The sequence below is a fragment of the Pinus tabuliformis genome, chromosome 3_2, assembly GCF_031772625.1.
Source record: "Pinus tabuliformis cultivar Carrire ecotype Pingquan chromosome 3_2, CPIR1, whole genome shotgun sequence".
NCBI lineage: Eukaryota > Viridiplantae > Streptophyta > Pinopsida > Pinales > Pinaceae > Pinus > Pinus tabuliformis.
This window is the reverse complement of record NC_142302.1, coordinates 619,399,558-619,543,736: the sequence shown is the minus strand read 5'-3', so window position 1 is coordinate 619,543,736 and position 144,179 is coordinate 619,399,558. Positions and strand designations below refer to the sequence as shown.

Sequence of the window (144,179 nt, the reverse complement as noted above, 5' to 3'; positions counted from 1 at the left end):
ACTAATTTGATCCCCCCTCCCAACTTTGCATGCCACCCAACAGTGATGTCTTAGAAACACTAACCAATCCCTTAAACATGTTTGATGCCTCTTGCCCCATAAACCTTAATTAAACAACATTTTCCAAGGACATTCAACCACCAATGTCTAACCAAATAAATAAATGTTATTTAGACCCCATCCTCCATTTTTTGGTTTAGCTATGGTATTCCTTTTTACCAATGGTATACTATCCTAATTCTTTTTCGATACCATAAAAAACTAAAACATATCCTCCTAACTTTGTCTAAGAAACTCTTTGGCACATGTTGCCTAGAAAGCCATAAACAAGAATATTATCAAGAAATTATTTAAGTAAAACTAGTCTACCCCCAATAGATAACCATCTGACACCAACAACTAATGTTGGCTTCTACTTTCTGGCATAGCCACAACCAATCAAATGACTATTAGGTTTCATAAAGTAACCTAGACATTTTATGTCATTGTCCACAAACTCAACTCTAAAGGAGATCGAAAGACGGATTTGTGCTTCCACTTCCATCAATAATGCATTGCAAAAAATGAGAGATTTATTAATACTAATATCCATCCCTATGATAAACCAAAAAACAAAGAATTCAATTCATGCTTAAATAATTGACCAAAAAGCAACAAATATTAGAATCCAACAAATGTTTGGATCAATCACAAAGGCTAACCTTAGTGAATTAATATCCCAATAAATAGTTGTTGAAGCCTCCTTCTGGAGGTAACCCAATGCTCCTTAGGATGTTGGTATGAAAATTGAATTGACCCTACATGGCATCTTGAAAATTGAGGAGATGATGCTTGACACATCTATAGAAGCATTTTGCTTTGAAAACCACCCATGCATAGCAAAGCATTAAGGATGAGTTAGCTAAAGAGTTTTAGGCGATAGAGAGAACTATTCATGGCCTTTGATATCCATTATAGTCCCATTATTGGGTTACTGTGTTCTGCAATTTTCCCACCATGTAAGTCAATTCAAAATTGGGTTAAGTAGTTATTATAATTTATAGCACTTTGATTCAATAGTTTTGAACTAGGGTTATGGCCTTTCTCTTTTATGTTTGTATTATAATGTCAATCAAGTAGGTTGTGGCTTTTTCTAATGCAAATTTCTTTTTCGTTGACATTATAATAAAAAAATACATGAGAACTTTTAATGATATACACACACATACATAATGTTTTTCTAATGCAAAGTTACTATTAATAAAAACATAGAGAATTGTTTCTAATTATATATAGATTGAATGAAAACCTCCTTAGGAAACCCAAGAAATGTATCCCTACTTTTATGAATGGAATCTCTAGTGAACCCATGGATGTAGACTAGTGTTTCACCAATATGGATTTCAATTGAGAAACAACGAGCACAAAACTAATAAACTACCCAACAACATGGGGGCAACCAATTGAACTAACCCCTTGGACTATAAATAAAACTTTCAAAATGATATTTAATTTTAAAAAGTACATGCACAAAATGTGTGTGGGTGGATGGATGGGGTCTGTGTCCATGTGAGAGAGATAGAGATGTCAAGTCATTGTTAATTAACCTTCAAAATTCATTAAAAGATAATGATTTTATTTTGTAAACTCTATATATCAATGTAATCATGTCATTATATATACTTATTATTGTACATAAAATATTATTAAATAAGATAGGGATTTTATTTAACACACTTTGTTTTGTTTTCGTTAAAAATGTATATATTTGTAGAAGGTTACATTATTAAAAAGTATCATAAGCAAATATTATAATTTTGATTTTATTTTTAAATCATCTTTGAAACATTTCCAATTTTAAAAAAATTAATTCATTAGAAATTTACATTATTTTGATGTTATTTTTTTGTTGTTATTGAAATACTTTCAATATAAATATATTTAATTCTAGCAATATACAGAGCACTCCATATGGGTCATTTACTTGGATTGGTCCATTCAGTTCTACAAATGGATCAAATAGATTTGACCAAATTGCTGCTCTTAGTGTTGAAAATAGCAACAAGAAATGTTAAAAATAGAATCCAGAATATTCCCATTTTTTCTTCCTTGAATTAAAATTGTGAATTAAATTCGAATTTAGTCTCACCAACTGCTTGAAAAATAATTAATTAATTCATCTTGAGTTAATTAGTTGGAGAAATTCAAGTTAGAAGTCTTTCTGAAGTCATGCAACAGTTATCCCTTAAATTAAGGAGATTATCCCTTAATTAAGGAGATAAGATTGAGTTGTATTTGAGTTGTAATTAGTTAGCTCAATTTACTGAGTTAAGTCCAGTTAAATTAGTTCCAAACTGTTTGAGGAACTAATTGTGAGTTTAGTCAGTTAATGCATGCATGCATCCAACTAGTGTACTCCAGATAACTGAAGATTCTCTCATCAGAAACTCATGCATGTCTATTCAAAGAAAGACCCAGTTGAGCTAAATGTCAAGGACAGGTTACTATCAGTTGCATGAGTTTTCCTATAAAGGAAACTCATCCATGCAGAAGGAAGAAGGTTCCTTGAGGATTGCGCAGTTTTACAGGGTGTGATATCAGTGTGAGTGATCAGTGTTACACTTGGTAACAGGAGGATCGCCCAGGAGAAACTGCACAAGGAAATAGGAGGTTTGGAGGGCAGAGGAGAAGGTTTGTGAGAAGCCTTGTTTGCCTGTGAGCATCCAGGAGGATTGTACTGAGAGTTGGCTAGCTCTGGGAGCTAAGGCTTTGTGTAATTCTGAGATATTTCCACCTTGTATAATAATAAAGTTAGTGGGGTTTTTAGTTGAGGCTTTCCCCTGAGTATTTTCTTTGTTTCATGTGCATTGATTCTTCTTCTTCTGGTTATATGTGTTCAGCTTGATCTTGCTCAATCTTTAAGATTCCGCAAATAAAATTGATAGTAGAAGTAGATTATAGTATTTTGCTTTGGTATATTGCATTATCAGGTTAGTCTACAGTCAGATTTTCTATATGGTCTCAGAGTGAGTTTTGTAGAGAATTTGCAGAATTTCTACATGGTATTAGAGCTAGTTGACCTATAGAGAAATTTCTACATGGTATCAGAGTTGAGTTTATCGGATCTGTGAATAGTATATGAAGAAGAGAATTCGAAGTTTGAAGTTCGGGGTTGCAGGTGCAAATCGAATTCTTATCATACTTCAAGGTTGGCCAATGGCGTTCTATGGCTTGAGACTCGAGTATGCCTTGGAAGGCAGCTCGAATTACATAGCATGGAAAGATCATATGGAGGTTGTATTAGAAGACAACAGCTTGAAGGATTTCATTGATCAAGAAATCCCAAAGCCATGTTCAACTAATGCACAAGAGTTCGATAAATGGAAGAAGTGTGTGCTGAGGGCGAGACGGATCATCCTTGAGGGAGTTCGAGACCATATTGTCTCGAGTCTCCATGGGAAGGATACTCCATATTCAATGTGGAAGACATTGAAGGACCTCTACCAGAACAGTAGCGACCAGAGGAAATTGGCGCTCAAGGACAAACTTCGAAGAATCAAGATGGAGAATGGCGATACTATTTCCACATATCTGAACAAGCTCACCACTTTCACGGATGAGCTTAGCAGTGTGGCCTTCCAAAGAGCTGGAATAGCTACCAGGACTCTATGAATGGAAGGGAGAAACTGTCGGATTGGGAACGACTGTGGTCGGATCTCATGCAGGAGGAGATCAGGAGGAGCACACGAGATGGTTCTTCATCCAAGGATAATGAAGAAAATTTGTCCTTATCAAGTAAGGCAAGGAAAGGGAAGGGGAAGGCGTCCCATTCCGAATCGAATTCCTCTCATGGAGGGAAGAAGGTTGACAAGTCTAAAGTGAGATGCTTTAATTGTCATGAGATGGGTCATTATGCGACTAATTGCCCATCGAAGAAGTCCAAGAAGGGATCCTCGGAAGGATTGGAAGGTGAGGCATTAGCCTCTCAGTTCGAAGTCGACTTCACCCTCATCGCATGCATGGTGTCATCGATGATGAATTGTGGCTGGTTTCTTGACAGTGGAGCCTCATTCCACATGACCGGCGAAAAAAGTTTATTCAGTACCTTGGAGGATAAATACCTCGAGATGTGCATAGAGATGGGTAACGATGAAAGGTATAGTGTTTTAGGAGTGGGCACGGTTGCTTTTTAGCGGAAGTATGTACCTGGACTGAAGAAGAACTTGGTATCGGTCGCGATGTTGGAGGACAGAGGCTACAATGTTGTCTTTAGTAAGAGAAAGGTTTTCCTTAGACACATCACCATGAGACAAGTGAAACAGATCGGTTCACAAGTCAAGAACCTGTATTCTCTTAAGGTTCAAAATGCATGCAAAGCCCGGAGGAGCAAGGCAAATGTTAGAGACTTGGTGGTTGAGAGGGAGAGTAAATTACCTCTCAACATGCAGTCCCAGAAGAAGTCTCAGACAATTGTGGAGGAGCCACAATTGGAGATGCTGAGAGGAGACCGAGTGGAGGCATCCACTCATGCAGAGACCTCCAGTAGGGGGAAATTTCGAGCCAAGTGGGCTGAGGGATCACATGTAGCCATACCTCCAGGTGCGAGGTGGGGCGATGTGAAGTGATAGTCTCAAGAATGCTGAAATTGAGCAGGGTCCATTGAGAGGTTTTATCTCATGGATTGTACCTTGCTACGGGAGCCCAAAGTACATAGTAGCGGGAGGAATCAGTGGGATTGATGTAGTCAGAGATCAAAGTGACAGAGGCCAGAGCAGTTAGATACTGAAGAGCACATCAAAGGATTGACAACAGTGCAGAAAGGGTGAGTCAGCAGAAGCGCAAAGTTTTCAGTTGACAGAGGAAATAGCAGTTAGAGACTTTGATGACAGATGCATCATAATAATTCAGGTTGGATGTTTTTTTGTTTCTGGAGATTGTTAGAGCAACAACACTAGAGAGAAGTGTTGCATGTAGAACATTCCAAAGGTTCAAGATCAGGATCAAGTTGAATTCCTTTCTTGTTGAGAGGGAGTGTTGAAAATAGCAACAAGAAATGTTAAAAATAGAATCCAGAATATTCCAATTTTAATTTGTCCTTGAATTAAAATTGTGAATTAAATTCGAATTTAGTCTCACGAGCTGCTTGAAAAATAATTAATTAATTCATCTTGAGTTAATTAGTTGGAGAAATTCAAGTTAGAAGTCTTTTTGAAGTCATGCAACAGTTATCCCTTAAATTAAGGAGATTATCCCTTAATTAAGGAGATAAGATTGAGTTTTAATTACTTAGCTTAGTTTACTTAGTTAAGTCTAGTTAAATTAGTTCCAAACTGTTTGAAGAACTAATTGTGATATCAGTCAGTTAATGCATGCATGCATCCAACTAGTGTACTCCAGATAACTGAAGATTCTCTCATCAGAAACTCATGCATGTCTATTCAGAGAAAGACCCAGTTGAGCTAAATGTCAAGGACAGGTTACTATCAGTTGCATGAGTTTTCCTATAAAGGAAACTCATCCATGCAGAAGGAAGAAGGTTCCTTGAGGATTGCACAGTTTTATAGGGTGTGAGATCAGTGTGAGTGATCAGTGTTACACTTGGTAACAGGAGGATCACCCAAGAGAAACTGCGCAAGGAAATAGGAGGCTTGGAGGGAAAAGGAGAAGGTTTGTGAGAAGCCTTATTCGCCTATGAGCATCCAGGAGGATTGTACTGAGAACTAGCTAACTGTGGGAGCTAAGGCTTTGTGTAATTCTGAGATATTTCCACCTTGTATGATAATACAGATAGTGGGGTTTTTAGCTGAGGCTTTCCCCTGAGTATTTTCTGTGTTTCATGCGCATTGATTCTTCTTCTTCTGGTTATATGTGTTCAGCTTGATCTTGCTTGATCTTGCTCAATCTTTAAGCTTCCGCAAAGCAAATTGATAGTAGAAGTAGATTATAATATTTTGCTTTGGTATATTGCATTATCGGGTTAATCTATAGTCAACTTTTCTATATGGTCTCAGAGCGAGATTTGTAGAGAATTTGCAGAATTTCTACACTTAGATCCTTTCTCCTGGAAACAACTGGAGGTTGAGGATAAGGTGATCACATGAGTGCTTTTCTTTCCTCTGTTGGGGTATATCAATAAGGTGTATAGATAGAGTTGAAAAGATTGGCTAATGCGGATGGCGCATCACCGACGATTCTGATTCCCTTTATCTCTTTCTGAGGCAGCGATTTCTAACTCAACTGAAGTGAAAATACTTATTAAATTAAAATACTGTAGACTTCTATAACCATGCAACTTTCTTATAACCACAGAACTTTCCAAAAAATAAAAATAAAAAAATTAACTCCATATACTTAAATTATTCAAAAATATTTGAGGGGCGATATATAGCCCCGAAGAGCAAAAGATATATAGTTTTGTTCGGGGCTTGGGAACTGCAACAAACAACCAAGCCAAATTTTGGGCTTTATGGAAAGGCCTAGACATAGGCATGGGTAATAGAATCAAGAAATTAACAATTTTTAGAGACTCAAGAGTTGTGATAAGGAAAATTTTCAAGGCATTATCTAGAAGTATTTCAAATCTTCCTCCAATTGTTCACTAGATTGCCCTTTTGTCCTCAAAATTTGAAGAAATTTCCTATCAACATATTCTTCGAGAACTAAATGATGAAGTGGACAGCCTCGCCAAACTTGGCTCCCAACTAGAGCAAGGTATAATTGAATTCAGAACGGATGGAGGCTCAGAGACCCAATCCCATGATCGTAATAGAAATAAATGAGAATATATTGGAGACCAATACAATCAAACTAGATGGTTCTAAGACGAAGGATAATAAGTGTCAAATTCCAAGTGGAATTCCACCCCATGGGGATGGAGGACATCAAAGGAAAAATGTGTGTCGGGCTTGTTACCCACCACTTCCTGGGTGATATCCCCAGGAGAAATTTTTCTCCATGATGAGCCTTAGATGGCAGCCAGCAGCCTCCTACTAGCTCATTGGGCCATTTCTCTGCCACTTGAACCAGCCATGTTGTCCTTTACCCACCTGTATTAAACGTATGTTTGAAGGTGGGCCTCCTAAAACTAAAGGTATGTCTGGTCATTTGGTAATTGAGTATTGGGTTTGCTTATCATGGATACTTTTGGGTATGGATTGATGGGGGGATTTGGCAAAAAGAGTGGGCTTAGTTTGGGCTCTTATCACCTTGATCTCTTTTGGTTGTTACCCTTGGATCTTAGTCCAGTGGGATCTTCTTTATTGACCATTTGGTTCTAGGGTGGTACTAATTGGGAAACCCCGACTTTGGGTGTGTGGTCCTGCTCCCTTACCCGTTGATATTACTCCCATTCCACTCACTATACCCCCATTCATCTTTTCTCCCACCTAGGTCCACATTTCCATTATGGGTCCACATAGGGCCATCCTCCCTATCCCCTTGCCCCCACCTTGGCTTAGGCCTAGAATGATGCCCCGGAGGTTGAAGAAATTAAAAGAAAAAGTGAAAAGAATAAGTCACCACATTTAATAGGAAATTGTACCACAAAATGCAAAAGATGGTCGGGACAAAAATAATTAGCACGTGAGCAAAAACCATTACGTAAGATCTACCAAATCCATGGCCATCACCCTGGTTCCATAGGACCTATATGAACCTCCTCTATCATTCAGGAACCCATGATTGTCCCAACCCCTCGAGGGAAATGAACCACCCTACCTAAAGGGGGTAATCAGTGTTATATCTTACACATCATGCTCTTGTCCTTTGAGCCCCGAGCAGTTAATTAAAGAAAATTCATAAAAGGAAAAAAGTATATAAAGGAGGGTGGAAAAATCAAGGTTGGGTCACCTCGTGTACCATGATTTCTCCCTCCTATACATTACATACCTAGGTGTGGGCTTCCCCTTATCTAGCTACCCCTATGCCCCACTATGTGGCCCAGGACTGCCCCTCTCGTTCCCTATTCCATATCACTTATTTGTCACTTGCCACCCACATTAGAGGGATGTACCTTGGACATATTATCCCCTTTAAGGGTTGAAACCACCTAATAGGATACTTGGCTAACCCCCTTTGGAGATTGGAGACACAAGCACATGCCAAAGCCCACTACAGAAGGGCATGCCATTATGAAGTGCCCACTTTTTTATCCATGATTTGTAATCTCTTTTAACCAATTATTTTAATGATTGGTTGTACTAGAAGCCTAGGGGACGCATTGGATCTTATGCAGGATTGCAGGTGGTTTCCATTTGGGTTTGGTTTCCCTATATGGGATCTTAACCCCATGATGTCTACATTGGCACATGTAGGGTGAGCATAGAGATCCATGGGCCTCCACAGCAGCAGACAACACTCCACGGATCTTCATGGATGCTTAGTGACTACTAGCGGTCCACTTTTGGCATGATGGTGATATGCTTGGTACATTATGCCCAGCAGGCCCCCACAAGAGCCCCACACTCTTGACAGGTGCCCCAAACATGTAAGATGTAATGGAAGAATTCATTCCACAACTTGGACCCTTGAATACGATCTACAGACATCTTCGATTCATATGGAGACCCATGGGGTCATTTATGTTCCCCCATACCCATTGGAAGCACCATGGGTCTACTACTCGGAGAACAAGGGGCCACCCCCGTTTCCATCATATTTCGAGGAATTTATTCCTCAATATGGCACTTCAAGATATTATTGATCCTTTGGAGGGCCTTACGACATGTGCATATTATTATTTGGCCCCTTGTGAGGTTTATTTTTACACTTGTCAGCTAGTTTGGTGGGCTTGTCACCAATAGGGGTTGTATTTGCACATTATTTTATCATGAGGGGCTAATGTAGGCCCATAGGCTAATTCGAACTCCTTAGGAGGATATATATTGATGTTAGATACATTCATTTAGATCATCACTTGATTTGGGATCTCTCTAATCATAGGGAACTTTGCATTTTTTTCCTTGGAGGATATTTTCTAGAGATGGATGAATTTTGATGTATAAATTTGGGCTATTTATCTTGTCTTGGATATTTGTCTTGTGAATGAAACGCTGGTTGGATATACTCTATAACATTTTAAGTGAATTTTGATGTTATTATTCTTGTTGTTGGATACTGCTAAAATTAGGGCTAGTTGTTGCATAATCGAAATGTGGAATTGAGCATGTTTTAGCTAATTTAATGTATGGTCCAATGTTATATGAAATGTCCTAGAGATTATTTGTCTCGATAATCTTTCATCATTTTATTTGAAGTATAAATACTTGAAGGTCGCTTTTCTTTTCTTTCTCTCAACATCGAATGAAGTTGACTTTTTGGGCCTCCTTAATCAAGAAACCAAGTTCTTACTCATCACCATCCTTGACTCCATATCCCCAAGTGAATTAGGCACTGGTCCCTTAAAGGGGTGATCATTTTAACCATATTTTTACCATTTTCCCATTTTTCCCCAGTTCTAGCCCCATTAGGTCACCTAGGGCATCAATTTCCTGAGAATTGACCCAAGGAAAAACTTCGATCTCCTATAGGCTATTGTGTTGGTGGGTCCCATCCCTCTCCTCAAAATTTGAGGCAATTCTAATGGTGGAATCTCCAGGAATCCCAAGCCCTAGCTCTAGGATCGAATTTTGCCTAGGCATCCCCAAGGCTAGACCTCAATAGGATCAATTCAACCTTTTGAAGTAAATATTCTTATTTGGTCCTTTCCCCTCATCTTGTCCAGTATAGGAACATCATTGGTTGTTGCATTCCATCCCCGAACCTAGGTTGGGTCCACTTGGCCCCGTGTGGTCCCACTTCTCAATAAATATTATTTATCAAGGACCATTTGGGAATCCAAGCTCCCCAAGGATTATAGGGATTGAGAACCTTGTTTATAATCCTATCCTTTCTCCCTCAACTATCCAATCCTCACCCCTTACCCTTGGTGGACCAAATCTCTTGCTTAAAGAGAAAGCAAGTTCCATTCTTCACTCCACCCTTGGGAAAGGGTTTTCAAGTTCACTTCTCACCTATCCATTGACATAAACTTTAAAAGTGATCCCTACACTACTGGGACTCCTCCCATTGGTGAAATTTTGTAAAGAAAAGGGAGACTTAGTTGTGGTGACAGTGGGTTGAGCTTCCATTATTTCCCCCAACCTAGCAGTCTCCCTCTTAGGAACCCCTTTAGGTCCATTGCTAGTTTGAGTGGTAACATTTATGGCGCCGTTGTCAGGGACTGAAACGTGTGTTTTTTCCCCATATGACATTATTGATATATCAATTGGCGACTCCATTGGAGGAACGAAGTCCTAGTTCCTCATTGAACTTCAAAGTCAATGCTTGTAGGGTGAAGCAGGCATTTGTGAAGGCATTTTAATTCACCCTGGTGACTCCATTTTCGCATTATATGCAAAATCATGAAAAGTGGTTAAAGAAAGTATCCACGACATTAGCCCCAAAGAATAAAAATGCATATGATAAAGATTGGATTCGTGGTCTGAGGTTTGTGATCATCTAATAGAGCACAAGAACGAGGACTTCATACTCAAATTTTATAACAAGAGAAAGTTCGACCTCGACAAAATAAAGGATTATGAAGAAGGACCCACAAATTATCTCTTCTTGGATCTTTCCTATTATACTAGTGCATTTAATTCCTTGTCTCACAAGATCAAGGAAAAATATGGCTCATTACCATATGAGGATTTGGATGACCAGGTGTGGTGAAGCAAAATTATGAGTGCGGACACAAACAATTCCTCTAGCCCGATAATGGGTCTAGCCACAACTGATACGTTCTATGGAAGACTTCCTTAGGTAAGAACCAATTAAAAGGGCATACCTCTTAGTACGCTTATCCCGTCTGATGATGTCCTTGCTTGCTCGCTCCAACTATCTCTCGCTTCCTTCTTCAAACACCTGAAACAAGTAAACAACAACAAACAACAACTATGATAATAGACAAATTGTAATTCAACCTACTTAACAAGTCAAGAAACATTAAGCCATGAACATGTAAGATGAGAAATCATGTAGGAAATCAATCTATAGTTGCATATCTATTGAATCAAGAAGAGATTACAACCATTTCCTTGACGTTGTCGTTCTCCTCTGACAAAACCAGGTTCCCACACACTTCTGCTAGCATTCCATGATGGCCTCAACAATAATATTTTTAAGGCTCTTCCCTTTAAGCTTCACACTAAACCAAATTCACACTTCTCCCTCCCACAACTAGAGAGCTACAACTATGAATAGCTTGTTGTTTACTCCAAAATTAATTAGCACTAGCACACCAATCTTAACACTATCTTGTGCTTGGGAAAAAGGGAGGTTTATATAGGATGAATGGATGGGAGATGGATCCTCTTCTCATGGGAGAAGGTATTATCTCTTGAGGTAGCTCCATCATTATAGGGGAAAGGAGCCCAAATTGACATCATCAACCCCATCCTGCCAAACCATTTACCAGACTTCCATTACGAAGCTTCTAGAGCTGGAAGCTTCGACTCTTTATTTAAAAAACTTTCCATAAGAGGACCAGCATGACTGGAACAAAGCTCAGTCGCTCCGATCGGTGCTAGGGACAGTGTTAATCCCTACATATCAGCATGAGGGGGACAAGGGCCATTAGCGTCGGTCTTGTAAACTGGGCAAAACAGAAGTTTTTGGGGAAATGGTGCAAAAAGGAATTGTTTTGCTCATGAAGAGGGACACAATGGGATTCTCTTCATGAAGGGTAAGCATGTAGGGTTCACTGTAGAGGTCCTCCAGGATCAAGGAATGGGGAGTACAAGGACAGTGACAAAATGTTGTGTAACAGATGCCCCCTAAAGCGTGAAGGTCGAACTAGAGCGAGCAATGAAATGCTTTATGAATCAGTGCGGGGAACCGATCTACAGTCGGAAAACCTGCAAGCAAGTACATATACATATACATAACTGAGAACTCTGCTAAATGATACATGAATCATGGCATGGACGCATCCATCCAGAGAATTATCATGTAAATGGATCCAGGTATGGGCAAAGCCACCCGTCAAAGAGGAACATAATGAAACCAAGGTATGGTCGCAGCCATCCAATAATGAGAAGGATCACATATGATAACTCATGGTATGGTCACAGCCATCCATCTGAAAGACACATGTATATCAACATAACCATGTCACACCACTTTACAACTTGGACTTTTGTGATCTGAGCCCAGGGGCTTGAGCTCCAACATGACCCGGTCAAAGTACCAATTCTATCATGTGAATAGATGTGTTGACGTCAAACATGCTAGAAAATCACATGATTACCAGTCAATGATATAAATTGTTAACAAGCGTGAGAGAAACCACCAATAATGACAATGGTCCTCAAGGTACTATCAGCACAATCCATGGAATGTGAATAGAGGAACTGAAGTCGAACACCCATGAAATCACTCGATCGAAACCCAATGATGTGAACTTACTGTCGTGTGCGAAGAACTTTCCATTATGGCAAGCAATATCTAAGGTACTGGAAGGGAGTCTCTCGGTCAACTTCCCAGATAATGATTTGAAGTCGACGGAAAGCGACCGTTTCGAAGGAGGGCCATAATGTATCCCACATCATCGACACGAGACAAAGGGATGCAAAATGATTTTGGATGATACAAATAATCAAAGGTAAATGTAACTGCAGAAGGACAACTTTTGAACATATCGACGACACGACTAGAATTTTGGCAGCTATTGGACCCATAGGATCGGTTGCCATGATGATGTGGTAGAGATCAAATGGAAGGAAAAATGAACGGCCCAACCCAGGGAGGTCAACGATACAAAGGAGGATATCCCAACCCGACACGAAGCAAAAAGTGTCATGTTCAAGAGTGAGTTGCCGACACAACTGATTGGATTTCCAAATTTTCCCCCACCATTTCTGGCAGGTACCCCAATTATTTTTGAATCGCAAGCTTGAAGGGGATAGCATATGCTTGCACTGTAAGTTCATCCTTCGGATGAATCCGACCTAGTAAGTTTAACGAGCCCTAGGAAGGAGAAGCTCATGTTCGTCATGGTGACGAATCCAATGTCGTTTAATATTTTAACGAGTCCGAAAAAGGTGTAACTCGGTATCTTTTTCATGTTTAGAGAGTTTGAAAAAGACACGTAAAAGAAAACTCCACATAGTCCCTTTTCGTATGTTTGTGTCTCTCGAGCCCGAAAATGTAGAAAACAATACTTGAGAGAATTGCCTTACCATTTCAGTCAAGGAGTACCTTTTTCGTAAATAGTGCATCCCATCCTGAAAAGGGGTAAATTTATATTGGGCACACGATGTTTCGCGTCTGTTAACAAGTTCGAAACGACAAGGGCTCGGCTATATTTTCGTTTTTAAAGGGTCGGAAAAGATCTTGAAAGAGGACCCCCATTTTATTCTCTTTTACGAGTCGAAAGGGAAAAATACTTGGCAATCTTTTCATATGAGTTTAACGAGTCGAAAAAAGAGCTGAAACGTGACTCGTCATCATCGTCGAACATCCATCACCTATCGCTGCACAAAAAGGGTAAAGTGCATTATCCAATTCTTAAGGCAAAATAGGTTAAAAGTATTTACAAAAACATAATATTTTCATGCAAAACTGAATAAAAAGGAGAAAAGTAACTATATTTTTACCATTTACCATTTTACCTTGCTCTGAAGACTTTTTACTCACTTTTGCCCTAATTGTTCCGGAGCAGATTGCGGGAGATCCGGGAGGTCATTCGCCGAGCCGCCAGTTACAAGTAAGAGCCAAGGCCCTAAGCTCCATTTTCATGTCTTTTATTCTTGTTTTTAACCATTTTTAGGTTTTTTGAGGGAGGTTTTATCAAAAGTTTTTCTCCCTCGGTCGAGGCGATTTCTCGGCATGGAAGTCACCAACCGAGGGTAATTTACACAGCCTATCGCGCCGTCGGTGCAACTGTTTTTAAAACAGGCGCATCGGCGCCATGAATAGGGAAAAACCCTATTTCCTCACAAAACCACTATTAAAACTTGAATTTTATGGGCCAAGCATGATTGTTGACTCAAATCTATGGATTTTGCAGGAAAGAATCGCTGAAAATGGTGGACTGGAAAGAATGGGAACATGAGGATGTGGACACCCAAGCACTGAATGATCCAAATTTCTTGGAAGCTTTGAGGGCTTGTGGGCTCCTCAAATTCTTTCTCACGCCAGGGATGCGGGCCCAACCTAAGTTGCTTCGGTACCTGATTAGTCTCTGGGACATAAATCAAGAAATATTTGTCATTGGTGACTAGGAGCTGGAGTTAGAAACTTCATATATATATTTCATTATAGGATTTTCCCGAAGAGGGGAACCAGTCAACTTGTATGGGCCACGACCGATTGGGGTAAGCATATCCACATTTCTTTTTGAACATTGCCCTGAGGCCCTCAAATCCAAGAGTGGGAAGATTGAGATTTCCACTGTTCAGGATCTGACACTAAGAGTGCTACTATTGACCATCAACAGAGTGGCAGGGTCCCAGGCAGTGCATGAGACCAACAAGTCGAAGTTCCTATATGCTATCGACTGCACAACACCTACGATCTTCAACTAGGCAGAGGCCATGAAGATCAACATAAAGTGCCAGCTGACCAAAGCTAAGGCAGGGAATCTGAAGAAATTTTGCTTCGGATCTGTACTAGTGACCTTTTTCTTGGAACGGGTGCCACTATTCCAGTACTAGCTAACTGAGGTAGATCCTCCCATGCCACGTGACCCACGGATGGCCTGTTAGAGTCGTTTGATGCCCAGGATCACTAGGGGCTAGCACATGTCATACATACCTACATTCTTTTCATGGCTACGACGATAGAAGATCGTCGTGGAGGACTGGCCATACAGTGGCACTGACTTCCGTGGAGATCCGAACATGCCGCTACCAGATGGAGAGGATTTTGACAATGAAGGTAAAAAATCAATTTTTTAATTTTTTGATTTTTTAATTATTTTTTGCATATATGTTTTTATAACATTTCTTTGTTAATGTAGATGTTGGACCAGAGCGTCGTGCTGGGATGTCCGTAACAGCCAGGCGCATCGCCCGCCCAATCAATGTTGTCGCTCCTTATCAGGAGGGTCATGACAACGAGGAGGAGATCGCGAGGAACCTTGAGGGGTTGACTCGTGGTATCCCAGAATATGCTTGGGTGGGAGACATTCCTCACCAGTACCAGAGACACATGGTGGGAGTATCGAATCGGATCTGCCAATTGCTGACTCATGTTGCGCAAGCTGTGTCATGCTACCATGATCACCATGCTGATTAGTTCCTAGGTCTAGCACTTACATCTTTTGAGGCCTACATGCCACGAATATATGAGGCTTGTGAGCCACCGATGTTATTTTGGACACACATAATTTTTTTGGGGCTTTGATGTATCAAACATTATCACCATATATGTGTGTGTGTGTGTTTTGTATTTTCTTGCTTACTATGGTACAAATGGTTTTTTTTATCTTTTCACATGTTTCGTAAATGGATATCCAACACATAATTCGCTAATGCATCTGTCAATGTATTCATACGTCTTGGAATATGATGATATGTAATGTAATCAAAATGTCTTTCCAATAGACAAATATGGAGATACATTCTCAATATTTGAGGGTTTCTGACGGAATATTACCCGTTGAGTTGAAGTACGACAAGCTGTGAATCCAGGTTGACAACCAACTCTCGAATGTCAAGAGAAATGGATTCTGACAACAGTTCGATGACCACACTGTATTCAGCAATTTTGTTAGTTGTATGACCTAGACAGATACCTTGAAGGTCAATCGACTCATAGTTAGGGTCATAAATAGCCCATGCCGCTAATGATAGGTTACGGGTACTATGGCAAGCACCATCAGTGAAACCGATGTGAGGAGTCGCAGACATCTGCAAAGCAAGGAAAGCATAGTAAACAAGAAATCTGTTTGAAAACTAACACACCAAACCACACTGTACAAAAATGAATGACACACTAATGTACACAAGTAACCATGAAAGATTACCTAAGCATAGTACTTCTTGAGGTAAAGTACGTTTCGGAGCTTATCTAGAGGATTTCCTTCATAATCAATAAGATCATAGTCCCCTTTCTGCAAAACAAGTTTCAAAATGTAGGGCCCATGCCACATGGGTTCGAACTTGCCTGCCCCCATCTTATCATTATCTTGGTCGTATAGTAAGACCAAATCACCCTCAGAGAACGCGCGAGGGGAGACCGACTGATCAAAATGGGACTTGACCCGTTTCTTTTGTGCTTCGATAACCAATGCAGCAAGACGACGAGTCTCATCCAGTCGTTCTAAATATAAGAGGCATTCTTCCTAAGGTGATGTTTCAGGGAGAAGTTCAACAACTAGCTTGAGTGAAGGAATCTCGCATTCGATCGGCAATGTTGCTTCCAGACCATAGACTAGCTGGAATGGTGTGAAACCAGTTGCATCTTTGGTCGAGGTTCGGTAAGCCCACAGAGCTGAAAAGAGCATGAGATGCCAATTTGACTTGTGCATCCCAATAGTACATTGAAGCATTGTAACCAAAACCTTGTTCATGGCTTCAACTTGGCCATTGGCCTGAGGATAATATGGGGTCGAGCCATCGTGGTGCAAGCCCAATGCAGATGTCAGCTCAGCCATCATGTAATCTCTGAAATGGGAGCCATGGTCTGTGACAATGGCTTGAGGTACGCCGAACCTAGAAATAACATGGTTGAAAAGGAATTGAGCCATTATTTTACCGTCTGCAGAGTATGTAGGCATCGCTTCGGCCCATTTGGTGAAATAATCCACAACGACGATAATATAGCCATGCCCCCGGCCGAACGAGGGTTACATGTCATATAATCGATGCCCCATTTGGAAAAAGGACCAACGGTAATGACGGGGTGTAGGTGAGCGGGTGGGGCATGCATCTTGTGTTGGTAAATTTGGAATTCATGGCACTTGCGAATAGCAAGGATGCAGTCCTTGAAAATGGACGGCCAAAAATAACCAGCGCGAAGGATTTTTTGAGCGGTAGCATAGCCAGACATATGACCACCACATGCCCTGGAGTGGTAGTCATTGAGAACTCTTTCAGCCTCCTCGATTGTAAGACATCAGCGAAGAACTGAATCGACACCGACATGGTATAAAGTATCGCCAATAATACAGTAGGGTTGGGAGTGATGCCAAATCCTTCGGTGATCATCCTTAGTCAACACGGACTAGAACGTGGACGTTTGGAGATACACGATGATATCACCATACCATGGATCAAGGGTGCTAATCAGGAAGAGAGTCTCATCTGGGAGCTGTTCATCTGCACCAGTAGGGAGAGACTTAGAAGGAAGGGAACAAATCAATTCGGAAAAAACGAGTGACTTCTTAGATTTGGCAGTAGTAAATACCAAATCAAATTCTTACAAGATCACGATCCATTTAGAATATTTTCCCCCCAGCAACTAACGAGTCAGGATGTAGGTCATGGGGTTGCATTCAGAAATCACCGTAGTCGTGCGCAAGAGGATGTAGTGCTGAAAGCGTTGAACAACCTGGATGGCAGCCAAAGCCAACTTCTCGACATGGGCATAACGCATTTCAGTGTCGAGGAGATTACGACTAAGGTAGTAGATAACATGTTTGTTGCCTTCGTCATCGTCTTGGACCAAGACCATAGCAATGGTGCTAGGGGTTGCAGCTAGGTAAAGGAAGTAATCTCGATAATAATTTGGGGGATGCAATAGAGGAGAATTTACGAGGATGACCTTGAGATCATCAAAAGATTTTTGGGCCACCTCATCCCATACAAAGGGCATTCCTTGTTTTAGCAACCGGGTAAATCCTGTAGCTAGCCCAGCATAATTGGGTATAAAACAACGGAGAAAATTTGCCTTTCCTTGCAGGCTCTGGAGTTGGTGCAATGAAGATGGAGGGGGTAAATTTACAATGGCCTTGACTTTAAGCAAATCAAGGCGAATACCATCCTTGGAAATGATAAAGTCGAGGAGTCGTCCAGATTCTATACAGAAAACACATTTATGCGGGTTTAACCGAATGTTGTAGTGTCTACAGTGCAGAAAAATCTGTCGAAGATGGTCAGGGTGATCTTGGCGCTTACGAGAATGAGCGGGAAGGTCATCCAAGTAAGGCTAGACAATGTTGCGAATATCATGAAACGCATAGGACATTGCCCACTGAAATGTAGCCCCAGCATTTTTGAGGCCGAAAGGGAGCTTTTTGTACGCGAACGTACCCCATGGACAGATAAAAGTTGTCTTTTCTTGATCAGTTGGTGCAATGTTGATCTGGTTGTAACCAGAAAAATCGTCCATAAAGGAAAAAATCTCGCTCCTGGCACATTCATCAATGATTTGATCAATGAAGGGAGTAGGATAGTTATCTTTAGGACAAGCACAATTGAGATCTCGATAATCAACGCAAACGCAGATCGTGCCTTGTTTTTTTGTCACCGGGACAATATTGGACACCCAATATGTAAGAGGGATGGGATAGATGAACCCAGCTTTGAGAAGTTTTTCAACTTCACCCTTGATAGCGGCGGCCTTCCTCGGGTGCACTGGGCGGAGCCGTTGATGAGCGGGCTTCGTGTGAGGATAAGTGGTTATTTCGTGCACTACAATGCTAGGATCGATGTCAGGCATTTCTTCGTAGGACCATGCAAATACATCACGAAATTCATGAAACAGACGAGTATAAGTCTTGATCTCATCTAAAGAACAAGATACGCCGATATGGACATGTTCAACAATATTAGGCTTGATAGAAATATCAATCGGCATCATTTGGGTAATATTACCCAAATTTCCTTCCAACCATACTTCATGAGTCATGATCGGTGGCGGAAGCGGAAGGGAAGGAAACGGAGAAGAGGACTCTTCGAAAGCGGTAGATGTGACTGCCAGATGAGGCAGGAACAAGGAGCGATGATGAGTATCGGTCCAAGGTGGTTCCTTGAGAGACATGACTTCCATGATACCTTCATAAGCAAGGAAGGTCTTAGCTAACGGATCAAGTGATTCTGAAGCGCCAATCCATGGGGATTGAGAATACGTATTGAGAGAGGTCTTCGAAACATAAGAATCAAAGGATGTGGGACTCAAAGTCGAAACAATTTCCACGTAATTGATTTCAGCAGGACTAAGCGACATAACCTCGCCCCAGGAATCAACAAGATCTGGTGAAGGTATGACCCAAGGATCAAATTTGACTAAGACCATGTTGACAAAGGCAACATGAGGAGGTGGGAGCAAAAAAATTCCCATTAAGACAAAATCTTTGAAAAGACCTGCCCCCACACTCTCATAGGGAGCACCAGTGTGCTTGACATATTGAACATTGCCATCCGAGGAGGAAGAGGCAAAGAAATACAGCTGGTTGATAGTGACAATCTTCCCTTAATGGGTAAAATGAATCATGCGGAACAGGGGGGAGACTACAGCATGCATAGCATGGGTCCAGCTCCGGCTGAGTAGAAGATTGTAATAAAGATTGGCATCAACAATCTCTACCTCGACTTGCACTGTCTTTCCTTCCAGAGTGATGGCAAGGTTAGGTAAGAGACCGAAGGGTTGTGAATCGTGCCCATCGAAAGCTTCCAAAGTGTTTGGAGATTGGTTCAAAGTAGGAGAACCAATAGCCTTCCAGCATGTGATTGACATGATGCAGGTGGAAGCACCTTCATCGATGATAGTCCTATGGATGGTCTTCTCATTGATGATTACCTGAATGAGAAAGGCAATCTGATGAGGGAGACGCGGAACATGGTTCTCTAGATCAAAACATATCAAATTGGAATCGGTGGGATCGATACCCCTGATAGCTGACAGTAAAGATTTTCGCTGTGATGGGCAGCTTTGGAGCACCTCGAGAACCGACATAGTTGACAGTGCCTAAGCCAAATCCTCAACAATATTATAGTGTTGAGCGGCTTGGGCATTAGGATTGTACGAGGATTTCCGTAGCACACCTCAAGAGGGTGGTCGTATAGCGGAATCAGGGTTAGGGCGCTCGATATGAAGAGGGCCAGAACTCGAGGTAGAAGAAGAAGGGGTGGCTTCTTTCTCTTTCCCAACTGTCGGAGCAGGAGTTTGGTAATCTTTTGATCTAGTAGCCACATTAATAGGCGTACTCATCATGAACACTTGAGATCCTAAGGAAGCAGATGATTGAGGTTGGTCTACCATTTGGGTCTGCTGAGACGAAAATGGCTCTTTGAGGACAATCGGGATCCTTTTGAGCAAACGACTAACTTCGAATCATCAGGGACAATCCTTAGTGTAGTGATATTCCTCACAAATGAGGAAAGGATACTTAGGTTTTCGTTGCGAAGATTTGCTAGCAGACGATTTGGGAGGACCCTATTTTGGGGCATCAACTTTACCCTTGCCTTTGCCTTTCTTCTTACCTTTCGAGGATTTGTCCACTGCGGTAGACTGGACAGCGTGGACCTTTGAGGTTTTACCAGGGCCAAGTGGATTCTAGGAAGAACTATTGGGAATAGCATTCGAGACTGACTTCTGTTTGGAAGAAGATTTAGCAGGGGTCTGGGATACTGAACCAATAACTCCATCGACAGGAGGTACAGCTTGTGACTTTGATGTCGTGGGATCGGATGATGGCCACGGAGCATCGGGTAATAACTCATACAAAGTGCTAGACTAAGAGTAAACTAGATCTAAGTACTGGGCACGAGCAATGGCTTGCTCTTTAGTAACGCACCCACCCATAGCTATATCGCGAGCAATTGGGGCCACAAATGATTTAGTGAACCATTCGGTGAGCAAATGATCAGCAATCTCAAATTTGATTAGGCGATGTCTACGTCTCCATTCATGGATGTGATCGGAGATGTGTGTCGCAGTATCTTGCTTAAGCAATGTGAGAAAATAGGTGCCAGTTTCATAGCGAACCGGCAGCTGAAAATGCGTGAGGAAATCCATGGCTAAAGAGTTAAAGTCATGGTAAGTACTTCGAGGAAGCTCGATGTACCACTTGGCTGCAGCACTTGTGAGGGTTCATTGGAAAAGACAGAGACGAATGGAATTGTCAACGTAAGAGTTTGAAGAGCACCAAAGGTGATATGTCATCACGTGGGCTTGAGGATCTTCTTTTGCTTTCCCGTCGAATTTTGGACAATCGTTTGGTATCTTGGACGACACTGAAGGCCAGTATGGCGAATGAAGGATTGGATCATTCGTAAGGTGAGATACATCTGGAAACTCGAGTGTGGCCAAGAATGGCAATTGAGTATTAAAAGGCATAGGAGGTCGGTAAGCGGGTCCGAGCGGAGGAGCCCATCCCTGCTAGTAAGGATTTTGGCGCCGCAGTGGGGGATTTTGGCCATATGGCATCTGATGTTGCCCCCATTGTGGGTTATCTTGACCATAGGGAGGATTTTGACCTTGAATACCTTGGAACGATCCGGCCATAGGTTGCCGGTAAGCAAAATACGTGTTAAAAGGTTGTTGAGCCTGTTGACCTTGGACATATGGATATTGGACTTGTTGTCCCTGAACATACGACTGGCGAACCTGTTTTCCCTGAACAAGAGGATTTTGGACCTGGTGTCCTTGGGCATAAGGTTGATACACTTGTTGCCCTTGGACATAGGAATTTTGTACCTGCTGCCCTTAACCAAAAGGATTTTGTACCTGTTGACCTAGGACGTTAGGGTTTTGCACTTACTGCCCTTGGCCAGAAGGATTCTGAACCTGTTGACCTAGGACATTAGGATTTTCGGCTTTCTGCTGCAGGACTTGACCCTGGCCTTGCCCTTGCAAGGGTTGACCCTACTGATATGTATACAAGGGTTGTTGCTGCCCAGGTTGGTTTTGCTGCTGTAAGGGTTGGCCTTGCGGCTACAAAATTTGGCCCTGGGGCTACAAAGGTTGCCCCTACGAGGACATGGATTGGGAGGTTTACAGAGCATATTGCATCTGCTATTTCACGGTTTGCTACAACTATTGCAAGGGTTGACCCTGCAGTTGTTGCAGTTGACCTTGTTGCGGGATCATTTTCCCTTGCTGTTGCATGGATAGCCCTTGTTGCAACAAAGGTTCCCTTGCAATAACAAAGGTTGTCCTTGTTGTTGTAGAGGCTACCCTTGATGTTGCAAGGGTACTTGAACAGTGCCCGAAAAATTTTCGAACTGAATCCGGCCATAGCCACCGTGGAAGGTGGATGAGCCACACTGAATGTACTGCCCAGACTGAAGGGTGTAAGGTTGATTAAGCATTCCTTGAGAACCATATGCAACATGAGGAGTTTGGTATTGGACCTGAGCCTCATAGAACTGATGATACTGGACATTGCTCGACCCAGATGGACCAACGAGATTCTGAACCTGTTGGTACTGGACATTGCTTGATCCAGTAGGATCAACAGGGTTGTGAATAACACCCGAGGAAGGCTAGTTCATACCAAGCATGTGAGCTTGTGAGCCACTCACATTGGTGGCACTTGACACCATAGAAACATTCAGTTTTTCCCCCCAGGCGGTGGTACAGCTTGGCCATTGACCAGAGGGATGGAGGAACTGATAGAGACATTCCTCGAAACCATAGGTTGAACCGGATGGGTGACTAGGATTGACGATAAAAGAGGGTTCGGAACGGTGGGTTGCACCGGGACTAAGGTGACAGCCTGTTGGGAGGTCGTGTTCGCATTGAATGAACCTGAAGTAGGCATGGCGCCTGACGCCCAAACAGGGTTATGGTAAAGTGATAAGGCACTAGGTGTACATGAAACCAACTGTGCCAAATACACATAGTTAGGCGACACACTGGTGGGAATTCTCCCTATATAGGGGAAACCTTTAGGAGGAAAAGGATGTTCTTCCTCCTTGACAGTGTGTGGAGTAGAAACTTCTGACTCCTCTGGAAAAGTGATTGGAGCATCGCCTTCAGGTTCCATATCCGGGAACAAACGACGACGAATGGCCGAAGAAGTACAAGGGGATAGTTCCAAAGGAACACCCAGCTAGTCGTACGGACTGTAAGGACGCTGTGGTGATATCACAACAGGGTCAAACAGAGGATTCAGAGGATAGATAACCAATCCAAGTTGACCGTCAATGGTTGGTGAATTCTCAGGAGTTTGAACAGGATTGTTCGGAGATTCCGGGCCAAGATCAGCAGATGACCCAGTATCGAAAGTAGGCGGAGGACGAGATGACAAAGGTTGAATGCTCAGAACAATTCCGAGTTCAACACCTTGGTCCTCGAGTGACTTAGGTAACTCAAGAAACGGATCCTCAAGAAATATTTCAGACAGAGGAGAGGAAGAGGAACTAGGTGAACCAGAAGGTTCAACCACGATGACCTTGTCTTAGTTAACAGAAAAGAGACAAAAAAACTTCAACGCTTTAAAATGTTCTTTAAGGGAAACTCACGATTTGGTCTCAGAAAAGACTAACAAAATGTTATCGAATCGTGGGAAATCAATTATTAAGACACATAAAAAGACTGGTGCTCTTTCATTTTTTAAGAGTCGAGAAAGAAACAAAGATGACTCCATCACTTTCGATTGGAAACGAGCTCGAAAGGAAAAAGTGCTCGAATGATCTTTTAAGTTTAATGAGTTAAAAAGATCATTTGATTGCTCTGGATGATCTAGGTAAACAGGATTACCAGGCAACCGTGAACTGCATAATACCTCCCGGCGAACCGAGAAGTACGAGCAGGCAATCTCCCCGAATGTTGTGTTCGGTGTATCATGTTTTCAAAGTAGCCGACTCAGATTCCTAAGGATAAAGGATTGTAGCCTAGAGGGGTCTCCCGTTATATACTCGATGGTACAGGGAGTACAAATCTGTACTAGTGTTGTCTAATGCCGAAGCTAATGACAGTCGCTAGGTTTAAAGACGCCAGAACATGTCTCTAGCCTAGACCTTCTAGATATGATCGTGAAATGTCAAATGCCTCTTAGGTTAATTGACTTCCTTTTAAAGTTTATATTGAGTTATGTCTCAGTTTTCAAGCCTTAGCGATGCGACTCAAAAACCTTAAATGCAACTAAATGAGACAAGACCCTTTCAAGTTTATGAATTGCCTACACTAGAGAGGGTAGAGAGTACACAATCAAATGCAAACAACCAAGCAACTGAAAGCAAAATGATCTTTCACTACTTCACTTTTCGAAAAAATAAACTAATGAAAAATGCATTCCAATTCCTAATTTCCTGACAAGCACATTTCTAACAATCCTTTCAAAAGAAAAAGAGTTCTTTTCCTTTTCAAATGCCAATGCAATCCTAGTTTTTATGATGCTAACTATTGTAGCACAATGATGCAACAAACTAGAATTTCATACTTTTTTCAATGAAACAACAAATTGAATTTTTCGAATAAAACACTTCAATGAAAAAGTTTTCGAGACAATCAGCTCTTCAAGCAAATGAAAACATGAAAAGAGAGACTCATTCAGACTAATGAAGCACCGACTTTACCAACAACAAGACAAGCAATGTAATCCATGCCGGAAAAGAAACGTTTAGACAAGCAAACGAAAACTTTTCAAACTTGTGTAATGGAGGTCAAAGTCGTAAAAGACCGCAAACGAAATGCAAGGAGTAAGTACACCAACAACTCGACTCACTGAGTTCACAATCAGCTGAATGGACGACAATCTAGATGCCCTAGTGTCACTAACCATCCAATGACTCAAGAAATCAAGCAGAAGGATGATAAGCCCACAAGAAAACAAAATGTTAGGTCCCTATAATACTAATGATGCCCCCATTACTATTGTAGTTGTATCCCTTATTAATATTTTTGTGCCCCTATTGTCCCCATATTGTTATTACTGTCCCCCATAGAATCCCTCTATTGTTATTTTTGTGCCTTTATATTATTATTGTTAGGTTGGCTTGGTTATATTGTGACTCCTTAGACTCCTATCTATAGAAAGGAGGTTTTTTCATTTGAATCATCCAATAATTATTCATTTATGTAATGTAAAGGAGGTTTCCCCCTCGAAGAGGCTGAATTCTAAGGCGTTGATCTATCTTTTCTATCTTTTTGTGAGCTGGTTTCATAACATTTGGTATCAGAGCTTTGGATTCTAGGGTTTCGCTGCTCCAAATAGGTCATTGTGGAATTTTCACTATAACTCTTTTTCTGCGATGTTTCAGAAGTGAAAAAAAAACCCATTTGAGACGAAATCGCGTTGAACCTCGAGTCCGAATTTCAGAGCTTTTCGCGCTATATTTGCGGAGATATGATCTGAGGAAGTTGGTCTTTTTGCAGACTCCTGAATTACATTCCAAACAGGTGACCTTGGGAAATCGTCATAACTTTTGTTTTGAGCATCAGATTGCAATTTCGTAAGTTACACAAAGAGGACGGACTGTAGTTCCTTGTGTATATTTTTTAGACCCGAAGGTCAAAATAGTGACACGTGGCACCTCATACAAGTTCGCTCTTTTGAAAAGGTATATAATCAGGTCATCTTGGGAGATTGTGCATAACTCTTTCTTGGAGAATCTAAATTCGATCAAACTGGTGGCATTGGAAAGAGGACATAGAGGGCTACTGTAGGTCGCAATTTCAGAACTGAAAGATCCGAAATTACAGAGATACATCATATTCAATATCGAGTGCCTACAAAGTGAAAAAAGGTGTGTTTTTTTTAATATTTGCATAAGCTTGGTTTGAAAAATGAGTTTGAAGGAATTCAAGGTGAATAGTGAAGAATTATTATCGGTAATTGATGCCCCGAAGAAAGAAAATGGAAACACCTAGTAAACAACCTGAAAGCTCTAGCATGACTCATGAATAAGAGGAAGAAATGCTACATGATATATCAAAATTACAAGACCAAGTGCAACAAATGTCACTCTCACAAAAGCTAACAGAAGCTAAGATAAATGGCGTGGAATCTAAGATAAAGGGCGTGGAAGCTAAGATGAATGGCGTGGAAGCTAAGATGAATGGTGTGGAAACTAAGATCAATGGCATGGAAGCTAAGATGAATGGCATGGATGCTAAGATGGATGGCATGGATGATAAGATGGAAGAATTGAAGGTAAATTTGAATAAGTTGCTACAAGAAATGGTCACTAATGGTGAAAGGGTACTAAAGGAAACTCATGATGAGAGCAAAATAAATGTTAATCATGATTTCATAGACTCTAATGTTGGATCGAAGACCCACCATATTCCAAAAATTGATATGAGGAAGTTTGATGGCAAGGATCCCGCAACATGGATACTACAGATGGAGCAATTTTTCAATCTCAATAATGTGCAAAACACACAAAAGGTACGTATTCCAACTTTATATTTGGAACCAAATCAGTTTGTATGGTATCAATGGCTTTGCTCTCATAAACAAATTATCACTTGGGCAATTTTTATGGAATAAATGACAGCACATTATGAGGATACAAAAAGCAACACCTTTTTTTAGCCAATTGATATGTCTCAAACAAAAAGGTTCAACGATGGAGCACAATGAGGAGTTCCAAAAATTGAACATAAGGGTAAAAAATATTCCAGAGGATAATAGGATTGATGTGTTCATAGGGACTTTAAAGGAGAATATCCAACATGATGTTCGCCTTTGGGAACCTGATTCATTGGAGAAGGCATTCAGGTTAGCAAGAAAAATGGAAAGCAAAATTATGGCAACCAGGAAACCTACCACTCACAACTATAAAGATGGAAGTGTTGTTGCCACTAGCCTTCCACAACCTATAAGGTTGACACCACAACAATTGGAAGAAAAAAGAGCAAAAGGGCTTTGTTACAGTTGTGATAGCAAATACACTAAAGGTCATAAGTGTGCTGAGAATAAATTATTCTACATAGATTGTGAATAGGAAGAAGAAAAGGAACAAAAAAGGTCAAAAGAAGAGGATATACTCCAGGAAAAAAGCCTAGATAAAGAAGAAATGAATCCGACCATATTTTGTAATGCATTGGCTGGAATTACCACTCCTCAAACCATCAAGATAAAAAGACATATCAAGAAGAAAAAGGTAATAGTGTTGATTGATTCAGGAAGTACCCACAATTTTATTCATTGTAAGATAGCAAAAGCATTGAATTGCTTCCTATATCCAGCACCAAAGTGTCAAGTGATGGTTGCAAGTGTAGGAACGATAAATTGCTCTGGAAAGTGCCATAATATCAAGCTATCCATGGGAGAATATGTATTGAATAGCCCAATTCTTTCCATTCCAATGGGAGGTGCTGATGTTGTACCAGGAGTTCAATGGCTACAATCCTTGGGTACAATAGCTTTTAACTTTCAAGAACTTTTCATGAAATTTTATGCGGAAGGAAAGGAAGTTGAATTAAGGGGCATTGCAGAGAAACCAAGAAATACAATCAGCTCTAACGGTATGACAAAGCTTCTAAAAAAGGAACAACAAGGTGTAATTGCACAATTATGTTCGCTAGATGTTTCCACATCGAAATCATCTATTTCTCTAGATCTCCAAAAAGTCTTGGACAATCATTCCAAGGTATTTGAGACTCCCAAAGGTCTCCCTCCTATTCGTGATCACGATCATGCTATTCATTTGATTCCAGGAAGTGTTCCTCCAAACATCAGGCCGTACAGATATCCCTATTCCCAAAAGAGTGAAATTGAACGTATGGTTGCAGAAATGCTAGAGGCTGGTATAATTCAACCTAGCCAAAGTTATTTCTCTGCTCTAGTAGTATTGGTGCACAAGAAGGATGGATCATGGCGCATGTGTCCAGATTATAGGGAGCTCAACAAGCTCACTATTAAAGATAAGTTTCCCATTCCTGTCATTGACGAATTATTGGATGAATTGCATGGATCAATTTACTTCATCAAGTTGGATCTTCATTCAAGATATCATCAAATCAGAATGAAGACTGAAGACATTCCAAAAACATCATTTAGAACTCATGAGGGTCACTATGAATTTTTGGTCATGCCTTTTGGCCTTACCAATGCACCTTCTACATTTCAAGGTTTAATGAATTCCATTTTCAAACCCTTCCTTAGAAAATTTGTGTTAGTATTTTTTGATGATATACTAATCTACAACAAGTCTTGGAAGGATCATGTTGAACATGTTGACAGGGTGCTACAACTATTGGAGGAGAAACAATTATATGCAAAAAGATCTAAATGTTTCTTTGGAGTACAAGAGGTGGAATATCTGGGTCATATTGTATCTCATGAAGGAGTTAAGGTAGACCCTAGCAAAATTAAAGCCATTAAGGAATGGAAAATCCCCACATCCATAAAGCATTTGCGAGGATTTCCTCGGTTGACGGGGTATTATCGCAAGTTCGTTAAGAATTATGGGAAAATAGCAACACATCTAACAACATTATTAAAGAAAGATGCATTTTCATGGACTCCAGAAGCAACAAATGCCTTCGAACATCTTAAAGAGGCAATGTGCCAAGCACCGGTCTTAGCTACACCAGACTTCACAAAAACGTTTATTGTGGAATGTGATGCTTCAGGAAATGGAATTGGTGCTATTTTAATGCAAGATGAAAGACCCATTGCTTTCGAAAGTCGTCCAATCAAGGGAAAGTATTTACACAAAGCTATTTATGAGAAGGAAATGTTGGCAATACTACATGCACTTAAGAAATGGCGACCCTACCTAATGGGAAAACACTTCAAGGTAAAAACGGATCATGATAGCCTTAAATACTTTTTAGAACAAAGATTATCCTCTGAAGAACGACAAAATTGGGTCACAAAGATGTTGGGTTATGACTTTGAAATCATCTACAAAAAAGGGAAGCAAAATGTTGTGGCAGATGCACTCTCAAAAAGGATGAGGATGTGGAAGCATTGTTGTGCGCCATTTCTATTATCCAACCAGATTGGATAAACGAAGCAAGGCGAGAATGGAAGAATGACGAAGAAGTGTGGGCACTTATTCTAAAGTTACAACAAGATTCCAGTACATCTGATACATTTAGCTGGAAAAATGATTCGTTATGGTACAAAGATCGCTTATACCTCTGTAAGAATTCCCAACTCAAACAAAAGATTCTTCTGGAATTGCACACTTCTCCCTTAGGAGGGCACTCGGGATTTTTAAAAACTTACCATAGGGTTAAGAAGGAATTTTTTTGGGATGGCCTTAAATCAGATATTCAAAATTTTGTGGCGGAATGTTTTGTTTGCCAACAATATAAATCTGAAACAATTAAGACACCAAGTTTATTACAACCTTTATCCATTCCAAGCCAACGTTGGGAGGAGGTTTCAATGGATTTTAGCACAGGTTTACCCAAGTCTGAGGGAAAGAGTGTCATCATGGTGGTAGTTGATAGACTTACCAAGTATGCACACTTTTGTGCATTATCACATCCATTTAAAGCCATTACAGTTTCTACTGCATTTATGGAAACAATTCAAAAGCTACATGGAAACCCAAAGAATATTGTAAGTGACAGAGATCCCATTTTTACTGGAAATTTTTGGACAGAATTATTTTCTTGTCTTGGTACTCAGTTAGCTCATAGCTCATCTTATCATCCTAAATCTGATGGGCAAACTGAGATAGTAAACAAATGTTTGGAAGGATATCTTCGTTGCTTTGTATCTGATAAACAGACACAATGGCTCAAATGGTTGCCTCTGGTTGAATGGTGGTATAACACTTCCTTCCATACTGCAACAAAAATGACCCCATTTATGGCACTTTATGGATATCAGCCACCATCCATCACATCATATTTAAGAGAAAATTCTAAGTTTCAAGCAGTGGAACATCACATCGAGCATCAACAGCAAGTTCTCCAACTCTTAAAGAATAACCTTGTGTTGGTGCAGAATAGAATGAAACAAAAAGCAAATCCACATCGTAGCGAAAGAAGTTTTGATGTAGGTGAGTAGGTATTCCTACGGCTACAACCATATAAAAAAATGTCCCTCAAGCAAGCTAATAAGGATAATAAATTATCACCAAAGTATTATGGTCCGTACAAGATGTTGCAAAAGATTGGTACTATGGCATACAAATTGGAGCTTCCTGCAGCTTCTCGAGTGCATCCATTTTTCCATGTTTCATGTTTAAAGAAGGTTATAGGCGACAAGCTCCCAGTTCAAACAATATTTCCAAAACTTGACGAGGAAGGAAAAATTATATTGGAACCGGAAGCAGTCATAGAAACAAGAACTCGACAGCTATGAAATCGATCCATTTCGGAGTATCTCATCAAGTGGAAGAACTTATCCGCTGAAGATTCCACATGGGAGGATGAGAATTTTATACAGAAGCATCCAGAACTACTCAAGCATTGAGGACAACACTTTTTTGAAGGAGAGGGGCATGTTAGGTCCCTATAATACTAATGATGCCCCCATTACTATTGTAGTTGTATCCCTTATTAATATTTTTGTGCCCCTATTGTCCCCATATTGTTATTATTGTGCCCCATAGAATCCCTCTATTGTTATTTTTGTGCCTTTATATTATTATTTTTAGGTCGGCTTGGTTATATTGTGACTCCTTAGACTCCTATATATAGAAAGGAGGTTTTGTCATTTAAATCATCCAAGAATTGTTCATTTATGTAATGTAAAGGAGGTTTCCCCCTCGAAGAGGCTGAATTATAAGGTGTTGATCTATCTTTTCTATCTTTTTGTGAGTTGGTTTCATAACACAAAACCAAATGAAAAGCAGCTTTCTAGTCAGGGAGAAGACGGTTAAAATGCTTACGGGGTTGAAATCATGAGAGCAAAACACACTGGCCAAGATTGGGGACAACCCTAATCTTCACTTACAAACATCGACGCGACTGCCTAACTGATAACAAGCGCCAGAGGTCAGTCGGCGCGATTGTTTCTCAGCATCTCGCACTGATCGATGCAACTGTCAGTGGATTAAGCGCGCTGAGCGAGGGATCCAAGAAAAAAATAATAAAATAATAAGACATGGACCAAATCTGCTACTATGAATTTCAAACTCAAGCTAATAAGCAGGAGAAAAGAAACAGAACCAAAGGGAAAAAGTGGAACTAGAAAAGTTCACACGAAATCATGAAATCTCAAACAAGACAAACAGAAGGATTGGCTCCCCAGTATGGTTGCCAATTTGTGATGAAGTAAAATTATGAGTTCAGACACAAACAATTCCTCTAGCCCGCCAATGGGTCTAGCCACAACTGATACATTCTATGGAATATTTCCTTAGGTTAGAACCAATTAAGAGGGCCTACCTCTTAGTACGCTTATCCCGTTTGATGATGTCCTTTCTTGCTTTCTCCAGCTATCTCTTGCTTCCTTCTTCAAACATCTGAAACAAGTAAACAACAGCAAACAACAACCGTGATAATAGACAAATTGTAATTCAACCTTCTTAACAAGTCAAGAAACATTAAGCCATGAACATGTAAGATGACAAATCATGTAGGAAATCAATCGATAGTTGCATATATATTGAATCAAGAAGAGATTACAACCATTGTCTTGACGTTTCCGTTCTCCTCTGACAAAACCAGGTTCCCACACACTTCTGCTAGCATTCCATGATGGCCTCAACAATAATAGTTTTAAGGCTCTTCCCTTTAGGCTTCACACTAAACAAAATTCACACTTCTCCCTCACACAACTAGAGAGATACAACTATGAATAGCTTGTTGTTTACTCCAAACTTAATTAGCACTAGCACACCAATCTTAACACTAGCTTGTGCTTGGGAAAAAGGGAGGTTTATATAGGATGAATGGATGGAAGATGGATCCTCTTCTCATGGTAGAAGTTCTTATCTCTTGAGGCAGTTCCATCATTATAGGGGAAAGGAGCCCAAACTGACATCCTCGACCCCATCCAGCCAAACCATTTACCAGACTTCTGTTACGAAGCTTCTAGAGCGGGAAGCTTCGGCTCTTTATTTAAAAAACTTTCCAAGAAGACCGGTGTGACTGGAACAAAACTCAATCACTCCGGTCGACGCTAGGGAAAGTGTTAATCCCTGCATATCAGCATGAGGGGGAGAAGGTCCATTAGCACCGGTCTTGTAAACTAGGCAAAACAGAAGTTTTTGGGGAAATGGTGCAAAAGGAAATTGTTCTACTCATGAAGAGGGACACAATTGGACTCTCTTCATGAAGGGTAAGCATGTAGGGTTCACTGTAGAGGTCCTTCGGGATCAAGGAACAGGGAGTACAGGGACAGTGACAAAATGTTGTGTAACACCAGGATGACCAAGAAAATGAGGATGATGAGCAAATACCAGTTTTGGAATTGGGTGTGAATAGCAGTGAAGTGAAAGGCATCTCCTCTAAGGATGATGAAGAGTTAGATCCCGAAAGCCTCCAAATCACATAAGAAAGAATGGATGAATGTAGTAGGTCATGCAGGGAGATTAATAAGGGAATATAATTCTAGTGAAATATTCTCATGTTTATATGATGAAGAGGTGAAGCTTCATAAGATGAAATGTAAATATAAAGAGAACCCTACTAATGCTCTCCTCCTAGAATCATACTACCAAAATCATGTAACAAATACCTTAGCCATTGTTTTTCGAGAGAAGAGAGAAGAAGAGAGGTCCCGCTTGTCAACCAACCAAGATGAAGATGACCTTAAAGACCTCGGTGATGAGCAGGAAGATGAGTCCTTGGTCGGATTGCAGGAAGAGCAGGATGATTTTGAAAGCACATGTGTTGAGGACAATGAAAGTAAGGTCGAGACTGACCTTACCTTTCTCAAGGGTATCACTCTTGATGACTCTCCTTTTGAAAACCTTGAGGAAGGACATCTCGTGAGCTCCTTGGAGAATGACATTGGAGATTATTTCCGCATTGAAAAGGAGAAATAGGAGATTCTTGGGCCCCAACTTGATTGTGCTCCCATCTATGATACTGACAAGGAAGATGAGATTGAGATTGGTTTTTCCTTTATCCCAAACAGTACTTGCAATGACATATCCATTGATTCTTTTGGTAAGGAGAATTATTATTTTCCCTTGCATGAAGAAGGACAGTTGGAAGTGATTGATTCTCCTTTAAACAACAACCCAATCTTTGATGCTTATAATGAGGAAAGAAATTAGGCTTCCACCTACCCACCTTATGACTATGTATTCAAATATGTTGATCCTTTAAAGTGTAGGGATGGAAATCTCATTGAATATGATACTTCGCCCTCCCCTATGCATTTCCCGCTTGCTCACCACCTTGAGGCTTCCTCAAGTAATTCCCTCATCTCTTTTGATATGACCTCGAGTGATCGTGCTCCTATTCACTTTTCTAAATATAGTGTCAAGAAAGAACCCTTCATTGAATATACTTTATCCCCTTTGACTCATCCTCAAGATTATAATCACTCCACGACCTTCCCTCTCCGATGTGACCATCACATCGAGAGACCTATTTGTTGTACTCCTTCTTTCTCTCACCCTCTGTTCCCCTCTCATCACAACCATATGACATCGTCAAAGCATGATATTACCAACAGTGATGGTGATGAGGAGTTCTTGAGAGTGATCATTCGTTCCAGCACTTTATACCTAGAAGGAAAGCGCAGGACCTCTAAATTGACCAGTTTTCCTTCTCCTAGGAATTCCCTTTACCTCAAATGGAGATCATGTTTTCCCGCCTCCCACCCACTCCATCCACCATGTGAATATGTATGCATTTGATTTAGGGTTTGCTACATAAGTAAGCTTATTGGCAAGCATATGTATATTGGTGTAATGATATGTTGGTTGCACTGGCTTTATGATTACACTTAGTATTAACATTACTATATGCATGTTAGGGTAGGATGCATTGCATGATGATTTTTTCATTAGAATTAAACACATATGATGTTTCCCATGATAGATTAGATTGCATATATATTATAAAAAATAAAAATAAATAAATAAAAATTGCATTATTTTATTTCTTAATGGTTTATGGGCTAACATTAAGCATGGGTGATCATAAGACACCGTGAAAAACATGTTACCCCGTGGCTTTGATTTTTGACATGTGTAGATAACAGGTCTACGGTGACCAAGAGATTGTTGGAGTTCCCATGATCTCTCATTTGAGCAACCTCGCTCACTTCTTCGAGAGATCATGTCCTAGTTGGAGCTAGATGTTACCCACCACTTCGTGGGTGATATCCCTAGGATAATTTTTTCTCCATGATGAGCGTCAATCGGAAGTTAGCATCCCCTTGCAGCCTCCTACTATCTCAGTGGGTCATTTCTCTGCCACCTGAGCCAGCCATGTTGTCCCACACCCACTTGTATTGATCGTATGTTTGAAGGTGGGCCTCCCGAATCTAAAGGTATGTTTGTTCATCTGGTAATTGAGTATTGGGTTTACGTATCATGGGTACTTCTGGGTATGGATTGATGGCGGGATTTGGCTGAAAGAGTGGGCTTAGTTTGTGCCCTTGTCCCCTTTATCTCTTTTGTTTTTCACCCTTGGATCTTAGTCCCACGGGATCTCATTTATTAACCATTTGGTTCTAGGGTGGTCCTAATTGGGAAACTCGCACTTTGGGTGTGTGGTCTCGCTCCCTTACCCGCAAATATTACTCCTTTTCCACTCACTGTACCCCCATTCATCTTTTCTCCCACCTGGGTCCACATTTCCATTCTAGGACCACATAGGGCCAACCTCCCTATCCCCTTGCCCCCACCTTGGGTCGAGCCTAGAATGATGCCTCGGAGGTTGAAGCAATTAAAAGAAAAAGTAAAAAGCATAATTGGCCACATTTAATAGGAAATCGTATCACAAAATGCAAAAGATGGTCGGGACAAAAATAATTACCACGTGGGCAAAAACCATTGCGTGAGTTCTACCCCAATCCATGGCCATCACTCTAGTTCCATAGGCCCTAAATGAGCCTCCTCTATCATTCAAGAACCCATGATTGCCCCAACCCCTGGAGGGCAATTAAACACCCTACCTAAAGGGGGTAATCATTGTTATATCTTACACATCATGCTCTTATCCTTTGAGGCCCGAGAAGTTAATTAAATAAAAGTCATAAAAGGAAAAAGGTATACAAAGAAGAGTGGAAAAATCAAGGTCAAGGCACCTCATGTACCATGATTTCTCCCTCCTATACATTACATACCTAGGTGTGTGCTTCCCCTTATCTAGCTACCCATATGCCCCACTATGTGGCCTAGGACTGCCCCTCTCGTTCCCTATTCCATATCACTTATTTGTCACTTGCCACCCCAATTAGAGGGGTGTACCTTGGACATATTATCCCCATTAAGGGTTGAAACAACCTAATAAGGTACTTGGCTAACCCCCTTTGGAGTTTGGAAACACTAGCACATGCCAAAGCCCACTACGGAAGGGCATACCATTGTGAAGTGCCCACTTTGTTATCCACGATTTGTAAGCTCTTTTACCTGATTATTTTAATGATTGGTTGTACTGGAACCCTAGGGGATGCATGTTAATCTAGGTTGACATTGATGTCAATATAGCAGTGTTTGTGATGGAAAATTCTTTGATACATGATTTCCCATTGATGCCCATTGATCATAATGCTCATAGGGATGAAAGTTTGATATATGATGATATGATGAGATGGAGGACCCAAGTGGATTGAACAGTAGGAGTTCAATTGAACAACAAATGACACAGGAGGTCAATTGAACAGCAAATGACGCAGGAGGTCAATTGAACAGAAATTGAACAGCAAATGATGCAGGAGGTCAATTGAACAGCAAATGACGCAGTAGATCCAGTAAAGCAATAGAAGCAAGAAGCCAAAGAGTAAGATGAAGAGTTTATCGAAATCCATCAAAGAAACAAGTCATCGGAGCAAGAGAAGCAGGGTAAGTGTTATCGAAAGAACAAAGAGCAAAAGAGTGAAGAGCAGTCACAGGAGCAACAGCTATCGGAAGAGCGGGGGTAGGAAAGTACGGACTTCCTTGATCGTGGTTGAAGTCCCGCACTCAATCCTAGCCATCAATCTCATAGTCAACCCTTAGATCACGGTCAACTGCGGGGGTTAAGGCCGTTTTTAATCCATGTGCCAGTCGAAGTCCCGCAAACCGTCGATTGCGATAAGGCTGTGGACCCGACGGGTTTATTAACAACTGCTTAAGATCATATCGCATCCGCTCCGTCGGCCGTAGGGATCGACTATGTTATGAGAAGACCTCCGAAAGTTGCGATTGCGATTAAAGGTGATGACGTGGCATGTGGGACCTCCATATGGGTAACGTATCTCAGGCATCTATCACAGAGAAGAGGTAACAGTTCACAACTCGTGAACTTGAAGGAACAGAGGAAGCCGGAAGGTCAAGCGAACGAAAGAAGAAGTCGAAAGGTCGAGAAGCCAAAGGTCTGGCAGACGATGAAGGTACAAAAGAAGTCAAAGATCGAGTGAGAGAGATGTAAGCAGAAGGACAGAAGTAAGCTGTAGGTCTAGCAGGATAGAAGGAAGCCGAAGGTCCAGTAGGACAGAAGGAAGCCGAAGGTCCAGCAGGACAAAAGGAAGCCGAAGGTCCAGCAGGACAGGAGGAAGCCGAAGGACAAAGCAATTCTGTTGATTGGGTTAATCTTTGAAAGGCTCGGACCTGTGATGAATTAATCAAGTACATAACGCAACCTGAAGAACAATTCTGTGAAGGGGAAAAATAAAGTTTCATCTGACATCGTTTGAAGGGAGCAGTAGCCAGCACCAGCATTGAAGCGTTTGTGAGTCTGGTTCTGGGAAGTAAGAGATCGCGATAGCAAGAACAGTGAGAAGCAGTCACGCTTGAAACAGTTACCACAACAGTAAAGAACAGAGGCTTGAAAATAGAGAATTGCTTTTGTGCATACATTGAGGCTTAGCGCAAATATCTTGTTGGAAAGCTTCAACAAATCTTGGAAACATTATTGGAGATCATGATGCCTATTTGAAATCATCATGAGGTAACTTTGCAGACTCTGTTAGGGCAATATGAAGAGTTGTGAAGACTCCTTCATATGAAGACAGGTTGTCATTGATGTAGCAGTGAAGGTGTAGATAGACAGAATTCAGTGAAGAAGATGTTGGGAGCAGAAAATAACTACCAAACATATCTAGACAATATATAGCAGAGGGTTGGAGCCCTTGGGGTTGGTGCCTCAGAATTGGAAGGATTGGTGTCCTTGGATTTGGTGCTCCTAAATCCAAGGTTGGTGCCTTGACAAGATAGGGTTGGTGCCCTGGAGGTTGGAGCCTCACAAAAAGTCCAAGTTGGTGCTTGGAAACTGGTTGAAGCCCTATATACATTGTACTTGATTTATTGTAAAGATTATATTAATAAAATCATTTATTCCTGTTGTTCATTTTGTGTTCTAAATATAAATGATTTAACTAACAAAAATAACAATTGAAAAGGAATATTGATTCACCCCCCTCTCAGTATTTCCAACAATTGGTATCAGAGCCAGTACCTTCACTCAAAAGCCTAACAGCTTGAAGGTTGATCATTAGAACACAAATGGCGAAGCCAAGGAAGAAAGTCTCCAATCCTCCTAAAGATGTGTCTCCCTCTACCACTAAAATAGAAGTCAATCAATTTGTGAAGGCTCCATGGTTCAATGAAAACTTTGATATATGGGAAGAAAGAATGAGGAATTTCTTAAAGACTCAAGGCATTGAAGTATGGGAATCAATAATTATTGATAACATGATGAATGGAGAATCCAAGGAGTACAATGCAAAAGCGATGAAGGCAATCTTGAATGGGCTACCAGATTCTATAAAGAACAATTTAGGAAAATGTTCGTCAATGAAGGGTATATCTAGGTTTTAACCCCGTACAGAAATTACCTACATACGAACTCTAAAACACAGAAAATAAACAATGCGAGAGCATAACACATATACACAGAGATTTTCCCCTGGATCCCAAAACCGGGACTACCAGCTTGATTTTTTATTATGTTCCTTTCAATGTTATAATACATATTTATACATGCTAAAGCATCCAATACCATGGACCGAAAACCATCACGTCCAATACCATGGACCGAAAACCATCGCGTCCAAAAACATATGCAAAAATCATGCACAAAACCATAGGTGGGTCCGCCCATCCTAACATAGGGTCCAAAACCAAAATTTTCTAGGGTGCTGCCCCGGACCCCATAAAGTGGGGTTACGAGTACGCCTCAAACCCCCTGTGACCCTCGCCCCCCCCCCGCTACACAATCGGCGCAACGAAGGGGGGCTCCGCCCCCCTCTAACCCCCTGGTTAACTATGTGGGCTAGTTGTGGAAAGAATATAACACAACCCAACATTCTCCCACTTGTTGTTTTCTTTCCACAGGGGGCCACAAGAGAGCTTAGTCATTTTTCCAGCCCTGAAACGCCCATTGTCTCTCTACACCAAGAGAACTTCTTAGAGCTCATAGATTTTGTCAATGCATCTACAGTATTCTTCAAAGTGTCCACCTTTACCAGCAACACCTTTTTGTCTTCTATCATATCCCTCACAAAGTGATACTGAACATCAATGTGCTTTGTCTTTGAATGATATGCGGGGTTCTTTGCCAAGAAAATTGCACTTTGGATGTCATATTCTATCCTTATAGCTCCCTGTACTAACCCCATACTTGAACACAATCTCTGCAACCAAACTGCTTCCTTGCTTGCATGAGTGGCTGCCATGTATTCTGCCTCTGTAGTTGATAGTGCCACTACAGATTGTTTCTTACTCATCCAACTGACTGCACCTCCAAATAGGTTAAACACATACCCACTTGTAGATCTTCTCTGATCTAGATCTCCAGCCCAGTCTACATCAACAAAGCCACGAATATCCAACATTCTTTCCAATCCTGATCTTCCTTGGTAGCACAAACCATAATCACTAGTGCCACGCAAATACCTGAAAACCTGCTTCACTGCTGTCCAGTGCTCCTTCCCTGGTTTTGACATAAACCTGCTCAATACTCCCACTGCATGTGTAATGTCTGGGCTAGTACAGACCATTGCATACATCAGGATACCGACTGCACTTGCATATGGAACACAGGACATGTCCTCTTCCTCTTCTTATGTCTTGGGACACTGTTCAGCAGATAACCTCACACCTACAGGAATAGGAACCTTCATTGGTTTACTATCCTACATATTAAACCTCTGCAGTATTGTCTCGACATACTTCCTCTGGTTTAACCAGAGCTTCCTCTTTGCCCAATCTCTTTTAATTTCCATGCCCAAAATATAGTTTGCAGCACCAAGGTCTTTCATGTCGAATTTGGAGGACAATTGGGTCTTCAAATCCTGGATAATTTCTTTGTCATTTCCAACCAGCAACATATCATCCACATACAAGACCAGATAAATAACACGGTCACCAATTAATTTAAAATACACACAGTGATCTCCTTTGCTTCTGGTGAAGCCAAGTCCCCGTATAAATGTATCAAATTTCTGATACCACATCCTTGGTGATTGTTTTAACCCATACAGAGACTTATTTAACTTGCATATCAGTTATTTCTTACCCTTCACCACAAAGCCTTCAGGTTTCTTCATGTATATTTCCTCTTTCAGATCCCCGTGAAGAAATGTTGTCTTCACATCCATTTGTTCTACCTCAAAATCAAAAGAAGCAGCAACAGATAAAAGTAATATAATAGAAGTTACCTTGGCAACAGGAGAAAAAATATCACCAAAATCAATTCCCGACACCTGGGAATAACCTTTTGCTACTAACCGAGCTTTGTATTTCTCCACCTTTCCTTCTGCATTTGTCTTCTTCTTGAACACCCATTTGCTGCCAATGGGTTTCCTTCCAGCCGGCAACTCCACCAGATCCCAAACCTCATTTTTGTGCAAAGATGCCATTTCATCAACCATGGCCTCTTTCTAGAGTTTGTCATCCTCTAAATCTACTGCTTCCTTCATAGTTCTGGGATCATCATTAGTAATAGATAAAGAAAAATTTGAACAGAATGCAGATGGACTATACCTTTCTGGCTGCCTTCTTTCTCGAACTGATCTTCTCACACCCAGAGTTTGTGGCTCTTCAACTTCTGATTCATCCTCTGTTATAGAGTCTGATTCTTCCTCCTTAAGCTCAAACTCTATCTTCTCAGGTTCCTTTGGTTGGACTTCATGTTTAATAACATCTTTTAACTCTCTGAACACCACATCTCGGCTGTACACAACCTTCCGTGTGACTGGGTTCCAAATCTTATAACCCTTTAAACCATCCTTATACCCAATAAAGATGCACGTTTCAGATTTACTATCCAACTTGGTTCGTTTCTCCTTTGGAACATGTACATATGCATCACATCCAAATACCCTCAGATGTGAAAGAGAGGGTTTCTTACCAGTCCATACCTCTTGTGGAGTCTTATCCTCCAACGTTGATGAAGGTGACCTGTTAACCAGGTAACATGCAGTATCCACCGCCTCTGCCCAGAATTCATGTCCTAACCTGGCACCATTGAGCATGCTTCTTGCCCTTTCCATCAACGTCTTATTCATTCTTTCTACAACTCCATTTTGCTGAGGTGTATATGGAGTAGTCTTCTATCATGCTATACCACACTTCTTACAGAATTCTTCAAATTCCTTGCTGCAAAACTCTCCACCATTATCTGTCCTCAGCGCCTTTATCTTCTTCTTTGTCTAATTTTCCACGAGAGCCTTAAATTATTTAAACCTGTCAAAGGCTTCAAATTTCTTCTTAAGGAAATATATCCATGTATTCTTTGAGAAGTAATCTATAAATGATACATAGTACACAAACTTACCCAGTGATGGAACCTTCACAGGTCCAAACACATCATTGTTTCACCCGCTTACTACCAGAGGGGAAACTCACCCGATTTTGCTTCCCATATACACAATTTTCACAGAAATCAAAATCCAGAGAGCTATTACTCATACCTTCTACCATACCTTTACCATGAAGTATTTGAAGGCCCTTCTCTCCAATATGTCCAAGCCTTTGATGCCACAACATGGTCTTCTCTCCAAAGACCACTAGATTTTCTGCTCCACTTTCAAGAACCACAGAACTGTTGCACCCATCAATAACAGTGCTACCTTACAGCTTGTACAAAGTTCCAATTCGAACTCCCCACATCAATACCAGTGCTCCCCGAACCATTTTGCAGGTATCCTTCTCGAACACTGTTTTTACACCTGCATCATCCAGCTTGCTTACAGAAATCATATTTCTGACCAATGCAGGAATATGCAGAACACCCGGAAGTGTTCTAACCCTTCCACCTTGCAACTTCAACTTTATTTTTCTGTGACCAATGATTCTAGCCTTCCTATCATCCCCTAAGAAGACATCACCACCATCGTATTTATCATACTCACAGAACCACTCTCTATGGGGAGTGAAGTGAAAGGATGCACCTGAGTCAATCAACCATGCCTCATGATCTACATGTGTACTTGAAGAAGCCATGTACACATCCCCACCTTCATCTGAGGTGGTTTTCGCCTCTGCAGAAGGAGCATCATCAAATCCCTTTCCTTTATCAGGAGCTTTAGATTTAATGTCCCTTTTGTAGTGCCCTTCCTTTTCGCATTTCCAGCACACCACCTTTACAGGTTTTCTTGGAGATTTAGATCTCCCTCTAGATTTAGATCTCCCACTCGATGACTTATTTTTGTTTCTATTCTCGGACCGTCCTCGTACAGACAAGGCATCACCATTCTGGCTCTCCATATTTTTCCGTCTCATCTCCTCCATCAGCAAGGATGAGACTATTTTATCAAACTGCAAGGCAGTTGCATTGCTACCTATTGCAATAACCAGACTATCCCACGAATCTGGTAGAGAACACAACAAACTAATGCACTTATCTTCATCTGAAATTTTAATATCAACAGATGCTAACTGACTTACCACAGTATTAAATGCGTTCAGATGCTCTGTCACCGAGTCTCCATCTTTCATCCTTAGGTTATACATCTTTTTCCGCAGGAACAGTTTATTCACCAGAGACTTAGATTGGTACAAAGTCCCTAACTTATCCCACAAAGCCTTCGTCGTAGCTTCCCCTGATACATTCAGCAATACTGAATCTGAGACACACAATCGTATTGTGCTCTTTGCCTTCCGATCCAACTTCTTCCATTCTTCATCGGACACTCCTGTTGGTTTAGTACCCGGATCTACTGCGATCCACTGATCTTTATCCACCAACATATCCTCCATCTTGAGTTTCCACAACTCAAAACTCTGACCATTAAATTTCTCGATCTCTATCTTTCCACTGCTCGTCATCTTCTTTCACCACTAGAATCGATCTCGCAGATCTCCCACTAAACAGGGTCTACCACAGGCCCGAGCGAAACCCCTCAGCGACAAAGGCGTCCCCTTGAAGCCAAAATTGCTCTGATACAAAATGTAGGTTTTAACCCCGTACAGAAATTACCTGCATACGAATTCTAAAACATAGAAAATAATCAATGCGAGAACATAACACATAAAACACATATACACAGAGATTTTCCCCTGGATCCCAAAACCAGGACTACCAGCTTGATTTTTTTTTATGTTCCTTTCAATGTTATAATAAATATTTATACATGCCGAAGCATCCAATACCATGGACCGAAAACCATCACATCCAATACCATGGACCGAAAACCATCGCGTCCAAAAACATGTGCGAAAAGCATGCACAAAACCATAGGTGGGTTTGCCCATCCTAACATAGGGTCCAAAACCAAAATTTTCCGAGGCGCTACCCCGAACCCCATAAAGTGGGGTTACGGGTACGCCTCAAACCCCCTGTGACCGCCCCCCCACTACACAATCAGCGCAACGAAGGGGGGCTCCGCCCCTCTTCTAACCCCCCGGTTAACTACGTGGGCTAGTCGTGGAAAGAATATAACACAACCCAACAGTATATGAGACAAACTTCATGATATTCACTCAAAAGGAGCATTTACAATGATCTCTAGTTAAGAAAATGATGGAAAACAAGAAGAAAATCCAGAGCACAACAAGGACGCTGAAGATAAGATTGATAACATCAAGGCTAAACAAGACCTAGAAAATGAAGGGAATGAAAAAGACTTTGTATAAGATCTCCTCACTAAACTTATGGCTGCCATGGAAGAGATTATCAATTTGAAAAAAGAAAACAAGGAACTTAATAAGAAAGCACTAGCTGGTGACCAAGACCAAACAAGGAAGAAAGTTGACCTTGTCAAGCTTCAAGTACAAGAAAGAGATGAAGAGCTTGCCAAGCTTAAGAATGAATTTCATCAAAGCAAAAGAAAGCCTCATGAAGAAGTCATATCCATAACAAATCAATTGGATAAAGCAAAGAAACGGGAAGATACCTTGTCAAGTCAACTTGAACAAAGGCACAAGAGCTTGAACAAACTTGAAGAAGAGATTGGTCAGTACAAGGTAGAGGTCTCCTCTCTCAAATCTCAACTACAAGAAGCAAGAAAGTTAGCACAAGGAGCTGAGAAGATAATGGAAGCATTGGCAATCATAGAAGGACAGGTTGATGAAGCAGAAAAGGAGAGAAACACCATGATATGTCAACTAAAAGCAAAGGATGGAGAAATCTTCAAATTAAAATCTAATATCAACCTTCTCAAGGCCGAAAAACGTAAAGCTACAAGGATCAAGGAAGAAATGGAGAGTAGTCTAGCAAAGGAAAATGAAGAAATCTTCAAAATGAAGTCAAATATCATCTCCCTTAAATTAGAAGCAAATGAAGCAATACGTATTAAGGAAGAGATTGAGAAACAACTTGCTAAGGAGAATAATGATTGCGAAAAATTGGAAGAAGAGATTGTCTCCCTTAGGAAAAAGGTTGAAGGGATGGACAAAACCTCGAAGATCTCTCAAGCCTTGGATGACATGCTCAGCGATCAAAGATGTCCATTTGATAAATCAGGTCTCGGGTATGCGGGTGAATCCTCAAGCAAGAATGATAATGCTTCAAACAACAAGGATATGAGGAAGTCATAAGGAAATTTTGATGCTCCCAATTTCAGCAAAGGTAAAGATAAAAGTCAAGGCGTTAATGAAGGAAGTCCATTTCCAAGAAGAAATGTAAATGTTATCAAGGATGCGAGAAGCAATAATTATCATCAAAGGATCTCAAGGCAGAAAGGCTTCAGAAGTACATCAAGGAAATGTCCATCTCCCAGGTACCAAAGTTTATTTCTTGGTTATTGTTATTCTTGTACAAACTTTGGACACATGGCAAAAGATTGTAGGGCTTCTAATGATCCCCGTCAATCTCCGAGAAGCAATTTCGCAAGAAGAATTCATGAATTCTTATTCATGAATAACATAGAATGCTTCAAGTGTCATAACATTGGTCATATGGCACGTAATTGTAACTTGATTTGGGCACCTTCTCAAGCTAGAACCATGCCAGAAAAGAAAGTTACACAAGTATGGAGAAGAAAGCAAATACACTCTGAAAATCTCATGAACCCTCAGCCAACAACACATGTTGTTGACTTGATGAAGATATTCTTGATATTTCAAGTGTTTGATGATGGGATTCTACCAAAAAGAGATCATGCATACAGTTAGGGGGAGCTTGTGATTCTTGATCATTATTGCAGAAGCTATTCATGAAAGGGTCCTTATGAAATCCTCGTTGAGCTATATTAACAATCATCCTTTGATAAAGATCATTTCTCATGAGCACTACATTGAATAACATGATCTTGTAACCATTCTTTGGACTGTTGTTGAAGATGTTTTCCACTTGATCACTAAGCAGAAATTGGAGCAGCAGAGAAGGCCATCCAATGCTAGAGAAATAGGGCTAATAACTATGTTTTTGGTATTACAGAAGTTGAATGTCTCGACTCAGGGATACAATGTGAGAATAGGTAAATCAAGGACAATAATAGAAGCTTTGTTTGAAGGGAAAGTCAACTTATAGTTTTCAATTTTGTAGTAGTAACATGAACCTTGATACGATTTCGAAGTATATGAGGTATCAGTTGTTAGAGGAAGATCTGGAAGGAAGGATTTATAAGGGCATAATGCCAGAAACAGGGGAGGAGGTGACTCTCAAGGTCGCTTACACACATTTTACGGAAGGAATTCCCCCCACTTCCATCAGAGAGATATCAATTTTACGGATGTTGTCCAATAGCGCCTGCAACATCGTCAAGTTGTGAGATGTGGAATGCTGAAAGAGTCGACACGGCCAATTTCGCCTTCATATAGTATTTGATGATATGAAGTCGAATCTTTTTTTATTTATCAACAGATATCAGACGCGGTCGCTCACAATACCGCCCCTGGTTATCAAGAAAATTATGTACGAGCTTGTGAAAGGCGTTGCTTCTATGCACAGCCATGGCGTCATGCACAGAAGCCTGAATCCTAAAGCTATATGGATAGAAATGGAGGACGGGGAATTTGTGTCACTGAAAATCGCAAGGTTTTGTCTGGGAAGAGCTACCGATTTATCTAGCAAGGCTTATACGAAGAGGGTAGGGGTGCGTTGGTACGTATCTCCCGAACTGCTCTTGGGTCAGGATACCTACTGTCTTTCTGTTGACATGTGGAATGTCGGCTGCATTTTTGCTGAATTGTATAGAAGGGAGCCTCTCTTTGTGGGATGGAATGATTTCGAGATTCTTCAGGTGATCTTCAGCTTGCTTGGAACTCCAAATGAAGAAGTTTGGCCGGGAGTTTCACAACTCAGTTATTGGCATCCTTTTCCTCAATGGGAGCCCTGTGATCTCAGAACCGAAGTCCCGGATTTAGATGATGATGCTTTCAATTTGTTATTGAAACTGATGTACTAGCTTGAAACTACATGAACATGTGAAAGAAAATATGGTTTGATGCTTTGAAGGAATCCTGATTTGAAGAAAGATAGCAAGAATGACAATTTTAGTGGCATCTTCTCTTGATTTAGACTATAAAGACTCCTTAATTCTTACTATGAAGACAACAAAATTCGGATTGCAGAAGCATAAAAACTTGGACTTGAACATTTGGTGTATGGCTATTTGGAGCCTATTTGGAAGCATTGAAATGGAGAATCTTTAAGCATTGTTGAAAGCATTATGAAGAAGTTCTGAGACATGAAGAGGGGATAATGTGCTAGTTGATGATGAGGCAGCAATCCTTCTATATTGAGTAAAAAGAAGAGCACCACGACAAGGGGAGTAACATACCCATAAAAATATACTATTCATAAAGAACAAAAGCAGTTTGACAGGGGGAGTCCTTGTGCACTCCTTTTCCATTGATGTCAAAGGGGGAGAGAAGAAGAATTTTGCCATTGATGTCAAAGGGGGAGAGAAGAATAATATTGCCATCAATGACAAAGGGGGAGATTGTTAATCTAGGTTGTCATTGATGTCAATATAGCAGTGTTTGTGATGGCAAATTCTTTGATACATGATTGCCCATTGATGCCCATTGATCATAATGCTCATAGGGATGAAAGTTTGATATATGATGATATGATGAGATGGATGACCCAAGTGGATTGAACAGAAGGAGGTCAATTGAACAGCAAATGATGCAAGACGTCAATTGAACAGCAAATGACGCATGAGGTCAATTGAACAGCAAATGACGCAGTAGATCCAGTAAAGCAACAGAAGCAAGAAGCCAAAGAGTAAGATGAAGAGTTTATCGAAGGCCATCAAAGAAACTAGTCATCGGAGTAAGAGAAGCAGGGTAAGTGTTATCAAAAGAACAAAGAGCGGAAGAGTGAAGAGAAGTCACAGGAGAAACAGCTATCGGAAGAGAGGGGGTAGGAAAGTACGGACTTCCTTGATCGTGGTTGAAGCCCCACACTCAATCCTAGCCGTCGATCTCATAGTCAACCCTTAGATCATAGTCAACTGCGAGGGTTAAGGCCGTTTTTAATCCATGTGCCAGTCGAAGTCCCGCAAACCGTCGATTGCGATAAGGTTGTGGACCCGACGGTTTATTAACAACTACTTAAGATCATATCGCATCCACTCCGTTGGCTGTAGGGGATCGACTATGTTATGAGAAGACCTCCGGAAGTTGCGATTGCGATTAAAGGTGATGACGTGGCATGTGGGACCTCCATATGGGTAACGTATCTCAGGCATCTATCACAGAGAAGAGGTAACAGTTCACAACTCGTGAACTTGAAGGAACAGAGGAAGCCGGAAGGTCAAGCGAACGAAAGAAGAAGTCGAAAGGTCAAGAAGCCAAAGGTCTCGCAGACGATGAAGGTACAAAAGAAGCCGAAGATCGAGTGAGAGAGATGTAAGCAGAAGGACAGAAGTAAGCCATAGGTCCAGTAGGATAGAAGGAAGTCGAAGGTCCAGCAGGACAGAAGGAAGCCGAAGGTCCCACAGAACCGAAGGACTCCGAAGGTCCAACAGGACAGAAGGAAGCCAAAGGATGAAGCAATTATGTTGATTAGGTTAATCTTTGAAAGGCTCAGACCTGTGATGAATTAATCAAGTACATAACGCAACCTGAAGAACAATTCTATGAAGGGAAAAATAAAGTTTCATCTGACATCGTTTGAAGGGAGCAGTAGCCAACACCAGCATTGAAGCGTTTGTGAGTTTGGTTCTGGGAAGTAAGAGATCGCGATAGCAAGAACAGTGAGAAGTAGTCATGCTTGAAACAGTTACCACAACAGTAAAGAACAGAGGCTTGAAAACAGAGAATTTCTTTTGTGCATACATTGAGGCTTAGCGCAGATATCTTGTTGGAAAGCTTCAACAAATCTTGGAAACATTATTGGAGATCATGATGCCTATTTGAAATCATCATGAGGTAACTTTGCAGACTCTGTTAGGGAAATATGAAGAGTTGTGAAGACTCCTTCATATGAAGACAGGCTGTCATTGATGTAGCAGTGAAGGTGTAGATAGACAGAATTCAGTGAAGATGTTGGGAGCAAAAAATAACTACCAAACATATCTAGACAATATATAGCAGAGGGTTGGAGCCCTTGGGGTTGGTGCCTCAGAATTGGAAGGATTGGTGTCCTTGGAGTTGGTGCTCCTAAATCCAAGGTTGGTGCCTTGACAAGACAGGGTTGGTGCCCTGGAGGTTGGAGCCTCACAAAAATTCCAAGTTGGTGCTTGGCAATTGGTTGGAGCCCTATATACATTGTACTTGATTTATTGTAAAGATTATATTAATAAAATCATTTATTCCTGTTGTTCATTTTTTGTTCTAAATATAAATGATTTAACTGACAAAAATAACAATTGAAAAGGAATATTGATTCACCCCCCCCCCCCAAGTATTTCCAACAACGCATTGGCTCATATGCAGGTTTATAGGTGGTTTCCATTTGGGTTTGGTTTCCCTATATGGGATCATAACCCCCAGAGGTCTGCATTGACACATGTAGAGTGTGCATAGAGAGCCATGGGCCTCCACAGCAGCATACAACACTCCACGGATCTTCATGGATGCTTAGAGACTACTAGCGGTCCATTTTTGAGATGATGGTGATATGCTTGGTACATTATGCCCAGCAAGCCCCCACAGGAGCCCCACACTCTCGACAGGTGCCCCAGGACTTGTATGATGTCATGGCAGCATTCATTCCACCACTTGTACCCTTGCAGAGGATCTACAGACATCTTTGATTCATATGGAGACCCATGGTGTCATTTATGTGCCCTCAAACCCACTGGGAGCACCACGGGTCTACTACTTGAAGAAGCAGGGGCAACCCCCTTGTCCATCATATTCCAAGGAATGTATTCCTCAATATGGCACTTCAGGATATTATTGAGCTTTTGGAGGGCCTAACGACATGTGCATATTATTATTTGGCCCCTTGTGAGGCTTAGTTTTACATGTGTGAGCTAGTTTGGTGGGCTTGTCACCATTAGGGGTTTTATTTGCACGTTATTTTATCATTAGGGGCTAATGTAGGCCCATAGGCTAATTCGAACTCCTTAGGAGGCTATATATTGATGTTAGATACATTCATTTGGATCATCACTTGATTTGGGATCTCTCTAATCATAGAGAACTTCACATTTTTTCCTTGGAGGATATTTTTTGGAGATGGATGAATTTTGACGTATGGATTTGGGCTATTTATCTTGTTTTGGAGTTGTCTTGTGAACAAAATGTTGGTTGGATATACTCTATAACATTGTAAGTGAATTTTGATGTTATTATTCTTGTTGTTGCATACTGCTAAAATTAGGGCTAGTTGTTGCATAATTGAAATGTGGAATTGAGCATGTTTTAGCTAATTTAATGTATGGGCCAATGTTATATAAATGAAATGTCTTAGAGATTATTCATCTCGATAAATTTGCATCGTTTGCTTTGAAGTATAAATGCTTGAAAGTCACTTTTCTTTTCTTTCTCTCAACATCGAATGAAGTTGACTTTATGGGCCTCCTTAATCAAGAAACCAAGTTCTTACTCATCACCATCCTTGACTCCATATCCCCAAGTGAATTAGGCACTGGTCCCTTAAAGGGGTGATCATTTTAACCCTCTTTTTACCATTTTCCCCTTTTTCCCCAAGTCTAGCCCCATTAGGTCATCTAGGGCATCAATTTCTTAGGAATTGACCCAAGGAAAAAATTTGATCTCCTATAGGCTACTGTGTTGGTGGGTCCCCTCCCTCTCCTCAAAATTTGAGGCAATTCTATCAGTGGAATCTCCGGAAATCCCAAGCCCTAGCTCTACGATCGAATTTTCCCTAAGCATCCCCAAGGCTAGACCTCAATAGGATTAATTCAACCTTTTGAAGTAAATATTCTTGTTTGGTCATTTCCCCTCACCTTGTCTAGGATAGGAACATCATTGGTTATTGCATTCCATCCCCGAACTTGCGCTGGGTCCACTTGGCCCCGTGTGGTCCCACTTCTCAATAAAGATTATTTGTCAAGGACCATTTGGGAATCCAAGTTTCCCAAGTATTATAGGGATTGAGAACATTGTTTATAAGCCTATCCTTTCTCCCTCAACTCTCCAATCCTCGCCCCTTACCCCTGGTGGACCAAGTCACTTGCTTAAAGAGAAAGCAAGTTCCATTCTTCACTCCACCGTTGGGAAAGGGTTTTCATGGTCACTTCTCGCCTATCCATTGACATACACTTTACAAGTGATCCCTCCACAGCAGAAAACAGCACTCCACGGATCTTCATGGATGCTCAGAGACTACTAGCGAACCACTTTTGTGATGATGGTGATATGTTTGGTACATTATGCCCAACAGGCCCCCACAGGAGCCCCACACTCTTGACAGGTGCCCCAGGACTTGTATGATGTCATGGAAACATTCATTCCACCACTTGGACCCTTGCAGAGGATTACAGACATCTCTGATTCATATGGAGACCCATGGTGTCATTTATGTGCCCTCAGACCCACTGGGAGCACCACAGGTCTACTACTTGGAGAAGCGGGGGCCACCGCCTTGTCCATCATATTCCGAGGAATTTATTCCTCAATATGGCACTTCAGGATATTACTGAGCCTTTGGAGGGCCTTATGACATGTGCATATTATTATTTGGCCCCTTGTGAGGCTTATTTTTACACTTGTGAGCTAGTTTGGTGGGCTTGTCACCAATAGGGGTTTTATTTGCAAGTTATTTTATCATTAGGGGCTAATGTAGGCCCATAGGCTAATTCGAACTCCTTAGGATGCTATATATTGATGTTAGATACATTCATTTGGATCATCAATTGATTTGGGATCTCTCTAATCATAAAGAACTTCGCATTTTTTCCTTGGAGGATATTTTTTGTAGATGGATGAATTTTGACATATGGATTTGGGCTATTTATCTTGTTGTGGAGCTTTGCCTTCTGAACGAAATGTTGGTTGGATATACTCTATAATATTGTAAGTGAATTTTGATGTTATTATTCTTGTTGTTGCATACTGCTAAATTAGGGCTAGTTGCTACATAATCGAAATGTGGAATTGAACATGTTTTAGCCAATTTAAGGTATGGGCCAATGTTATATAAATGAAATGTCTTAGAGATTATCCATCTCGATAAGTTTACATCGTTTGCTTTGAAGTATAAATGCTTGAAGGTCACTTTTATTTTCTTTCTCTCAACATCGAATGAAGTTCACTTTATGGGCCTCCCTGATTAAGAAACCAAGTTCTTACTCATCACCATCCTTGACTCCATATCCCCAAGTGAATTAGGCATTGGTCCCTTAAAGGGGTGATCATTTTAACCCTCTTTTTACCATTTTCCCCTTTTTCCCCAAGTCTAGCCCCATTAGGTCACCTAGGGCATCAATTTCCTGAGAATTGACCCAAGAAAAAACTTCGATCTCCTATAAGGAACTGTGTTGGTGGGTCCCCTCCCTCTCCCCAAAATTTAAGGTGATTCTAACAGTGGAATCTCTGGAAATCCCAAGCCCTAGCTCTACGATTGAATTTTTCCTAAGCATCCCCAAGGCTAGACCTCAATAGGATCAATTCAACCTTTTGAAGTAAATATTATTGTTTGATCATTTCCCCTCACCTTGTCCAAGATAGGAACATCATTGGTTGTTGCATTCCATCCCCAAACCTAGGCTGGGTCCACTTGGCCCCATGTGGTCCCACTTCTCAATAAAAATTACTTGTCAATGACCATTTGGGAATCCAAGTTTCCCAAGGATTATAGGGATTGAGAACCTTATTTATAAGTCTATCCTTTCTCCCTCAACTCTCCAGTCCTCACCTTTACCCCTGGTGGACCAAGTCCCTTGCTTAAAGAGCAAGCAAGTTCCATTCTTCACTCCACCCTTAGGAAAAGGATTTTTAGGGTCACTTCTCACCTATCCATTGACATATAATTTACAAGTGATCCTTATACTACCGGGAATCCTCCCATTGGTGAAAGTCTGTAAAGAGCAGGGAGACTTAGTTGTGGTCAAAGTGGGTTGAGCCTCCACCGTTGCCCTTAAACCTAACAGTTTCCCTCTTAAGAACCCCTTTAGGTCCCCTGCTGGTTTGAGTGGTAACAGGGCTCATCGCATACATGTTACATCACATGCATGAAGGTGATCACACATGGAGATTATGTTTTGGGAGGTAATGTGGTTTAAATGCGAAGCACACTCCTTATATATTGTTGAGGGTCATTCTAAAGCTTAATGAGGTATGGAGCATTTATGTTCCCATGTGAACTATCTGCACGAGGACAAACGGGATGACATGTGAAAATATTTAGAGGCACCACTTGTGATTAGAATTAATGCTCTTACTCGGGGAGAGACTCCGCTGACGAGCGGTGGCTTTGTTAAATAGGATCTCCGTGTTCGAGTGTTCAGTCGATTTCTTGGGAAATTGCATTTATGGAGAGCCAGGATGCAGTGAGTGAATTGGTGTGTTGGAAGAGGTCGATGGAGAGACTATTCAAAATCCTGATGGGCATGTATGAGTTATCAATAGGAGTCGGGAATTTATGGAAAATGAGCAGGATGACAAATCCAAGGTGGTGGATCACAAGTTGGAGTGGAAGCAGATTCATATGGAGAAGACGCTTACTAGACTATATACCAAACACATGAGATCTCCATAATCCAGAAATTGTTTCTGGAAATTCCACCTAGAAATGTCTCAATTAAATTATTAGCTTATTTTAAATATTTCCTAAGTCTAAACTTAGGAAATCTGGTTAATTAATCAAAATTACTTAAGATAAGGTGAAAATTATATAGAAACTCACATGGATGGACTCTGATATGATCTTGGCCCTTGATTAAGTTTTAATCTTGTTCGTTGGTGCTCCAACAGAGGACTATAAGAAGTAGTCAATGGGCATATGGAGAAAACACTTGAGGGGTTTGATTTCCTTGGAGGGTTCGATTTCCAGAGAGCAGCAGTCAGGTGCCGGAAGAGTTTGAGCTTCAGTAGGGAAGCAGAAACAGAGAGGGGCAAGGAAAGTGATCCGGAGGAATATTTTCAGATCTGGAAAAGCAACAGCGAGAGGTCGATTTATTCCTAGTGAAGCAACGCGGAGGACTGCGCAGTCAGCCTCGGAGGGCAATTCGATTTAGCTGGGGGGAAAATCGATTCAGCGTCCAGAGGCCTAGAAAGTCTTCCAAAAGGTTGAAGAATCATTTTCTTGAGCAGAGATAGGAAAATCAACTTCATTAGAGGCAGTTTTGGGCTAGACGTCTAAGGGTTTACGCAAGCACTATGCAGAAGACTGCGCAGAGGGTCCACGAGGACGGGTTTTCTAAGGCAGAGTTGTGTCCGGGTTGCTTGTGGAAGAAGGGAAATTCCCTTAGATAATTTTGGTCAAATTTTCTTATTGTTTGGATTGCCAGCTGGGCATCCATAGACTATACTCAGATTTCACTGTTGCATAATAATAAAACCCTCAGTTGTTGAACCGGATTTCCTACATTGGGTTTTTCTTGGGACATTTGTCCAAAAATAACTGTGTTAATTTTCATGTGTGTGTGCTAGCATATTTCTCATTTTTCAGTTTTTCTTCCACAAATTTTAATTTTGGTGAAAATTGCAGTAGAAAATTATTCATTATTTGTCTGGGCAAATAAATTGTTAATTCATTTACAGTTAGGAGAATAATTTCCAGTTGCTACAATAGAAGTTAAAATTTTCACTTGGCATCAAAGCAAAGATCAGATTAGTAGCTCAGAGATGAAGAGGGATAAATTTGTTGTTCAAAGGAAGCAGCAGTGCATTTTTTCCAGGGAATGTGTAGACCCTAGCCAGGTAGTGCGAGTGGCATAGCAGAAATTCAATTTTCAGTTGTGACAAGCAAGAAAAGTTTGAATTGCTCAAGCAGGACTCTAGCAGACAGAGGTAGAGTCGAGAAGTAACTCCGGAGATCAGCGCAGCAAAATCGTTGAGAAGATTCAAGCAGAAGAGGAAGAGAAATAGCACACACGAAGGAAATTTCTCTCAAAGGGTTTCTAGACCAGAAATCTGATTTTTCCAGTTGCAGATCAGCAGTAGCCGTGAGTAGATCTTCTCACTCCATAAGGGGGTGCGAGTTGCAGTGCAGCAGCTAAGCAGAGGAAAAGGGAGTTTCCAAATCAGATTTAGATATGGCCACAGTTGGGCTTAGAGATCAGGATAGGTTGGAGGGAGCCTCCAACTACATCATCTGGAAGGCTAGAATGTCCTTCCTTCTAGATAAATATGCCCTAAAATCCTACGTAAACAATGTAGTAGCAATACCCCAGGACGCAGTTCAGCGGAAGGACTAAAAAAAAGAAATGCAAAGGCTAAGCGGATGATTTTGGATGGAGTCTTAGATCACATAGTCTCGCAGTATTCTAGAAAGAATACTGCCAAGGAAATGCGAGATGCTCTCTCCATGTTATATCAGAGTTCTTCTGAGCAACGGAATATGTTTCTCCACGAGAAGCTAAGAAGCGTCAAGATGCACAAGGGAGAAGGCATAGATCCCTTCCTCACGAGGATTCAAGAGGTTTGAGATTAGTTATCAGCCGTTGGGGAGGCGGCCCAACCCACAGAGCTTGTACGATTGAAACTAAACAGTGTCTCAGAGAACACGCAAGTGTTTGTCCAAAGCATATTGGGAAGAGACACTTTGTTTGGATGGGACAGGATGTGGGTTGATCTACAGCGGGAGGAGTTGAGGTGATCTATGTTAAAGAGCACCATTAGCGATAGTAGCAGCAAGGGCGTGAAGAGTGAGAAGGAAGAGGAGAATGTAGCCCTTGAATCCAAGGGTCCCAGTCAGGGGCAAGGGAAAAGAAGAAAAGGGACCTGTCAAAGGTCAAATGCTTCAGAGGTGGTGAGTTCGGTCACTACAACGCGCAGTGTCTTCTCAGGAAGAAGAACAAGCCGGCGAAGCGGGACCAAGCGGTAGCGTCAACAAAGATGACGAGTTGTCATCTAGGCAGGAGGAAGAGTTTGCAATGTTTGCAAACATACCTCCAAGAGAGAGGTGGTGCGACATGGAGTTGTAGTCCCAGAGAGTTGCAGACATGGATAGGTTCCATTGAGGAGTCCACCTTATGGATCATTATCTTGCTACAAGGGCCCACAGTATTCAATAACAAGATGGATCAATGTCAATGATGCAGTTAGATTCCTGAGTGACAATTGCAAACAAGTAGCAGTCAAGTGTTGAGCGCAGTGCAGTGTTGACAGCGAAGCAGGTGGCTCGGTGCAGAGTTAGCAGTAGCACAGATTCCTTAATGGACAGTGCAGAGGCTAGTAGCAGTCAAAACTTAGGAGATAGATGAAGCAGACATAGTTGATTCAGTGTTTTGGATGCTTCTTAGTTGCATTTGTTGCAGTTGCAACAACAATAGATAAGAGGGAGTTGCAATGCAAATGCAGAGTTGGCCGCAGTATGGCAACGTCAGCAGTGGCACAAATGCAGCATCAAAGTTGCGAAGTAGTTGGTGGGCAAAGGCCAGACATCAATAGCATGACAGAAGTTGGTACAAAAACAGGGTGTTGTGGCAGTTTGTGCAGCACTAGAGAGAACACCTTCCTCGCTAAGAGGGAGTGTTAGTTTTTGTAGCATCAAAGGTGTTCTAGTCTCTAAACTTTGTGGAAATGCTAAAACACATGAGATCTCCCTAACTCAGAAATTGTTTTTGGAAATTCCACCTAGAAATGTTTCAATTAGATTATTAGCCTATTTTTAAATATTTCCTAAGTCTAAACTTAGGAAATCTGGTTAATTAATCAGAATTAATTGAGATAAGGGGAGAAGTATTTGGAAACTCACACGGATTGACTCTGATATGATATTGGTCCTTGATTACTTTTTAATTTTGGTCGTTGGCACTCCAACAAAGGATTATAAGAAGAAGTTGATGGGTAGATGAAGAAAACACTTGAGGGATTAGATTTCCTTGGAGAGTTCGATTTCGAGAAAGCAACACTCAATTGTCGAAAGAGTTCCTGCTTCAATAGGGAAGTAGAGACAGAGGGGCAAGGACAGTGATCCGAAGGAAGTTTTCTAGATCCAGAGAGGCAGCGACAAGAGGCCGAGTTATTCCCAGTGAGGCGCAAAGGGTTGCACAGTTAGCTTCAGAGGACTATTCAATTTAGCAGGGGCAAAAATCGATTCAACTTCTAGAGGCCTGGAAAGTCTTCCAAAAGGCTAGAGAATCATTTTCCTTTTTGCCTAGACATCCAAGGGTCTACACAGGGGCATCCAGGAGGACGAGTTTTCTAAGGCAGAGTTGTTTCGCGGTTGCTTGTGGAAGAAAGGAAGTTCCCTTCGATAATTTTGGCCAGATTTTCTTATTGTTTGGATTGTCAATTGGGCATCCATAGATTGTACTCAGATTTCACTGTTGCATAATAATAAAACCCTCCACTGTTGCACCGGTTTTCCCGCATTGGTTTTTTTCGAGGACATTTGTCCAAAAATAACTGTGTTAATTTTCATGTGTTTGTGCTAGCATATTTCTCAATTTCCAGTTTTTCTTCTGCGGAATTTAATTTTGGTGAAAATTGCAGTAGAGAATTATTCATTGTTTGTCCGGGCAAATAAATTGTTAATTAATTTACATTTAGGAGAATAATTTCCAATTGTTGTAATAAAAGTTAAAATTTTCACACAAGGAAGGTGATGCCCAGGGTTTCCTGAATCCAACATCGAAAGTTGATGTAGCTGAAGGAGCGTTGGAGGGAGTTGGACCAGACCGCAACAAGCAGGGGATATATGGCGACAACTCAGACCCAGGCCCCTATGGGGCAACTTAATCAAATTTGATGAATGTGTTGCAAGTTTGAATTGTTTTTGGGAAAGTTTTGTAGAATTTACAGGGGTTTCCAATGTAATGTTGTAATTCAAAAAGCCCATGGTAGTAAAAAAAAAGATGTCATGGTTGTATTGGAATTGAGGTTGTTTATGTTACAGAGGAATGTAAATGGTCTGGCCATGAAAACAAGACTTCATAAATAAAATACATAGACTAAACCTTATAAACCAATAAGGATAAAACCTCCAAATTTCATTAAAAGATAAGAATTTATCTGTAAACTCTATATATCAATGCAATCATGTCATTATATATACTTATTATTATTGTACATAAAATATGGTTAAATAAGATAAAGATTTTATATTAACAGACTTTGTTTTCGATAAAAATGTATATATTTGTAGGAACTTACATTATTAAAAAGTAGCATAAATAAATTTTATGATTTTGATTTTATTTTTAAATAAATGTAATTCATTAGAAATTTACATTATTTTGATGTTATTTCTTTTTTAGTTTTTAAATACATTGAATATAAATATATTTAATTTCAGCAATATAAAGAAATTACTTCTTAAATTAAAATATTGTAGACTCCTTGATGGGAGTGGATATCTCAAAGCAATTAGGAGTTGTGCTTGGCCCTCCTCAAAGGCTAAACATGCGTGTAAGAGTAAATTTGGGAGCATGGCAGTACTTGCACCAGTTTGATCCTGTGAAGGCAACCATCAGCGAAGGACGGCATTTACACGTGCCCAGGTGGCTCAGGGGCTTCATAAGGTGTTGTATGGGCTTTATTATGGCAATTTTGTGTTCAAGGTGCAGAGGAGAGATAGCTTGGTGTCGAGTGCATGAATTCCAATCATCTGGAAGTTGTTGGCATCTAGAACGGGAGTTGCACTATGATTTTGTGGGCATTTGTAGACGCTGGAGCTTGCAAACTACTGTCGAACGCAACGCGACCCCTTGCCCGCCCTTGCAATCCCTTTGGCACCCGCCAGAAGCTCCAAGTAACTATGTTCATTTCTGGTTTTGGTCAATCTTTCGCCCCATGTGATGAATTTGGGAGTGGAATTAGCATGAGAGGGGGAGCGGTATGCAAGCCTCACCCACGCAGTGGATGGAGTGTTGAGTTGGCAGCTCTTTCGGAACCATTTTCCCCGCCTCCTTTGAATCTGTCTTTGGATTTCACTAGTATACTTGTGTTTTGTTTATGGTCGACCCCTGTTGGAGGGTTCCATTCTCTATTATTGGGGTGGTTTAGCACCTGGACGTTGAATCCAAAGGTAGTGATTCGAATTATGGTGGTTTGCTTGATTTCGGTGGGGGTTTTTAACACTAGTATGAATTTTATTAATACTCGAGAACTCGGTTCACTTGAAGAGATTGCCTAGTTTTGGAGTAGACGGGCACTTAATACAAATAGTTATGGTGCGGTGTTAACAGTGATGCAGGGGCGTCCGCAGTTGTAGGACCTGCCATCTTCTCGTGTCTGGTGGTGATTAGGGGTATTGAGAGGGAGACACCTTTAGAAGGTCCACCTTATCTCATGTCTTCCATGGCGCCAAGAAGAAGCTCTCGCCTGGTCATCAACGGTAAAGGCAAAGCCCCTAAGACTACGCAAAGCAGACCACATCAAGACAAGGTGACATTGCATGTTGGCTCGATTAAGCGAGGGAGGGCGTGCATGAGGTGTGGCAAACCCCCTCATGTTGTTCCAGCTCAATAGCAACAGCCCCTTAAACCACAATTGAAGAATTACGAGAAGAATTGTTGAGAGGAGCACGAAGCGGGCGGCTCTGACCCAGATTCAGTACTTTTAGTGTCATCTAAAGGAACGTGTAGTGGTGGTATGACATGGACACACCCGCATCTTGGAAAAATTGGAGCAGTTGGAAGTTTGGTTGGCACACCTGGAGCAACATGTCGACTGCCCTTACAGCCCGTCCCTGGTTGGTTGGCACACCTGGAGCAACATGTCGACTGCCCTTACGGCCCCTCCCCCCACCAGGGATTGGGCCAACTAATCTAGGTTTTGTCACTTCCGATAATTGAGTGGACAATTGAGTATGTCCACTGGTGTCTTGTTAGTTTTGTTAGTTTTTTGGCATCTTTGACCTCTGGGGTCATGGTCAATGAGCGTATGTAATTTTTGGAATGTTTGTACTGGTCGGTGAGTGTTGGCCAACAAACCCAGTCTGGGTGAGACCAATAAAATTTTCTGGAACGGCTAGGTAAATATTAACATTTACAATTAATAGATGGTTCTGACTTACAAAAAAAATAAATTGTAGACTCCTATAACCATGCAACTTTCCTATAACCATATATCTTTCCAAAAAATAAAAATAAAATATTAACTCCATATCTTTAAATTATTCAATTATTCAAAAAGCACATACCAATAAGGCTAAAAAAAAATATTTTTATTTCTCACATTTAAGTGGATTAATCTACAAATGTCATTCGATTGTAATAGTAATGTTGCTTTAATACACTTGAATCCTAGGGGTTGTAAAAAAACCTTGCTTTTACCTACTCAACTCGAACTCCCTTCCCATGAGTGCGCTTCCATTCCATTTTATTTTTATGAACAATACAATTTCTCCTTCACAAACTCTTTAAACTTTTGTAAGCCATTCAATATAAATTTTGTTTTGAAAAACAAGTTTTATACTTTGCAAGCGACGATTACAACCTCTGAACAAATCGTAACATATTTGCATGCAAAGTAATCGTTGCATGCTAATAGCTGTATGTATTGTATTCCAAAATACTGGTCAGTATCTCTCGAGGATATTTAGTTGAAAAGCCGTCTTTTAAGGAACCTCCCTGACCAATGTATTCTTTTGCAACTCTGCTGCCTCGTTGGTGAAAAATTTATGATTCGTTCTGAAAAAAGGACCTGTGGTGAACAAAAGCTCGAGTGTTTCCATTCTACACACACCCACCTGTTTTCAAAGGTTTGTGCATTACAATCTAGGGAATCAAAGTCCACATGGAGGTCATTGGTTAACTCCAATAATGTAATCACTCTAACAAAAGTGCCAGTGTTTTTTAAAAATTGAGTAAATCTGCCCCAGATTTAAAGCTGATCATCTCACCCGAATTGCAATAAAACTTCTTTTGTAATATGGGATTACGATAAACAATATAACATTGGGAAAATAAAATTAGACAAACAAGAAATTAGAAAGAACGAATCCTTGGGAACTTTGCAAATTGCCATCATAACTGATACTGTATTAATAAGAATTGGACATGGTCACCTAAAGCAATGTGCTTTAGTTATAGGAAGAAATGGTATAGGGTACAAAATGAAGTTAAATTCATCGACTTTCATATGCACCCTCAAATTCATCGACTTCCATATGCGCCCTCCAAAAGCTTCACAGCTGGTCCATAAACTGTTTGGCAGCGTTGCTCAAAAGAGTACACAAGGCGTGAAACTACCTCCTTGAAAAACATATTTGCAACCTGTTTACAAAATTTAGAGTGACTCAATTTGATTGCAGCTCAATATTGAATTGCAACAGGAAAATTCAAACAAGAAAGCTTCTATTCTAGTTTTTTCAATAGCTAGTTTAGAAGGAACTAATCAATTATAATCCAACATGTAGGCAATTATCCAAACAGTAGCTGTAGGCCTGCGTCCTAATATCTCATAGGAACAATAATCAAACATTCAGCAGCTGAAAAAGAACTGAGATAAAATTTTGAATATACTAGATTTACATTGTCAACATAGCCATACATGAAGATACAGTTTGCTGGACATACAAGAGTTTCATAGATACAAATTTTCATGGCATTATTTATATAATAATGTGTTACCCTGTCAAATGTAAAAATTTCCTTAAATGCACTGAAATTATAATTTACGAACCATTACATAAGCCACAAACTTCAATACCATTGCCCGAGGTGAAAGTCAAAGATGTTTAAATGCACAATTTTTGTGCAACCGCTCCATTAAAATTATGTAACTTGAAAGGCTAGGCACTCAGGTTTCCACCTAGCCCAGTTTAGTTGCAAGTCAGTCCGGAAAAATGCAGACATGTATGTCATGTTGCAGGACCCGATGCCTATGTGGGATTGCCCCTTAGGTTGGGAATTATGATTCAGCTAAGTCTTTACTGTTTTCAAAACCAGCAGAACTCGACCTTTAAGCTTCTCATAGCTCAAAATTTACTACATTGGTGCTCAGTGCACAATGGCATTTCACCCTTTTAATAGGCTACATTTGGGGAAAATTGATATTGCAGAAATTTTTAGGTCTTGAGATGTAAATCTTCTAGTCAAAAAATGTTGTAAATGTGAAAACAGATGCATGAAAATGTAAGAAGCACACAAACAAAAATGGAGATAGGGAAAATTCAAGCCTCCAGAATCCAAACAGAGGATGCCATTGGTTAGCTTTACATGTAGGGGGTTTTGCAAAGAATACTGTTGAGATATAACACCCAGGAAGTAAAGAATCTCTCTATAACAGTTACCAAAAACAAATGGTTGTACAAAACTCCAGGATCTTCCAAGTATGTCGTATGTCTATTTCTGGATTTTTCACCGTGTGAGGAATTTAGAATTGTCCAACGTTTCGGGTGGACACACCACACATCATCAGGGACAGATGCGATATCCAGAAATAGGCATACAACATGAACACGAGCTGTGGAAACAAACACACACATCTTCCAAGTAGTTTTTCACTCCTGTCTGTTAGTCCTTCCAATTAGTTATTACTTCCTTTCTGTTAGTCCAACGAGCATACATAATATGCTTTATTGGTTATGATTTAATGCAAAGCCCAACAATTTGTCTGCATCTAATGAGCACGTGACCAGTCCCATGTAGTTACAACAGGAAATTGTGGCCTCCAGAATCATTAATCACCTTTAATAAGATGGAATTCAATTTTATTATTACATTGTGCCTAAAAATATTGATCGTAATAGTCCTAGTTTGCCATCGAGAAGAAACAGTGAAGAAATACATGTGATAAGTGCATAATCTATTGTAACTGGAAGTTAGAAACATATCAAACAAGGATTAGTGGAAAATTCAAAAGACACATAACATACTTGCCGATAAAGAGGAGATCGAAATTGGAAGTCCACAAAAAAATGAATATCACAAGTTCCCCTGATCGGACCATCATTGAATTCCCATATGTTTATCAAGTAATCAAAAAGACTGCTTTCTGACACAGTAGTCTGCAATAGACAACAATACAAAATTAGCAAACCACACCACAAATATATGCAAAATTATAAACAGAAATAAAATCCTTTAAAAATTTTAATGTAGACTCAGATGGAGGAATCCAAAGCCATATTCTCAACCTGTCTCCATTTTCATATAACGCATCCCATGATATTAGTTTAACATTGAAAGACAGACATCGAATATATCAGTGTCCCTTGAAGCATCATCTAAATAATAAAAAAGCATCTTATCTGATAATTGCTTCTTATGATTTCTTCCATTATAATCTTTCTTTCATTTGCATTCATCACAAAGCAATTACACAGAAGATCTCAACAGTAGAAACATAAATGACAATAGAGACAGCCAAATACAAGAGACACAAGCTTTTACCCTGGGGAAACCCAGCAACCTTTTCTTTAGAGAAATTTATTAGTTCAACAAGAGACACACCTACTCCTTCTAGTCATTCACAAGATCAAACTGACCATGAAAGAAAGCTTGGTCAAACCTGGTCCAACTCCTTCCTAGTCAAGTCAAACATTTCCTCATTGAACTTGGTCTGGTCTGCTTAGCTACGGCAGAATTCCGGCCTCCTTCACCCATAATTTTGGTCCTGTAGCTCTTTTTCTATCTCAGAAAATTGGTCTTTCTTTGTCTCAGAGTTTCGACCTTCTTAGCCACAGAATTTCGTCCTTCCATCCTTCAAAGATTTGTCCTTCTCTTTATCAGAATAGTACCTCAAATACGTCCTTGTTCTGCCTCAAATACGTCCAAAATTCTTGCCACAGGTTCGACTTGATTTCTGCCATAGAAGGTCTGAATTAATTCCACAGAAGAGAACCAAATTGTGTCAAATGTGGGAGGACGAGCGTCCTTACAGAGCCTTCTGCCTTGCCGAATGGGCGCCATCATGACTGGGCTGACTTGACTAGGAGGAGGGCCGACCTGGCTATTTTGGAGCCAATAAATTCAAATATTAAAAATTCAATTTTCTCTTTTAGGAACCGACATGAAGAACAAGTCTTAGAATTTTATCTTTTGACAATCACATGAAGAACATGTTTAACAAATACACCGATGACTCAAATATTAATTATGAATATCAACAATAGCTACAAAATTCAACAACCACTACTTTAGTGGAGTTTTGGGAAGATGAGTATCAGAGACATGTGGGCACCAATTTCCTGGGGAAGGAATGGGGGATGCAAAAAGCATATAAAAACTAATAAATTATCTTAAAAGATCGAAAAATATATATTGAAATTAATTTTCACATATATAAAATTTATAACAATCAAACTAAAATAAAATGCATGCAGGCATTAAATTAAATTATTAGGATATTAGAAATAGAGTACCATAAATTATAATGAACAATTGACTTTCTCATTAGTAGTATAAATGAAAGTAAAGTGAGATGTAGAATTCATCCATACAAGTTCAACTCATATAGACAAAAATAATTCATATAATAACATTAGGTGTCTATAAAACTAAAATAGTGCAAGTTACAAAATACATGTATATCAGGTGACTAAAATAATTCACAGAACATGTGCTCTCTCCTCTTGCTAAAAGGGATATTGAAAAATCTTGGGCTTAACTACGTAGCCTCATCCCATCATCAATATCTGTGACACCCTTAACATCCACATTCCAACAAATACCACAGTCTTCTTGGTCCTAACCAGTACCACAGTCTTCTTGTTTCTAGATTAAAGCATATGTGCACATAATAGCAACGTCTCCACACTCTTTGAGGCAAACATGTTCCTCTTAAAAAGTGGATGAAATAGTAAAGTGGACCAAATCCACTCAGTGGGAAACAAGTTAGAAACCTATGGTAGCAATCCAATGGCAAGCTGATAAATCTCTAGAACACCAATACCATGCAAGAACCAACTTCCCCAGTCTTCTAGACTAACCATGTTCCTCTTAACAAAGTAAATATTGTAAGTGGGTCAATTCCTCTCAGTAGATGCCGAATTGGCAGCTTGTGATAGCTATCTGGTGGCTAGATAACAAATCTCTAGAGCTCCATCTCCATGCGCCCCCCATCAAGCTATTGTTCCTCGCCTCTTCTATGTTGAAGAAATGACTATGCTTGACAAGATAAAGAATTGTTGTTGTATTATCCTCACCTCCTATGGAGTATAAATCTTGAGATGCCTTTTCTGAACCCCTCATTCACCTTAGAATTATCTATAAGTGGCAATCTCCGCAACCTCTCCAAACTCCATTTATGGAAGTAGCAACCTCCCCAACCCCTCCAAACCCCATTTCTGGGTAAATTCAATGTGGCCATGTGGAGAAGGGTATTCAACTCATTCCTCCTATTCTATATAATGAACTCATTTTGTTCAAATAAAAGTAGTGTAGGGATTCTCCAACAAATAATGGCAGTTGATTTTCCTTAGCATACCATCGACAACAACATAATTTTGAAATTTTCTCAATCATTTCCACTGTAGGCATTGTGAACTCAACATTTTATTTGAGTTGTACCCACTAGCCATCATTCAAGATCACTTGCTTCACAGTTTTCCTTTGATTTGTCTTTGATTCCACATACCTAGGCCAATCACTACTAACCACTACAGACTGTAAGACCTCCTACACTTCAATCTACCTTGTAGAATAATAAAGTGTGTTGCATATCATGTAACAATAAGAAATAGAAATTGCTTTGTATGTATTGCTAAGGAGGTATGGTTGTTAAAATGGAATTTTTGTTGATTTTTCAAGTATCCTCTAAACTGATAATTACTTCTTATGATTTCTTCTTAGGTTAATTCTTTCATGCCAGAGGGTATCAACAGTAGAACAAAATGCCAGTAGGATCATAAAGAGACAGCCACACAAGAACACAAAAATTTACCCTGGGAAAACCCACATGGGGGAAAAACCCAGCAACATTTTCCTTAGAGAAATTCTTCAGTTCAACAAGAGACACACCTAGATCATCTAGTCAACCATATGGTCAAATTGACCAACAAAGAAACTTGGTCAAACCTGGTCCAACTCCTTCCTAGTCAAGTCAACCATCTGCCCAAGAGACTCGATCTGGTATGCCTGCTAGAGCCGAATTACAGCCTTCTTCTGCACCCAAAGTTTCGATCCTGCAACTCGTCCTTCTGCACCCAAAGACTCAGTCCTGCAACTTGGTTATACTTCAGAAGTTCAGACCTGCAACTTGTCCTTCTGCACCCAAAGTCTCAGTCCTGCAGCTCGTCCTTCTTTACCAAAGATACATCCTTCTTCTTCAACAGAAATTGTGCCTCAGATAAGCTTCTTTTCAGCCTCAGATCTGTCTCCTTCTTAATCTCAGATTTGACTTCTTATTTAGCCTCAGAAGGTCCAAGTTCCTTGCTTAATGAGGAGGTTGAATGGCACATATATATAGTGATCATGCTAGCCGAATGGTTGCCTCTACACTGGGGCCGACTTGGCTTCTTTGGAGCCAAAAATTCAAATTTTCTCTTTTAAAGAACCAACATGAAGAACATGTCATCTATTTTCTGTTTTGACAGGGTCATGAAAAACATGACTTATTTATTATTTCAAATACTTCAATAGTTAAAATATTAATTATGAAGACCGACCATAGCTACAAAAATTCAACACTCCCTCTTAGCTAGGGAGGTATTCATAATGACTATCTAGATGCTCTCATGTTGACAAATTTCTCTAAGAAAATGTTATAACAAATCCAATTACCATAATCTAGTCAACAATTGTGACACATGGTAAAACAAGTTACCATAATCTGGTCAACAACTGTGACACATGGTAAATCAATAGCATCAATCAATTACCATAATCTGGTCAAACAATTTTGACACATGGTAAGTCAACAGCATCAACAAGTTACCATAATTCCGGTTGGTACCTCTGACCTATGGTATATTCTCACCATAATCCTGGTTGGTACTCCTGACACATGGTACATCATTTAGCATCAACTAGACACATGGTCTACAGACTAGTCTTGATTCACCATCATTCCAGTCAATATCTTTGACACATGGTAAGGCCACACTCTATCTGAGTAATTCAAAGCTTGATGCTAAACGAGACTAATGCTCCAGGACCATTCTGCCTAATTCGGGTCAACATACTTGACACAAGAAGAATGATTGTCCTCTATTGAACCATTTTCTCTAGTTTGAGTCAATATACTTGACACAGGAAGAATGTCAGACTTCAGCCCATGATGTTATCTTAACAACACTCCCTCTCACTGAGATAGGCACTCTCAACAAGTCCAAGCTTGTCCCTGAATTGTATGGACCTCATCCTAAGATTGAGCTTTGTTAGCAATCTGCTTGAAGCCACAACGCTTCCTTTTGTGCCATGTCTCGATGTTAGATCTCACTGTGCTTCGACTTGTGATCATGGTTGTCCCCTACACCTGATCAAGACAATCCTGCAAGTAGTCTTTGAAGCCATACTGCTTCTCAACTTGCCAATCCAACTGCAATTATACTCGGTTTCTGCAATACTGAGTGCAACAGATGTTTGCTTCTTGCTCATCCAAGAAATCATAATGGAGCTTGAACTTAAGCAATATCTTGATGAACTCTTTCTGTCTTCTGCACTCTCTTCCCAAATTGAATTCATGAATCCCTATAGCTATACTTCACTGTTTGAGACATATCTCAAACCATAACTGATTATATCATAATTGTATCATGTTGGTACTTCAACACATGTTGAGCCACAGGAGCCAAATGCCTTGGCTCAACGATAAACTAATTGACTTCCTTTTCTTGGAACCAATCCAACTGCAATTATACTCGGCTTCTGCAATCCTGAGTGCAACAGATGTTTGCTTCTTGCTCATCCAAGAAATCATAATGGAGCTTGAACTTAAGCAATATCCTGATGAACTCTTTCTGTCTTCTGCACTCTCTTCACAAATTGAATTCGTGAATCCCTATAGCTATACTTCACTATTTGAGACATATCTCAAACCATAACTGATTATATCATAATTGTATCATGTTGGTACTTCAACACATGTTGAGCCACATGCCTTGGCTCAACCATAAACTGATTGACTTCCTTTTCTTGGAACCATCACTAAGGCTACTTTTCTGGTTACCTTAATTGGGTGTTCTTTCTGAAACAGCTTATGCTTTGGCAACCTTGGTTGTTCCCTCTGCCACTATTGCCTTCCAGGATATTAACTAACTAGTTAGACAATGTCAATGACAATCCATCATCTTGAACTCAGAGGTCAATTCCCTCTAAAGCTAAAGCAAAGCTTTTTGACTGCTCCCTTTCTTACAAAAGCAATTCTTTCTGACACAGTTGCTCCCTCTAACACAAGTCCTTCTACTTTTGTCAGATCATATAATAAGATCAACCAAGACTCATCAGATATTTATCCATCCAAGAATATCAAGCCTAACATGTTTGCTTGTGATCGTACAAAGCCTTCTTCAATCATGAGACTTCTTCCCATATACCACCAAGCCTTCTATGTACACTTCTTCCTCTTCAATTACTTCATTGAGAAAAACGGTCTCTGCATCCACCTGGTGCAATTTCAAGGCAATGATAATAGTTCTAACAGAAGTGTACCTTAGGACTAGAGAAAATGTCTCGTCGTGATCCTCTCCCCCTTTTGGAGAGAACCTTCTATATTCTCAACTCTCGCTTTGTACTTGCCTATACTGCCAAGTGTTGCATGCTAGACCTTGTGGATAGATTTGGAAGTCATCATTGACTTCTATTCGGCACAATTAGAGTATACGTCAAATTTGTTGATTTAACTGCTCCCTTTGAGCTCGAATCTCATCTAGTACAATATCTCTCAACACAAATCACAATTTTGGGAAATTCCTCTTGTCGCACACTTTGCTTCATTCTTCCACTTCTTCCATATGTTGCTAGAGCCTTTGCAGTGTTTACTATGTATCTGCAATCCTCACTAGGAGGCCACGAAAGAATAGTTACAACCAAGCAAAGGATACAAGGACAAGAAACTAACTAATAATAGAATAACAACAATAATAATCACAAAAGAGAGATATACAATACTTATCTTTTGAGAATTATCGGGAAATGTCAACTCCTTGACCTTAGCCTTCTTGCATTCATCTTGCAACTTTATCATCCTCGTTCTCATGATCAGCATGATGTCATTCCTTCCTTGCTAGAGTTAGGGTTTCTTCTTTCAGCGAAAATGTTAATCTAGGTCTAGTCCTAGGGTTTTGTTCATAAACCCTAAGACTTTCTTATCCAATCACTTTTAGCCAGCTAGGGTTTTCAAACCCTAGAGTCGATATGTTTTTTACACATGAAATGAACTCCATCATTGTCATCAATCAATCAAAGGATGTTTCGTCCAATGATTATCTTTGATTTCTCCAAACCAAGTAATTTGGTTTCCTCACAATCAGGCAATGTTTTGTCCTTAGAGGCTTGATATTCATATCATTGTGCAAAAAAGAATAAACTTCATCATTAACAAAATAAATCTCAACACTTAAATTCCCATAACAGTAGATGCAAGATTTTCCACAGTAGTATATATGACATTAAATCTTTGCAACAATAGATCCGTTTAAGAACTTCAATCTAATTTGTTTATGTTCTTGACCTGCTAAGAGAGCTTTTAAACTTGAAGAGGGACTCTGCCTCTTTTTCACTTGATATCAGTGTGTGCTTTCTTCAAAGGCATGACAGAGATCATTTTCCTTTCTTGCCTTGATGTGCAAGGAATATATTTCGAGACTGAGCATCAATAATATCATTCTTCAAATATCATATCAGCAATCATATGCAATGTGGGGTTCATGACATATCTTGCTTCTAAATATGCATCATCTCAAAAGAGCACAGGTTCGATCACACTTCAACCTTTCAGTACATGAGTAAAGGTCACATATTTCCCTTATGTGTCTAAGTCTTGCTTTGAGCCACAATTTGAACTGTCATAGCTTCTTTAAATATCAATATGGCATTCATGCTACAGCTTAGAGTGTATCTCATCAATAAATTTGTAAGGTGAAGAAACTTCTTCGTAACTGCCCTCAATGAATTCTTCAAGGATTTCTCATCAACAAATCATACATAGTCCTATGATCTGAATGAATAACAGCGCACAGTCCCATCTACTTTCTCATGAAAAACTACTTTGATACATGTCTAAAGGGTAGATCACAGTGAACAGTCTTATTCAGATTTTTTTTTCATGACCAATCTTGATACAGACTTTTATCAAGCATATGGATGATCAATTCCTCTGGATGCAATCTACAAAATTTTTGATCTAAATGAAATCACTGTCTAGTTGCGATCTAAAAGAGATCACTTTAGATAAATACATACCTTTCATTCCAAGCATTAGGATGCAGACTTTTAATTTCGCTGATTTCTTTCCACGTTTAACTCTTCACTATAGTGTGCTTGCATGGAAACAAAGTTATGCTTGCTTGGAGGTCACAACAGGTCTTCAACAATTCAACCTTGCCATTTATGCTAAAGCGTTAGTTTTGATAGCCATATCAGGTGCACAAGGGATGTATTTGTTGGTTTATCTTCTCAAACTTCATAGAGACTTAGACTCACAATTACATCAACATATTTTATTAGTCAAATATGAGACCTGATTATACAAGAAGGAAACCCAAACAAGTTGTAAGCTGACCTTAGATATTTCAGATTCTTTGAGGTCATTTATGAGACCTTTCGGCCTTTTACCATTTGTCCTGAGCTCTTCGATCTTTTTGTAACAAAAACTGAGGCAACCTTGGCCTTTTGAAATAGTTGTCTGAGGGTGCTTCGTTTAGTTTTTGAGGCTCTCGGTCCTCTGTAATTCTCTGAGGTAACTTCGGCCCTACTGCAATACGAACTGAGGTTTAGATTATGATCACGTCAGGACAAGACAAGCTCATGTTTCATGACTTCTCTTTGATGAACAGGGTATGGTTCAATAATACATAAACGAATTGTAGACTGCCTTTTCATTGGCTGAGGCATCTCTTGGTTACAGTCTGTGATTTTCCTGAGGCTCCTGTAACAGGATCTGAGACTATTTGGCCTTCTGAACTTAGATTGAGGTATCCTTTTCTGAGATTAATTTCGGCTCCCTTGCAATAGACCCTGCAGCCTTTTCAATCCTCTATGACAATTCTGAAGCTCCCTCGGTCTACTGGAACAGACTGAGGTCTTCTTCGGCCCTCTAACACAGATGCAATCATGAGCTCAAATAGATCTTGAATTTGAACTTAGATGAGCAACAAGGCAGACTAATTATTTTCATCCTCCTTACACTCAGAATGGAACTAGAAGATTCTAGGGCTAATGACAAAATAAACCCTAGAGAATACCTTGAAGTAGATTGCTTCTTTTAGGGCTACTCTTGAACTTAGCTCTAATTCCATGTTGATTTTTCAAGTATCCTCTAAACTGATAATTACTTCTTATGATTTCTTCTTAGGTTAATTCTTTCATGCATTCTTATTCATCATAAAGCAATTACACAGAGGATAACAATAGTAGAACAAAATGCCAGTAGAGCTTCATAAAGAGACAACCACACAAGAACACCAAAATTTACCCTGGGAAAACCCACATGGGGGAAAAACCCAACAACCTTTTCCTTAGAGAAATTCTTCAGTTCAACAAGAGACAAACCTAGATCATCTGGTCAACCATATGGTCAAACTGACCAACAAAGAGGCTTAGTCAGACCTGGTCCAACTCCTTCCTAGTCAAGTCAACCATCCACCCAAGAGACTCGGTCTGGTCTACCTGCCAGAGCCAAAATTTGGCCTTCTTCTACACCCAATGTTTCGGTCCTGCAACTTGTCCTTCTGCACCCAAAGTCTCGGTTCTGCAACTTGGTTATACTTCAAAAGTTCAGACCTGCAACTCGTCCTTCTGCACCCAAAGTCTTGGTCCTGCAACTTGGTTATACCTCAGAAGTTCGGTCCTACAACTCGTCCTTCTTTACCAGAGATACGTCCTTCTTCTTCAACAGAAATTGTGCCTCAGATAAGCTTATTTTCAGCCTCAGATCCATCTCCTTCTTAACCTCAGATTTGACTTCTTATTTAGCCTCAGAAGGTTCGAGTTCCTTGCTTGATGAGGAGGTCGAATGGCACATATATATAGTGGTCATGCTAACCAAATGGGTGCCTCTACACTGGGACCGACTTGGCTTCTTTGGAGCCAAAAATTCAAATTTTCTCTTTTAAAGAACCGTCATGAAAAACATGTCATCTATTTTCTCTTTTGACAAGGTCATGAAGAACATGCCTTATTTATTATTTCAAATACATCAATAGTTAAAATATTAATTATGAAGACCGAGCATAGCTACAAAAATTCAACAGTTTTGTCTCCCTCTCAATTGTATCAGTGCATAAAATACACGAGATCATGTTGATGTGCTTTTAAGGCATTATTAAGCACATGCACACAAGGGGTCCAATACGTCTGCATGTATCTACTCTAAATCAACAACTCATCACTATGCTAAATAGGGTGGAGTCTATGAAAAACTACACAACATTGGACAGTCCAGCCTCCTCTATGGAATCCCACAAAATCTCAAACTAGAAAGATATGTCCTCTACCTTTGTTGTACAATGATCTAGCTTCAAGAAGTATAGTGTCACCCTTCAAATTGTATGTGCAGTTTGAGACAGTCTTTCGAGCAGTACAATGATGATGTGTATTCTTCTGAACATAGTATTTCATGTCTATGGAGTAGTTCTGATTTCAGCCTAGGAGGTGGTGCTACAAATCTGCTTGGTCATTCCTGTTGAGAAAGAATTCAAAGGTTCATTTAGCAAAAAGGAACTCCTATTATTAAAATGCCAACGTGAGAAGCTTCTAGCAGCTAAACAAGGATGGTTGATGAGGTGCAGAGCATGTTGTTTTCATGTAGAGAAGGTATAGGAGGAAGATATGTTCGTGCCAGGAATTGAATCCTGTGGCTTGTTGACAATTATATGAACGGCCATGCTATTACCCCTAACCATCCTGACATTCATTATTGCTATTTTGCTACATGTAGATATGCTGCTAGTGATGTTAAAAGGTCAACCAGACTTGAGTAATGTTCAGAAAATAGCTCTTCCATGCCTTCTAATAATGAGCATAACAGATTCGGCATAAAATGTTACTTGAATTCTAGGTTTAGTAGCAAGTGCTGTTGAAGCCTCGAGGCATTGTCATTGAAAATGAGGAAAAGTATAAGCAAAGTCATGATGTTTCTTTCTGAACAGCCACCTTGAAACACAAGAATTTGCAAGGTAGGAAGGTTAATTTGCGGTTGTTTACGAGCAAATATGAAAAGAGAATTCTTACTCATAAAAATGAATTGGATCCAAAACTATTGATTTAAAAACCTCTTTTTGAGTGCAAAACTTGAAGAAAAGTTTGCAGCTCAAGAGATTTGATTCCTTGCGACACTTGGTAGATCCAAAGTTAAGATGGATCTATGTTGATTTTATATCAGTTTAGGCATGTGAATGTCCTTCAAAAGTCAAATGTATTTGCATATGGGTGCTAAGAATATTAAAATGTCAGTTCTTTTAATCAAAAACTTCACAATCCCGTGTTTGGTTATGAGTCATCAAAAGCTTCAGTTATGCCCCAAGTTGAAGGCTCTAGTGTAGGTGAAGGGGGTTCTTCTAGTGACATAAATATAATGAAAAAGAGGATCTTTAAATCAATAATAATAGAAAACTATAATGTGCAAACCAAGGAAGATGTAGAGGATGTAACTAGGGTGTATTATGTGGCTAATGGCATTGCTTCCAATGCCACCCATTCTTCTTAAGGCTTCTTATATTGAGATGTTTAGTTGACCCCATATTTGTACCCCCAAGTGACCACAAACTAAGGACCCTGATACTTGATGGAGAGGTGGCCAAGACGTAGAAGATGGTGCAAATTTTAGGCAAACTTAGGTAAGGACCTTACCCCATTATGACGTGATGGACTATGATAGATGGGGATCACCGAATTCACCTAGGAAGGGTGCTGAATCATCAAACCATTTCTGAATCACCATTTTGGGAAGAAAAAAGAAATTGAAACGTTTCCTTCTACAAACAAATATTTTGGAACCATTCCTAGCAAACTAAAATAGTTTGGCATGTGATGGATTTGTTTCCAAGAAGACAAAATGAATACTTTGTCAAAAAATGCCAATAAGAATGTATAAAAACAAAGCCACATGGTAAAATGAAGGGCTATGATGAGAAATAGGATGGGTGAGGGGCTCACAACCACAGGAAGTAAACCTACACTCTATAAAACCAAAGCCTCCACAACAACATTTTTCACTTCCATTTGCGAACTGTGAGAGGTCGAAACCTCAGAGCACTGATAGGCAATTGGAGAGCATTAGCACAGTCACAGAGACAACATAGAAAGAAACATTTGGCACAGAAGCACTCTCATTTCGTGAGTTTGGAATGCATCATCATAGAAATCTTCTTCTTCAGGCAGAAAACCCTCCTTTGTATGATTATGATTATAATTTATGAACCTATGATGTAATTTCCCAGTGCTAATTTTGACATATCTGAAACGAAATACTGAAATTAGAATTTAAAAAATTATATATACATATATATTTGTTTATGTAGCGACTGTATATTTCTGTTAACAGTTTTATAGTTTATTATTCAGAAACCAGAAATCTTAACTCAGAAATTTTGTTTATGTATGATTCTATAACTGATGTATCCAAAGCTTGAATATAAAATCACTCTATGAATGATGAATTTAAAAATAGTGTAATATCTAATTTTTATGTTTTTTTCAAAATTTTCTCTTTTTTTTAATATATATGTTAAATATAAATTAGAAGAAAATGTACAGTTAGGGTGCCAATTCCGCAATCCTAATTTCAGGACAGTTGCCACACCCACACTCGAATCTTCTGCCAATTCCATTGCACCCATGTTTCATTAACTTTGGTCATAATGCATTTGAAACAACCAAAAGAGAGGACAGATTAACCATTACCTGGTAGGAACCTTTTTGCTTTCTTCTAATATATCAGAATGCATTTGGAACAACCAAATGGCAAATACTAACTAAGATTTTTAGTAGAAGACGAAGGATTCAACAATGTTTTTGAAAAAAGATTAATGAAATTAGGATAGGGAGCAGATCAGAGTGAGCCGAAACTGTATTAAATGAAGCTTTTAGGTAATTTTCAAAATGATAGAAGATCAAAACCATCTTGATGTTATAGCAAAAAGATGATACCTTGAAACTCTCCAATAGGTATTGTGAATTCCATAAGGGTTCAACATATATCTTCACAAAAAGAATATCATGGTTGAAAGAAAAGACATAGTGAAAGAATAAAAAAGTGTTGGGAAAGAATGAAAGGGATTGAGGTTAACATCAACATATTGCAATTATAATCAAATTAGAAGGTACTATATAAAATTAAGAACAACATCCCAAGGAAAAGGCATTCAACAGTTCAAGATAACATGCAAACTATATGAGGCTACAACAATATGTAAAATGGTCAAAAGTTGAAAGTGGGAAAAATTGCCAGATTTGAACTGTTAGCAAGACACCAGAAAGCTAAACGTCTGTAACAGCCCCACAAATTAGTCTCACACCATTTGAAAAAACAAACTTAAGTAAATTTTTAAAAGTAGGTTGAAAGATACATATAAAAGAATAAAAGATACAATGCTGGGTCTTAAGAGTAGGGAGAGGTTAAATGAAATAAGATTGATACCTTTATATACCTGGGCTTCTTCAGTTCAACGTGAGACATGTACCGCTCAACAAGGAACTTAAAGCCTATTTCGAGTTCCGCATCAAATGCTTCATCATTCTTACGTCGTAAAATGACTGATCTTTGACACCAAGGAACAAAATCCTCATACAAGTCAACAGCTGCTACAACTGCAAACAATTGTTCCGGGGAGTACCTGAACAATTTCTTTGTGGTTAGTTTGATTTTCTTTGTTTGAAATGGAAGGAAATTAAAATCTATATACGTGACCATAACAATAAACAAAACTAGTCTAAAGCAATGAGACTAAAGGAAATCCATTTCAGTTGCTAGGCCATCTGGCAAAAGGCATGATAAATAAAATACAAAATAACTATGACTAAGAATAACGACCAGTTCCAAATTCTTGATCAATGAAAACACGTTATATTTAAGGCAATATCCATTTCACATAAGATGCTATCAGGCAATTATGTTGAAATCACAGAGACTAAATTTGACTGTATTTGACTTTAATTTCAGCTTATTTAAAACTATGTTACTGGATCCATCTATGAAAGAGCCAGAATCTGCATTTCCACAGTTCTGGGTCCAGATCCAACAGGCTCCATCTTGGACCCACTCAAGATCTTGAAACACTAACTTAAGTTTTACTTATAAAATAGGCCCTCCCCATTCTAAAACACACAAATCTGAGTCTTTCATAGCAATCTGAATTCTTGAGTTTGTGTGAGTTATTTGGAGCAAGATATGTTTGGAGATTTGAAATTTCTACATTTATGTGTTTCTCTTCTCACAAAATACGTGTGTGAGTGTTGCTTCCCCATATCTCAATTCTAACTTATAAAAAGAATCCAGCAGACCCTTATCTGGACATGTGTCTGTTTCCATGCAACTTTGATCTAAAACTATTTCCGATATTTTATTTGGAAATATGAAGTCCATGCAAAATAGACCGAAGTGAAATAGTATGCATACATGGTTGCATGGGAACTGCTCCCCAGTAGGGGAGAGAGCCTGTTTCCAGGAGCTATGAGGCTGAAGAAAAATGTTCCAAAAATCCTAGCAGCAGCTCTAGGAGTGACAAGAACATTCTGGAAACTCCCAGACCAAGCCCGCACCATTCCCAAGGACGCATTCCCTACCAGTCTGTGTCAGAGCTCCCATGATCTCATGCACACACTGTACAGCTGAGAATTCACCACTTCTTTCCTACTGTCCTGACACCATTGCAAACAATCTTTGGTTTTTGTCTGCCATCATCCTCACCCTGGTAATGCTAAATGCTTGACCTGAACCAAATAAGTGACCAGTCACATTGAACACTTGGCTAGATACAAATGTTATTAATTTTTCTTTAGAACATTCCCATTCTCTTTTCTGGCTGTGCTTCGCCGTCCCTTTCAACATGGTTCTCCCATCTGCTATTTCTTTACATGTGCCTTCAATAAGTGTTTTTCTTCTGTGGGCTGTTACAATTTTTCTGTCACAACTTTACTCTATGTTGTCGCCCGGATTGTATAGGCACCGCGACAACGCTCAGGGCAGGGGATGTCACTCTGATCCCCACCCACTCCATTCTAGTTGTCTCCCAACAGCAGGCTATGGGAGGTAGTCCGATTGAATGAGAAGGAAAACAAGTTGGAAACCAACTTGTTTAAGAGACACAGATGAGTGGCCTATCCAACTGGTTGAATTTAAACAAAGTTATTAATTCGATTAGATTTTGGAGTATGAGGCCAATGCCTTAATGGAATCACAAATTCTTGCTTATAGTAAATTGGAACCAAATGACCGGATGGACACGCGCTGCTTGAGATGATTGACTAACCTAAATGATGTGAAAACCCTATGACCTACGTGTGATGCAGAGATCTTGGTTATTTTTTGTTAAATACCTAATCTAAATGTAACCTTCCCTTAGCTATTTTGAAGTTGGGCTCCAAGGTAGGTTATGGGAAGGAGGCCAACAAGAAGCAGGCTAGGGCCTGATTAACGATACATTTTGTTGTGCTCCTATCACCCGATGCCTCCGGCGCTGCAGAGACTGTGGCTCTGACAACTGCAAGGTCACCGTGTTAACCACCGAAGAGTTGCCAAGGCCCCTCAAGCTAAGTGAGAAGGGTTGCCCTATGTTTCTATCAACCTAGCTTATGCTAGGAGGTAAATTATTAGTGCAATCTAGACTTAGTATGCTAAATGCAATATGATGAGTGAAATTTATCTTGGATTAAGATTGTGTAAGTTACTTAAGTACCTTTTGTGAATTAGCTTTAAAGCAAGAGTACTCAACAATATTTAGATACAATCTTAAGAAAGATAAATGTTGAATGATACAAGTGTAAACTTCAACAATATTCCACAAGATGCCAAATAACCAATGAACTTAAAATGCCAAATGTTTAAGATAAACACATCAAGATGCCAAGATTCTTATGATTATGACAATTATCCAATGATTTCCGCCAATTAGATACACAAATGAAACAAGTTATTTCAATACCACTTGAATTGGGGAGACTTGGGAACAATTTATTAAACCAAAGATTTGAAATGTGCTTATAGAGTGAACTTATTGGATGTGAATTTTCAAACTTTGTAGCATATAAACTCACAAGAAAACACAATGTAAATACTAGGAACAAGCAACAAACATACAGAGCTACGAAAACACTTGTGCACTTTATGTTCCAATGACCCGTAAATGACAATTATGACAGCAGTAAAATATTTTATAACAGCAGTGAGTAAATTAGCTTAGATGCCAAATTTGAAGTGCATATACTTGCCCAATGTGATGAAAAGAAACCCAACTATTAAGTACACTTAACCAACTTAAGAATTTGGATGGATTAGTCTTTCAAAAATGAAATTTACCACTGTTATATCAGACTTATTATGCAAAAATATCAGTTACCAAAACTTCAAGATTCATGCCAATCTATGATTGCCCAACTTATGCAATTTATTCCTTAATATGTCAAGCAACTTCTAAGATGAATTTCAAGGCAAATTAGGATGTTTTTATCACTGCTATGAGTTAATTTGTTTGCTGAAATGAAACAGTGAGGAGACAAGGGTTAGGAGATCAAACCCTTAGGCCTTAGGCCTTGAAGTCTATTAGCCCAACTTGTGCAAAATTTTGTCCAATGACTTGATACCTGAAACACAAGCTTTAGGCCAATTTTCTCTGCAAAATACACCCACAATTAGTCTAGAAAAATTTCAGAGATAAGCATATGTCAATTTAGGGCCAAGAGAGGGCAAGAGAGAGGCCAAAATGAGGGGAAAAGGCCTCAATAGGCTTGCAGCTAGGGCAAACGGCCTAATAGGCCTTACGGCAAGCCAAAAGAGGTTGTCATTGGGTTTAGGAGCGGCCTAAAGGCCCTCAAGGGGCTGCAGCCTAGGGTTTTAAGGCCCTAAGGCCTGCGGCACCATTGGGAGGGCTCAAAAGAGGCAGCCGCAAGCCCTTTGAGGGCTGTGGCTGAAGGAAGAGAGGGGACAGAGGGGAGCGGAGGCCGAGGGAGAGGGAGCAGAGGGAGAGGAGGCCGAGGGGAGCTGGACAGAGGGCCGAGGAGGGGACAGAGGGTCTGCGGCAGGCCTAGGAGGGTCGAAGTGGAGGCCGCAGAGCCTTTTGGGCCTGGGGCTAGTGTAAGGAAGGGAAATCGCAACCCCTAAGGGTCACAGCTAGCCTTGGGAGGGCTAGAAACCAAGACGTTGGAGGTTGGAGAGGTGACACTGGGGGGTTTGGAGGAGAAAACCGGGGCTAGGACTCCTGAAAACCTTGAAACCCCTGCTCAAAAAAAAATTATGCTTCAGCTCTTTGATTTTACTGAAAATTCTTCTATGGAAACCCTGCAAAAAATTCTAAGAGGCTAGATCTTACCCTCAACGGCCTAGATCTAGCTCCTCTTCCACTTGATTCCTTGATCCAACGTGCAAAAATAAAATTACAACACCCAAACCCCAAATATATACAAAATAAATCTAAAAACCCCAACCCAAGTTAGAAAAATAATTTACAATTAAAATTACAAAATTATTTACAAATTATACAAGGGTTTTTTAGATAGATTTTGAGAAAATAATTTTATAATATTTTTTCCTTGAAAGAATGGCTAAAATGCTTCAGAAAAATTATGTTCACTATAGCCCTAGCGAAGATTCAATCCACCATATAAAAACTAAGGATCCAAGCAAAGTAACCCTTGCCCACAGTCTGTGAACTTGGAGACCAAGGATTGAGTACCTGCAAACACTATGTATTATCTCAAAATAATAATATAAAGCACCACATAGGAAGCCCATAGTCAATACATACCACAGATCAATGAACAAGAACACCTCGAGTTGCACCCCAAAGCCTTTTATTATAGTGGAAAAATAGTTCCCAACAGGACAATAGTTTACAAAATGCTTCAATAGCAATTCTAGCTAGAGATCAAGATGACTAGAGACTCAACTGACTCTCTAATTTATAGGTAAATTCTCAAATGGAAAAATAACGGCTAGTTTCTTTGATCCTTGTCAAAATAATCTTGGTCGTTGATAAACACTTCAAGATCTTTTAATCTTGGCCCTTGATATTTTATTTTTGAGCAATTTTCGAATTTATCATTTAATTTCATTTTAATTAGCTCAAAATTAATTATTTTGAACTAATTTCCTCAAAAATTTGACTGACTTAACCACTAAGGTCCAAGGTTCCAAATTTTCTTAAAATATACAATATTCCGTTGGCGGAAGACCTTTAAAAATTGATTCTTTTAAGACCCACGAATTTTACCATTTGGAGAATTTATTTTCCTAAGACAATTTAATTTGACTCTAACTAATTAATTTCTTGACTTAGGATTTAATTTTATTTTGCCAGAAAATTTAATTAATTTACACATGAAGGGATTTAATTATTTTTCCAACCCTCTAATACATAAGATTTTTCATTTACAAGACTCAAAGAGGGAATACACATTTGGCTTAGACCCTCAAGACACACAACCCATCTGCGACACAATATGATCTAGTAAACCAAGTGATTTGTAATAAAATAATTAAACCAACTAGCTTAAATTATTCCCAAACCACTTTTACATCAGACTCGACTAAAAACACTAGGACTCACCTAATAATTCGACAATAAATTTCACCCTAGCTTTGGGGTTTAAGCTAGAGGGAAAAAACTCTTCTGATTAGCCGTGTCTAGAAACACAGGTAATCAACGAGGTTAAAAAACCTCCTAGGATGGAATTCGTCATCAAATTATAGGCTTACCTAGGTTGTTACATAGACTCAAGGTTTTACTAAGATCATTTACAATATATAACTTGCAGAATGGGATGACCATGACACATGGACTACTGGTATGTGATCTGATCCTTGTTGAAAAAGTTGTTACTTCTACTTTCCCTAGACTTTGACAATTTGAGTGCAACATCTGGCCCCATATGGGGACACGTTGCTTGTGAGAAGTAACGTGAGAATCCCAGAATCTTGCATCCAAGGAAACAAAAGTCCATCACATAGATATACATTCAACATCGAAATCATGTTAATTTTAGGTATGTTCTATGCTTAGAGCAATTTATTTCAATTTTGACAGTTAGCTCAATATCTTTTCCAGATTAGCAATCACATCAGTATTAAAGTAAATTGCAGATAGAACATAAACATAGATCACAGAAGACAAGCCAAGACAAGAGGACACAAGATGTGGCGCTAGCCAAAAACAAACCCCAATGTGGGGAAACCCTTGATCAATTCTTCTTATATGTTCTTCAATAGTTCAACAGAGAGAGAGAGAGTACATTTACAACAGAAGTCAACACTTTGACTTATCTAAATAAGAGCATAGATCATCTCTAAGAAGATGATACATGAGATAGCTGAACTCAGTTGAAGACATGCTGCTTCAACTAATCCTCCAAGGTGACTCCATCACCATGCATTGTGTTGCACCTCGTCATCATGTTGCACCTCACTCTGTTGCATCATGTTGCACCCATCATCACTATGTTGGACCTCATTACCATGTTGCACACATCATACTGTTGCACCTAATGCTGCACCTTCCGATACTATGACATCTTTCTCTACCTTATCACAATGTTGTCACTGCTCATACTGCTGCACCATGGTTGCTTGTTGTCCCATGCAAGCACAATGTCCTTGTTGCTGTCCCATTTCATCATGCCATCATACCACTAGCACTGTTGCCCCATTGTTAGTGACATTGCTACTCCTATGTGACAGTATCCACCTAAGAATCCCCTCCACATCGCTGCTAACAAATTCTCCAAGTGTTTAATACATCAATGAATAATCACAGTAGATGTTGCCACCGGTTAGGGCACCTAACCATCAAGTTTGCCCCTCCACTTTGGCTACTACAGGCTGCAAACGAATCCCATTCAAACTGATCCAAAATCATGGACCCAACACAAGTCATTAATGGAGAACATACATACCTTTGTATTGTTGTTCATGGGCAGAGTTCTGGTCACTAGTTAGGGCAACCTACAGTCCTATATCCAGCCTTCAATTTTGCCCAGATCTGTTGTTAAGGAGTGCGGTTGCCCTTTGTTAGGAGGCTGACCTTTCTTGTTGTGATTCTGGGCAGTCTAACCTCAGCCTGCCACAGCAAGACATCGCAATTTTGCAGTTGCCTGTTTAGGGTCTGCCTCCCCTCCACTTGGCCCTCAAACAATCCTATGGTTGCTACTCCTTCAACAAGGGAACTCAGCCCTCCTTACAGCAACTCTGTCACCCTAAAATGACCTTGAAACAGTGCTTCTTTTCACGTTGTTCCTGCCTCCTTATGCTGCGGCTAGGGCATGTTATTATCCTCCTTGACTACGTCTTTGTAGGGACCAGCGTATAGGGCTATAGGCCTCCTTCTAGACTACATAGAGACCAATGTATAGGTTAGGGATGTCCTCCTTGATAGCGTTAGGGCTTCTCTTCTTTCTAACTTGACTGCGTCCTCTTGGTTAGGGTAGACTGCGACTAGACATCCTTTAGGACTGCGGCTAGGGCATCCTCCTCCTAGATCTCTCTTCCACTAAAACCCAAAGCGAGTGGAGAGAAATCAAGAGAGAAGTGTGTGTAGAAATGACTATCAAGTCACCTCTTTTTATACGAAATTGTGAAGCACATGTGTGGGTTATTTGGTTGTTGGCCGACCTTGACGAATTGTCTTCTAACACAATTAAATTCATATCTCCATGAATACTTATCGAAATCGGATGATCTTTAGATCAATCCTACACCTCTCGATGAAAGGGATCCAAGAAAAATATCAGTTGCCATAAATAAGATGACCCACATGGAGTTTGGCCCTAGTTGCCAATTTTAACACTACCTCTCAACTAGGGAGAACTCCATCCGTTGATCCATCTATCCGACTGTACTATCTCTGCCATCAGTGCCCTGCACTGCTCTGTTGAGCTCTGCTCTACTCTGTTAAGCTCTTCTCTGCTCTGCTCTACTGAACCATGAAGAAGAAGAATTGATCGAGAATGCCTCATACCATTCTCTACTGACCCAAAGTCAGTTCCATATGAAGAGAGTGTCATACCACTCTTACTGATCCCAGATCAGTTCCAAGAGAGTGAGTCATATCACTCTTACTGACCCAAAGTCAGTTTCATTGATCCCAGATCAATATCACAAGAGAGTGTCTCAAACCACTCATACTGATCCCAGATCAATGGAGGTCATCTTAGCATAGGGAGTACGGTAGATACAACGATGCGTCCATCGATGGCACTATTATGGTCCCTAACCCCATTTCCCTGCTCATTGGCCAGATGAGAGGTACTTCCCATGAGTCCCAGACTGCATGGGTAGGATGCCTTGACAGGAGAACCACTCATCCTGTCCCTAAGTCGCCACAAGGTATCACAGGGGAAGGCTGAGCCATTCACCTTGTACACAGCGCACCATTAGGGGAGGGTGAGTCGCCCTATGGTCGCTTGTTGCTCCAAGAAGTACCCCAAGCCCCCCGAAGCTCCCAGAGCTCAATGCATGCATCATGCAGGACCCTCATAAGAAGGTCTCTCAACGACTCCAAGTCGTTCGGGAAAGTCACAAATTTGACCTTTCCCTGGGGCTTCGACAAAATGTCTGCGACTTGCACATCAGTCCCAATGCGATGGAGCCTTCTCACTCATCGATGTACCATATCCCAGATAAGGTAGTATCTGATGTCTATATGTTGGAGCAATCATAGAATACGGGATTCCTCAACAATCGAATCCCCCCTAGTTGACACAGAAGATCACGGTGGTATCCATCATGTGTACAAACAGCTCACTGAAGAGCTTCCGCAACCAAGCAGCTTCACACGAGGTCATACTCGTAGCTATGTATTCGGTCTCAGCGGTGCTTATAGCAACCAACTTCTGCTTCCTGCTCATCCAGGATATCGAAGCAGAACCCAAAGAGAACTAGCACTCAAAAGTGCTCTTTGCGATCCTCCACATTGCCTGCCCAGTCAACATTCAAATAATCATGCAGCTTCATATATCCGACAACGTATCTCAGTCTATGAGTGATTGTGCCCCAAAGATATCTCAGAAGATCCTTGGCACCAATCTAGTGAGGCTCAACCATATATGAGCTCACCATGCTAACTACAAAACATATATCCAGACAGAAGTTCACCAAGAACATCAATGCGAATGAGTTTATGAAACTCAGAGGCATTTCCCAAATCTGGTCTGGCATCACTACCATATAACTTCTAAAAGTTAAGATCCTCGAGGTAGTCACGGGCTTGCAGTTTACCATTCCACATCTGGAATCCAACTCCCTCTTACTTCTGCAAATGAGAGGGTCTGCACCTGTCAGAAATAGGTCGTCCTCAAAAGGTGTCAGTATGAGAGGTCTATCATCCACAACCTTCGAGCAATGGTTTGAATCGGCTTCACTCCTAGTGAATCTCAGCTTCATCAGATAGCTTATCAATCCTCTCATACTAAGCCCGGGGCGATTTGCTTCAAGCCATAGAGGGCTTTCTTCCACCTGCATACATGAGATTCCTGATCATGAATCTCAAACCCCTCGGGTTGTTCCAATCCTGTGGACTAGCTACATGAGGGGAATGGTCCCCTTGTAAGATTTTCCTTCGGTACATCTCAAACATGTACCTTCATGCTCTTTTTGAATTCAAGCATCCCAGTCACCATCTGACTCACATCGGGTAGGGTCCTATAATTAGACCTTCGGTGCTACAGATGAGATATGTCAATTGACATGATCCCCAATGGACCATCCTGCAACTTGATACAAATTGCCAACCCTGAACTCAAAGATAAAAGCATCTTTCTATTTTCAAACACGTACCTTTCCATCGATAAATGCCACCCTGTAACCTTTGACTTCCATTATTGAAATGGACACCAGGTTCTTCTTGTGATCAAGTACGTAAAAGAGATTCTGTAAATGAATCGAGTCACCCTCATTCAATTGAGGGGTAACATTCCCTACACCCTTTCCAGGATAGGTGGCATCGACTCCAAGTATAATCCCACGATTGTTTCCATCTCTACCAAATTAGAGAGAGCACCCTTCTATCTGATGAAGTGCCTTGAAGCACTACAATCAATAAGCCAGATTCCCAAAGAGTCTAAAGGAGAGGGCCAATACAAGATAACGCTTATTTATCTTATCAGAAACAATATGTGATTCTTCATACCTAGGGTTCCTTGCTCTCTTGAAGAGTTGGTCGTTTCCTTGATGACCTGCATTACCTGTCATTCCTTCGATCATTGAAGATGTCCCTAGAATGATTGTTATCATCATCAAGTGATGTGTCCCTACCTCAGACACTCCTTCGCATAATGGCCGAACTTATTACAAACAAGGCATATGTCTTTCTTTCCACCCAGACTTCCCATTGAAGTGATCTTAAGGTAGGCCATCAGAAGCTTCCGTTGTGCCATTCTGATAATATTCTCTGCTTCGACTTCACCCTTGGTGAATTTGAACGGGGATGAGGAACCCATTGAGCCTTTTGTCCTTTCCCAACTGTGTTCGGTGATTGCTCTTTCACTCTTGCTTGGGCTTTGTCTTCACCTCACCTTTGATACCATGTTAATTTTAGGTATGTTCTATGCTTAGAGCAATTTATTTCAATTTTGACAGTTAGCTCAATATCTTTTCCAGATTAGAAATCACATCAGCATTAAAGTAAATTGCAGATAGAACATAAATATAGATCGCAGAAAACAAGCCAAGACAAGAGGACACAAGATGTGGCGCTAGCCAGGGACAAACCCCAATGTGGGGAAACCCTTGATCAATCCTTCTTATATGTTCTTCAATAGTTCAGCAGAGAGAGAGAGAGAGAGAGAGAATACATTTACAACAGAAGTCAACACTTTGACTTATCTAAATAAGAGCATAGATCATCTCTAAGAACATGATACATGAGATAGTTGAACTCAGTTAAAGACATGTTGCTTCAACTGATTCTCCAAGGTGACTCCATCACCATGCATTGTGTTGCACCTTGTCATCATGTTGCACCTCACTGTGTTGCATCGTGTTGCACCCATCATCACTATGCTGGACCTCATTACCATGCTACACACATCATACTGTTGCACCTAATGTTGCACCTTCCGATACTATGACATCTTGCTCTACCTTATCACAATGTTGTCATTGCTCATACTGTTGCACCATGGTTGCTTGCTGTCCCATGCAAACACCATGTCTTTGCTGCTGTCCCATTGCATCATGCCATCATACTACTAGCACTGTTGTCCCATTGTTAGTGACATTGTTGCTCCTATGTGGCAGTATCCAACACCTAAGAAACCCCTCCACATGGCTGCTAACAGATTCTCCAAGTGTCTAATACATCAATGAATAATCACTGTAGATGCTGCCACTGGTTAGGGCATCTAACCATCAAGTTTGCCCCTCCACTTTGCCTACTACAGGCTGTAAACGAATCCCATTCAAACTGATCCAAAATCATGGACCCAACACAAGTCATTAATGGAGAACATACATACCTTTGTACTGTTGTGCATGGGCAGAGTTTTGGTCACTGGTCAGGGCAACCTACAGTCCTATATCCGGCCTTCAATTCTGCCCAAATTTGCTGTTAAGGAGTGTGGTTGCCCTTTCTTAGGAGGCTGACCTTTCTTGCTGTGATTATGGGCAGTCTAACCTCGGTCTGCCCTATATTCCCTGTGACCTGCCACAGCAAGACATCACAATTTTGTCGCTGCCTGTTTAGGGTCTGCCTCCCCTCCACTTGGCCCTCAAACAATCATATGGTTGTGGCGCCTTCAGCAAGGGAACTCGGCCCTCCTTACAGCAACTTTGTCACCCTAAAATGACCCTAAAACAGTCCTCCTTTTCACGTTGTTCCTACCTCCTTATGTTGCGGCTAGGGCATGTTATTATCCTCCTTGACTGCGTCTTTGTAGGGACAAGTGTATAGGGCTATAGGCCTCCTTCTAGACTACGTAGAGACTAACGTATAGGTTAGGGTTGTCCTCCTTGATAGCGTTAGGGCTTCTCTTCTCCCTAACTTGACTGCGTCCTCTTGGTTAGGGTAGATTGCGGCTAGACATCCTTTAGGACTGTGGCTAGAGCATCCTCCTCCTAGATCTCTCTTCCACTAAAACCCAAAGCGAGTGGAGAGAAATCAAGAGAGAAGTGTGTGTAGAAATGACTATCAAGTCACCTCTTTTTATACTAAATCGTGGAGCACATGTGTGGGTATTTGGTTGCTGGTCGACCTTGACGAATTGTCTTATAACACAATTAAATTCATAACTCCATGAATACTTATTGGTATCGGGTGATCTTTAGATCAATCCTACACCTCTCGATGAGAGGGATCTAAGAAAAATATCAGCTGCCATAAATAAGATGACCCACATGGAGTTTGGCCCTAGTTGCCAATTTTAACAAATCATCATGCATATATAGAAAATATCGCTGAAATAGAAAATCTACTCTAACAAATTGAAATATAAAGCATAATGTAAATGCGTGAATCAAACCATCAAATGACATGAAATAAAAGGGAATAGGACTAGAGATACTATACAAAACGATGCCCATGGCATCAGATGTCATCGGTGAGGAACATTCTCGGGCATCTATCCGCTGACTAGTAGATCACTTGGTTGCTTTTCAAATGTCCCTTGCTGAAGTTTGACCCTTCTTAGGTCGGTGTGACGGCTCGTCACTGCGCTGCATATCTCTGTCAATCTGACATCTTCTTTTTTTGCTTGGCGGAGGGGATGGGTGGTGGAAAAAGTGACATATCTATGATTCAAAATGAGGCGAATGCTCTTGTGGCACAACCTGTTCACCATTTTCCAACTTCTTTGGAACTTCCACGTGGTATCTTCTTTCTACTTCTCTGTACAACCTGACCATGCCACTTGTTGTTGTTGGAATAGTGGCATAAGATAAATCCATCTAGATACATCCACCTAAATCAGTTGCAAACTTCCGAGAGAGAATCATTCCCCACACATCTGGCACATCAATGACAGCTATATCCATGGTGATGATTTTGTATGGATAATCTGCTAAGGCAACCTGTAGATCTTTAACCACACCAAGGACTTCAACCTTTCTAGAGTCCATTGAACAAATGTTATGATATGGTCTAGAAATCCTTAAGTTTAATTGCTCCATGACCTTCTTGGTCATAACATTCTTAGATGCACCAGAATCTAGCATGCAATTGTGAAGTAATCTGTCATTTATGTCCAAAGTAAGAAAGAACGGCTCATGATTTTCATTAGTCATATAATAGTTGATATCCTTTAATTTAATTTCTTCGTCCTGATGATTAATTTCGTCATCTTTTTGTTGAAGCATACCCAAAGCCCTGAAGAAAGATGCCCTTTGAGATGGAATCTTTAAAAGTTCAAGTACTGGGACAAACATCTTAATATTATTTATCCATGCGGCCCAATCCATGTTTAAACCAGATTTGTATCTTTCGGCGGGAACCTGTTTGTTCTGATTTTGACTTTTACCCTTCCTTTGATATGTATAGCCCTTACTCTTTGCAAGTTCTAGAACTTGTTCCTGAGTCAGTTTATCACCATATGCCTAAGTAATGGGGTCCTTTTCTTCATCAAAGGTGTTTATTGCAAAGGTTGAAGAAATCATATTAGCGCATGGGCTTTCACTTGACTCGCCTTGACTTGCATTATTATTTTGTTGATATCTACTTTCCTCTAAGATCCTTCTAGCAAAGGCACATGTACTTTCTTCATGAAAATTGTCACAAGGTCTGCAGAAAGGGATAGATTCATCAACTACGTTGGCAAACTCAAGAGGTGTAGGAGGCCTTTGATCGTTTGAGGAATTCCTTTTTGGCCACTGATTGTTATTGTTACCCCTGTTATTATTATTGTTCCGGGGAGGCATACTTTGTATTTGCATCCTGGTATTCCTTTCCATCTGTATTAATTGATTATGCATGTCACTTATCTGCTTGGCATGTTTAATTTTCATATCCCTAACCAGTTTGGTTAATTCTTTGACCGTTTCTGACTCTTTTTTTATTTTAACAAGACCTCTCTCATAGCCAGGGATCTCAAATTTACCTGAAGCCTTTTTATCTTTTTCTAACTCTTCAATTGTGTTTTGGGCAGCAGCTAAAGTGACAGGATGAGCCCGTCTTATCTCATATTGAACCTCTACATGGTAAGCCTCAAGATATGTTTCCAACACTGTTTTGTCAGGAGACTTGTAATCCTCAGTCATATCCCTTGGTAATTTGTTGAACCTCTGGTTAAACTCTATCGTCGTTTCATTTTATTTCTTCTTAATGGTATTGAATTCCATTACTAAGAATTTTGCTTCCCTCTTATCCCCATACTTGTCTCTGAAGGCATTGAGGAGGGTCCTCAGAGAATCAAAGGAATTATCAGCCTTGTCGTGGAACCAATCAAGTGCACTATTTTCCAATGATAAGGCAAATAGTTTCATCCTGACATCTTCATGATTATAGTCCGTAGAATGAGCATATCTATGGAGGTACAAATCAAACTTTTTTATATGTTTTTCAACATTGACAACATTATTTCCTTCAGAAATTGGCAATTTGTTCATAGTTGACTCATTTGGTAGATCATGTGGATACCCCAAGACGTTGGTGAAGTTGCAAGGCCCATAGAAGTCACCCATGATATCTTGATTTGGAGGATTAATGAAAAGCAGATGGAGGTCAAGGAGAGCTTCCTGTCCAAGAAAATTTAAACGATCTCTAGAATGTAACTTGTTTAACCGAGCTCTTAGAACCTTTTCAGGATCAGGAGCGGGGTTAACCAGGCTACCAGGATTCCTTCTAGAGTACGTTCTAGTGAATGGATGAATAAGTGGAGTCGCCACCCAAACAAGAAACCAACCTAAATGTCCAGGTGTTAAATGTGAGAATGAACAAGATGAGAGGATTAGTGAGAGGAAAAATGATAAGGTGATGAGAAGATGAAGAATGATGAGAGAAAGGTGCCAAAAAATGTTGTGGCATTGATGGAAAAATGAAGGATGAAAGATTACAAGATTATGGAGATTGTCGTAAAGCCAAGGTCCAACAAATTGGTCCCCGGCAATGACGCCAAAAGTCGCCCGGATTGTATAGGCATCACGACAACGCTCACGGAAAATATTATCACTCTAATCCCCGCCCACTCTATTCTAGTTGTCTCCCAACAGCAAGCTATGAGGGGTAGTCCCTATGGAATGAGATGAAGGAAAACAAGTTGGAAACCAACTTGTTTAAGAGACACAGATGAGTGGCCTAGCCAATTGGTTGAATTTAAACAAGGTTATTAATTTGATTAGATTTTAGAGTATGAGACCAGTGCCTTAATGGAGTCACAAATTCTTGCTTATAGTAAATTGGAACCAAATGACCAGATGGACACCCGTTGCTTGAGATGATTGACTAACCTAAATGATGTTCAAACCCTATGACCTATGTGTGATGCAGAGATCTTGGTTATTTTTAGTTAAATGCCTAATCTAAATGTAACCTTCCCTTAACTATTTTGAAGTTGGGCTCCAAGGTAAGTTATGGGAAGGAGGCCAACAAGAAGCAGGCTAGGGCTTGATTAACAATACATTTTGTTGTGCTCCTATCACTGGATGCCTCCAGCGCTGAAGAGACTGTGACTCTAACGACTGCAAGGTCACCGTGTTTACCACCGAAGAGTTTCTGAGGCCCCTCAAGCTAAGTGAGAAGGGTTGCCCTATGTTTCTATCAACCTAGCTTATGTTAGGAGGTAAATTATTAGTGCAATCTAGACTTAGTATGCTAAATGCAATATGATGAGTGGAATTTATCTTGGATTAAGATTGTGTAAGTTACTTAAGTACCTTTTGTGAATTAGCTTTAAAGCAAGATTACTCAATAATATTTAGAAACAATCTTAAGAAAGATAAATGTTGAATGATACAAGTGTAAACTTCAACAATATTCCACAAGATGCCAAATAACCAATGAATTAAAATGCCAAACGTTTAAGATAAACACATCAAGATGACAAGATTCTTATGCTTATGACAATTATCCAATGATTTCTGCCAAATAGATACGCAAATGAAACAAGTTATTTCAATACCACTTGAATTGGGGAGACTTGGGAACAATTTATTAAACCAAAGATTTGAAATGTGTTTATAGAGGGAGCTTATTAGATGTGAATTTTCAAACTTTGTAGCATATAAACTCACAAGAAAACACAATGTAAATACTAGGAACAAGTAACAAACATACAGAGCTACGAAAACACTTGTTCACTTTACGTTTCAATGATCCTTTTATGAGCAGTAAATGACTATTACGAGAGCAGTAAAAGATTTTATAACAGCAGTGAGTAAATTAGCTTATATGCCAAATTTGAAGTGCATATACTTGTCCAATGTGATGAAGAGAAACCCAACTATCAAGTACACTTAACCAACTTAAGAATTTGGATGGATTAGCCTTTCAAATATGAAATTTACCACTGTTATATCAGACTTATTATGCAGAAACATCAGTTACCAGAACTTGAAGATTCATGTCAATCTATGATTGCCCAATTTATGCAATTTATTCCTTAATATGTCAAGCAACTTCTAAGATGAATTTCAAGGCAAATTAAGATGTTTTTATCCCTGCTATGAGTTAATTTGCTTGCTGAAATGAAACGGTGAGGAGACGAGGGTTAGGAGATCAAACCCTTAGGCCTTAGGTCTTGAAGTCTATTAGCCCAACTTGGGCAAAATTTTGTCCAATGACTTGATAACTGAAACACAAGCTTTAAACCAATTTTCTCTGCAAATTACAGCCACAATCAGTCTAGAAAAATTTCAGAGACAAACATATGTCAATTTAGAGCCAAGAGAGGACAAGAGAGTGACCAAAATGAGTGGAAAAGGCCTCAATAGGCTTGTGGCCAGGGCAAAAGGCCTAATAGGCCTTACGGCAAGCCAAAAGAGGTTGTCGTTGGATTTAGGAGGGGCCTAAAGGCCCTCAAGGGGCTGCAGCCTAGGGTTTTAAGGCCCTAAGACCTACGGCCCTTGGGAGGCCTCAAAAGAGTCAACCACTAGCCCTTTTAGGGTTGTGGCTCAAGGAAGAGAAGGGTCGGAGGGGAGCGGAGGCTGAGGGAGAGGGAGCAGAGGAGGGCTGAGGGAGAGGGAACAGAAGAGGACAGAGGGAGAGGAGGTCGACGGGAGCTGGATAGAGGTCCGAGGAGGGGACGAGGGCCTGCGGCAGGCCTAAGAGGGCCAAAGAGGAGGCCACAACGCCTTTTGGGTCTACGACTAGGGTAAGGAAGGGAAGTCGCAGCCCCTAAGTGTCATGGCTAGCCCTGGGAGGGCTAGAAACCAAGACATTTAAGGCTAGAGAGGTGAACCTGGGGGTTTGGAGGAGAAAACCGGGGCTAGGAGTCGCTCTTTGATTTTTATGAAAAATCTTCCTTGGAAACCTTACAAAAAATTCTAAGAGGCTAGATCTTACCCTCAAAGGCCTAGATCTAGCTCTTCTTCCACTTGATTCCTTGATCCAATCTGCAAAAATAAAATTAGAACACCCAAACCCCAAATATATACAAAAAAAAAAAAAATTACAATTAAAATTACAAAATTATTTACAAATTATACAAGGGTTTTTTAGATAGATTTTGAGAAAATAATTTTATAATATTTTATCCTTGAAAAAATGGCTAAAATGCTTCAAAAAATTTATTTTCACTATAGCCCTAGAGAAGATTCAATCCACCATATGAAAACTAAGGATCCAAGCAAAGTAACCCTTGCCCAGAGTCTGTGAACTTGGAGGCCAAGGATTGAGTACCTACAAACACTATGTATTATCTCAAAATAATAATATAAAGCACCACATAGGAAGCCCGTAGTCAATACATACCACAAAGCAATGAACAAGAACACCTCGAGTTGCACCCCAAAGTCTTTTATTATAGTGAAAAAAATAGTTCGAATGGGACAATAGTTTACAAAATGCTTCAACAACAATTCTAGCCAGCGATCAAGATGACTAGAGACTCAACTTACTCTTAATTTATAGGTAAACCCTCCAAATGGAAAAATAATAGCTAGTTTCTTTGATCCTTGTCAAAATAATCTTGGTCGTTGATAAACACTTCAAGATCTTTTAATCTTGGCCATTGATTTTTTATTTTTGAGGAAATTTCAAATTAATCATTTAATTCCATTTTAATTAGCTCAAAATTAATTATTTTGAGTGAATTTCGTCAAAATTTTGAATTTGACTTAACCACCAAAGTCTAATGGTCCAAATTTTCTTGAAATATATAATATTCCCTTAGTGGATGACCTTTAAAAATTGACTCTTTTAAGACCCACGAATTTTTCCATTTGGAGAATTTATTTTCCTAAGACAATTTAATTTGACTTTAATTAATTAATTTTTTGGCTTAAAATTTAATTTTATTTTGTCAGAAAATTTAATTAATTTACACATGAGGGGATTTAATTATTTTTTCCAACCCTCTAATACATAATATTTTCAATTTACAAGACTCAAAGAGGGAATACACATTTGGCTTAGACCCTCAAGACACACAACCCATCTGCAACACAATATGATCTAGTAAACCAAGTGACTTGTAATAAAATAATTAAGCCAACTAGTTTAAATTATTCTCAAACCACTTTTACATCAAACTCGACTAAAAACACTAAGACTCACCTAATAATTCGACAATAAATTTCACCCTAGGTTTGGGGTTTAAGCTGGAGGGAAAAAAACTCTTCTGATTAGCTAGAAACACAAGTGATCAGCAAGGTTAAAAAACCTCCTAGGATGGAATTTGTCATCAAATTATAGGCTTACCTAGGTTGTTACATAGACTCAAGGTTTTACTAAGATCATTTACAATATATAACTGGCAGAATGGGATGACCATGACACATGGACTATTGATATGTGATCTGATCCTTGTTGAAAAAGTTGGTACTTCCGCTTTCCCTGGAACTTTGACAATTTGAGTGCAACACTCTACAAATCCAGTAATGTCAACATGCATAACATATTGTTCATCTGATTGTAGAGGTGCTTGTTGCATATACAGTGAGTATATAGAACAATGTTACAAACATCGGCATCGAGATAAAATCGGCAAGAGTTAGGAAAACCAAAAAATCGTAAAAATCAAGAAAATATCGGTAAAAATCAGCAAACATCGGCAAAATTAAGTTACCATAAAAATATTGGTAAATATCGGCAAACATCGGTTAGGCAAAAAAATCATGATTTCAAGATAAAATCAAGATGTTATCGAGATGTTCGCAACACTGATATAGAATACTAACAAGAATAACTAGAGCCCTTTTGTCAAAGGTGAGATGCTCAGATGTTGAAAGATAGTGAATTAGATGACCCACCACCAGTCATACTGTTAAAATTGGCAACTAGGGCCAAACTCCATGTGGGTCATCTTATTTATGGCAGCTGATATTTTTCTTAGATTCCTCTCATCGAGAGGTGTAGGATTGATTTAAAGATCATCCGATTCCGATATGTATTCATGGAGATATGAATTTATTTGTATTACTTGACAAATTGTCAAGGTCGGCCAATAACCAAATTAAACCCAACTTAACACAACGTAGCACTATAAATAGAGGTGGTTTGCAAGTCATTTGAGACACACATCTCTTGTGATCTCTCTCCACTTGTTTAGGTTTTGGTGGTAGGAGAGATCTAAAGGAGAATACGCTGCCCTAGAGGATATGCCCTAGCCCTAAACGCAGTCAAAAGGAAAAGGCTCTACGCAGTCCTAGGAGACACTTCTATACGTTGTTTAAGGAGACTCATACGCTGTCCAAAGCCACAATCAAGGAGGGTTCTATATGCAGCTAGAGGAGGCTTCTATCCGCAGCATTTAAGGGTGTCCTAGCCGCAGCATTTAAGGGTGCCCTAGGCCGCAGTCAATGAGGGTTTTTATGCAGCAAGAGGAGCCGCAGCCAAGAGGAGCATCTAGCCACTGTCCTAACCAGAGTGAAGGAGGCCTAAAAAGAGGTTCATATCCGCAGTCCTCAGTGCCCTAACCGCAGGCCTGATCTGTTGCTCCTGAAGAGCCCTCATATGCAGTCCAATCAAGGAGTAATCTAGCCGCAGAGAAAGAAGGGTCAAACCAGGCCCTAGCCGAAGAGAAAAGAGGGACTAATGCTTCCCTAAACACAAGTCAAATTTCGTAGCAACAACTGCCCTAATCCGCTGTCAAGAGAAGACTCATTCGCAGGTTTTGAGAGGCTCAAAATTGTTGTCATACACAGCTCACCTAGCCGCAATTTGTGAGGCCCTAATCCACAGCGTAAGGAGGCCTACAGCCACTGATAAAGGAGCCCTAAAAGTAGATTGAATTGTTGTAGGTGACAACGTTGTAACAAGGTTATGATTGGGCATGAATTAAGGGTTTATTTAGGCTTGTTGGAAGAATCTATAGCTACAACCAGCTGCTTTGCTAGGCTGCAAGCCATAGCAAGCAACTAAGGCTGTTCCAAGGCAGTATTGCAGTATGCATTGAGTACAGGTGGCAACATGAATTAGGAGAGCCTCTCCTAGGTGGACTGTAGCCCTTGAAGGGATTAGTTGTCTAACAGCTTGGAAGGTTAATGGGCTTCTCCTTGTGCCCTAACTATAATTGCAGGATCAGGCAATTAGAGGAACATTGCAACAGCATTGATGATCTACTCTTCATGAGTGTTTGAAGTCTGTAGGTGCTACAAGCCATCAGCGGAATGTTGCAGCTATAAGGAGGTCAACTGGATTGATGATCTACCAAAAAGGGGATATGCAACATCACTTTTATTGAATGTTGTCAGGGCTGCATCTTAGATTAGTCATCATTATCAGAATGATGGAATTATTGTTGCTGTCATAAAATCTCATATTTGTATATTTGTACTCTCTCTCTCTCTGTGTTGAACTATTGAAGAATATAAGAAGAATTGATCAAGGGTTTCACCACATTGGGGTTTGTCCCTGGTTGGTGCCACATCTTGTGTCCTCTTGTCTTGGCTTGTCTTCCGCTGTTTATGTTTATGTTCTTTCTGCACTTTACTATCATGTTGATGTGATTGCTAATCTGAATATTGTTATTGAGCTAATATGAAAGATTGAAGTAAATTGCTCTAAGCATAGAACATACCTAAAATTAACATATACACTCCTAGACATAGTCGTAATTATTGCTCATATTGGCATTTTCAACTATCTAACAACAATTTATATAAATTATAGTTAAATAAATAAATGTTGGGGTTCAATATGATGTCGAATTTTCAACTTTATGGAAATGTGATAGGTATTAGTATCTATGAATCATGGTTAATTAGATTTCCTATATATTTTTTGTATTTTTCCCTATTTTTCACTATTTTTGGACTTAATTATATTTCCTCAATATATATTTGTCTTCTTCATCAGGTCTTGATCTCCATCCTCCCTTTCACAGATGACACGATCCTCTTGGCCTCCACCCCGGAGGGTTTGTGGACATATCTTGATGCCTTATCCAGATTTCGTCATCTTCAACAGCTAACTCTCAGCCTGTGTAAAACCTATGTCACATGGTTCGGGTTCAACAATGATGAAATCCGATTTGAATTTGAATTTCTCGAAGAGGTTTGGAAAAAGTTCGTCATTAGGTTCAACTATATACATATATATAGACACACACAATTTAACTTCTATTATTATTTTATTACTATATAGAAAATAAGTATATAGTTTATTAATATCTATTTTAACTAACTATACAACTTATTAACGAATAGCCACACGTATTTTTAATATATTTTACTTTATATCATATATAATTAATATATTAAAAACATTGTAACATGTATAGTTAAAGTATAATATTTAACATATATATTACCTTATACCTATCTTAATAAACTATGAGTCGTGACCTATATTATGTATCATTCTAAACAGTGGCACTTAAAATGCTAAAGCACCATCACCATTGGAGGAATGAATACTCACCGCCACAAACTGATTACCATTGCCCAACCATCAAAAACCAATCATTGCCTAGCCATCGCCACTACCATTGTCATTCACATGGAAAGGAATATAGAGTGAAAATACAAGAGCCAAAGTTGGCAAGCCACTGAGACATGAGAGAGACTTTGTTCTTTTTGGGGGAATGACTCACACACCGAGCAAGGCCAGGAAAGATGGGGGAAAATAGAGTAAAGGGGCTTTTCCCTTTGAACCCTTAATGTACAACAATGGCAACAAATTTGATCACTCAAACCTAAACAAATTTGACTTTTTTTCTTTAAGTTAGCTAGATTTCGAACCTAGAGGTTCGAAATCGGCGAACCCTATGACACAAGGTAAAACCAAGGTGAGGATCTTTAACAACTCAAAGAAAGTCCTCACAAACAACCATGAGGATGATATTCAACAACTCAAAGAAAGTCTTCACAAACTTCCATTTCTATTTCTAGGGGAAAGTAGTTGAGATAACCACAACCTATATCCATTTTAGAGTCCAATTTTTCAAGCCCTAGGTTGGGTTAAAGTGGACAATGCTACCTTAGATCAATAAGGGGTTTGGGTCCCTTGCTCCTCAAGGGCCACAATATTTCCAAAATCATTTCACGAAATCTTCCCTAAGATGGACCTCAAGGACTCTAGCATTTGTGCCACAGTTCTTTATGTTTCGAATGTGTGGAGGCCTACCCTTTTTGAGTTGAACTAAGCCAAGACAAAGAGTGTACAAACCCTCATGCTCCACCATATCATCAAGAGAAAACACATAATTCCCCACACCATTGTTCAAGTAGAGTTTGTAGCCCACCCCTTCCAACTAGAGACCATCTTCAAATTGGCCTCACTTTGGCATCATATCTAATGTTCTATTGGCACAACAACTAGCAGGGAGTGTTATTCATACCTCACGTTGAAGCCATAGCTTCGAATCAACCTATAGGTCAAGTTCGTGGTTGGTTTTCAAAGGTATTTAGCCTTCTCAGTCAATTGGCATCTCAATGGAACTCCCTCATTTAGGTATTCTTTCAATGCCCTATAATATCCCCTATAAAATGACAAGATGACCATGATTATCAAAGATGACACCTATTAGTAGTAAGCCCAAGTCACTTGGCTTGACCCACTAGGCGAGCTGAAGCCCAAGACAGGTTTTTGTACAAAGCACTTCCCAGTGGTAAGAGACAAAATCATTGTTCAACCCCTTCACAACTCCAACACTGAATGCACATGCTCAAAATCCCTTTGAGCTAGTTTTGAGTCGGTTCATATACACTATAGATAGAGGCCAAGCACCAAATTCCACAGGAGGAAAATATTTTCCAATTATGTCATATATAAGAAACCATGACATATAAGCACTTTATCTTCCAGTGCCATACCCATTATGAAATTCAAGAATGTTCTACCACCTCTTCATAGAGTCCTAGAATTCCCTCTCCACCTTCTTCAAATATCTGAATCAACAGTGCTTAACCTTCTTTTTCAATGAGACTTTATGTCGCTAAGATTCCACTAGACATTACTAGATTGATTACATCCTTTTTACCAATGATCCCAACAAACAAGGGCGCCAATGGGCAAGTTGAAAGCAGCACCATTCCAACATGTTCCAAATTCAAGAGATCCCAAGGAGCCTCTTACACCAATCAACGAAACATATGCACAATTGCCTACTTGGATCCTAAGATAGGACTTGGACTTCCAACAAACAATCCTATGCTTCCAGTTCTTCTTCCCGCTCTTCTAGATACAATTCCATTACGAAGTTTTTCTCTTCGACCTCAAATGCAAGGAGTGATACTTTATCATAGGAGGATAACCTATAGCGCAACATATCCTACTCCAATGACAGGTCCAAGTGACCCAAAGTCACCCTACACACCCCCCACCACCCCCAAACTCTAAGGCACCCCTCCGAGAATTTTTTGGCAATTGGCTTTGGCCCTTAGCAATCCATACATATCACTTCAGATTTCCCAACAACATGTTCTCCCCAATATCAACTTTTAGATTTTTTACTAGATCTGCTTATGCTTTTATAAGAACCGCCTTTGCACTCCCAACATGTATTGATACTATTGTACTTAGCCATCTTGTTGACATGTTTGTGGCCATTTGTTGGAAATTAGTATAACTATCTTACCTATCTTATCCAACCCATTGTTTCTTGGAAATATAGATGAAGCTTCTAGCCATTCTGAACCCCTATACCCATGTTTGTTTCTTCCATACATTCCAGAAACAAGTGCAACATAACCCACCAAAAAAAAACATTGACTAATTAATTATGAACTTTAACATTAAAACCTTAGCAATCACAATCAGCCACATATGCTCTTTCTTAAGTAGTAGGCTCCATAAATGTTGTGAGAAGAACTTTACCTTTCACAAACATCATGATGAAGTTGCCTTTAGTGGTAAGCTTTGTTAATTTTTCATAGGGCTACATTATTCTTTGCTTTGATAATTGCATTTCTTCATTAATACATTAAGTTCACCCCATATCATCATTACATTATTCAGATCTACACCATTATTCATCAGCATATGTAATTATATAGAAAGAACAACATCATCATCATCAATGCAACGGAACATAAAGGAACAATAGAAGAAAAGCATGCACACATAGAGACACCAGGATTGGTCCGAGACCAAGGCAAAACCCACTATGGGGAAAACCCTTGCAAATCTTCTTCTTCTTAGATCGTCATCAAATGATTCAACAAAAGAGAGTACAATGATCCATAACTTTATCTATGCAACAAAAAACTATGATATCCATGAAACAAATATAATCATGCTTATAATCAAAACCCTGATTCTGATGGTTGTAATGTGTTGTCACTGACTGTAGTCAACTGCTGGATACTGCTGAACACTTATGTCACTAAGCGAAATCTTCAGAATACTGAAATCTCATCTTTGAGTCTCGAACGCAGGGAGGAGTTGTGCGAGCGTTTATAGCAATCCTGGACGCTCTCTACAGAACTGGAAGACTGCGTCCAAAACAGATCTGGACGCTCCCAGGTGAACTGGATGAGGGCGTTCGGGGTCAAACATACACAGATCTGCATCAAACCCTGGGCGCTCTCATAGGGCTTCTGTGCGAACGTCTATGGCAACCTGAACGCTCTCAAGACCATACTGTGTGTGCTTCTGGGGACCAGACTGAGCAAGCTTTCCTCTGTCAGAGACCTGTGCGAACCAAGACAATAAGAGAAGAGAAGATGGCTTGATCAAATGTGTCCAAATGAGCTTGAGGTCTCTTCTATTTATAAGATTTCATGAGGGTCCATTTGGGGTTGAGGCTGACCTGCCAATTTAACATGTGCTTAGGGTCGACCTAACCCAATATACATGAGTGAATAAATAAATTCAAAAATCAACTTTCGCTTGTCCAAATAAGGTGATCTTTAGGTCAATTTTGGTCCTCTCGAAAAGAGGAATCTAATGCAATCATCATCTCGGTCATCTGAGTTGTCCAAGGTGGAATTTGACCGCAGTTGCAAAAATTAACACTCCCTCTCAACTAGGGAGAATTCCACCTGCCAATATTTGTCCATCGATCAATATGCCATTCTTGTGTCTTCAAGTGTCATCATGTATCATCCCTGATCATCTTTGTCATGTAGTCATCATGCCATGACCACCTCAAGTATCTCATCATCACAAATCATCAATGTACATCTTGATTTATCCCTTGCTTATTCATGTTTATCTCTTTATTGTTCCTGCTTGTATGCTGAACATTCTCAAATCTAGAAGAAGAAGAATTTGTTACCGGAGGGGAGCTTAAGCTACCACCCTCTATCCATCAGGCTGCTACCTGGAATCTCTGCCAGCGGGTTACTACCCGGAATATCATCATCAATTGTCATCGAAGAGCATATCATCAAGGAGCACATCTCAACCTATAACCACATCAGGAGCACATCTCGACCCAGAATCTCATGGGGGAGCTATACATCTACAACCCCATATCGAGCAATAGGATATCCAAACACACAGGGGAGCACATCTCAACCCTGGGATCACATCAAGGAGCTCAATCTCAACCTGGAATCGCATAGGGTTATCTCAACCCATCCTATTGCCTACTGATCTTCCCATCGATGACCCTGAATAGTCATGTGGTAGAACACCTGCATCATAATCAACTTGGGTTGTACACCTCAAGTACACTCTCAACTCGTTGGCCAAACAAGAAGCTATATTCCCGACAAGCCCAGCTTGTGGGTATGATATCAACTGGGGTATACTCTACAAAGACCAAACAGGGGAGCAGCATTCTCCGACCCTATGAAGATAGGGAAGCAGCGTTCTCCGACCCTATGAAGATAGGGGAGCAACATCTTCAACCCCATGGGTAACAAATAGGGCTCATACCCTATTGTCCAGAGTTCCCTCAACCCCAAGAGCCCTCTATCTCAATTCCTCACCCTGGGAGCTCAAACAGGGAGGAAGAGTTGGCTCAGTGTCCTCGATCAGCGCTGCTCTCATCATACTCAAATCTGGTATCAACTTGTCTCAATAGCAGTTGTTTCCTGTTCATACAGAACATCAAATCAAATATCATGTCAGAACATAAATAATCATATAAATCACAAAAGGATACCATAATCATCCTCCCTCTCAAGGAGGTTCCAACCACAAGCCTGAGCTTGTTTCGAACAACTGCACTGTCTCAATATATGAGAGTATCTTGGTCCCGACTCCCAACTATAAATATGGGATTTTCTGCCAATCAGATCTCACACTATGTCATCACAATGTATCCATGTCATATCCAGATCATGCTCAGATCTCTTCTTCGTCCTACCTCACAACTAGCCATGCTAGCAACATCGTACTCATCCTCAATCGTACTATGGACCTTTCATCCAAGATATCATGGCAGATCTCATACTAAAGCAGCATCCAAATGTGCTAAACAATATCTTTTGTTGAAATTTGGTACCGGAGGACAGGTGGTTCCTTAAGGCTTTGATCTTTGGCCTAGGGAAAAGTGTCCAAAAGAATTTAATTTTTCTCCTAAAGTGACTTTATAATTTTTATAAAGTCAAATCTAATTTAAAAGTGACTTTAAGTGATAAAGTTACTAAAGTCTAATTTTAAAGTGACTTTAATAAAGTCAATGTAAAATTAGAAAGGAAAAGTGACTTTGGAAATAAATGACTAAGTGGATCTTTATTAAAGTGGGGTGAATTAAAAAATAGAAAGTGAGATTTAAATGAGCATTTAATCTCAGCCCTAGATCTCAATCTATTTCAGCCATTGGATTTAGGGATTCCCCAAAAGTCACATAGGGTTATATTAAAGGAGGAAAAAGTCATTCATTCTTTCATGAGCAGATTGAGAGAAGGAGAGCAAGGGAGATTTCTGGACAGTGAGGAGAAGGAGGCAGCAGCTTGGCACACATTCCAAGGCAATTTTACAGTAGCTCCATACAACAGTTTAGAGGAGGTCGTACAGCAGAGGAGAGGCCGTACAGCAGGCCGTACAGCAGCCGTACAGCAAAGGAGGTCGTACAGCAGCCGTACAGCAGTTTGGAAGGCAATTTCCAGTGGGCTGTGAGGCACGGAAAACGAGATAAGTTGTAAAAGTTTGCTTGCTGATTTTTGTTGAATAATTCTCTCACTGTAAAAGCATTTTCCAGAAATAAGAAAGAGCTTTCAAACTGGTTTTCCCCAAGAGTTGTAGGGGGTTTTTCCAGGGTCACCTTGACCAAAAATCACTGTGTTTAAATGTATTAAATGGCTGTTTGTATGTGCTAAGATTTATTTCTGCATTTTCCAGCATTCTGTTATATTTCCAAAATTTGTGTTTTCAGCAAAATTTATTTTTTTCGGTTGTTGAATGTATCAGAGCTTTTACATGGGAAAAGAGAAACTTTTACATGGTATCAGAGCTTGAGTGCTGAAGTGCAGTTTGGGACAGCAAGGAGGAAAATTACAGCCTGCTGATTTTTCACTCAGAAAATTCCAACAAGCTGATTTTTCACAAACAGCAGTTTTATCTTTACTATAGCAGTGCTATTTTTCAATTTTAGGACAGCAGGATGTCATTGGGATTGAGGGTGGAGGATAGGTTGGATGGGCATACAAATTACAGCGTTTGGAATGAGAGAATGCAGAGTATCTTTGAGGAGGCAGAAATCTGGGACATCATGGTGCATACCGCACAGAACCATGTTGTTGTACCGACTGATGCTACTCAGTTGGTTGATTATAATAAAAAGAACAACAAGGGTAAGAGACTGATTCTAGACGGAGTCAAAGACCATTGAATTCCTCATGTGAGAGGAAAGAGCAATGCCCATGAGATGTAGACATCACTGTCCAATCTCTACCAGAGTACCAATGAGAACCCGAAAATGGTCCTGAAGGAGAAGCTGAAGACCATTAAGATGGGTAATGATAGTGCAGCTGGATATCCCACCAAGATTACTAATGTGAGAGATGAGTTGGCAGCAGTTGGAGAGGTCATTCCACCCACTGAGTTGGTGCGGATTGCAGTGAATGGCCTCCCCCGTTCATGGATGAACTTTGCTGATGGGGTTTGTGCACTTGAGACCATTCCCACATGGGAGAGGTTTTGGGATGATTGCATTCAGACAGAAATCAAGAAAGGTCAGCTTGGGGCAGCCAAGTCAGTTGAGCAGGATGAGGATGTAGCACTGTTGGCAGGAGGCAAGAAAGGCAAAGGGAAGAAGCAGGCTTCCACAAGCAATGGTGGGGGCAAAGGCAAAAGGTAAACAGGGTAACACACAGAAGGACTATTCCAAGGTGAAGTGTTGGAATTGTCAAAAGATGGGACACTATACAGTTGTGTGTCCGGAGAAGAAGAAGAAGAAGGGGAAGGACCAGAGCTTGGCAGCTTCAGCATAGGTTGAGGACTTTGCAGGTCGTTTTGACCGGGAGTTTGGGTTCACTGCGTGTGAGTCCTCTAGTGCAGGATCACCTGCCACACAGGTTCAGAGGGAGCATGCTTTTCCCTCGATTAGCAGAGCATCTTCGGGTATCTGGTATGTGGACAGTGGAGCTTCACGTCACATGACAAGAGTCCGTGAGTACTTCTCAGAGCTTTCAGAGAGTGGCACTGATATAGAGGTAGTACTCGGTGATGACAAAGTTGTTAGAGCAGTCGGTGTGGAGACACTGACATTTCAGAGGGAGTCCAAACCTCCCTTGAAGGTGTTAGATGTTCTTTATGTGCCAGGGATGAGGAAGAACCTCATATCCATCTCAGCGTTGGAGGACAGAGGATATGAGGTACTGTTCAGAGGAGAACAGGTGTTGATGTATCCCAGGGGCACTCCAGCTGATTCAGCTAGAGTGATAGGTGTACGCCATGCAAAGGTGTACAAGTTTGCATTCCAGCCCCTTTTGGCATTGAGCAGTAGTACCGACAACAGAGCTAGCAGTTCTGAGCTGTGTGAGATTTGGCACCGCAGGATGGGGCATATGTATCATGGAGCCTTGAGGACCTTGCGGGAGATCACTACAGGTATATGCCAGAGTTCAGTATTGATCACTTTGATACTTGCGGAGGATGTGCGATGGGCAAGTTTGCCAAATCCCCTTTTCCCAGCAGTGACAGCAGAGCGACTGGGATACTTAATTTGATTCATTCCAATGTGAGTGGTCGGATGTCTCATGTTTCCTTGAGTGGATATGAGTACTATGTTTTATTCATTGATGATCACTCCAGGAGGACCTGGATTTATTTCTTGAAGACCAAGAGTGAGGTCTTCAAGCAGTTTTAGGAGTTTAGAGCTCTTGTGGAGACACAGACAGGTCAGAAGATCAAGTCCCTGAGGTCAGACAATGGGGGAGAGTACACCCTTGGAGAGTTTGTTGACTATTGTGCGGAGGCAGGCATTAGGAGGGAGTTCACTGTTCCTTACAACCCCCAGCAGAACGGGGTTGCCGAGAGGAAGAACAGATCCATCGGAGGGGCTGCCAAAGCCATGTTACATGATCTAGGGTTGCCATTGTTCTTGTGGGCAGAGGCTTGCAACACAGTTGTTTATTTGCAGAACAAGAGTCCGCATCGTGCCTTGGGGCACATGACTCCGGAGGAGGCTTTTTCTGGGAAGAAGCCTGATATTGGTCATCTTCGTATCTTTGGGTGCATTACATACTCCTATATACCCAGAGAGAAGAGGACCAAACTAGAGCCCACCGCAGAGAAGGGTATCTTTGTGGGCTACAGTGAGACCTCAAAGGCCTTTCGGATTTACATTCCTGCACAGAAGAAAGTTGTTGTCAGGCGGGATGTGAAATTCGAGGAGGACAGGGCCTTTAGGAGGTCATGGGAGTTAGAGTATCTGGATCAGCCAGACCCTCAGCAGCAGTTGAGTCAGTCGCAGGGATCTAGTGGGCAGGGATCAGGAGGATCCGGAGGTACATCTATGAGGATGTCAGGTCCGTCAGTGAGCAGTGGCTCGCCGAGCCAGAGGGGTGGTGCTTCGGGCAGCATGCAGAGCAGTTCACTAGGGAGTCCACTGATGGACAGTTCACACGGTACCTCAGCTTCTACAGGTTCAAATGCAGGCAGGAGGACAGCAGACAGACAGTCAGGAGTTCAGGCTCCTGATGATGATGAGGAGGAGGAGTTTCATTCTCCAATGGGAGAAGTATGCTCAGGGAAGAAGAAGCCCAAGTGGCTTCAGGACACCTTGAGAGATGCCACATCTGTTGCTGAGCCTAAGAGGCCGGTCAGAGAAAGTAGACCACCTGAGAGGTTTTGTAGCTATATGGCAATGGCTACCAACATCCTTGACTCTGAGCCTTCTCGCTATGAGGAGGCAACTAGCCAGCAGGTCTGGAGAGAGGCCATGCAGGAGGAGTATTCTTCTATCATGAAGAATGATGTTTGGGAGGTGGTGCCAAGGCCTGAGGGAAAATCCGTGGTTACTTCCAGATGGCTTTACAAGGTAAAGCATGCTGCAGATGGCAGCATTGAGAAATTCAAAGCGAGGTTTGTGGCTAGAGGGTTCTCCCAGGTAGAGGGAGTTGATTACGAGGAGACCTTTGCTCCCGTGGCTCGATATACTTCGATTCGCTCCATTATATCGATAGCAGCAGAGATGGGTTGGAAGATCCACCAGATGGATGTGAAGACTGCATTTCTCAATGGCTTTATACAGGAGGAGGTGTACATTGAGCAGCCACAGGGCTTTGAGGTGCATGGGAAGGAGTCCCATGTGTGCAGACTGAAGAAGGCCCTTTATGGCCTGAAGCAAGCTCCCAGAGCTTGGTACTCCAAGATAGATACATACTTGCAGGGGATGGGTTTCACAAAGAGCGAGGCAGATCCGAACCCTTACTATATTGTGATAGGTGAGGAGCCTCTCATTCTGGTGCTGTATGTGGATGACTTGGTCATTACAGGTGCAGAGAGACTCATAGAGCACTGCAAGAGAGATCTTGCGGCGGAGTTTGAGATGAAGGACATCGGCTTGATGCATTACTTTTTGGGTTTGGAGGTGTGGCAGGAGGAGGGGCATTTCTTCCTGGGGCAGGGGAAGTATATTGTGGACATCCTTGGCAGATTCCACATGGAGGATAGTAAACCCATGTCGACACCGATGATCACCAACTAGAAGAAGCTTCATGCTTCGGATTCCGAGTTGGTGGATCCCACATTGTACAGGCAACCGATTGGTTCCTTGATGTATTTGGTCAACATTAGACCAGATATTTGTTTTGCAGTCAACACGATGAGTCAGTTTATGTGTGAGCCTAGGAAGGTTCACTGGGTGGCTACAAAACACATTTTGCGGTACTTGCAGGGGACAGTGGATTATGGTCTGGACTACAAGCAGGGGGATGGAGTGAGATTGGCAAGTTATACTGATTATGATTGGGCAAGTTGTGCTTCTGATAGGAAGAGCACTTCAGGGTGTTGTTTTGGGTTGGGTTCGGCAATAGTGTCATGGTTCAGCCGGAAGCAGCAGTCAGTAGCATTGAGTTCAGCAGAAGCAGAGTATATGGCAGCCAGTCTAGCTAGTTGTGAGGCCATCTAGCTTCGCAAGATGTTGTTTAGCTTATTTGGTCAGTTGTTGAGACCTTTAGTGATTCACTGTGATAATCAGAGTTGCATTAAACTCACGGAGAATCTAGTATTTCATGACAGGTCAAAGCATATCGGGATCAAATATCATTTCATCAGAGACTATGTTCAGAAGGGAGCTGTGAAGCTTGAGTATATTCCCATTGATGAGCAGGTTGCAGATATTCTTACCAAAGCCTTACCACGGAGCAAGCATGTCTACTTTAGAGACAAGATGGGTGTGGTGAGGAACACCTTCTTCGGTAAGAGGGAGTGTTGAAATTTGGTACCGGAGGACAGGTGGTTCCCTAAGGCTTTGATCTTTGGCCTAGGGAAAAGTGTCCAAAAGAATTTAATTTTTCTCCTAAAGTGACTTTATAATTTTTATAAAGTCAAATCTAATTTAAAAGTGACTTTAAGTGATAAAGTTACTAAAGTCTAATTTTAAAATGACTTTAATAAAGTCAATGTAAAATTAGAAAGGAAAAGTGACTTTGGAAATAAATGACTAAATGGGTCTTTATTAAAGTGGGGTGAATTAAAAAATAGAAAGCGAGATTTAAATGAGCATTTAATCTCAGCCCTAAATCTCAATCTATTTCAGCGATTGGATTTAGGGATTCCCCAAAAGTCACTTAGGGTTAAATTAAAGGAGGAAAAGGTCATTCATTCTTTCATGAGCAGATTGAGAGAAGGAGAGCAAGAGAGCAAGGGAGATTTCTGGACAGTGAGGAGAAGGACGCAGCAGCTTGGCACACATTCCAAGGCAGTTTTACAGCAACTCCGTACAGCAGTTTAGAGAAGGCCGTACAGCAGAGGGAGGAGAGACCGTACAGCAGAGGGAGGAGAGACCGTACAGCAGAGGAGGCTGTACAGCAGTTTTACAACAGTCCATACAGCAGTTTGGAGGGCAGTTTCCAGTGGGCTGTGAGGCACGGAAAACGAGATAAGTTGTAAAAGTTTGCTTGCTGATTTTTGCTGAATATTTCTCACTGTAAAAGCATTTTCCAGAAATAAGAAAGAGCTTTCGAACTGGTTTTCCCCAAGAGTTGTAGGGGGTTTTTCCAGGGTCACCTTGACCAAAAATCACTGTGTTTAAATGTGTTAAATGGTTGTTTGTATGTGCTGAAATTTATTTTTTCATTTTCCAGCATTCTGTTATATTTCCAGAATTTGTGTTTTCAGCAAAAAAAAAAAATTTCGATTGTTGAATGTATGGATATGGGAAAGGGCATTTAACTATTATGGGAGAAATAAGGTGAAACTAAAAACCAGGGTGGGAAAAGAGAAATTTTTACATCTTTATCAACAACAATACATCCATGCAGTCACATATCATAGGAGAAATATCTCAGCCTCAAAAATAGAATATCTCATGCAGATATTTCAAAGGATGCTTAGTGGCAACTCTATGTGAATGAAGCGGCTCACTCATGAATTTATTCAAGTTCTATGCACATCATATATATATATATATATATATATACAGATGGATGTTCAAAACGGAACATCAATGCTTCAATCAATAGTCGGATGCCATGTCAAGTTCAACAACATCTTTGAACTTCAAATCGGAGTATCCAAGGATTTGCATTTTCATTATTCAAAAACATTTTTCAATAGCTTTGCAATATATAATTTCTTTTCCAAATTCCAAAAATCGATTCATCATGCCATGATACATCATTTTGAGCTTCAGAAGTTATCTCCCTCTGATTTAGATCATCAGAGGCTCATCACCTGTCAAGAGTAGACCATCAAGATGTAAAACCAAAACCATAATCAAAATCAAAGTCATACCTTGGAACTCATCATCCTGACTTCATCAGATAACTGTCAAATATAGACATATCTAGATCGGGGAGCTTGCTTCATGCAATGCTCTAAGCATAATGCCTTACTAAGCCAACATAATCAGCCTTACATAAATCAATGTTGTACCATCACATCAACAAAGTCAGCTCATCAAAGTTTAGAAGCCAGATCACAACCATTATCAAAGTCATTATTATCACAATATCAATACTTTCAACCGGGTGATAGGGAGAGCTCATATCAAGTCGTGACTTCATTTATTATTATGCCAACAAGTTGTCATCAACCATGCATTATCAATCCGAACTTGATCAAGTCATTCTCATAATCATAATACAAGTCATTTATGTCACTAGGTGCAAATGCATACACCAAGGATGAGTCATGCAGGTTCCATCTTCATACTAAATCACAACTATCATTACCTCAACCATTGTGGAACGAGAAGGCCAATACAAAATCATTTTTCCGAATACTCACATAAGTCATTATGCCCACATAACATAGACATCAGGGCAAATCAACAATTGTCAAATCAGATCATTAGTCATCAAGTCAAGTCCAAATTTGTTATCATAGAGAGATCTATAGTCAAAACATATCTCAATCATCAATTCAAAATTCCAAGTTATTGTCAAGTATCATGACACAACACTAAAGACTACTCATCTATATCAATCAGCCAAATCATGCCAAACTCTTGTAGCACAAACATAGTGACATATCTATATGTATGTCTCGGTCACCTGCAAACACAAGTTCAGTCTGCATGTTCATGTTATGGCAAACATTCAAGCTTTTCCTGCTTCCAGATCTTGTTATCTGCAACACATCTATGGAACTGACATCTTCCAGGTGACCATCCAATTTCATGCACAATACTTCATTTTATGTGATCAACAATTTAACCCAACAACTTCAGAAATCATATTACAGTGGCAAAATATGTCAGAGACACCTTGATTCAAAGTTCAGACAGCTTTAGAAAGCTTCAGATGATGGTCAACTATAGTCAAACCCCTGGACGCTCCCTTCAGGTTAGCATGGGAGCGTCTTTAGCTGCCTAGACGCTACCTGGGCCTTAGCATGTGTGCGTCCAGGGACGAGATTTCCTAGTTCAGTGCCTGCGTCCAGAGCAAAAACCCTAATTTCTGTACAAGCTTCAGATTTGAGACTTTGTTGCAAATCAATTATGTCAGATGCACATAAATCATACTTCAACAGTACAAAATGCAAATAGTAATAAGAGTAAGAATCTTGAGAAGAGATTCTCCCTCTGACTGGGAATCTATGTCATCAACCTGTCTCTACTAGAGTCAAGCAACAGCAGATTTGTTAGATCATAAACATATATCTATCATGGCTATCTGCATCATGACATCAATCTTTAGACTCAAAGCAGCATATAGATGCAACATCATATCTCAAAGATTATGAGCACTTTCTATCAAGTCACTTCATCAAGTTAGGACATTCAGTTTAACCATATGCCATCAAGACAAGACCACAGGTAGTAAGAGATCTAGAATATCAATCTCATAGTTATACCTCTAACATCATGCTTATCATGATCAATAGGATCAGGTAAGGTCATTCAATAAAGCTTTATCAAAACAACAAGAGTGTCAATCTCTCTTTCCATATGCTTTCATCATGCTTATCACAAGCATTATCAACAAACTCATGTATAGGAGTCAATGAGCTATCCTTCTATATGAAATCCATCATGACAAGTATCAAGAGTATCATTTACTAGAGTCAAGGTGCTAGCCTTCTTTATAGGATCAAGATGTCCAACGGATGGATGTTAGCCAAACATCAAGTATATCAATGTATCAACATTAGATAGCCTCATAGAATTCAAGAAGATCAAAATGTTCAACACCAAGTGCATCATTTCATCATAGGAAACATAGATCCAAGTCACTTTCATATGCATGTATGAGCCATCAAAGAAAGAGACATTCTCATCATACCTTAGGGCTTACTGAGCCATCCAATGTTACAGTTGAAATACAACATACCATGCATACCTTGTGGTATTCAAATACCTGTGCACCTTTTCATTAGACATAGGCCGCTTGAAGCACTTTGTCATCTTTTCATATAGTGCCTTTTAACCTTTTCCAGCTCTAGCCATCCTTCCTGCATTTCAAATGATCCTCAAGAAGGATCTATCTCATCAAGGAGGTTAGAAACATCCATATACTCAAATACATATGCAGGAAGTATAATAATAATCAGATCCATAAGTCTAAACAAAAGTAAGAGGCATCATGAGTCAAGAAATACTTATCTTCAATGAGAGGTGATCCTCTCCCTCTTGAACCAATCTTCAAGAGCCATCAATGTCCATGGTCCATATACCAATGTTGCCTTCAGTTATCCAACCAGGCCTGCTAGGGATTATCCCATCTAGGGCTTCATCAAATCTTTGTCAAGTGCTTGAGCATCTTCACATTGACCAGCTAGGTTCCATATCTCATATTGTTTCCATAAACCAAGGTTTTCTCTCCAACCCTAACCTCATAGAATCCATCAAACCCTAATAATCAAGTTGCCTAGGGTTTTCTTCAAACCCTAGAATTCTTTTAGGTCTCCACCATCCTCTTCTTGCTTCCATCAAAGGTGTCATCATCGGGGTGATCTCCATGGCTTTTCTTCAGCCTAGCTCTGATACCATGTTAATTTTTCATAGGGCTACATTGTTCTTTGCTTTGATAATTGCATTTCTTCATTAATACATTAAGTTCACCCCATATCATCATTACATTATTCAGATCTACACCATTATTCATCAGCATATGCAATTATATAGAAAGAACAACATCATCATCATCAATGCAACGGAACATAAAGGAACAATAGAAGAAAAGCATGCACACATAAAGACACCATGATTGGTCCGAGACCAGGGCAAAACCCACTATGGGGAAAACCCTTGCAAATCTTCTTCTTCTTAGATTGTCATCAAATGTTTCAGCAAAAGAAAGTACAATGATCCAAACTTTATTGATGCAACAAATCTAATCATGCTTATAATCAAAACCCTCATTCTGATGGTTGTAATGTGTTGCCACTGACTGTAGTCAACTGTTGGATACTGCTGAACACTTATGTCACTAAGCAGAATCTTCGAAATACTAAAATCTCATCTTTGAGTCCCGGACGCAGGGAGGAGGAGATGTGTGAACGTTTATAGCAGTCCTGGACACTCTCTACAGAACTAGAAGACTGCATATGGAACAGATCTGGACGCTCCCAGGTGAACTGGATGAGGGCATCCGGGGTCAAACATACCCAGATCTGCCTCAAACCCTGGACGCTCTCATAAGGCTTCTGTGCGAGCATCTATGGCAACCCGGACGCTCTCAAGACCATACTGTGCGTGTGTCCAAGGACCAAACTGAGCAGCAGAAACCCTAGCCTCCCAGATGCTCCCGTAACACTCTATGTCAGGGTCCAAGGCTTCCTAGACGCTGTCAGGACCACTGTGTGCCAGCGTTCAGGGACTAAAATGCCCAATTCTATGCCAGCGTCCAGGAATCAGAAAACCCTAGATTAGTGCGAGCTTCGACCTTGTAGATTCGGACCCTTTGCATGAGCTTTCCTCTGTCAAACCTGTGCGAACCAAGACAATAAGAGAAGAGAAGATGGATTGATCAAATGTGTCCAAATCAGTGTTTTACGAAACGGCCGTACCGAAACGGAAACGGCCGTTTCGTTCCGTTTCATTAAAAAAAATTCTGACCCGGCCTTTGACCCGGCTCGGCTGGCCGAGTCAGCTATGACTCGGCCGAGTCAGCCAATGACTCGGCCGGGTCATAGCTGACCCAGTCAACCCGGCCGGGTCCTGTCAAAAAACGGCCGTTTCGTTCAAGTTTCCATATGATCTAGGCTGGTAACTGGTTATATCATTCTGAAGTTATTATATTTAGAAACATAATTTTCAACAGGGGTCCTACAGTCGTTACTTTGTGCTAGAGCTTTGGCACTAACTTTTGTGGTGCCATTGCGGGAACCATTGTGTTTGCTACTTCATCGACAGAGTTATTGTTTTTTATCAGAGTTGGACGTGGATCAATTGATCCGTCTTTGGCTCTAGTCAAAGCCAAAAATTGCTACGCCTTATGTTTGGTGTCAGCAGGCCAATGAAGGCTAATGCAGGCCAGATAGGTTAATGGGATGGTGAAAAAGGGCAGAATCAGATATTAATTGCATCCAGAGAATGTCAAGCATTAAATTCTAGCCAAACTCCTGACGAGGTGCTCAGCACAACTATGTTATTTCCACCAATATGATATACAGCTAAAAATTTGAAGCATTGGCAAAGTAGATTTCATGAATCAGTACAGTGAATATGAGAAAGCTAACTAGTTAGAAATGTTATATTTCTATTAGCTAACATATGCCATAAATCTACATATGCCATAAAGCCTACATATGCCATAAATCTTTTTGGTCCAGCATTGACAACCAAAAGTTTATAAAGAATGCTCAAATAAAGGGTCCATGTTAAAAAGTGATGAAAAATAATATACATCATTGTGCACTATGGAAGAATGATCAAGAAGAAAGTGAAATCCTACAATCGTGGGAGCATCCCCTTACTAGGGGAATGGATGGCAGGGAAGTTGGGAAGAGTTAGTCTTGGAGATGATCCATGGATAAGCTGTTTTCAACACTACATACTCTTGAAACCCTTGAAATTATTTCTAAACAAACAAGGAGTTGCATCATTTAGAAGATATGGAAACTTGAATGAAAATCTTTAAAATTATGTTTAAAATATTTAAAATTATGTTTTTTTATAAAAAAAATAAATATTTAATGTATTTTTTACAACGACCGAGTCATTGAAATCGAGCCGGCCGAGTCATTGCCGTTTCCGAGTCCGAGTCCGAGTCGATCCTCGGCCGAGTCCGAATCCGAGTCCGTTTTGTAAAACACTGGTCCAAATGAGCTTGAGGTCTCTTCTATTTATAGGCTTTCATGAGGGTCCACTTGGGGTTGAGGCCGACCTAACCCAATATACATGAGTGAATAAATAAATTCAAAAATCAACTTTCGCTTGTCCAAATAAGGTGATCTTTAGGTCGATTTTAGTCCTCTTGAAAAGAGGAATCTAATGCAATCATCATCTCGGTCATCTGAGTTGTCCAGGGTGGAAATTGACCATAGTTGCAAAAATTAACAAGCTTCATACTGAAAATGCTTCACTACTAGCTATCATTGCTCAATTGCAAAAAGTTGATACAAGACTTAAGAGGCATGTTGATTCAATGCATGAAACTACGATCTAGCTATGAGATGATGTCTTTTTTGTAAGACTCTAGTTTGAGCTTCATGAAGAGGTTGCTATACTTCAGGATGATAATGGGTGTCTCTTTAATGCATATCAAATTGTGAACTCTCATTATAGCCTCTTGCATTAACATTTCAATGAGAAGGGTGAGACATCTAGAATTTGTGGCACCTCAATCAAGATCTTAATGAACATGAAGAAAAACTCTAGTATGGGTCCAAGGATAAATATGCACTACTTATCGATGCATCTTCTTCGACAACTATACCTGCAACTTGTGGCCAATAATAAGCAAGCTTCTCCACCTATAGTTGAGTTCATATAAAAGAAGAAGGCCAAAGTTCTTGACACTTTTGATGTCACTTCTTCTCATGCATTGTTGGTTGTGTGCATGAGCAGTCTTATCTAATCTTTGAGTGGCAAACTAGAGGCATTGGCTCCAAATTAATTTATTTGATGGGATAAACATATACCCACAATACAAGTCGTAATGTTGACAAGAATAACAAATATCGATAGTTGTGTAGTCATACCCAAACAATGATATTTCATGGTAAAATGCACCAAAGCGCACACCGAGTGCTTGACCAAAGGGGGAGGAAGCCCAACTAATTAGGAAAGAAGTCAATAAAAAAAGCCAATTCAATGAGCTAGTTATGCAACTCTCTTTATGCTTACGAGTGGTAGACTTGCTAAACATGGACAAAGTATTGTTACTCCTATTGAGCCTAACATGATATAGTGAGAGCGGGGCTTGGATACTTGAAACTTCATTGCATAATTCAAATTGACATAATTCTTCTAATACTATTTTGTAAGAACTATATCTTGCATTATCTATTTCATTATCTGATGATTTTTCTGATTTCAAGGCTAGAATATATTACTTCATACAACTTCTCTACTATTGGATCACAAGAACCAAATCCCTCACCTTCTATTCAACCAACACTACATTTTTCTCCATATACATCTTAGCCATATAGACACCCCAATCACTATGATCAAAGACATTTTCATTCTTTGTCCAATTATCAAGATTCCTATTGATATGTCAAGACTCAATAGTGCTTCTTACACATGCTTAATGAAGAGGTGTAAAAGGAAATACCTAGGATCAGTATCAACTACTATTGTGGCTGGATTGACAATTGGTCATGGTGTAAATTGAGCACTTGTTTGAGGACCTCCTATTGACTTCTCTAGTCGACTCTACAATCATACAATCTCATTGGTGTCTTTGATTAATTGATCATCATGTAGTCTCTTCTCTTGTTAGTTTATAACGGTGGAAAATTTTGTTTCTTTTGTATGTGTAAATTCTATGATGTGAAGACCATCTTGGTATGGTTAATTATGAACTATCACCCAAGAAAGCATGTGGTCAACTCTCTTCAATTCCTTGTTCAAAGCATTTTTGTTGATCTTTGACACTTGACCTTTGTCAAATCACTCTCAACTTCAAAGGGATTCTTAGTTTGCATTATTGGAGCCCTCTTTTCATCTTCGACACTCTTGCCTTAATAGCATCCTCATCTGATCAATATCTGCTTCAACATGCTATTTACCATTCACAATGTCATTTAAGGATATTTCTCTTTGATAACACAAAGGGACTTGATTCCCTTGCTTTTTGACCACTTGTGCATATGCCTGCTCAAACTCGTGTGCTTGGATCACTACTTTTTGAAGAGGATCATGTTAAGCTATTTTAGAGGCTCTAATTCGGAAGTGGGACTCTCCATTTAAAATTGTGTTTGCTTCATCATTTTTCAAAGAGGATCATGCAAAGGTGTTTTGGAGGCTATACTACTAAAAATTCTCTCTCCATTTGAGAGTTTCTTTGCACTTTGTTATGGTCAAGTTTTTATCAACATTGGTGATTCTTGTATTACCTACCCAATTATACAATGCATTAAGAATTGGGGGTGGGAAGGGGGTGCGGTGGCAGGGGTGAATTACTGTAATGTTTATTTGGCCATTCATTTGTAATACCTTTCCCAAAATGAATATTATGGGGGAGTGTTTGGATGTCATGTTTTCTTGATCAAATATCCTTTATGCCAACCTTATTAGTTATTTATTTGTATTTGCAAGTCAATATTAAGGGAAGGTGTTAAAAATATGTTGGCTAATCTTCATTTAGTGGATAAGTGTCAATCATATAAGGTCATAAGGGTCTTTCATCCTTGTGGTGGTTAGAAGGTGGCCTACTGGTCCATATTTAACGTAGTAGTTATGGTAAAGCTAATCACTATATAAATGAGTCTAGTACCCCATTGTAATACACCATGTGACAAACAGATATGAAACAATGTTTTGAAGAATGACGTTTCCTACACTCCATGAGAGTTTTTCTACTATAGATCTGGTGCTGTGATTTTATGTGATAATGTACAACATATGATCAGGCCTTTGTCACCTATTTTCAACATTGTCAACAAGGCCAAGCAAAAATATGGAACAATATGTACATTTGCTACGGTGCAAATGTCCCCTCTAGCACCTCTAAGCAGTCCATATGATGTTGCAACCTTCATAAAGGAAGAAGAACCTATTCATCTCCAAAGATGTTCATGACATTATGATTATACAATAAAACATGCACTAAAAGGAGATAGTTCTGTTCCATTTAACGTGAACTACTTTTGAGAGAAATATTAAATACACAACCAATCTCATTTTGGGTGTCCTCGACTCCAACATTGGTCCACGTTCCATCTTAATTCAGAGTCTAAACATAAAAATGAAGTCCTAACCACAGGAAAAACAAATAGAAAAGAGCAATTCAATTGGTGGTATGGTAAGCAGACAAAAAGGGAAAGCTTGATTTTAGCCAGCAGATTAATCGGTAGATATCTACATTGTAGAAAAATTATGTTCGAACTTTGAACAATTGTAACGGAAACATTGTGAAAGTGCACTTTTGTGCCAATACTTGACCCAAAAAACTACACTCGATTCGAATTCCATGCATGGGGGCAGGCAATCAGTAATTTTTTTCTTTATTTTTTTTGGTTCAATGTTAATTCATACCATAACAATCTATCTCAAGTTTCAGCAAACTAAATTATTATGGCCACCTCCATCGACGAAGCAATCAAATAGCATCGCAGAGGGGTCCATTGTCATACATCACTTTGGCATATGGCTAGGCTGTGACCTTACATTAAATTAAGCTGATTATTTTTATTATTTATTTAATTTATGATCATTTTCATTTAATGGTAGCAATTGTTTCAAATGCATGTTTCAGTAAACAGTTGTTACTGACCTATTCTCTTTGAACCAAAAGATTATGTTGAGCTGGGAAATCATACATTACACATAGGTAGAGCTTTCATAAGATGAGCTATGTAGAAAGTTGAGACCCCGGTCCTCTTAACTTGGGGTTGTAATAGCATTCATTGGGATCTATATTGTTTTCAGAAACAAGTTCCATGTAAATCAAACTCCTGTCAACCGGAATCAACTCCCGTCATCCAATCGCCAAATGCCACAAATCAACCCAGCCCACAAACACTTTTTGGGAAGGGCTATTTGAAAAGTGCACCAGGTTACCATGATTACTATAAGCGAAATTTTAAATACATAATCATGATGGTCAAAAATTGTTCACTGTCCACCAATGATGAGAATGCGGTACCCAATAAACACGGACTTACAATTGAGCCGTGATCTTCGTCAACTCAAAATGTAAAAATTCAAGCCCAGCATCAAACAATTCAAAGCCAAAGGTATCACAACATGGGTCAATACAAAACGCTCTTAGCTACCCAAATTACACAATTGCAGAAAAACAAAAAGAAGGGGGAGAAAAGCATAGAAAAAGCAATGGGTGCCGATATCCATACCCTATAACACGCTTCTCTTCATAAGTTCTTGCAAGTCCGGAATCCTCGTCACCGTCTCCGCATCCCAGAAAGCCCCTCGTTTGCTGAGCACCGACTCTTGCGCTAAATACATCCCATTTTAAAATCCCTTTGTCCACAATATTCTCCTCGTTAAGTATACCCTTCGCACCGATTCCCGCAATACTACCGAATCGTTTGAGCACATCCAAACCCCCATTGCTGCCAATAATCTCATCTCGGCCTAAAATCGATCCATGCCGAATACATTGCAGCTGTCGTCGACGAGAAATGAAACCAAGAGCGGCCTTCGACATTGCCGAGAACTGGCGCATGGTGAAAATTTGCCCAACCTCCGATCCAAAGCAACTAAAATACCCAAATTATGAAACCCTCCAAGCTGCAGGAAACGCCTTCTTCGCCAAATTGGGGAACAACTGCAGAGCTACGAAACTAACTTCCAGAAAATAAAATGAGAGGCCTGTAAATAGAACTCGTACCTCTCTTCTGTGCAAATTTCTCTTCCGAAGGAATGGTTCCAAAAACTCCCGCTCCTTAAGGGCTGCTACAGGTTGGCTAATCAAATTTCTTTTCCGAACGGAATATACTTTTATAATGATTTTATTCTACAATAGCGTGGTTAATTGCCAGAGACAGTTCAGACACGTTTTCCAGATTCAACATTCAAAAGCTTTGCGGCTTTTTCAACCCAACTTAATTGGACTGCTTTTGTTCGTCGCAGCCCCCGCGTGTACAGGTGGAATTTGTTCACCTACATCAAGGAAATACCGACAAAACTTTTTAAAGGGAAAAATGAATTGATGAGTTTAAAATTCAACGGCGCTAGGCTGCTCAGATAACAAAGTTCATAAATATATTATTAAAAAAAAAGTGATGGAAAAAAGCTATTACTCAAAATTAAATGGGGTTCCTTTTCTTGGTTGATGCAGGTATTGTCCCTTAACAATAAAGATATGAGATTATTTGGTATTGTCCCTTACCAATAAAGATATGAGATTATTTAAAGAAAATATGGTTTATATATTTAAATTAGGCTTAATTTTAATTTATAGATGAAACAGTTTTTTTAATTAGATTTTTTTTAAATTTGGCAATATAATTTTAAGATTGTTTTGTTGTTGAAAATATATTTTTAAATGTATAAATAAATTTAGCATCTTTGAAAAAAAAATTAAAATCTCTATCAAATTTTAATTAAAAATAATCAACAAAAAAAATCAAAAAATCATTTCATTTATAAATTATACCTTTAAAACATAATAATATATAATACTTATAAGTATAATCATTTCTTTTATAAATTATAGCTTTAAAATATAATAATATATAATACTTATAATGGTATAACATAATTTTTTAAATAATTAGAATTAATGATATAATATATTATTTTATTAAACCTCAAAATATATATATATATATAGTGTGGTGAGGGATGTTATAAAATCTAGTACTGCGCCTTTAAAATATAATAATGTAGGATATTCATGGTGGTATAACATAGTTTTTTAAATAATTAGAATTAATGATATAGTATATCATTTTATTAAATTTCATATATATAATGTTATTGTGGTGAGGGATGTATTAAATAATTATTTTATTAAATTTCATATATATAATGTTATTGGGGTAAGGGATGTTTTAAAATCTAGTATAGAAAATGGTTGAAAAAAAATTAAAATAAATAAATGTGAATTAATAAAATTAATTCTAAAGTAAAAAATATAAATAAATTAGTTTTGAGGATTAGTTTAGTTAGTTAAGTCTTTGTTATTAAAGTATTATTGTTATTAAGAAATTAAGGGTTTAATTATTTTGATATTTTTGGAGTTAGTGAGTATGAAGTGATTTTTTGGGTAGATTTGCTTAGTACAAATATTCCAATCACTATAAACAATAACCCGTATATATATATATGTATATATATATGAATTAAAATTAAATATAGAAAAGATGATTACTTTTTTGATATATCAATAATAAAAATAATAAGAAATAAAATTTATTTTAAAAATATACAAATTAATTATAAAATTAAAATAATTACAATTATATTTTAAAATAAATTTAAATTTATGTTTTGAGTTTGAAAAAAAGTTAATTTTATTATCGTTTACTAATAATAATAAAGAGCGAGAAGGGCGATATATTGCCTCGACGAATATGAAGAGATTAAATATGCATGGGGTTTAAACACAGGGACAAACAATAAGGTTGAATTCGTAGTGTTGTGGAAAGGATTAGATTTCGCCAAGAACAAGGGCATAAAAAAGCTCAACATTCTTGGGGATTCTATGATAGTAATTAAAATGATTTCTAATTCCCAATAGACAGTTAATTCTACATTCCCCCTTGTGGTGAGAAGAATAATTCTTCAGTTGAAAAAATTCGAAGAAATCTCCCTCTTCCATGTCCAGAGGCACTTAATTGATGGTTTCACCAATCGTGGAGTGGAACTGGGAATTGGAGCCATTGGATTAAATGGAATTGACAAGGGTTTTACCCACATGCCATAATCAAATGTTATTAACTATGGATCAAAGTGCCACCAAGGATGGCAGTAGCCTGGAACCTTGATCTCGAGTATTAAAACTTCACATGCATAATGGATTGGTATTGAGGTTAAATATGTAATACTCCACCCCACATTTACTCACTTTTACAACCTCTATAGAGTAAACATGATTTGAGAGTTACTATGCATGACTCGACATCCAAGTTGCAATTATAGAAGTGGGGCCTAGTTATCTTTAAAACTTTACTGCAACCTCTAGGAAAACCAGATCACCCAGATGTCAAGCAACATGTACTTATCAACTTTTATTTGACTAGAACTACCTTATTGACTCACTTCATAGCCCAGTAACACGCATGCCAAGTTGTGCATGCGGCTAGAGGGCTCCAACCGCACTCATAAACCCTCCTCCATTTGGCTACAGCGAAAGTTTCTCAGTTAAGACACTACGACTAGAAGCCCTGTTCCAGAATCTTCCAAAACTCTATCATTAACCTGTAGGAGTCTTCATTTGCTATTCTTAGCCTTGTTCTTGCTCAAACTTGTCCGATACATAATAATCATCTAGACAAACACTTTTTAGACAAGGTACATGTAAGTCATGAATGCATATTTGTGTAATAATTTATTAAGTTCATCATAGAATCATCAAGAAGGCTTGTTGCCCTCTCTCACTAGTAGCAACAATACACATTGGCTCATGCATGCATATAATGTAACCAGGAGCCCATCAAACCATGGAATGGATCCATAACAAGAACACCTGATAAGATAGGAACTATACCATGCATGTAACCAATGTTTAACCATAATAGAACCATGACAAACTAGTCATAAAATCATACATAAGATTAGAACTTTTGCTCATTAATCTCAATCAGAATCAACACATAATAACATATGCAAATGCCAACCAAGTCAGGGACTTCCACGTACCACCCAACCATAGATTGGGTTGAACTAAATATTTATTTCAGCCAATCATCCCCATGCCATACTCCAAGCATGAATGTGCGATCACATGGGATAAACCAAATACAACCAAATAAGGACTCTGGAGGTTAAACCACTTCCACCCTCAAGCCACCGTGATCTCACCCAAATTGGGCCAAAGATCACCAAATCAAAACAAGCTTGGATGCCTCAGAATTCCTTCACCATACCCAAAGGAATTTTCCTTTCTCCACCCATCTATCAAGGTCTTCCTGGAGATAACCATCTCCACCCCCAACCCTTGGGATTTTCCTAAGACCACCTCACCTGAATCCAAAAAAGTTTCAACAATTCAAAGCTCAACCAAGAATGAAACCCAACACACCATGGCTATCTAGGAAATGGCAAGGCAAATCTAAACACACTGCCAATCTAGGCAATCCCATGCCAATGACAGCAAAATAATCATGTAAATCAAATGCACGCACCATGCATTAAAATCCTATCAAGGAAATCACACATGCAATGTAATAGCCCCTAGTTGATTTTCTATGTAAAAATAATAAAACCAAGGTCATGCGACACGTATTCCAAGATGAATGTTGGGAAAAACACAGCAATGGAGATCACTTGCAATTAATTAATGGCTATGAAAATTGGCAAATGCAAGTGGCAATAGTTGGCATTTTATTTATGAAATAATGGAAAATAGGATAAAAGGGAGATGAAAGGTCATAGATTTGCATGTGAGAGAAAATGAAAGAAAACAAAGAAAATAGAAGCCTCAATGATAAAAAGGCTTCAAAGGATCAGTTCACAACTTTTGTCGGTTTAACCTTTTGTCACTTTAGTTTTTGAGCTCTCCTTTATTCTCTCATTCTCTCATACTCTTACACACTTAGAGAAATCTTAGAGCATGCTTGGAACACTTGGGAATTCACTTGAATTGGAGAAAGAAGGGAAAGGGAAGCAGGGAGTGCAAGGAAATAGGTAGATCAACAACTATAGCTAGATTGCTTTGCAGGTAATATGTTGCATGTATGATTTACTTGCTAATCTATAGATGCATGCTATATGCATGTGATTATATGATTATGTGTTATCAGTGTTGAAAATAGCAACAAGAAATGATAAAAATAGAATCCATAATATTCCAATTTTAATTTGTCCTTGAATTAAAATCGAATTTAGTCTCACCAACTGCTTGGAAATAATTAATTAATTCATTATGGATTAATTAGTTGGAGAAATTCAAGTTGGAAGTCTTTCTGCGGTCATGCAACAGTTATCCCTTAAATTAAGGAGATTATCCCTTAATTGAGGACATAAGATTGAGTTATATTTGAGTTGTAATTAGTTAGCTCAGTTTACTAAGTTAAGTCCAGTTAAATTAGTTTCAAACTATTTGAGGAACTAATTGTGAGTTATCAGTCAGTTGATGCATGCATGCACTCAACAAGTGTACTCCAGATAACTGAAGATCCCCTCATTAGAAACTCATGCATGTCTATTTTGAGAAAGACCCAGTTGAGCTAAAAGTCAAGGACAATGTACTATCAGTTGCATGTTTTCTCCTATAAAGGAAACTCATGCACGCAGAAGGAACAAGGTTCCTTGAGGATTGCGCAGTTCTGATAGTGTGTTAGAGCAGTGTGTGAGAGTAGTGTTACACTAGGTGAAGGAGATCATCCCAGAGGTAACTGCGCAAGGAAATGGGAGCTTGGAGGGTAGAGGTGAAGGCTTGTGAGAAGCTTTGATTTCCTGTGAGCATCCAAGAGGATTGTACTGAGAGTTGGCTAGCTGTGAGAGCTAAAGATTTGTATAATTCTGATGTATTTCCACCTTGTATGATAATACAGATAGCGGGGTTTTTAGCTAAGGCTTTCCCTTGAGTGTTTTCTGTGTTTCATGTGCATTAATTCTTCTTCTTCTAGTTATATGTGTTTCTGATTCAGCTCGATCTTTAAGCTTCTGCAAGTTTGATAGTAGAAGTAGATTATAGTATTTTTCTTTGGTATATTGCATTATCGAGTTAATCTATAGTCATATTTTCTACATAGATCTCAGAGGTAGATTTGTAGAGAATTTGCAAGAAATTCTACATGGTATCGGAGCCAAGTTTATCAGAGCTGTGAACAGTATACAGAGAAGAGAATTCGAAGTTTGAAGTTTGGGGTTGCAGGTGCAAATCAAATTCATATCATACTTCAAGGTTGGCCAATGGCGTTCTATGGCTTGAGACTCGAGTATGCCTTGGAAGGCAGCTCGAATTACATAGCATGGAAAGATCGCATGGAGGCTGTATTAGAAGACAACGGCTTGAAGGATTTCATTGATTAAGAAATCCCAAAGCCAAGTTCAACTAATGCACAAGAGTTGGCTGAATGGAAGAAGTGTGTGGCAAGGGCGAGACAGATCATCCTTGAGGAAGTTCAAAACCATATTGTCTCGAGTCTCCATGGGAAGGATACTCCATATTCAATGTGGAAGACATTGAAGGACCTCTACCAGAACTGTAGCAACCAGATGAAATTGGTGCTCAAGGATAAGCTTCGAAGAATCAAGATGGAGAACGACAATACTATTTCCACATATCTGAATAAGCTCACCACTTGCAGAGATGAGCTTGGTAGTGTGGGAATAACTATTGTCGATGATGATATGGTGAGCCTCGCTCTCCTTAGCCTTCCAAAGAGCTGGAATAGCTACCAGGACTCTGTGAATGGAAGGGAGAAACTATCGGATTGGGAACGACTGTGGTCGGATCTGATGCGGGGGGAGATCAAGAGGAGCACTCGAGATGGTTCTTCATCCAAGTATGATGATGAAGAAAATCTAGCCTTATTAACTAAGGCAAAGAAAGAGAAGGGGAAGGCATCCCATTCCGAATCGAATTCTTCTCATGGAGGGAAGAAGGGTGACAAGTCTAAAGTGAGATGCTTTAATTGTCACGAGATGGGTCATTATGCGACTAATTGCCCACCGAAGAAGTCTAGGAAGGGATCCTCATATGGATTGGAAAGTGAGGCATTAGCCTCTCAGTTCGAAATGGACTTCACCCTCATCGTATGCATGGTGTCATCGATGATGGGTTGTGGTTGGTATCTTGATAGTGGAGCCTCATTCCACATGATTGGCGATAAAAGTTTATTCAGTACCTTTAGAGAAAGACCTCAAGATGCGCATAGAGATGGGTGACGGTGAAAGATTTAGTGTTTCAGGAGTGGGCACGGTTTCTTTTCAGAGGGAGCATGAAGCCCCTATCACCCAGACCAATGTGAAGTATGTGCCTGGATTGAAGAAGAACTTGGTATCAGTCGTGATGTTGGAGGACAAAGGCTACGATGTTCTCTTCAATAAGGGGAAGGTTTTCCTTAGACACATCACCATGAGACAGGTGAAATAGATTGTTTCACGAGTCAAGAACCTATATGCTCTTGAGGTTCAAAATGCATGCAAAGCCTTGAGGAGCAAGGCAAATGTTAGAGACTTGGTGGTTGAGAGGGAGAGTAAATTACCTCTCAACATGCAGTCCCAGAAGAAGTCTCAAACAATTATGGAGGAGTCACAATTAGAATCAACAGAGGGATCACATGCAGTCATACCTCCAGGTGTGAGGTGGGGCGATGTGAAGTGATAGTGTCAAGAAGGCTGAAATTGGGCAAGGTCCATTGAGAGGTTTTATCTCATGGATCGTACCTTGCTACGGAAGCCCAAAGTACATAGTAGTGGGAGGAATCAGTGGGATTGATGCAGTCAGAGACCAACGTGACAGAGGCTAGAGCAGTTAAATACTAAAGAGTGCAGAGAAGGATTGACAACAGTGCAGAAACGCTGAGTCAGTAGAAGCGTAGAGTTTTCAGTTGACAGAGGCAATAGCAGTCAGAGACTTTGATGGCAGATGCATCATACTGATTTAGGTTGGATTTTTTTTTTATTTTTTTTTTTTATTTTTTTTGTGGAGTTGTTGAAGCTACAACACTAGAGAGAAGTGTTACATGCAGAACATTCCAAATGTTCAGGAACGAGATCGAGTTGAATTCCTTTCTTGTTGAGAGGGAGTGTTGAAAATAGCAACAAGAAATGATAAAAATAGAACCGAGATTATTCCAATTTTAATTTGTCCTTGAATTAAAATTGTGAATTAAAATCGAATTTAGTCTCACCAACTGCTTGGAAATAATTAATTAATTAGTTGGAGAAATTCAAGTTAGAAGTCTTTCTACAGTCATGCAATAGTTATCCCCTAAATTAAGAAGGTTATCCTTAATTAAGGAGATAAGATTGAGTTATATTTGAGTTGTAATTAGTTAGCTCAGTTTACTGAGTTAAGTCCAATTAAATTAGTTCCAAACTGTTTGGGGAACTAATTGTGAGTTATCAGTCAGTTGATGCATGCATGCACTCAACAAGTGTACTCTAGATAACTGAAGATTCCCTCATCAGAAACTCAAACATGTCTATTATGAGAAAGACCCAGTTGAGCTAAATGTCAAGGACAGTGTACTATCAATTGCATGTTTTCTCCTATAAAGGAAACTCATGCATGCAGAAGGAACAAGGTCCCTTGAGGATTGCATAGTTCTGACAATGTGTTAGAGCAATGTGTGAGAGCAGTGTTACACTCGGTGAAGGAGATCATCCCAGAGGTAACTGCGCAAGGAAATAGGAGCTTGGAGGACAGAGGAGAAGGCTTGTGAAAAGCTTTGATTGCCTATGAGCATCTAGGAGGATTGTACTGAGAGTTGGCTAGTTGTGATAGTTAAGGCTTTGTATAATTCTGATGTATTTCCACCTTGTATGATAATACAAATAGTGGGATTTTTAGCTGAGGCTTTCCCCTGAGTATTTTATGTGTTTCATGTGCATTGATTTTTCTTCTTCTCGTTATATGTGTTTAGCTTTGATTCAACTCAATCTTTAAGTTTTCTCAAGTTTGATAGTAGAAGTAGATTATAGTATTTTGCTTTGGTATATGCATTATCGAGTTAATCTACAGTTATATTTTCTACATAGGTCTTAGAAGTAGATTTATAGAGAATTTGTAGGAAATTCTACAATCAGTGCCATGGAGGTGGAAACCCTGGTTGGAGGTTGAGGTGGTTTGGCCTCTAGATGCCCTAGTTTGGTTTTGTTTGGTTATTTCCATGAGATCCCACATTCATGCTTGGAATATGACGCAGTGTTGATTGGCTGGAAGAGAGATTTGGTTCAACCTAATCTATGGTTGGGTGGTGTGCAGAAGTCCTTGACTTGGTTGGTATTTTCCTATGTTAATAAGAGTTATTCTTCTATTGTGATTCAAATACCTTTATTGGCAATATGCTAGTGATATTATGGTTGAGTTGCCAAGGTTTATATGTTGGATATTTTTTTATTATATGTTGTGCATATGATGTGTATCTTTTATGGCTCTTGTCATGAATTGTTTAGCTATTGATCGATCAATGAATGTATGGACTAATAAGTGTTGTTGTAACTATGTGGAGAGGGCATAGGGCCTTCTTGGTGATTCTCAAATGAATCTCAGACTTTTATGATCATATATGCATTCATGACTTGTAGCTTACATGTTTTCCATGTGCTTGACGAAATGCCTAGTATGTTTTGGTCAATATAGGTCAAGTTTTGAGTAGAGATTGAATGTTTAGCCTTGTTTCCATGTTAAATATGATTATGGAAAGTCTCAAGGAATTTTGGGAAGTGGTCTAGAGGCAGGCCTGAAAAGGTGGTAGTGATCCTGGGACCGCATGCTTGGAACTAGAGAAATTGGGTTATAATCACATGGAAGTAGTGTTGCACATGCAGTTGGAGGCCTATAACAAGATGTCAAGCAACATGTACTGATCAACTTTTATTAAACTATAACTACCTTCTTGACTCACTTCATAGCCCAGTAACACACATGCTAAGTTGTTCAAGCGGCCAGAGGGCTCCAACCGCACTCATAAGCCCTCCTCCATGTGGCTACAGCCAAAGTTTCTTAGTCAAGAGACTACGGCTAGAAGCCCTGTTCCGTATTTTCAGGGCTAGCTCCAAGCCAGCTGCCCAAAATCTTCCAAAACTCTATCATTAACCTGTAGGAGTCTTCATTTACTATTCTTAGCCTTATTCCTACTCAAACTTGTCCAATACATAATAATAATTTAGACAAACACTTTTTATACAAGGTACATGTAGGTCATGAATGCATATTTGTGCAATAATTCATTAAGTTCATCAAAGAATCATCAAGAAGGCTTGTTGCCCTCTCTCACTAGTAGCAACAATACACATTGGCTCATGCATGCATATAATGTAACCAGGAGCCCATCAAACCATGGAACAGATCCATAACAAGAACACCTTATAAGATAGGAAATATACCATTCATGTAACCAAAGTTTAACCAAAATAGAACCATGACAAACCAATCATAAAATCATACATAAGATTAGAACTTTTGCTCATTAATCTCAATCAGAATCAACACATAATAACATATGCAAATGCCAACCAAGTCAGGGACTTCCACGTACCACCCAACCATAGATTGGGTTGAACCAAATATTTATTTCAGCTAATCATCCCTATGCCATATTCCAAGCATGAATGTGGGATCACATGGGATAAACCAAATACAACCAAATAGGGACTCCGGAGGTTAAACCACCTCCACCCTCAAGCCACCGTGATCTCACCCAAATTGGACCAGAGATCACCAAATCAAAAAAAGCTTGGATGCCTCGCAATTCCTTCACCATACCCAGAGGAATTTTTCTTTCTCCACCCACCTATCAAGGTCTTCTTGGAGAAAACCATCTCCACCCCCAACCCTTGGGGTTTTCCTAAGACCACCTCACTTGAATCCAAAAAAGTTTCAGCAATCCAAAGCTCAACCAAGAATGAATCCCAACACACCATGGTTATCTAGGAAATGGCAAGGCAAATCTAAACACACTACCAATCCAGGCAATCCCATGCCAATGACAACAAAATAATCATGTAAATCAAATGCATGCACCATGCATTCAAATCCTATCAAGGAAATCACACATGCAATGTAACAGCCCCTCGTTGATTTTCTATGTAAAAAAAATAAAACCAAGGTCATGGGACACGTATTCCAAGATGAATGTTGGGAAAAACATAGTGATGGGGATCACTTGCAATTAATTAATGGATATGAAAATTGAGAAAGGCAAAGTGGTAATAGTTGTCATTTTATTTATGAAATAATGGAAAATAGGATAAAAGGGAGATGAAAGGTCATAGATTTGCATGTGAGATAAAATAAAAGAAACGAAGAAAATAGAGGCCTCAATGATAAAAAGGCTTCTAAGGATCACTTCACAACTTTTGTCACTTTAGTTTTTGAGCTCTCCTTTATTCTCTCATACTCTTGCACACTTAGAGAAATCTTAGAGCATACTTGGAACACTTGGGAATTCACTTGGATTGGGGAAAGAAGGAAAAGGGAAGCAGGAAGCGCAAGGAAATAGGTGGATCAACAACTATAACTAGATTGCTTTTAATGTAACACGTTGCATGTGTGATTTCCTTGCTAATCTATGGATGCATGGTATATGCATGTGATTATATGATTATGTGTTATCAGTGCCATGGAGGTGGAATTCTTGGTTGAAGGTTGAGGTGGTTTGGCGTCTGGATGCCCTAGTTTGGTTTTGTTTGGTTATTTCCATGAGATGCTACATTCATGCTTGGAATATGACGCAGGGTTGATTGGCTGAAAGAGAGATTTGGTTCAACCTAATCTATGGTTGGGTGGTATGTGGAAGTCCCTGACTTGGTTGGTATTTTCCTATGTTAATAAGAGTTATTCTTCTATTGTGATTCAATTACCTTTATTGGCAATATGTTGGTGATATTATGGTTGAGTTGCCAAGGTTTATATGTTGGTTATTTTCTGATTATATGTTGTGCATATGATGTGCATCTTTTATGGCTCTTATCATGAATTATTTAGCTATTGATCGATTAATGAATGTATGGACTAATAAGTGTTGTTATAACTATGTGGAGAGGGCATAGGGACTTCTCGGTGATTCTCAAATGAATCTCGGACTTTTATGATCATATATGCATTCATGACTTGTAGCTTACATGTTTTCCATGTGTTTGACGAAATGCCTAGTATGTTTTGGTCAATCTAGGTCAAGTATTGAGTTGAGATTGAATGTCATGGGACACGTATTCCAAGATGAATGTTGGGAAAAACATAATGATGGGGATCACTTGCAATCAATTAATGGCTATGAAAATTGGAAAATGCAAAGTGGCAATAGTTGGCATTTTATTTATGAAATAATGGAAAATAGGATAAAAGGGAGATGAAAGGTCATAGATCTACATGTGAGAGAAAATGAAAGAAAACGAAGAAAATAGAGGCCTCAATGATAAAAAGGCTTCTAAGGACCGGTTCACAACTTTTGTGAATTTAAACTTTTGTCACTTTAGTTTTTGAGCTATCCTTTATTCTCTCATACTCTTGTACACTTAGAGAAATCTTAGAGGATGCTTGGAACACTTGGGAATTCACTTGGATTGGGGAAAGAAGGAAAAGGGAAGTAGAGAGCGCAAGGAAATAGGTGGATCAACAATTATAGCTAGATTGCTTTGCAGGTAACATGTTGCATGTGTGGTTTCCTTGCTAATCTATGGATGCATGGTATATGCATGTGATTATATGATTATGTGTTATCATTTCCATGGAGGTGGAATCCTTGATTGAAGGTTGAGGTGGTTTGGCCTCTAGATGCCCTAGTTTGGTTTTGTTTGGTTATTTCCATGAGATCCCACATTCATGCTTGGAATATGACGCAGGGTTGATTGGCTGAAAGAGAGATTTGGTTCAACCTAATTTATGGTTCATTGGTATGCGGAAGTCCTTGACTTGGTTGGGATTTTCCTATGTTAATAAGAGTTATTCTTCTATTGTGATTCAATTACCTTTATTGGCAATATGCTGGTGATATTATGGTTGAGTTGCCAAGGTTTATACGTTGGTTATTTTCTGATTATATGTTGTGCATATGATGTGTATCTTTTATGGCTCTTGTCATGAATTGTTTAGCTATTGATCGATTAATGAATGTATGGACTAATAAGTGTTGTTGTGACTACGTGGAGAGGGCATAAGGCTTTCTCGGTGATTCTCAAATGAATCTCAAACTTTTATGATCATATATGCATTCATGACTTGTAGCTTACATGTTTTCCATGTGTTTGACGAAATGCCTAGTATGTTTTGGTCAATCTAGGTCAAGTTTTGAGTTGAGATTGAATGTTTAACCTTGTTGCCATGTTAAATATGATTATGGAAAGTCTCAAGGAATTTTGGGAGGTGGTTTGGAGCCAGGCCTGAAAAGCTAGTAGTGATCACGGGATCGCATGCTCGAAACTGGAGAAATTGGGTTATAATCACATGGAAGCAGTGTTGTGCATGCAGTTGTAGGCCTATAACTATATGCATGCCTTGTTGTGGGTGTGGTTGTGGGCCAAGGGCAGAGAAAAAGTGTTCCAACCTAGAGTTTAGCCACCTAGGGTGGTTGTTCAGCCTTTAAGTGACCTGTAGCCCCCGTAGGATGTCAGTATGTGGTCAGTTTGTCAACCCCACTTCCTTAATTGGATTTAGAAGGTCAGGTCATGTCATAGTGACTCTTCGTCTCATGTTTATCCTAGCAAGGCAGTGAAGTTAGGTAAATGTGGGAGGGGTGGTTACATGCAACCTATTACCTGCAATGTCCTCATGTTGTAGCTTCTCTTCCAACCTTCTCTTTGCACTCCCTTGCTTTTCTTTTGCTTATCTTTTTCTTGTTTGCTTGCTTGTGTCCAAGTGCTCATTTTTTTCTTTTCCTCCAAGTGAATGCTTGAATGTCCAAGTGTGTTCAAGAGAGAATTCTCATGCTAGAATGTGACAAAGAGTAACTTAGAGTATCTCAGAGTGACTAAGAGAGTCATAAAATGTTCTCCCTCTCCTTTTATTTTATTTTCCTTTTCTTTCCCTTCAATTTTTTGCATTTTTCTTTGCATGCGTATTCTTGTCTCTTCATCTTCCTTGTCTCCTATTTTCCTTTTTTTCTAGAATTAGTGGTCGCTTATTTCCTTTTACCTTTTCCAATACTAATGCCAATTTCCATAGCCATTAATTAACCACAAATTATGCTCACTTTAATGTTTGTCCCTTCATTCAGCTTGGAATATGTGGCCCATGACTTGGTCTTATTTTTTCTTTTATAATATCCTTCCATTTACATGGAAAAGCAACTCGAGGTCATTACAAAGCCCTCCTCCTTGGGGGAACACCATCCTTGGTGTTCTTATGACACTTATGACTAAAAAACCGCCGAACATGTCAAACATAATGCTTATGGAGCTTCATAACACATCTCGTTGCAAGGATCTCAAAAGGCCCACAATATTGAGGTGTCAATTTGGCACATGACCCAATCCTCAAGGATCTCTTCTTGGGCTTGATGCACAAATATGCATGCTCCCCAACATGAAACTCCTTGAATGCTCTGTGTTTATCCGCATAACTCTTCTTCCTATCCTTTATTGCCTTTAAGTTCCTTTTAATAACCTGCATCTCTTGTTCCATCTCTGCCAACATATCCGGTCCAATCAACACTATGTTCACTAGATCACTCTAGTTGATAAGAGTATTACAACTCTGCCCATATAGAGCCTTAAATGGGCTCATCTTTAAGGCTTCTTGATACCCATTATTATAAGTAAACTCCACCAATGGAAGATACTCCTCCCACTTCCTCTATTGATGTATGACATACATCCTCAACGTATCCTCAAGGATCATGTTAACCTTCTCTATCTGCTCATATGTTTGTGCATGATAAGTTATACTAAAAGCTAGCTCTATCCCCAAGCCTACAAACAAATCCTTCCAAAACTTGGAAGTGAACTTGGCATCTCTGTTTGATATAATCTTCTTAGGAACTCCATGCAACCTCACTATCTCTTTGATAAAGATTTGAGCCACTTCGCTAGCTAAATTAGTAGACTTCACTACAATGATGTAAGCTACCTTGCTCAACTTGTCAACCACAACCATAATGGAATCATGTTGCCTCGATGTGCTCGACAATCCTGTAATGAAATCCATGGAAATGGCCTCCCATTTCCATTATGGAATCAAAATATGATCCAAGTGGATGTTGGTGGCCACCCACCTATCCCATTTGGACCCCCACAACTGTCTCTTTCAGTTTCCTTAATTATAGCGCAATTTACTATTTTTAGCAGTTTTTCGGGTCCTGAACTTCCGGAGTTGTTTTGAGGCCCTAAACGACGTTTTTTGGGAAATCTACCGCCAGCGATTTTTCTATCTAAAAATTGCCTTTTTCATTGTAGTCCTCGGAGAGATCTTTCCAATGGGCTATCATGCGCGTCAAATGGAGATAATACGACCAATTCGCGACCCTGAGAAGTTGGTTGTCCAACTCACCCCAAAACGGGGCCCACAATTTGGCGTTTCATCTTCTAGGGTTAGGTTTCGGGATGTGAAGGGTTTTCCATTATTTCTCAATAATAAATAGGCCTTCGAGCCTCATTGTAACATAGTTTGGAACAGTTCAGAGGCATGTAGCCGCCACATCTCTTCTCAGAGATAAGCTACCATCGCCCTAGCTGGTTTATTTCCATTTCTGGTTGTAAGCATATTTCAGTATTTTCCATTAATGAAATGAAGTATTATATCCGCTGCATCTTTGTATTTATGGTTATCGCATCTCTGTGTTTATGGTTATCTCTGTAATTTATTGCGTTCCTGTCTAAATCTAGATCAGTGGTATCAGAGCGGTCTACTTTTTCTCTGTTTTTCTTTGCATGTCCCCAACGAGGTCGGGATATAAGGAGTTAGGGCTTGAACTAGTCGAACCTTTGCAAGACCAGCCTCGCAAATCTCGACGACCTCCCATGGCAGATGAGAAGAAAGACGAGGGGGTAGGAGATCCTATCAAAATCTTGCTCGAAGAAGCCCTCGAGCGGCAAAGGAACGCGATGATGGATAGCTTTGCATAGATCCTTCAGTGGCTACCCAGAGGCGACGCATCAGCTTCCAACAGGTACTCTGGAAATGCCACACCGTTTAAGGTACAAGTTAATTTTGAAATCCCCATCTTCGAGGGTCAAATAGACACAGATGTTGTAGATAAATGGTTAAATCTGCTAGATGGGTATTTTTCTGTTCATGAATTTTCAAGTCGGGAAAAGATTGTTTTCGCTCTTCTCAAAGCAGCCCCCCACGTCAAGGACTGGTGGGAAACCTACTGTGAGCTGAAGGATGAAAGTACAGGCTCATTGTTTTCAGCCGCACCCACTTGGAATGACTTCCGGGATGCCATCAAGGAGTAGTACTACCCTGTCAAAAGCTATGAGGACAAATACATCAAATGGACCACACTGCGGCAGGGATGAGACCAAGATGTGCCGAAGTTCACAAACATTTTTCATACCCTTCGCACACAATTGGGTATCAAAGATTCTGAGCTGCACCTGGTACTCAAATACCACGGCTGCCTGCATAGATACATCTAGGAAGAGATGGAGTTCTTGAACATCTCCTCACTCAGCACAACATACCGATACGCTGTCAAAATCGAGCAAAAGTTCAAACAGAAGAAGCGAGACTTTGGATCTGCAAATCTGAAGTCCAAAGGACAAAGCCAAGGCGGGGTGATGCAAGACAACCCGTCGAAGCCGCAAGAAAAGAACAACACCACGAAGCCAAAGAAGGACACAGGAAAGTGGTGTGAGTTCCACAAGAGTCCCACTCATAATACAAGTGAGTGTCGGACCAAGCAGTCGCTGGTGGCAGAATTGAAGGCTTCTGAATCAGATGCATGTTCTGACCCTGAGCCAAGACCCGACAAGGGGAATGGAAAAGGGAAGCAGACCATTGATGCGGATCCCAGCGCCACTGTTGCCACTGCCAAGATCCAGAAAAATGAGCCGAAGATCCAAAGGAGGGAGAGCGTCTTTTCCACTCACAAATGTGGGTGAAGGGTTCACCGCTACAATTCATTGTTGACAGTGGGAACCAGAAGAACCTCGTTTCAGCAGAAGTTGTGAAGCAGTTGGGCCTACGGACTACACCACACCCGCAGCCGTACAGTATCGGGTGGCTTCACGAAGGACGACATCTCAAAGTTCGCCAGCAGTGCCGCCTTCCCTACAGCATCAAACCCTTCACAGACGAGGTATTGTGTGATGTTACACCTCTGGATGTTTGCGATGTACTATTAGGCCAGCCATACTTGTGGAGGTGACATGCTGTGTATGAGTCAAGGCCTCGCGCTGTCATTATTTCTTTGGATAATTCATTATACAGGATACCAGAGGTAGCCCCACCTACTGCCACCTCTTTGATCACTGCTAAGAAAGGCAGCAAGCTTATCTCACAGACTAGGAAATTTATTTTTTGTCTGGTTCGCTCCCAAAGTAAGGGGAAGATCGTTGCTACATCCATGACCCCCACAAAGGGTTCCTCCATGCAGCAGCAGCAACAAAGGGATACGGTCATGACAGAACACATGAACAACTTCTCCTCACCCACATGGGTACCACACAAGTTTCAGGTGGGCGACAAAGTTTGGTTACATCTATAGAGAGAACGCCTTACCAGAACCCATCAGAAACTCAGACCACTTCGACATGGTCCTTACACCAATAACAAGGCTATGGGCAACAATGCTTTGAAGCACAACATTCCTCCATTCCTTCGCTTGCACCGAGTGTTCAATGTGGACTGTCGCCGACCATGCTTCCCACCATTTCTGGACACATCAGAGATTGCAAAACAACTCACCAGAGACCCAGCTCAGCAGAAGCTTCCTCATCTCAAGGAGGAACTCAACGCAATGGGGACCATTGCTTCCTAAGGGGGGAGGAATGATCCATGTGGATGTTGGTGGCCACCCACCTATCCCATTTGGACCCCCACAACTGTCTCTTTCAGTTTCCTTAATTATAGCGCAGTTTACTATTTTTAGCAGTTTTTCGGGTCCTGAACTTCTGGAGCTGTTTTGAGGCCCTAAATGACGGTTTTTGGGAAATCTACTGCCAGCAATTTTTCTATCTAAAAATCACCTTTTTCGTCGTAGTCCTTGGAGAGATCTTTCCAACGGGCTATCATGCGCGTCAAACGGAGATAATACGACCAATTCGCGACCCCGGGAAGTTGGCTGTCAAACTCACCCCAAAACGGGCCCACAATTTGGCTTTTCATCTTCTAGGGTTAGGTTTCGGGATGTGAAGGGTTTTCCATTATTTCTCAATAATAAATAGGCCTTCGAGCCTCATTGTAACACAGTTCGGAACAGTTCAAAGGCATGTAGCCGCCACATCTCTTCTCAGAGATAAGCTACCATCGCCCTAGCTGGTTTATTTCCATTTTTGGTTGTAAGCATATTTCAGTATTTTCCATTAATGAAATGAATTATTATTTCCGCTGCACCTCTGTATTTATGGTTATTGCATCTTTGTGTTTATGGTTATCTCTGTAATTTATTACGTTCCTGTCTAAATCTGGATCAAAATAGGCTACAACAAACCAATTGGATGCTTGCATTCTAATTTCACCTACTGACAGTCCAAATACTTAGCAACAAACTCAACCACCTCATTCTTCACTTTTGGCCAATAGTAGAACTTCTTAACAATTTTCAAAGTCTTCTAGTATCCTAGGTGGCTTGAATATGGCTTAACACAAAGCAATCTCAAAATAAGCTTCTTCAACTCGTTGTTATATGGCACATAGATCCTGCTCCTAAATATGATCAAGTTGTCTTGTACTTCTCATCATGTTGCCCTGCTCCTCAGGAGGTCGCAGTGACCAGGCCCGGGCGACTGTTTACCAAAAACATAGGTCTCCGCAAAGGCCAGCCCCTCGGCCCTTTGACCGATTGGGCTCTCGACCCAACCCCAACCCCTTGGCCCATCGGCCAGCCCCTTAGCAATTTTGGAGGGGTTAATAACCCACTTGAATCTTGTGAAGCTAAACTGGTTGAAACAAATCAAGGTTCAAGGAGGGGCCCCATCAAGGATGGGTGTCCGATATAAGATATGCTCCTATAAATTTGTCCCATAAGATCTCACAACTTAAATATGACTCACTTGTACTTTCCTACTGAGAGCATCCGCAACCCGATTTTCCTTGCCCTTGATGTACCTGATCTCAAAATCAAACTCATTGAGAGTAGCTAACCATCTATCTTTCCTTGCATTCAGATTGGGTTGGTCAAACAAGTACCTCAGTCCACTGTGATCACTCATCAAGATGAACCTCCGACAAAGAAGATAATGCGTCCACATCTTCAATGCAAGAATTACGGTTGCCAACTCAAGATCATGAGTCACATAATTTTTCTCATGCTCATTTAGCTTCCTTGACTCCACCAAGTCCTTTCTTACATGCATTTGTACAAACCAAAAACTCCTTATCAGGATGTGCAATCTTCAAAACTAGAGCATTTATAAACAAATGATTCCATTGAACAAATCTAGTTGCACACTTAAGACTCCACCACGTCCACCAAGTCCTTCCTTACATGCATCTGTACAAACCACAAATTCCTTACCAGGATCTGTAATCTTCAAAACTAAAGCATTTGCAAACAAATGCTTCAACTAATCAAAGTTAGTTGCACACTCAGTAGTCCATTCAACCTTCTTTCATTTTCTCTGCAAAGATTTGATAAGATAACCAATCTTAGAAAATCTCTTGATGAACCACCTGTAATAACATGTTATTCCCATGAATGATTTGACTTCATCCACATTCCTTGGAGATGGCCATTCCATGATGGCTTTAATCTTTGTTGACGTAGGTTTTAACCCCGTACAGAAATTACCTACATATGAATTCTAAAAAATAGAAAATAAACAATGGCGAGAGCATAATACATAAAACAAATATACATAGAGATTTTCCCCTAGATCCCAAAACGGGGACTACAAGATTGATTTTTCATTATGATCCTTTCAATGTTACAATACATATATATACATGTTGAAGCATCCATAAACCTCAATCCATTAACCCTGGATTAGAACATAACCGTAGTTCCCTTGATCGGATCTATAAAATACCATGGATCGAAAACCATCGCACCCAAAACCATGTGCGAAATCCATGCACAAAACCATAGGTAGGTCCGCCCACCTAATATAGGGTCAAAAAAAAAGAAATCTCGGGGCACTACCCCAAATTCCATGCAGGGGGGGTTACCGCCCCTTGCATACCCCTTGGCAGCACCCAACACAACGTACAAGGGGGACTATCACTCCCCCCCCCCCCCCGTGGGCTAGTCGTGGAAAGAATATAACACAACCCAACAATTGGATCCACTGTTATACCTTCAATTGGAAACATGTCCTAGGTAATGAATCTGAAACTAAAATAAATTGCACTTGTTGAGCTTGGCATACAACTTAAGCTCTCTTAACAATCTCAATACTGCTACCAGGTGCTCTACATGTTCCTCCTCATTATTTGAATAGACCAATATATCATCAACAAAGACTATCACAAACGTATCCAGGTGAGGGCATAACACATTATTCACCAAACACATGAAGGTGGCTAGAGCATTAGTAAGACCAAAAGGAACCACCACAAACTCATAGTGCCCACACCTTGTACAAAATGCAGCCTTGTAGATGTCCTCTTATTTTATGCGCACTTGATGATATCCTGATCTCAAATCAATCTTCGAAAATATTGTTGTTTTATTCAACTGATCAGACAAATCATCAATATGTGGCAATGGATACTTGTTATTTATTTTCTCACCTGCGTGTAATCAATGTACAACCCAAGGAAACACACATGGCCTTATGTATCCCTTATCAAGCATATCTTTAAGTTGCAACTTCAATTACACCAACTTCAAAGTGCTCATCTTGTATTGTGCCTTAGATGTTGGTGCTGCTCCTGGTACCCACTCAATAAAGAAATCCACCTCTCTATGAGGAGGAAGCTCTGGAATCTCTTCAAGAAACACGTCCTAAAATTGTTGCAAGATAGGATACTTCCTCAGGACTTCTTCATTCTCATCTCCATTCCCTTTATCATTGGAAACATGAACTACAAGCAATATACACCCTTTCCTGCAGTCGCGCTTAGCTTGCATAGTTGTAACCATTCTCACTAGTGTAGGATTCTTATTTCCCTGCAAGACTCTCTTTTCTCCATCATCATCCAGACATTTAATTTCCTTCTCATAACAATCTACCTTGGTTCTCTGAATAAACAGTCAATCCATGCCCAAAAGCATGTTATATGCACCCAAAGGAAGCAAATTTAGGTGTGTTGTTGTAGGCATACCATTAAGCTCAAATACACAAGATCTCACCCAATGATGAACTCTTCTCTTGGTCCCTATAGACAACTGCACCAACCAAGATTCCGCGTGCACTTCTTTATTCAAATGACATTGATCCACCAGGTCAGGACTAACATACTTATAATTAGATCTAGGATCAATAAAAATGGAACAACTTGGTCACAAAGCTTGCCTCCCATCCCAATAATAGGTGCATGATGAGATGCTTGTCTATTGTCAAGTGTTGCATAGATATGGGGAATGCTCTAACCCACATCCCCAATTGTCTGCGCCTCATGACCACTATAGATCTGTGGCATGCCACCCTGGTACAATGGGCAATCCTTCTTGTAATGGTATTTACCACAATCCAACACTTCAACGGTTCCCTGCGACTACCTTTATTCTGCTGCTCTCAAGGCTGAGACCCTATCCTTTATTAGTTGCATTAAACTTCTTATAAGGAGCCACATTTTCCTTCTCACTTGCATCCTAAGATATTTCTTTTTTCTTGAGCCATTTTCCTTTAGTCTTCTCATTACCCTTGTAGTCATGCTTGAACTTAGGTTTGCGCTTTGACTTCTCATAACAATGCTTTAACTTCCTTATGACCTCCTTCAATGACTGAGGCTAATCAAACTTAATATAGTCTTTAAATGTTACTGGCAATCCACTGATGAACCTTTGGATCATTGCTTTCTCATCCTTGAGATATGGCACATGTCTCAATAGCTCTAGAAATCTGGTTGTATACTCTTCATCTGCAATGGAACCCATCTTGAGCTCATAAAACTCCTTGGTCTTTCCATCATAATATCTCTCAAACATATACTTCTTCTTGAAGAGTCTTTCAAACTCATCCCGAGTCTGCTTCTCTTCTCTAATTGCTTATGACATTCTTAACATCTTCCCACCATATATTTTCTTTTCCTTTGAGATTGAAGGTAACTATCTTAGCTTTCATGTTCTCTGAGTAGTCATGCAATCTAAAAAAATTCCTCATCACAAGCAGCCATGCTTCTGCATCTTTTCATTTCTTCATTTCAACATCAAAAGTAGGAGGCTTGTCTTTCTTGAATTCCTCTGGCAAATACTTGCTCCTCCTATGTTGTTGACGATGATGACAATGATGTCTCCTAGAAGAAGAACTAGAATTAAATTCATATGTAATCAATGATTTTCCACTTTTCATTATGTCATAATAGCGTATCCTATACCTTTTTCTGAGACCTACTTCCATCTGCCCCATTAGTATTTTCTTCCTACCTATATTTAGGGTTGATTCCTAGCTGTCCCTGCTTATGTAAGTCTGAAAGGCTTTGAAGGAGAACTGCATTAACTTCAGCTTGCTTTTCTTGAGCTTTTGCAAGCCTTTCTTGTGCCTCAGTCAACATGTTATTGTCTGCATTACAACTTCTAATCTCTTCTCTCATACTCTTCAATGTATCTGCTATATCAGGAGAATATTCCTCTCCTTGTTGCTCAACTAACTTCTCTTATTCCATTGATTTCACTTTGGGCCTATATGGGGAGTCATGAGAACTATAATCCACCATTTTACTCTTCATCTCTGTCCTTTTATTTCCTGCAAACATACCATGTTAGATAAACTAAATAAAATACATAATCAAAATCATACCTCAATGTCTCTTAGGGGAGGTTATTACATCTGCACAAGTCAGTGCAAATTAGCACAATATATAATAATAGCAAAAACATATCAACATCATGCATGAATCAAGATGATAATATAAAACTGTAACATTAATTGCGTGTATGATAACCATAACCATAACCATATGCATGTATCCTAAGGTCCAGTACTGTAAACCTCGCTTTGATACCATTTTTTAACATTGGTACCAAAGAAAGGTTTACATGGAACGAAATTACCCTGATACCATCTTGTAACACCCCACCCCACATTTACCCACTTTTATAATATCTCCAGGGTAAACATAAGCTGAGAGTTACTAGGCATGACTCGACATCCAAGTTCCAGTTATGGAAGTGGGGCCTAGTTATGTTTAAAACTTTACTACAACCTCCAGGAACACCATATTAGCTAGATGTCAAGCAACATCTACCAATCAACTTTTCTTGGACTAGAACTACCTTCTTGACTCACTTCACATCCCAATCGCATGCATGTGAAGTTGTGCATGCGGCTAGAAGGCTCCAGCCGCACTCATAAGTCCTCCTCCATGTGGTTACAATTGAAATTTCTTAATCAGGAGACTACGGCCAGAAGCCCTGCTCTGGATTTTCAAGGCTACCTCCAGGCCAACTGCCCAAAATTTCCAGAACTTTGTCATTAACTTGTAACAATCTTTATTTACTATTCTTGGCCTTATTCCTGCTCAAAATTGTCCAATGCATAATAATCATTTAGACAAACACTTTGTAGATAAGGTACCTCTAGGTCATGAATGCATATATGTGCAATAATTCATTAAGTTCATCAAATAATCATCAAGGAGGATTGTTTCCCTCTCTCATTAGTTGCAACAATACACATTAGCTCATGCATTCATATAATGTAACCAAGAGCCCATCGAACCATGGAATGGATCCATAACAAGAACACCTCATAAGATAGGAAATATACCATGCATGTAACCAAGATTTAACTAGAATCGAACCATGACAAACCAGTCATAAAATCATACACAAGATCAAAACTTGTGCTCATTAATCTCAATAAGAATCAACACATAATAGCATATGCAAATGCCAACCAAGTAAGGGACTTTCACATACCACCCAGCCATAGATTGGAGTGAACCAAATCCTTCTTTCATCCAATCACCCATGTGCCATATTCCAAGCATGAATGTGGGATCACATGGGATAAACCAAATACAACCAAACAGGGACTCCAGAGGTTAAACCACCTCCACCCTCAATCCACTGTGATCTCACCCAAACCAGTCTAGAGATCATCAAACCAAAACAAGATTGGATGCCTCGTAATTCCTTTAGCATACCCAGAGGAATTTTCCTATCTCCACCCACTTGTTAAGAGCTTCTCAGAGAAAACCATCTCCACCCCCGACCCTTGGGATTTTCCTGATACCACCTCACCCAGACCCACAATATTCTAACAATCCAAAGCTCAACCAAGAGTGAATCCCAACACACCATGGCTATCCAGGAAACGACAAGGAAAATCTGAAGACATTGTCAATCCAGGTAATCTCATGCCAATTACAACAAAATAATCACATAAACCAAATGCATGCACTGTGCATACAATTCCTATAAAATAGATCACACGTACAACCTGTTACCTATAATATCCTTTTGTTGTAGCTACTCTTCCAACCTTCTACTTGCGCTCCCTTGCTTTTCCTTTACTTGTCCTTTTCTTGCCGACTTGCTAGTGTCCAAGTTTTTCTTTACTCTTTTCCTCCAAGTGAATGCTTGAATATCCAATTCTATTCAAGAGAGAATGCCCATGCTAGAATGTGACTGGTGGTTTGGTTGCAGGTGTAAGGGATAATCGTTCAAATCCTGAAACAATCTCCTCAAGTGCAGGTGGAAGTTCTTCTTCTATTTCCCTTGGAGTTTTAATCATCCGCCTCCAAACTTAGATATTCTACTAAAACAGTTGAATTGCTAAATTTACCCAGAAAATAGCAAAACTTCACTTACCCGGAATCGAAAGGAGTTAACACCCCGTTGAAAAACTTCTCGGGTTCGCCTTTTCCACAATCCTCTACCTCTCTCATGGAACCGAAAGAAAACAAAGCTCCAGCTTATAATTTCTCAGCTCCGAAATCTAGATTAACCCGCGTATACTTTTACCACGCGACCACCATTGGATCGTGGCCTCCACAACAGACGGTGACGATCATCTGGACTTCAACGAAATTAAGCCACAATTGATTTGCTCATCATGTCCGAAAAATTTATTAACCACCGTTCACTTTTCCATGCAATATTCTTTGGATCCTACTCCTCTAATCAGATGACCCAAATCAACTGCACTATTAACCCAGTTTGATAAAATATCGCATCCGGTTTTGGGTTAAACCTCAACACTGATTTGCACGCGACTACCATAGATCTAACAGTTCTGTCGATCGGACGGTTCTAGGCTTCTTCGATTTTCCTCACAAGTTTATTAGACTTTTTCCTCCTTCTGCTATGATTTTAGCGCTTCCGCCAGGTTTAGCTCTTCACTAATGAATTCAGAGTTTAGCTAATTAAAGTTCCAGGGGTCGAAACACATTCGACTTAACTTAATACACAGTGAATGAGGAATTTAAACATGAGAACACCAGATCATACAAAACTCTAAGTTTACAGGCCAAACTGGAATTCAACAATACACAGAGATATTTCAAAGGAATTCAACCCTTCGGGATTTAACCTTTCATGCATAAAATACACAGAGATACAGAGATATTTCAATTCTTTTACAGTCTAATTCTCCATAACCAAATCCAACCAAATCCTCTTACAATAGTTCAAAACTTACATAAATACTTTACATCCAACAATCTGATCCTCAATCAATGGATCGAATCTATCTAATCCTAGATAAATACCTAAACTGCTTGATATTCTCCTCGAGAATCTCAACTAAGTCTGAACTACTTGGATTAATTACAAAATCCTTCAAATACCTATATTCTAGCTCAATTCCTATCTAGAAAACTTTGTAAATTGATAGCTAAAGGATCCCACTCCTTTGCTTGTAAACTTTTTTTGGATTTTTGGAATAAAATGAAGCCTTTTGTCTTTAAGCCTCATGCTCCTGCATCAGTGACTAAGAGTAACCAAGAGTAACTGAAAGTAACTTAGAGTGACTAAGTGAGTCATAGAATGTTCTCCCTCTCCTTTTATTTTATTTTCCTTCAATTTCCTTCATTTTCCCTTGCATGCATATTCTTGTTTATCCATCTTCATTTTCTCTTATTTTCCTTTATTTCTTGAATTAATTGCCATTAATTGTCTTTTTCCTTTTCCAATGCCAATTCCAATTTCCATAGCCATTAATTAACCACAAGTGATGCCCACTTTAATGTTTGTACCTTCATTCATCTTGGAATATGTGTCCCATGACAGTGGTCTTATTTTTTCCTTTGTAATGTCTTTCCATTTACATGGAAAATCAAACCGGGTTGTTACGAAATGAGAGTCCACTTGGAGGTTTAAACAAGGTACGTGGTATGTTTGGGTGATCAACTCTACTTCCCAAGCATGAACCAGCTAGGACGTTAGATAGTTGGATGACATTTAGCTCCAGTGATGCGAGTTCCCATAGGTACGTATTAATGAAGCATAGTTAACCGCTACTCTTCCCACAAGCCTTCATAAATTCTCTGTAGGGATGTTGGTCTGGTTTCTCGAGAAGGACATGTCTGCAATTAATATGGAGATCAGAGAAGAAATGAGTTTAATGGTGGCAGAAGAGCATGATGGTAGGAGTTTAGATGGAGCGGGTCTATTTAACATGGCCTAGTCGTACCTTTGGGCACCCCTTCTCCATTTCCCTTGGTGTTATTCTCGCATTTGTGTGTTATTAAAGTGTATGTCGATGTCATCAGAAGGTGACCAAACTTTGGAGGCCGATATGGCATGGTGGAAGAAGGCGACGAAGTTTCTCTTCAAGTTACTAATGGGTCGAATTAACACTTTGTCATGTGAAAAATCCATGATTGCAATAAACTGGAAACTATTCTTCCAAATGATGCAATTTATTTGTCTTTTATTATTTAATTAACAGAAAATAACGAATAGCTCACTACTACAATCGTCACCAAAAAAATTACTCTATGTAAATAAAACAAGAACTGAGAAATAGGTACACACACACAAATATTAACACATTTATTTTGGTCTAACGTTCCCGGAAAAAACCCGAAGGGAAAACTGGTGCAACAAATGAGGGTTTATTTTATTATTCTTCAACAAAATTAGAGAGTACAATAATATGCTTTCCAAACAATGGCAAAGCTCCAGAATTTTTTCTCCACTACTCCAATTGGTAAATTGACCTAAAAACTCACTATTTCTTCTGCAACTCGACCGCACTCCCTTCTACTGTGTGCACGGACTGTTCGAAATGTGCACTAGCTAACTGGATCTCGAACTCACTGTTCCTGCACTCCTTTGGTGATCTTGCACTGGCAATAGGAAAATGTGCTCTAACTTCTGGAACTGATTCCCAACAACTGTAAAATGATTTGTTGCCCAGGTCTATGCACTAGAGAATCCGTAACAACTTGTATGGCCTTCTTGCAGCTGAATTCGATCCTCTCTCTGACTTTGGAAATCTCTGTTGAAATCTCCCCTATAAATCCTCTCTCCAACTTTTGCTGAAACCCTTTCACTAA

General features: G+C 39.9%; 1 protein-coding gene and 1 pseudogene across 1 annotated transcript; one reads left to right on the top strand and one right to left on the bottom strand.

The window, feature by feature from the left end:
- The first annotated feature begins 44,803 nt into the window (after window positions 1–44,803).
- On the top strand, window positions 44,804–45,658 carry LOC149182124 (cyclin-dependent kinase B1-1 pseudogene; annotated as a pseudogene).
- Window positions 45,659–59,630: 13,972 nt separating this feature from the next.
- LOC149182123 (uncharacterized) lies at window positions 59,631–117,791 on the bottom strand. The gene is made up of 4 exons (XM_089416769.1): window positions 117,025–117,791; window positions 74,466–74,661; window positions 61,603–61,734; window positions 59,631–59,998 (listed from the first exon to the last, which is right to left on the bottom strand). The coding sequence occupies exons 1-4, from the start codon at window positions 117,354–117,356 to the stop codon at window positions 59,879–59,881; spliced, it is 780 nt and encodes a 259-aa protein (XP_089272895.1). The 5' UTR covers window positions 117,357–117,791; the 3' UTR covers window positions 59,631–59,878.
- Between the last annotated feature and the right edge of the window lie 26,388 nt (window positions 117,792–144,179).

What these genes read in the sequence shown, in the direction of transcription:
- LOC149182123 (XM_089416769.1), bottom strand. Translation starts at nt 117,356, where the DNA reads ATGCGCCAGTTCTCGGCAATGTCGAAGGCCGCTCTTGGTTTCATTTCT. An exon ending in AGAAGCCCAGGTATATAAAG is followed by an intron (nt 61,735 to 74,465) that starts GTATCAATCTTA and finishes TGTCTATTGCAG; the next exon opens with ACTACTGTGTCAGAAAGCAG. An exon ending in GATCTCCTCTTTATCGGCAA is followed by an intron (nt 59,999 to 61,602) that starts GTATGTTATGTG and finishes TTTTGTAAACAG; the next exon opens with GTTGCAAATATGTTTTTCAA.